General features: G+C 50.1%; 1 protein-coding gene across 1 annotated transcript; it reads left to right on the top strand.

The window, feature by feature from the left end:
* The first annotated feature begins 32,997 nt into the window (after positions 1 to 32,997).
* Positions 32,998 to 136,447, top strand: LOC140405631 (voltage-gated inwardly rectifying potassium channel KCNH2-like). Its single transcript, XM_072494170.1, has 10 exons — positions 32,998 to 33,444; positions 70,750 to 71,149; positions 71,908 to 72,107; positions 74,899 to 75,156; positions 81,717 to 81,905; positions 111,722 to 111,821; positions 133,495 to 133,604; positions 134,964 to 135,175; positions 135,266 to 135,380; positions 136,028 to 136,447. The coding sequence occupies exons 1-10, from the start codon at positions 32,998 to 33,000 to the stop codon at positions 136,445 to 136,447; spliced, it is 2,451 nt and encodes an 816-aa protein (XP_072350271.1).
* Positions 136,448 to 144,179: the final 7,732 nt, after the last annotated feature.

Here is a 144,179-nt window from a genome sequence, read left to right as displayed (position 1 = left end):
CCTCTGACTCCACGCATAAATTCCCTCTTTTGTCTTTGAGTGGGCCAATCCTTTCTCTAGTTACCCTCTTGTTCCTTATATACGAATAAAAGACTTTGGGATTTTCCTTAACCCTGTTAGCCAAAGATATTTCATGACCCCTTTTAGCCCTCTTTATTGCGCGTTTGAGATTTGTCCTACTTTCCCGATATTCCTCCAAAGCTTCATCAGTTTTAAGTCGCCTAGATCTTATGTATGCTTCCTTTTTCAACTTAGCTAGTCTCACAATTCCACCCATCATCCATGGTTCCCTAATCTTGCCATTTCTATCCCTCATTTTCACAGGGACATGTCTGTCCTGCACTCTAATCAACCTTTCCTTAAAAGATTCCCACATTTCAAATGTGGATTTGCCCTTAAACAGCTGCTCCCAATCCACATTCCCTGGCTCCTGCCGAATTTTGTTATACTTGGCCTTTCCCCAATTTAGCACTCTTTCTTTAGGACCACTCTCGTCCTTGTCCATGAGTATTCTAAAACTTACGGAATTGTGATCGCTATTCCCAAAGTAATCACCGACTGAAACTTCAACCACCTGGCCGGGATCATTCCCCAATACCAGGTCCAGTATGGCCCCTTCCCGAGTTGGACTATTTACATACTGCTCTAAAAAACTCTCCTGGATGCTCCTTACAAATTCTGCTCCATCTACGCCTCCAACACTACATGAGTCCCATTCAATGTTGGGGAAGTTGAAATCTCCCATCACGACCACCCTATTGCTCCTACATTTTTCTATAATCTGTCTACATATTTGTACCTCTACTTCACGCTCGCTTTTGGGAGGCCTGTAGTAAAGTCCCAACAATGTTACTGCACCCTTCCTATTTCTTAGCTCTACCCATATTGCCTCAGTGCTCGAATCCTCCATCGTGCCCTCCTTAATCATAGCTGTGATATCATCTCTGACCAGTAATCCAACTCCTCCACCCCTTTTACCTCCCTTTCTATCTCTCCTGATGCATCTATATCCTGGGATATTTAGTTGCCAGTCTTGCCCTTCCCTCAACCAAGTCTCCGTAATACCAATAACATCATATTCCCAGGTACTGATCCAAGCCCTAAGTTCATCTGCCTTACCTGATTCACTTCTCGCATTGAAATAAATGCACCTCAGACCACCTGTCCCTTTGCATTCATCATCTCTTCCCTGCCTACTCTTCCCATTAGTCACATTCAGTTTATTATCTCGTACATTACTGGCTTTCGTTGCTGCCTCTTTACTGACCTCTAACTTCCTAATCTGGTTCCCATCCCCCTGCCACATTAGTTTGAAACCTCCCCAACAGTGTTAGCAAAAGCACCCACTAGGACATTGGTTCCAGTCCTGCCCAGGTGTAAACCATCCGATTTGTAATGGTCCCACCGCCCCCAGAACCGGTTCCAATGTCCCAGAAATCTGAGCCCCTCCCTCCTGCACCATCTCTCAAGCCACGTATTCATTCTGACTATTCTTGAATTTCTACTCTGACTGTCTCGTGGCACTGGTAGCAATCCTGAGATTACTACTTTTTAACTTATCTCCTAGCTCCTTAAATTCGGATTGTAGGACCTCATTCCGTATTTTACCTATATCATTGGTGCCTATATGCGCCACGACAACTGGCTGTTCACCCTCCCCCTTCAGTATGTCCTGCAGCCGATCTGAGACATCCCTGACCCGTGCACCCGGGAGGCAACATACCATTCGGGAGTCTCGTTTTCGACCACAGAAACGCCTGCCTACTCCCCTTACGATTGAATCCCCTATGACTATGGCCCTGCCAGTCTTTTTCCCGCCCATCTGTGCAGCAGAGCCAGCCACGGTGCTATGAGCCTGGCTACTCCTGCCTTCCCCTGGTGAGTCATCTCCCCCAACAGTATCCAAAACGGTATACCTGTTTTGGAGGGAGATGACCGCAGGGGACACCTGCACTGCCTTCCTGCTCTTTCTCTGCCTTTTGGTCACCCATTCCCTGTCTCCCTCACCAATCCTAATCTGCGGTGTGCCCAACTCACTGAACGTGCTATCCACGACCTCCTCAGCATCGCGGATGCTCCAAAGTGAGTCCATCCGCAGCTCCAGAACCGCCATGCGGTCTAACAGGAGCTGCAGCTGGACACACCTCCCGCACATGAAGGAGTCAGGGGCATCGGCCGTGTCCCTGAACTCCCACATTGAGCACGAGGAGCATAACACGGGTCTGGGATCTCCTGCCATTTTTACACTTTACCTTAACTGATTACAAATATAATTTCAAATAATGAATAAGTGAAAGGAATAAGGATTTTACTTACCAATCATAATACTTACCAACCCACAAAGAGTTAAATTCATCCCAGCTACTTACCTTCCCGACAGACCCCTGGTCACTGCTCCCACCGAAAATCTGAAGCGATAATTTGCGGATAAAGAAAAAGAAAAGAGAGAGCTTACCTGATATTCACTCACCCCCTTAGGTTAGAGGAGGTGGAAGGGTGAGAGACACTACTAGTGTCGTGTCTCGGGTTTAGAACCGCCCAACTTAAATAGAGGTAAAAATCAAACACTTAAGCACCCCTGATTCCCAAGCTGCACTCCAGCTCCCTCTCACTCTCCCGCTCCCGGAAATGAAGGCCGCTGGAACCTGGGGGTAAGTTTAAACACCTACCTGAATCCCAAGCTGTTCTCGCTGCGCTCCGGCTCCCTCTCTCTCTCCCGCTCCCGGAAATTACAGTTCCGCACTCTCGACAAAGAGAGAGGCAGGAGAGTGTCTTACTACCACATGGTCAGTACTGAGGGAGTGCTGCACTGTCAGAGGGTCAGTTCTGAGGGAGTGCTGCACTGTCAGAGGGTCAGTACTGAGGGAGTGCCGCACTGTCAGAGGGTCAGTACTGAGGGAGTGTCTCACTATCAGAGGGTCAGTACTGTGGGAGTGCCGCACTATCAGAGGGTCAGTACTGAGGGAGTGCCGCACTGTCAGAGGGTCAGTACTGAGGGAGTGTCTCACTATCAGAGGGTCAGTACTGAGATAGTGTCTCACTATCAGAGGGTCAGTACTGTGGGAGTGCCGCACTATCAGAGAGTCAGTACTGAGGGAGTGCCGCACTATCAGAGAGTCAGTACTGAGGGAGTGGCACACTGTCAGAGGGTCAGTACTGAGGGAGTGCCGCACTGTCAGAGGGTCAGTACTGAGAGAGTGCTGCACTGTCAGAGGGTCAGTACTGAGGGAGTGGCGCACTGTCAGAGGGTCAGTACTGAGGGAGTGCCGCACTGTCAGAGGGTCAGTACTGAGAAAGTGCTGCACTGTCAGAGGGTCAGTACTGAGGGAGTGCTGCACTGTCAGAGGGTCAGTACTGAGAGAGTGCCGCACTGTCAGTGGGTCAGGACTGAGGGAGTGCCGCACTGTCAGAAGGTCAGTACTGAGGGAGTGCTGCACTGTCAGAGGGTCAGTACTGAGGGAGTGCTGCACTGTCAGAGGGTCAGTACTGAGGGAGTGCCGCACTGTCAGAGGGTCAGTACTGAGGGAGTGCTGCACTGTCAGAGGGTCAGTACTGAGGGAGTGCCGCACTGTCAGAGGGTCAGTACTGAGAAAGTGCTGCACTGTCAGAGGGTCAGTACTGAGGGAGTGCTGCACTGTCAGAGGGTCAGTACTGAGAGAGTGCCGCACTGTCAGAGGATCAGTACTGAGGGAGCGCCGCACTGTCAGAGGGTCAGTACTGAGGGAATGCAGCACAGTCAGAGGGTCAGTACTGAGGGAGTGCCGCAGTGTCAGAGGGTCAGTACTGAGGGAGTGCTGCACTGTCAGAGGGTCAGTACTGAGGGAGTGCCGCACTGTCAGAGGGTCAGTGCTGAGGGAGTGCTGCACCGTCAGAGGGTCAGTACTGAGGGAGTGCTGCACTGTCAGAGGGTCAGTACTTAGGGAGTGCGGCACTGTCAGAGGGTCAGTACTGAGGGAGTGCCGCACTGTCAGAGGGTCAGCACTGAGGGAGTGTCTCACTATCAGAGGGTCAGCACTGAGGGAATGTCTCACTATCAGAGGGTTGGCATTGAGAGAGAGCTAAGAAGAGCCAGGAGGGGGCAGGAGAAGTCTTTGGAAGATAGGATCAAGGATAACCCTAAAGCTTTCTATAGATATGTCAGGAATAAAAGAATGACGAGAGTAAGAGTAGGGCCAATCAAGGACAGTAGTGGGAAGTTGTGCTTGGAGTCCGAGGAGATACGAGAGATGCTAAATGAATATTTTTCGTCAGTATTCACACAGGAAAAAGGCAATGTTGTCGAGGAGAATACTGAGATTCAGGCTACTAGACTAGAAGGGCTTGAGGTTCATAAGGAGGAGGTGTTAGCAATTCTGGAAAGTGTGAAAATAGATAAGTCACCTGGGCCAGATGGGATTTATCCTAGGATTCTCTGGGAAGCGAGGGAGGAGATTGCTGAGCCCTTGGCTTTGATCTTTAAGTCATCTTTGTCTACAGGAATAGTGCCAGAAGACTGGAGGATAGCAAATGTTGTCCCCTTGTTCAAGAAGGGGAGTAGAGACAACCCCGGTAACTATAGACCAGTGAGCCTTACTTCTGTTGTGGGCAAAGACTTGGAAAGGTTTATAAGAGATAGGGCGTATAATCATCTGGAAAGGAATAATTTGATTAGAGATAGTCAACACGGTTTTGTGAAGGGTAGGTCGTGCCTCACAAACCTTATTGAGCTCTTTGAGAAGGTGACCAAACAGGTGGATGAGGGTAAAGCAGTTGATGTGGTGTATATGGATTTCAGTAAAGCGTTTGATAAGGTTCCCCACGGTAGGCTACTGCAGAAAATACGGAGGCATGGGATTCAGGGTGATTTAGCAGTTTGGATCAGAAATTGGCTCGCTGGAAGAAGACAAAGGGTGGTGGTTGATGGGAAATGTTCAGATTGGAGTCCAGTTACTAGTGGTGTACCACAAGGATCTGTTTTGGGGCCACTGCTGTTTGTCATTTTTATAAATGACCTGGAGGAGGGCGTAGAAGGATGGGTGAGTAAATTTGCAGATGACACTAAAGTTGGTGGAGTTGTGGGCAGTGCGGAAGGATGTTACAAGTTACAGAGGGACATAGATAAGCTGCAGCGCTGGGCTGAGAGGTGGCAAATGGAGTTTAATGCAGAAAAGTGTGAGGTGATTCATTTTGGAAGGAATAACAGGAAGACAGAGTACTGGGCTAATGGTAAGATTCTTGGCAGTGTGGATGAGCAGAGAGATCTCGGTGTCCATGTACATAGATCCCTGAAAGTTGCCACCCAGGTTGAGAGGGTTGTTAAGAAGGCGTACGGTGTGTTAGCTTTTATTGGTAGAGGGATTGAGTTTCGGAGCCACGAGGTCATGTTGCAGCTGTACAAAACTCTGGTGCGGCCGCATTTGGAGTATTGCGTGCAATTCTGGTCGACGCATTATAAGAAGGATGTGGAAGCATTGGAAAGGGTGCAGAGGAGATTTACCAGAATGTTGCCTGGTATGGAGGGAAGATCTTCTGAGGAAAGGCTGAGGGACTTGAGGCTGTTTTCGTTAGAGAGAAGAAGGTTAAGAGGTGACTTAATTGAGGCATACAAGATGATCAGAGGATTGGATAGGGTGGACAGTGAGAGCCTTTTTCCTCGGATGGTGATGTCTAGCACGAGGGGACATAGCTTTAAATTGAGGGGAGATAGATATCGGACAGATGTCAGAGGTAGGTTCTTTACTCAGAGAGTAGTAAGGGCGTGGAATGCCCTGCCTGCAACAGTAGTGGACTCGCCAACATTAAGCGCATTCAAATGGTCATTGGATAGACATATGGACGATAAGGGAATAGTGTAGATGGGCTTTAGAGTGGTTTCACAGGTCGGCGCAACATCGAGGGCAGAAGGGCCTGTACTGCGCTGTAATGTTCTATGTTCTATGTCAGAGGGTCAGTACTGAGGGAGTGCTGCACTGTCAAGGGTCAGTACTGAGTGTTATGGGCCAGAGTATAGAGAACCCCAAAGTGTATCATGGAGTTTACCTGACCCACAACGTTTACTAGATTGTGGTATGGGGAGCACACGGCCCACTCTACAGGTGTGGGACAACAAACCAATGTTTATTCTATGAACTCAAGTTAACCTTTTTAAAACATACAGTGAACATCTTAGCGACCATTAATTCATATAGAACCCCCAAAGAATACCACACTAAGTAATCCTTACTTTCCTTTTAACATCCATAAGACTTTTTAAAAAAAACTTTTGACAGAAGCACATCAGGTTTAAATTTACTACTGAGAACAGTTATCACTCTGAATTCACCAAATGATCAAGAGATAGTCTTTTCATGGCAGTGAGATCAACATTACACCATCTGTGGCTGACTGCAGCTCCAACACTGAAATGAAACTAAAAAACAGAGCCAGAGCTCAGCTCCACCCACACTCTGACATCACTGCAGTAACATGAGCAGCCAAACATTTGTTAAAGCGACATTCTCATGACACTTCCCCCCAAGAAAAAAAAAACCATCAACTTCAAGATGGTTTCATTTTTCACCTTTTCATTATCCTTTAAGAAATGCACACAGTAAATATACGTTTCCGTTTAAAAAAAAACAACACACGTATTATAATCTCTTCCATTTTTTTGTTCTTCCTCCAACTGGAATCTCTCATGATTGACAGTCTCTTTGAACAAGAAAGTCTCTGCACGATCCATCCATTTCTCTACACCTTGGCATTTCTCTTCAAAGTCAGATACCTTAGTTCAATCTGATCACAGAGTCCCTTGTAATTCTCCAACACAGGAGCATTGGTTATCACAGCTTCCAGGCAGTCAAATGCCTGATGACACTCCGCTGTCCATTGAAATTTTCGACGTTTCTTCAGCAAGTCCATCAGTGGAGCAACCACGCTCCAAAACCTTTGCACAAATGTTCAATCAAATCCACTCATGCCAAGAAATCGCATTATTTCCCGTTGTGTCGAGGGTATTGGAAATTCCCCAATAACTTTTGGTTTCACATCCCGTGGGAATATTCGACCCTGTCCGATTGTATGGCCAAGGAAAGTGATTTGGGCATTTCCAAATTCACTTTTGGCTAGGTTTACCACCAAACCCGCCTCCTGAAGTTGATCGAATAACTCCATCAGGTGTTTTAAATGTTCTTTCAATGTCTGGCCAAGTGTTAGATTTGGTTGTGGGAGAGCACTTTGGAGATAGTGACCACAATTCGGTGACTTTCACTGTAGTAATGGAGAGGGATAGGAACATACAGCAGGGCAAGGTTTATAACTGGGGGAAGGGTAATTACGGTGCGATTAGGCAAGAATTAGGGAGCATAAGATGGGAACAGGAACTGTCAGGGAAAAGCACAATTGAGATGTGGAGCTTGTTCAAGAAGCAAATACTGCCTGTCCTTGATATCATAGATTATCATAGAATTTACAGTGCAGAAGGAGGCCATTCAGCCCATCGAGTCTGCACCGGCTCTTGGAAAGAGCACCCTACCCAAGGTCAACACCTCCACCCTATCCCCATAACCCAGTAGCCCAATTTTGCCCAATTTAAGGGCAATTTTGGACACTAAGGGCAATTTTTAGCAAGGCCAATTCACCTAACCTGCACATCTTTGGACTGTGGGAGGAAACCGGAGCACCCGGAGGAAACCCACGCACACACGGGGAGGATGTGCAGACTCCGCACAGACAGTGACCCAAGCCGGAATCGAACCTGGGACCCTGGAGCTGTGAAGCAATTGTGCTGTCCACAATGCTACAGAGCTGCCCCTGCAGCCCCTGCCCCTATGTATGTCCCTGTCAGGCAGGAAGGAAATGGTCGAGTGAGGGAACCATGGTTTACAAAAGAGGTTGAATGTCTTGTCAAGAGGAAGAAAGGGGCTTATGTAAGGATGAGAAAACAAGGTTCAGTTAGGGCACTTGAGGGATACAAGATAGCTAGGAAGGAGCTCAAGAAAGAGCTTAGGAGAGCTAGGAGGGGGCATGAGAAGTCTTTGGCGGGTCGGACAAGGAAAACCCCAAGGCTTTTTACACTTATGTGAGGAATAAACGAATGACCAAGGTGAAGTTAGGGCCGGTCAAGGACAGTAGTGGGAACGTGTGCATGGAGTCTGAAGACATAGGAGAGGCCCTGAATGAATACTTTTCTTCAGTGTTCACAAAGGAGAGGGGCCATGTTGTTGAGGAGGATAGTGCGATATAGGCTGGAGGCTGGAGGAGGGAAGATGTGTTAGAAATTTTGAGAAGCCTGCGGATAGATAAGCCCCCTGGGCCTGATGGGATATATCCGAGGATTCTTTGTGAGGCGAGGGATGAGATTGTAGTGAGGATTCTTTGCAGCCAGTCCGGATGAAATGATCAGTCGAACACCTCGTTACTTTAACATGTTTATTTCTCGGCCGGGGCTAAGACCACTGTATCTCTTGAGAGTTACAACAGCAAGCCAATACATCTAACAGCAGTTCTTATACAGTTTTTGGTTCATTTCTGAGGGAAGCTCCCTCACATTCCATCTGTGCCTTCAGCTTAATTATGATTATTTTCAAGCCTAGCGCAACCCTTCCCAAGGCCGTTACTGCAATTTGTCTGGTACAGAAACAAGTGATACAGCCTGCTACCAAAAGCCTGTCTTGACATTTCTTCACACAAAGCTTTATCTAACATTTTGTTTTTCCCATAAAGTCCCAATCCATCTTGAGCCAAACTCTCATTGATCCATCATCAGCCAAACTCTCAGTAGAGCCTTTGGCTTTGATCTTGATGTCCTCACTGTCTACCGGAATAGTGCCAGAAGACTGGAGAGAGGCGAAAGTTGTCCCCTTGTTCAAGAAAGGGAATAGGTATAACCCTGGGAATTATAGGCCGGTTCGTCTCACTTCAGTCATCGGTAAATTATTGGAAAGGGTCCTGAGGGACAGGATTTATGATCGTTTGGAAAGATACAGCTTAATCCAGGATAGTCAGCACGGATTTGTGAGGGGTAAGTCTTGCCTCACTATTTGATTGTATTCTTTGAGGAGGTAACTAAGTGTGTAGGTGAAGGTAGAGCAGTGGATGTAGTGTACATGGATTTTAGTAAGGCATTGATAAGGTTCCCCATGGTCGGCTGATGAAGAAAGTAAGGAGGCATGGCATAGAGGGAAATTTGGCCAATTGGATCAGTAACTGGCTATCACATAGAAGACAGAGGGTGGTGGTGGATGGAAAATTTTCAGACTGGAGACCAGTTACCAGCGGTGTACCACAGGGATCAGTGCTGGGTCCTCTGCTATTTGTGATTTTTATCAATGACTTGGAGGAGGGGGCTGAAGGGTGGGTCAGTAAATTTGCTGATGACACCAAGATTGGTGGAGTAGTGGATGAGGAGGAGGGCTGTTGTAGGCTGCAAAGAGACATTGATAGGATGCAGAGCTGGGCTGAAAAGTGGCAGATGGAGTTTAACCCTGATAAGTGCGAGGTGATTCATTTTGGTAGAAATAATTTGAGCGCGGATTACAGGGTCAACGGCAGGGTTCTGAGGAATGTGGAGGAACAGAGAGATCTTGGGGTTCATGTCCACAGATCTCTGAAGGTTGCCACTCAAGTGGATAGAGCCGTGAAGAAGGCCTATAGTGTGTTAGCGTTTATTAACAGGGGGCTTGAGTTTAAGAGCCGTGGGGTTATGCTGCAACTGTACATGACCCTGGTGAGATAACATTTGGAGTATTGTGTGCAGTTCTGGTCACCTCATTATAGGAAGGATGTGGAAGCATTGGAAAGGGTTAATAATCATTTATCTGTGTTAGAGATTCGGTTATCTGGGTGAGTGATGTGGTTATCTGGGCTAGTGATTCAGTTATCTGGGTTAGTGATTTCCTGCCTGGTTTCATGATTTGGTTATCTGATTTAGTGATTCGGTTATATCAGTAGGAATTTTGTTATCTGGGTTAGTGATTTGGATATCTGAGTTAGTGATTCAGTTACCTGAGTTAGAAATTCGGTTTTTCTGGTTAGTGATTCAGTTACCTGGGTTAGTGATTCGGTTATCTTGGTTAAGGATTCAGTTGTCTGGTTTAGTGATTCGGTTATCTGGGTTAGTGATTCAGTTTTCTGGGTTAGTGATTTGGTTTCTGGGTTAGTGATTTGGTTATCCGGGTTAGTGATTTGGTTACCTGGGTTAGTGATTCTGTTATCTGGGTTAGGAAATCGGTTATCCGGGTTAGTGATTTGGTTACCTGGGTTAGTGATTCTGTTATCTGGGTTAGGAAATCGGTTATCCGGGTTAGTGATTTGGTTATCTGGATTAGTGATTTGGTTATCCGGGTGAGTAATTTGGTAATCAGGGTTAATAATCAGTTATCTGGGTTAGCGATTCTGTATCTGGGTTAGAGATTTGGTTATCTGGGTTAGTAATTTGGTTATCTGGGTTAGTGATTTGGTTATCTGGGTTAGCAATTCTGTTTTCTGGATTAGAGATTCGGTTATCTGGGTTAGTGATTCAGTTATCTGGGTTAGAGATTTGGTTATCTGGGTTAGTTGATCGGTTATCTGGGTTAGTGCTTTGGTTATCTGGGTTAGAGATTCAGTTATCTGTGTTAGTGATTCGGTTATCTAGGTTAGTGATTATGTTATCTGGGTTAGTGTTTTGGTTATCTGAGTTAGTGATTTGATTATCTGGGTTAGTGATTTGGTTATCTGGGTTAGAGATTCAGTTATCTGTGTTAGTGATTTGGTTATCTTGTTTAGCGATTATGTTATCTGGGTTAGTGTTTTGGTTATCTGAGTTAGTGATTTGATTATCTGGGTTAGTGATTTTGTTATCTGGGTTATTGATTCAGTTATCTTGGTTAGAGATTCAGTTATCTGGGTTAGTGTTTTGATTATCTGGGTTAGTGATTTAGTTATCTGGGTTAGAGATTTAGTTATCTGTGTTAGTGATTTGTTTATCGAGGTTAGTGATTTGGTTATCTGGGTTAGTGTTTTGGTTATCTGAGTTAGGAATACGATTATCTGGGTTTGTGATTTGGTAATCTGTGTCAGTGATTTGGTTATCTGAGTTAGTGATTTGATTATCTGGGTTAGGGATTCGGTTATCTGGGTTAGAGATTCAGTTATCTGGGTTAGTGATTTGGTTATATGGGTTAGTGTTTTGGTTATCTGGTTTAGTGATTTGGTTATCTGGGTTAGTGATTCAGTTCTCTGGGTTGGTGATTTGGTTATCTGAGTTAGGGATTCAATTATCAGGGTAAGTGATTCGGTCATCTGGGTTAGTGATTCAGTTATCTGAGTTGATGATTTGGTTATCCGGGTCATTGATTTGGTTATCTGGGTTAATAATCAGTTTTCTGGGTTCGTGAATCGGTTATCTGGGTTAGTGATTTGCTTATCCGGGTTAGTGATTCGGTTATCTGGGTTACTGATTCAGTTATCTGGGTTAGAGATTCTGTTATCTGGGTTAGTGATTTGGTTATCAGGGTTAGTGATTCAGGTATCTGGGCTAGTGTTTTGGTTATCTGGGTTTGTGTTTTGGTTATCTGAGTTAGTCATTTGGTTATCTGTGTTAGTGATTCGGTGATCTGGGTGAGAGAATCTGTTATCTGGTTAGTGCTTTGGTTATCTGGGTTAGAGACTTGGTTATGGGGGTTAGTGATTCAGTTATCTGGGTTAGTGATTTGATTATCTGGGTTAGTGATTCAGTTATCTGGGCTCGTGATTCCGTTACTTGGGTTAGTGGTTTGGTTTTCTGGGTTAGTGATTCGGTTATCTGGGTTACTGATTCCATTACGTGGGTTAGTGATTTGGTTATCTGGGTTAGTGATTCAGTTATCTGGGCTAGTGATTTGGTTACCTGGGTTAGTGATTCGGTTATCTTGGTTAGTGATTCCGTTACCTGGGTTAGTGATTTGGTTATCTGTGTTAGTGATTCAGGTATCTGGGCTAGTGTTTTGGTTATCTGGGTTTTTGTTTTGGTTATCTGAGTTAGTCATTTGGTTATCTGTGTTAGTGATTCGGTGATCTGGGTGAGAGAATCTGTTATCTGGTTAGTGCTTTGGTTATCTGGGTTAGAGACTTGGTTATGGGGGTTAGTGATTCAGTTATCTGGGTTAGTGATTTGATTATCTGGGTTAGTGATTCAGTTATCTGGGCTAGTGATTCCGTTACTTGGGTTAGTGGTTTGGTTTTCTGGGTTAGTGATTCGGTTATCTGGGTTAGTGATTCCATTACGTGGGTTAGTGATTTGGTTATCTGGGTTAGTGATTCAGTTATCTGGGCTAGTGATTTGGTTACCTGGGTTAGTGATTCGGTTATCTTGGTTAGTGATTCCGTTACCTGGGTTAGTGATTTGGTTATCTGTGTTAGTGATTTGGATATCTGAGTTAGTGATTCAGTTATCTGATTTAGAAATTTGTTTTTTCTGGTTAATGATCCAGTTACCTGGGTTAGTGATTCGGTTATCTGGGTTAGTGATTCAGTTTTCTGGGTTAGTGATTCGGTTTCTGGGTTAATGATTTGGTTATCTGGGTTAGTGATTCAGTTACCTGGGTTAGTGATTCTGTTATCTGGGTTAGGAATTCGGTTATCCGGGATCGCGATTTGGTTATCTGGGTTAGTGATTCGGTTATCCGGGTTAGTAATTTGGTAATCTGGGTTAATAATCAGTTATCTGGGTTAGCAATTCTGTATCTGGGTTAGAGATTCGTTTACCCGGGTTAGAGATTTGGTTATCTGGGTTAGTAATTCGGTTATCTGGGTTTATGATTTGGTTATCTGGGTTCGCGATTCAGTTATCTGGGTTAGTGATTTGGTTATCTGGGTTAGAGATTCAGTTATCTGTGTTAGTGATTCGGTTATCTAGGTCAGTGATTATGTTATCTGGGTTAGTGTTTTGGTTATCTGAGTTAGTTATTTGATTATCTGGGTTAGTGATTTGGTTATCTGGGTTATTGATTCAGTTATCTGGGTTAGAGATTCAGTTGTCGAGGTTAGTGATTTGGTTATCTGGGTTAGTGTTTTGGTTATCTGAGTTAGGGATACGATAATCTGGGTTCGTGATTTGGTAATCTGTGTTCGTGATTTGGTTATCTGTGTTAGTGATTCAGTTATCTGGGTTAGAGATTTGGTTATCTGGGTTAGTTGATCGGTTATCTGGGTTAGTGATTCAGTTATCTGGGTTAGTGATTTGGAAATATGTGTTCGTGATTTGGTTATCTGAGTTAGTGATTCGATTATCTGGGTTAGGGATTTGGAAATATGTGTTCGTGATTTGGTTATCTGAGTTAGTGATTCGATTATCTGGGTTAGGGATTTGGTTATCTGGGTTAGAGTTTCAGTTATCTGGGTTAGTGATTTGGTTATATGGTTTAGTGTATTGGTTATCTGGTTTAGTGATTTGGTTATCTGGGTTAGTGATTCAGTTCTCTGGGTTGATGATTTGGTTATCTGGTTATCTGGCCGCGAGGTTTGCTAGTGTCACACGGGAGGGTTTAAACTAGTATGGCAGGGGGTGGGCGCGGGAGCAATAGGTCAGAAGGTGAGAGCATTGAGGGAGAACTAGGGAATAGGGACAGTGTGGCTCTGAGGCAGAGCAGACGGGGAGAACTTGCTGAACACAGCGGGTCTGGTGGCCTGAAGTGCACATGTTTTAATGCAAGGAGCATTACGGGTAAGGCAGATGAACTTAGAGCTTGGATTACTACTTGGAACTATGATGTTGTTGCCATTACAGAGACCTGGTTGAGGGAAGGGCAGGATTGGCAGCTAAACGTTCCAGGATTTAGATGTTTCAGGCGGGATAGAGGGGGATGTAAAAGGGGAGGCGGAGTTGCGCTACTTGTTCGGGAGAATATCACAGCTATACTGCGAGAGGACACCTCAGAGGGCAGTGAGGCTATATGGGTAGAGATCAGGAATAAGAAGGGTGCAGTCACAATGTTGGGGGTATACTACAGGCCTCCCAACAGCCAGCGGGAGATAGAGGAGCAGATAGGTAGACAGATTTTGGAAAAGAGTAAAAACAACAGGGTTGTGGTGATGGGAGACTTCAACTTCCCCAATATTGACTGGGACTCACTTAGTGCCAGGGGCTTAGACGGGGCGGAGTTTGTAAGGAGCATCCAGGAGGGCTTCTTAAAACAATATGTAAACAGTCCAACAAGGGAAGGGGCGGTACTGGACCTGGTATTGGGGAATGAGTCCGGCCAGGTGGTAGATGTTTCAGTAGGGGAGCATTTCGGTAACAGTGACCACAATTCAGTAAGTTTTAAAGTACTGGTGGACAAGGATAAGAGTGGTCCGAGGATGAATGTGCTAAATTGGGGGAAGGCTAATTATAACAATATTAGGCGGGAACTGAAGAACATAGATTGGGGGCGGATGTTTGAGGGCAAATCAACATCTGACATGTGGGAGGCTTTCAAGTGTCAGTTGAAAGGAATACAGGACAGGCATGTTCCTGTGAGGAAGAAAGATAAATACGGCAATTTTCGGGAACCTTGGATGACGAGTGATATTGTAGGCCTCGTCAAAAAGAAAAAGGAGGCATTTGTCAGGGCTAAAAGGCTGGGAACAGACGAAACCTGTGTGGCATATAAGGAAAGTAGGAAGGAACTTAAGCAAGGAGTCAGGAGGGCTAGAAGGGGTCATGAAAAGTCATTGGCAAATAGGGTTAAGGAAAATCCCAAGGCTTTTTACACGTACATAAAAAGCAAGAGGGTAGCCAGGGAAAGGGTTGGCCCACTGAAGGATAGGCAAGGGAATCTATGTGTGGAGCCAGAGGAAATGGGCGAGGTACTAAATGAATACTTTGCATCAGTATTCACCAAAGAGAAGGAATTGGTAGATGTTGAGTCTGGAGAAGGGGGTGTAGATAGCCTGGGTCACATTGTGATCCAAAAAGACGAGGTGTTGGGTGTCTTAAAAAATATTAAGGTAGATAAGTCCCCAGGGCCTGATGGGATCTACCCCAGAATACTGAAGGAGGCTGGAGAGGAAATTGCTGAGGCCTTGACAGAAATCTTTGGATCCTCGCTGTCTTCAGGGGCTGTCCCGGAGGACTGGAGAATAGCCAATGTTGTTCCTCTGTTTAAGAAGGGTAGCAAGGATAATCTCGGGAACTACAGGCCGGTGAGCCTTACTTCAGTGGTAGGGAAATTACTGGAGAGAATTCTTCGAGACAGGATCTACTCCCATTTGGAAGCAAATGGACGTATTAGTGAGAGGCAGCACGGTTTTGTGAAAGGGAGGTCGTGTCTCACTAACTTGAGAGAGTTTTTCGAGGAGGTCACTAAGATGATTGATGCAGGTAGGGCAGTAGATGTTGTCTATATGGACTTCAGTAAGGCCTTTGACAATGTCCCTCATGGTAGACTAGTACAAAAGGTGAAGTCACACGGGATCAGGGGTGAACTGGCAAGGTGGATACAGAACTGGCTAGGCCATAGAAGGCAGAGGGTAGCAATGGAGGGATGCTTTTCTAATTGGAGGGCTGTGACCAGTGGTGTTCCACAGGGATCAGTGTTGGGACCTTTGCTGTTTGTAGTATATATAAATGATTTGGAGGAAAATGTAACTGGTCTGATTAGTAAGTTTGCAGACGACACAAAGGTTGGTGGAATTGCGGATAGCGATGAGGACTGTCAGAGGATACAGCAGGATTTAGATTGTCTGGAGACTTGGGCGGAGAGATGGCAGATGGAGTTTAATCCGGACAAATGTGAGGTAATGCATTTTGGAAGGGCTAATGCAGGTAGGGAATATACAGTGAATGGTAGAACCCTCAAGAGTATTGAAAGTCAAAGAGATCTAGGAGTACAGGTCCACAGGTCATTGAAAGGGGCAACACAGGTGGAGAAGGTAGTCAAGAAGGCATACGGCATGCTTGCCTTCATTGGCCGGGGCATTGAGTATAAGAATTGGCAAGTCATGTTGCAGCTGTATAGAACCTTAGTTAGGCCACACTTGGAGTATAGTGTTCAATTCTGGTCGCCACACTACCAGAAGGATGTGGAGGCTTTAGAGAGGGTGCAGAAGAGATTTACCAGAATGTTGCCTGGTATGGAGGGCATAAGCTATGAGGAGCGATTGAATAAACTCGGTTTGTTCTCACTGGAACGAAGGAGGTTGAGGGGCGACCTGATAGAGGTCTACAAAATTATGAGGGGCATAGACAGAGTGGATAGTCAGAGGCTTTTCCCCAGGGTAGAGGGGTCAATTACTAGGGGGCATAGGTTTAAGGTGAGAGGGGCAAGGTTTAGAGTAGATGTACGAGGCAAGTTTTTTACGCAGAGGGTAGTGGGTGCCTGGAACTCACTACCGGAGGAGGTAGTGGAAGCAGGGACGATAGGGACATTTAAGGGGCATCTTGACAAATATATGAATAGGATGGGAATAGAGGGATACGGACCCAGGAAGTGTAGAAGATTGTAGTTTAGTCGGGCAGTATGGTCGGCACGGGCTTGGAGGGCCGAAGGGCCTGTTCCTGTGCTGTACATTTCTTTGTTCTTTGTTCTTTTGAGTTAGGGATTCAATTATCAGGGTTAGTGATTTGGTAATCTGGGTTAGTGATTCAGTTATCTGAGTTGGTGATTTGGTTATCCGGGTTATTGATTTGGTTACCTGGTTTAATAATCAGTTCTCAGGGTTTGTGAATCGGTTATCTGGGTTAGTGATTTGCTTATCCGGGTTAGTGATTTGCTTATCTGGGTTAATGATTCAGTTATCTGAGTTAGAGATTCAGTTATCTGGGTTAAATTTCAGTTTCTGTGTTAGTGATTTGGTTTTCTGGGCTTGTGATTTGGTTATATGGTTTAGTGTTTTGTTTATCCGCATTAGTGATTCGGTTACCTGGGTTAATGATTCGGTCACCTGGGTTAGAGATTCGATTATCTGGGTTAGTGATTTGGTTATCTGGGTTATTGATTCAGTTATCTGGGCTAGTGATTCCGTTACTTGGGTTAATGATTCGGTTATCTGGGTTAGTGATTCGGTTATCTGGGTTAGTGATTCCGTTACCTGGGTTAGTGATTCGGTTATCTGGGCTAGTGATTCCGTTACTTGGGTTAATGATTCGGTTATCTGGGTTAGTGATTCGGTTATCTGGGTTAGTGATTCCGTTACCTGGGTTAGTGATTCGGTTATCTGGGTTAGTGATTTGGTTACCTGGGTTAGTGATTCGGTTATCTGGGTTAGTGATTCCGTTACCTGGGTTAGTGATTTGGTTATCTGGGTTAGTGATTCAGTTATCTGGGTTAGTGATTTGGTTACCTGGGTTAGAGATTTGGTTATCTGGGTTTGTGTTTTGGTTATCTGAGTTAGTCATTTGGTTATCTGTGTTAGTGCTTTTGTTATCTGGGTTAGAGATTTGGTTATGGGGGTTAGTGATTTGGTTATCTGTGTTAGAGATTCAGATTGCGGGGTTAGTGATTCGGTTATCTTGGTTAGTGATTTGATTATCTGGGTTAGTGATTCAGTTATTTGGGTTAGTGAATTGATTATCTGGGTTAGTGATTCGGTTATCTGTGTCAGTGATTCAGTTATCTGGGTTAGCGATTCAGTTATCTGGGTTAGGGAGTTGGTTATCTGGGTTAGCGAATCAGTTGTCTGGGTTAGTGATTTGATTATCTTGCTTAGTGATTCGGTTATCTGTGTCAGCGATTCAGTTATCTGGGTTAGCGATTCAGGTATCTGGGTTAGGGATTTGCTTATCTGGGTTAGAGATTCAGTTATCTGGGTTAGTGATTTGGTTATCTGGGTTAGTGTTTTGGCGATCGGAGTTAGTTATTTGGTTATCTGTCTTAGTGATTCAGTTATCTGGGTTAGTGATTCAGTTATCTGAGTTAATGATTTGGTTATCCGTGTTAGTGATTTGATTATCTGGGTTAACAATCATTTATCTGGGTTAGTGATTCGGTTATCTGGGTTAGAGATTTGGTTATCCAGGTTAGGGATTCGGTTATCTGGGTTAATGATTCAGTTATCTGAGTTAGTGATTTGGTTATCCTGGTTAGTGATTTGGTAATCTGGGTTAATAATCATTTATCTGGGTTATCATAGAAGTTTACAGCATGGAAACAGGCCCTTCGGCCCAACCAGTCCATGCCGCCCAGTTTTTACCATTAAGCTAGTCCCAGTTGCCCGCACTTGGCCCATAACCCTCTATACCCATCTTACCCATGTAACTATCTAAATGCTTTTTAAAAGACACAATTGTACCCGCCTCTACTACTACCTCTGGCAGCCCATTCCAGACAGTCACTACCCTCTGAGTGAAGAAATTGCCCCTCTGGGCCCTTCTGAATCTCTCCCCTCTCACCTTAAACCTATGCCCTCTAGTTTTAGACTCCCCTACCTTTGGGAAAAGATGTTGACTATCTACCTTATCTATGCCCCTCATTATTTTATAGACCTCTATAAGATCACCCCTAAGCCTCCTACGCTCCAAGGAAAAAAGTCCCAGTCTATCCAGCCTCTCCTTATAACTCAAACCATCAAGTCCCAGCAACATCCTAGTAAATCTTTTCTGCACTCTTTCCAGTTTAATAATATCCTTCCTATAATAGGGTGACCAGAACTGCACACAGTATTCCAAGTGTGGCCGTACCAATGTCTTGTACAACTTCAACAAGACGTCCCAACTCCTGTATTCAATGTTCTGACCAATGAAACCAAGCATGCCGAATGCCTTCTTCACCACCCTGTCCACCTGCGACTCCACCTTCAAGGAGCTATGAACCTGTACTCCGAGATCTCTTTGTTCTATAACTCTCCCCAACGCCATACCATTAACTGAGTAGGTCCTGGCCTGATTCGATCTGCCAAAATGCATCACCTCACATTTATCTAAATTAAACTCCATCTGCCATTCGTCGGCCCACTGGCCTAATTGATCAAGATCCCTTTGCAATCCTAGATAACCTTCTTCACTATCCACTGTGCCACCAATCTTGGTGTCATCTGCAAACTTACTAACCATGCCTCCTAAATTCTCATCCAAATCATTAATATAAATCACAAATAACAGTGGACCCAGCACCGATCCCTGAGGCACACCACTGGTCACAGGCCTCCAGTTTGAAAAACAACCCTCTACAACCACCCTCTGCCTTCTGTCGTCCAGCCAATTTTGAATCCAATTGGCAACCTCACCCTGGATCCCGTGAGCCTTAACCTTCGGCAACAACCTACCATGCGGTAGCTTGTCAAAGGCTTTGCTAAAGTCCATGTAGACAACGTCTACTGCACTGCCCTCATCTACCTTCTTGGTCACCCCCTCAAAAAACTCAATCAAATTTGTGAGACATGATTTTCCACGCACAAAGCCATGCTGACTGCCCCGAATCTGTCCTTGCCTCTCTAAATGCTTGTAGATCCTGTCTCTCAGAATACCTTCTAGCAACTTACCTACTACAGACGTTAGGCTCACCGGTCTGTAGTTCCCAGGCTTTTCCCTGCTGCCCTTCTTAAACAAGGGCACAACATTCGCCACTCTCCAATCTTCAGGCACCTCACCTGTGGCTGCCGATGATTCAAATATCTCTGTTAGGGGACCCGCAATTTCCTCCCTAGCCTCCCACAACACCCTGGGATACATTTCATCAGGTCCCGGGGATTTATCTACCTTGATGCGCTTTAAGACTTCCAGCACCTCCTCCTCTGTAATATGCACACTTCGCAAGACATCACTATTTATTTCCCTTAGTTTCCTAACATCCATGCCTTTCTCCACCGTGAATACCGATGAGAAATATTCATCAGGATCTCACCCAACTCTTGTGGCTCTGCACATAGATGCCCTTGTTGATCCTTAAGAGGCCCTACTCTGTCCCTAGTTACTCTTTTCCCCTTTATGTATCTGTAGAATCTCTTTGGATTCTCCCTTGCATTATTTGCCAAAGCAATTTCATGTCCCCTTTTTGCCCTCCTGATTTCCCTCTTAACTCTATTTCGACAATCTCTATACTCTTCAAGGGATCCACTTGATCCCAGTTGCTTATGTACGTCATATGCCTCCTTCTTCTTTTTGACCAGAGTCTCAATATCTCGAGTCATCCAGGGTTCCCTACTTCTACCAGCCTTGCCCTTCACTCTAAAGGGAATGTGCTTACCCTGCACCCTGGTTAACACATTTTTAAAAGCCTCCCATTTACCAGCCGTCCCTTTGCCTGCCAACAGTCTCCCCCAATCTACCTCTGCAAGTTCCTGTCTGATACCATCAAAATTGGCCTTGCCCCAATTAAGAATTTTAACTCTTGGGCCAGACCTATCATTCTCCATAGCTATCTTAAAACTAATGGAATTATGGTCACTTGTCCCAAAGTGATCCCTCACTAGCACTTCTGTCACTTGCCCTTCCTTATTTCCCAAGACGAGGTCAAGTTTTGCCCCCTCTCTAGTCGGTCCATCCACATACTGAATGAGAAATTCCTCCTGAATACACTCAACAAATTTCCCTCCATCCAAGCCCCTAATGCTATGGCTGTCCCAGTCAATGTTGGGAAAGTTAAAGTCCCCTACTATTACCACCCTATTATTCTTGCAGCTATCTGTAATCTCCTTACATATTTGCTCCTCAATTTCCCGCTGACTATTTGGGGGCCTGTAGTACAGTCCTACCAAGGTGATCCCTCCCTTCTTATTTTTCAGTTCCACCCATATAGACTCAGTAGGCGAACCCTCGGATATATCCCCTCTAAGTACTGCTGTGATGTTCTCCCTAATCAAAAACGCCACTCCCCCTCCTCTTTTACCTCCTGTTCTATCCTTTCTATAGCATCTGTACCCCGGAACATTGAGCTGCCAGTCCTGCCCCTCCCTTAGCCATGTTTCAGTCATAGCTATAATATCCCAGTCCCATGTGCCCATCCATGCCCTGAGTTCATCCGCTTTGCCCGTCAGGCCCCTTGCATTGAAATAAATGCAGTTTAATGGATACCTTCCTTGCTCTCTGCCCTGCTTTCTCTGGTCATGCTTTACACACTCTCCCTTCCTGCCTTTTGTTTCTGTCCCCACTGACTTCCTACATCGGTTCCCATCCCCTGCCACATTAGTTTAAACCCTCCCCAACTGCACTAGCAAACACACCCCCGAGAACATTGGTTCCGGTCCCACCCAGATGCAGACCGTCCGATTTGTACAGGTCCCACCTCCCCCAGAACCGGTCCCAATGTCCCAGGAATTTGAAACCCTCCCTCTTGCACCATCTCTCAAGCCACGTATTCATCCTAGCTATCCTGTCATTCCTACTCTGACTATCACGTGGCACTGGTAGCAATCCTGAGATTACTACCTTTGAGGTCCTACTTTTTAGTTTAACTCCTAACTCCCTAAATTCAGCTTGTAGGACCTCTTCCCGTTTTTTACCTATATCGTTGGTGCCTATATGCACCACGACAGCTGGCTGTTCACCCTTGCCCTCCAGAATGCCCTGCAGCAGCTCCGGGTTAGTGAATCGGTTATCTGGGTTAGAGATTCGGTTCTCTGGGTTAGTGATGTGGTTATCTGGGTTAGTGATTCAGTTATCTGGGTTAGTGATTTCCTATCTGGTTTCATGATTTGGTTATCCGGTTTAGTGATTCGGTTATCCAGGTTAGAGATTTGGTTATATCAGTAGGAATTTTGTTATCTGGGTTAGTGATTTGGATATCTGAGTTAGTGATTCAGTTATCTGAGTTCGAAATTTGGTTTTTCTGGTTAGTGATTCAGTTACCTGTGTTAGTGATTTGGTTATCTGGGTTGAGGATTCAGTTGTCTGGTTTAGTGATTCGGTTATCTGGGTTAGTGATTCAGTTATCTGGGTTAGTGATTCAGTTATCTGGGTTAGTGATTTGGTTATCTGGATTAGTTATTTGGTTATCCAGGTGAGTAATTTGTTATTCAGGGTTAATAATCAGTTATCTGGGTTAGCGATTCTGTATCTGGGTTAGAGATTTGTTTACCTGGGTTAGAGATTTGATTATCTGGGTTAGTAATTCAGTTATCTGGGTTAGTGATTGGTTATCTGGGTTAGCGATTCTGTATTCTGGGTTAGAGATTCGGTTATCTGGGTTAGTGATTCAGTTATCTGAGTTAGAGATTTGGTTATCTGGGTTAGTTGATCGGTTTTCTGGGTTAGTGATTCAGTTATCTGGGTTAGTGATTTGGTTATCTGTGTTAGAGATTCAGTTATCTGTGTTAGTGATTTGGTTATCGAGGTTAGTGATTTGGTTATCTGGGTTACTGTTTATCTGAGTTAGTGACTCGATTATCTGGGTTAGGGATTTCGTTATCTGGGTTAGAGATTCAGTTATCTGGGTTAGTGATTTGGTTATATGGGTTAGCGTATTAGCTATCTGGTTTAGTGATTTGGTTACCTGTGTTAGTGATTTGGTTATCTGGGTTAGTAATTCAGTTATCTGGGTTAGTGATTGGTTATCTGGGCTAGCGATTCTGTTTTCTGGGTTAGAGATTCGGTTATCTGGGTTAGTGATTCAGTTATCTGAGTTAGAGATTTGGTTATCTGGGTTAGTTGATCGGTTTTCTGGGTTAGTGATTCAGTTATCTGGGTTAGTGATTTGGTTATCTGTGTTAGAGATTCTGTTATCTGTGTTAGTGATTTGGTTATCGAGGTTAGTGATTTGGTTATCTGGGTTAATGTTTTGTTTATCGGCATTAGTGATTCGGTTTCCTGGGTTAGTGATTCAGTTACCTGGGTTAGAGATTTCATTGTCTGGGTTTGTGATTTGTTTATCTGGGTTATTGATTCAGTTATCCGGGCTAATGATTCCGTTACTTGGGTTAGTGATTCGGTTTTCTGGGTTAGTGATTCGGTTATCTGGGTTAGTGATTCCGTTACCTGGGTTAGTGATTTGGTTATCTGGGCTAGTGATTCAGCTATCTGGGTTAGTGATTTGGTTACCTGGGATGGTGATTCCGTTATCTGGGTTAGTGATTCCGTTACCTGGGTTAGTGATCGGTTATCTGGGTTAATGATTTTGTTATCTGGGTTAGTGATTCAGTTATCTGGGTTAGTGATTTGGTTACCTGGGTTAGTGATTCGGTTTTCTGGATTACTGATTTGATTTTATGGGCTAGTGATTTGGTTATCTGGGTGAGTGATTTGGTTATCCGGGTTAGTGATTCGGTTACCTGGGTTAGTGATTCGGTTATCTGGGTTAGAGATTTGCTCATCTGGGTTAGTGATTCAGCTATCCGGGTTACTGATTTCAAAGAACAAAGAACAAAGAAATGTACAGCACAGGAACAGGCCCTTCGGCCCTCCAAGCCCATGCCGACCATGCTGCCCGACTAAACTACAATCTTCTACACTTCCTGGGTCCGTATCCCTCTATTCCCATGCCCCTTAAATGTCACTATCGTCCCTGCTTCTTCCACCTCCTCTGGTAGCGAGTTCCAGGCACCCACTACCCTCTGCGTAAAAAACTTGCCTCGTACATCTACTCTAAACCTTGCCCCTCTCACCTTAAACCTATGCCCCCTAGTAATTGACCCCTCTACCCTGGGGAAAAGCCTCTGACTATCCACTCTGTCTATGCCCCTCATAATTTTGTATACCTCTATCAGGTCTCCCCTCAACCTCCTTCGTTCCAGTGAGAACAAACCGAGTTTATTCAACCGCTCCTCATAGCTAATGCCCTCCATACCAGGCAACATTCTGGTAAATCTCTTCTGCTCCCTCTCTAAAGCCTCCACATCCTTCTGATAGTGTGGCGACCAGAATTGAACACTATACTCCAAGCGTGGCCTAACTAAGGTTCTATACAGCTGCAACATGACTTGCCAATTCTTATACTCAATGCCCCGGCCAATGAAGGCCAGCATGCTGTATGCCTTCTTGACTACCTTCTCCACCTGTGTAGCCCCTTTCAGTGATCTGTGGACCTGTACTCCTAGATCTCTTTGACTTTCAATACTCTTGAGGGTTCTACCATTCACTGTATATTCCCTACCTGCATTAGACCTTCCAAAATGCATTACCTCACATTTGTCCAGATTAAACTCCATCTGCCATCTCTCCACCCAAGTCTCCAGACAATCTAAATCCTGCTGTATCCTCCGACAGTCCTCATCGCTATCCGCAATTCCACCAACCTTTGTGTCGTCTGCAAACTTACTAATCAGACCAGTTACATTTTCCTCCAAATCATTTATATATACTACAAAGAGCAAAGGTCCCAGCACTGATCCCTGTGGAACACCACTGGTCACAGCCCTCCAATTAGAAAAGCATCCTTCCATTGCTACTCTCTGCCTTCTATGGCCTAGCCAGTTCTGTATCCACCTTGCCAGCTCACCCCTGATCCCATGTGACTTCACCTTTTGTACTAGTCTACCATGAGGGACCTTGTCAAAGGCCTTACTGAAGTCCATATAGACAGCATCCACTGCCCTACCTGCATCAATCATCTTAGTGACCTCCTCGAAAAACTCTATCAAGTTAGTGAGACACGACCTCCCCTTCACAAAACCATGCTGCCTCTCACTAATATGTCCATTTGCTTCCAAATGGGAGGAGATCCTGTCTCGAAGAATTCTCTCCAGTAATTTCCCTACCACTGAAGTAAGGCTCACCGGCCTGTAGTTCCCGGGATTTCGTTTTCTGGGTTAGTGATTCGGTTATCTGGGTTTGTGATTCTGTTACCTGGGTTAGTGATTCGGTTATCTGGGTTAGTGATTTGGTTATCTGGGTTAGTAATTTGGTTATCTGGGTTAGCGATTCAGTTTTCAGGTTAGTGATTTGGTTATCTGGGTTAGTGATTTGGTTATCTGTGTTAGTGATTCAGTTATCCGGGTTAGTTATTTGGTTATCCAGGTTAGTGATTTGGTTATCTGGGTTAGAGATTTGGTGATCTGGGTTAATGATTTGGTTATCCGGGTTAGTGATTTGGTTATCTGTGTTAGAGATTTGGTTATCTGGGTTAATGATTTGGTTATCTGGGTTAGTGATTTGGTTATCTGGGTTAGTGATTTGGTTATCTGAGTGAGTCATTTGGTTGTCTGGGTTTGTGATTCAGTTATCTGGGTTGGGATTCAGTTGTCTGGGTTAGTGATTTGGTTATCTGTGTTAGTGATTTGGTTATCCGGGTTAGTGATTTGGTTATCTGTGTTAGTGATTTGGTTATCCGGGTTAGTGATTTGATTATCTGGGTTAGTGATTTGGTTATCCAGGTTAGTGATTTGGTTATCCAGGTTCGTGATTTGGTTATCTGGGTTAGTGATTTGGTTATCCGGGTTAGTGATTTGGTTATCCGGGTCAGTGATTTGGTTATCCAGGTTCGTGATTCGGTTATCCAGGTTCGTGATTTGGTTATCTGGGTTAGTGATTTGGTTATCCGGGTTAGTGATTTGATTATCCAGGTTAGTGATTTGGTTATCCAGGTTCGTGATTTGGTTATCCGGGTTAGTGATTTGATTATCTGGGTTAGTGATTTGATTATCTGGGTTAGTGATTTGGTTATCCGGGTTAGTGATTTGATTATCTGGGTTAGTGATTCGGTTATCCGGGTCAGTGATTTGGTTATCCGGGTCAGTGATTTGGTTATCCAGGTTCGTGATTCGGTTATCTAGGTTTGTTGGAGTTTTGTCTGTCAGTGGGGTGGGAACCAGAGCACTAACTTAGAAGGTGTAATAGCTGAAGGGGAAATAAAGCCTCAAAATTTAAAGAACAACTTCACCCTGTCTGCTCAAATGTATTTGTTTCAATGCCAGAGGTATAGCGGGTAAGGCCGACTGATTAGTTATTGGAATTATGATGTAGCTATCACAGAAACGGGGTTAGAGGAAGGACAGGATTGGCAGCTGAACGTTGGGAGGATAGAGACGCTTCAGGAGAGATAGAGGGGGATGTAAAAGGGGTGGGGAGGAGCATTACTGGTTCAGGAGAATATTATCGCCGTACTGCGGGAGGACACCTCGGAGGGTTCACACAATAGAGCTTTGGAACAACAAGGGGCAATCACAATGTTGGGGGTTTATTACAGGCCCCCCAACTGCCAGCGAGAGATAGAGGAGCACATGGGAGAGATTTTGGAAAGGTGCAAAAGTAACAGAGTTGCTGTTGTCGGGGATTTTAATTTCCCCAATATTGACTGGGACTCACTTAGTGCTCGGGGTGTGGATGGGGCAGAGTTTGTAAGGTGTATCCAGGAAGGCTTCTTGATGCAATATGTAGATAGTCCAACTCGGGAAGGGGCGGTATTGGACCTGGTATTGGGGAATGAGTCTGGACAGGTGGCTGAGGTTTCAGTCGGGGAACATTTTGGACAGGGATGAGGGTAACCCTCGGGTTTAGGTGCTGAACTGGGGAAAGGCAAATTCCGATAACATTAGACAGGAATTGAAGAATTAGGATTGGGTGCGGCTGTTGGAGGGTAAATCAACATCAGACATTTGGGAGTCTTTCAATTGATTAGGATTCAGGAAAGTAACGTTCCTGAGAGAACAAAGGATAAGTATGGGGAGTTTAGGGAGCCTTGGATAACGAGGGATATTGTGAACCTCGTCAAAAAGAAAAAGGAGGCTTTTGTACGGTCTAGAAGGGTGGGGACAGTCAAAACCCTTGAGGAGAATGAAGAAAATAGGACGGTACTGAAGCGGGAAATTAGGAGGGCGAGGAGGGGTCATGGAAAGTCTTTGGCAAGTAGCATTAAGGTGAATCGCAAAGCTTTTTATTCATATGTAAAAAGCAGGAGGGTGGCCAGGGGAAGGATTGGACCACTGAAGGACAGTGGGGGGAATCTATGTGTAGATCCAGAGGAAATGGACGAGGTACTAAATGAATACTTTGCATCAATGTTCACTAAAGAAAGGGACTTTGTGGAAGATGATTCTTGGGTAGGATGTGTGGACAGTCTCGATCATGTTAACATCGAACAGGAGGAGGTATTGGGTCTGTTAAAAGATATTATGGTAGATAAGTTTCCTGGGCCGGATGTGATTTACCCCAGAATACTGAGGGAAGCAAGGGAGGAAATTGCTGGGGCTTGACTGACATCTTTGTATCCTCATTGGCTACAGGTGAGCTCCCAGAGGACTGGAGAATAGCTAATGTTGTACCGCTGTTTAAGAAAGGTAGCAGGGATGATCCAGGAAACTATAGGCCGGTGAGCCTCACATCGGTAGTGGGTAAATTATTGGAGAGAATTCTCAGGGACAGGATTTCTACCCATTTGGAAACAAATGGACTCATTAGCGACAGGCAGCTTGGTTTTGTGAAGGGAAGGTCGTGCCTCACTAACTTGATCGAGTTTTTTGAGGAGGTGACTAAGATGATTGATGTGGGGAGGGTGGTGGATGTTGTTTACATGGACTTCAGTAAAGCCTTTAACAAGATGCCTCATGGCAGACTGGTACAAAAGGTGAAGTCACACAGGATCAGAGGTGAGGTGGTAAGATGGGTACAGAACTGGCTCGGTCATAGAAGGCAAAGGGTAGCAGTAGACGGGTGTTTTTCTGAATGGAAGGTTGTGACTCGCGGTGTTCCACGGGGATCGGTGCTGGGGCCTCTGTTGTTTGTGGTGTACATAAACGATTTGGAGGAAAATGTAGCCGGTCTGATTAGTAAGTTTGCGGGTGACACCAAGGTGGGTGGAGTGGCAGATAGTGTTGAGGATTGTCAGAGGATACAGCAGGACAGAGATAGGTTGGAGACTTGGGCAGAGAAATGGCAAATGGAGTTTAATCCGGACAAATGTGAGGTTGTGCATTTCGGTAGGTCTAACATAGAGGGGAAATATACCGTAAATGGTAAAACTCTTAGTAATATAGAAAGTCAGAGAGATCTGGGCGTGCAGGTCCACAGATCTTTGAAAGTGGCAACACAAGCGGACAAGGTAGTCAAGAAAGCAGACGGAATGCTTGCCCTCATTGGACGGGGCATCGAGTATAAAAACTGGCAAGTCATGCTGCAGTTGTATAGAACCTTGGTAAGGCCGCACTTGGAATATTGCGCACAATTCTGGTCCCCACACTACCAGAAGGATGTGGAGGCTTTGGAGAGGGTGCAGAGGAGGTTTACCAGGATGTTGCCTGGTCTGGAGGGTGTTAGCTATGTGGAGAGGCTGAATAGACTCGGACTGTTTTCATTAGAAAGACGGAGGTTGAGGTCTACAAGATTCTGAGGGGCATGGGTAGAGTGGATGGGCAGGCACTCTTTCCCAGGGTGGAGGGGTCAGTCACCAGGGGCATAGGTTTAAGGTCCATGAGGCAAAGTTTAGAGGTGATGCGCGAGGCAGGTTTTTTACACGGAGGGTGGTGAGTGTCTGGAACGTGTTGCCAGGGGAGGCTGTGGAAACAGATACATTAACGGCGTTCAAAAGGCATCTCGACAAACACATCATCTGGTTTAGCTCAGTGGGCTAGATTGCATTGGATTTGTTTATTGTCACGTGTACCGAGGTACAGTGAAAAGTATTTTTCTTCGAGCAGCTCAACAGATCATTAAGTACATGAGAAGAAAAGGGAATAAAAGAAAATACATAATAGGGCAACACAGGGGGCGCGATTCTCCACTCCCACTGCGGGTGGGAGAATCGCCTGGGCCGCCAAAATTTCCGGGGACGCCGGTCCGACGCCCTCCCGTGATTCTCCCAAGCGGCGGGAACGGGCCGGTCGAGTTTCGCGGGTCGCAGGCCGGAGAATCGCCGGAGACACCGAAAATGATGATTCTCCGGCACCCCCGCTATTCTGAGGCCCGGATGGGCCGAGCGGCCAGGCCAAAACGGCGGGTTCCCCCCCGGCGCGATCCACGCCTGGTCGCTGCCGTCGTGGGCGGTGCGTGAACGCTGAGGGGATGGCCTGTGTGGGGGGGCGAGGGGGGATCCTGCACCGGGCTTTACCTGGAATGTGGGGTGGCCCGCGATCGGTGCCCACCGATCGTCGGGCCGTCCTCTCTGAAGGAGGACCTCCTTCCTTCCGCGGCCCCGCAAGATCCGTCCGCCATCTTCTAGTGGGGCGGACTTAGAGAGGACGGAAACCACACGCATGCGCGGATGACGCCCGTTGTGCGGCGCCGGCCGCGTCATCTATGCGGCTCCGCTTTTACGCGGCGACAAGGCCTGGCGCGGGTAGATGACGCGGCCCCGATACTGGCCCAATGACCGGGGCCGTTCCGCGCCGTCGTGAACCTCGACGGCGCGGCCAATTCGGCGTGGGAGTCGAGAATCCCGCCCACGATGCACAATGTAACTACATAAACACCGGCATCGGGTGAAGCATACAGGGTGTAGTGTTAATGAGGTCAGTCCATAAGAGGGTCATTTAGGAGTCTGGTAACAGTGGGGAAGAAGCTGTTTTTGAGTCTGTTCGTGCGTGTTCTCAGACTTCTGTATCTCCTGCCCGATGGAAGAAGTTGGAAGAGTGAGTAAGCCGGGTGGGAGGGTCTTTGATTATACTGCCCGCTTTCCCCAGGAGCGGGAGGTGTAGATGGAGTCAATGGATGGGAGGCAGGTTGACTCCATCTGTACCTCCCGCTGCCGGGGGTCAGTTGGTTTGTGATGCAGAAGAAGGCCAGCACCACGGGTTCAATTCCTGTACCAGCTGAGAATTCTGAATTCTCCCTCTGTGTACCTGAACAGGCGCCGGAATGTGGCGACTAGGGGCTTTTCACAGTAACTTCATTGCAGTGTTAATGTAAGCCTACTTGTGACAATAAAGATTATTTTTTATTATTTATTATTTATTACATGGATAGGACGGGTACAGAGGGATACGGCACAAGGAAATGCTGAGGGTTTTGGCCAAGGTTGGTATCATGGCCGGTACAGGCTTGGAGGGCCGAAGGGCCTGTTCCTGTGCTGGATTGTTCTTTGTTCTATTTCTGACACCGAAGGAAAGCCCAATGGCTGAACCAGAGCGATCCAAAACTAGAGCTTTCCTATCAAACCCCACCTTCCATCTCCTCAGACAAACCCGTGATCTCCGGGGTCCGTTTCTCATCGGGGGCGAGGGCTCGGCTCTCTGAGATGCCCCTCCCCCTTCCCCCCGCCATGGTCTTTTCCTGCTTATTATGGGCTATCTTCTCCTGCAGAGACACAGAGAGGAAATTTTGAGCTGTACGTTTTAAGAGTCAGGGGGTCTACAGCAGGCTGCACATGTGGGCACGGTACCCGGACAGGAAGGGGTTGTGCTGGTGGGTTCCAGTGGGTGCTGAGGAACAGGCACGAAGATGGGATGTGGGGTGGGAGCGAGGTGTCAGTCAGTGATGTGTGGCGGGGATGGGGGGGCGGTTGTTGGAGAGTGTGGTTTGGGAATTTGAGAGGTGGCAGGTGGACTGGTGCCAGGAGAGAGGCACTGCGATTGTCCAGGGCATTGGAGAGGCCACACCGGGAGGATTGTGGGCAGTTTTGGTGTCCTTACCTGAGGAAGGATGTTCTTGCTGTGGAGGGAGAGCAGCGAAGGTTTACCAGGCTGATTCCAGGGATGGCGGGACTGTCATATGGGGAGAGACTAAGTCGGTGAGGATTATATTCACTGGAGTTTAGAAGAGTGAGAGGGGATCTCAGAGAAACTAACAAAATTCTAACAGGATTAGACAGGGTAGATTCAGAAAGAATGTTCCCGATGGTGGGGGAGTCCAGAATTAGGGGTCAGGGTTTGAGGATAAAGGGTAAACCTTTTAGGACTGAGGTGAGGAGAAATTTCTTCACCCAGAGAGCGGTGAATCTGTGGAATTCACTCCCACAGAAAGTAGTTGAAGCCAAAACATTGTGGGTGAAGTACTAAATGAACACTTTGCATCAGTATTCACCAAAGAGAAGGAATTGGTAGATGTTGAGTCTGGAGAAGGGGGTGTAGATAGCCTGGGTCACATTGTGATCCAAAAAGACGAGGTGTTGGGAGTCTTAAAAAATATTAAGGTAGATAAGTCCCCAGGGCCTGATGGGATCTACCCCAGAATACTGAAGGAGGCTGGAGAGGAAATTGCTGAGGCCTTGACAGAAATCTTTGGCTCCTCGCTGTCTTCAGGGGATGTCCCGGAGGACTGGAGAATAGCCAATGTTGTTCCTCTGTTTAAGAAGGGTAGCAAGGATAATCCCGGGAACTACAGGCCGGTGAGCCTTACTTCAGTGGTAGGGAAATTACTGGAAAGAATTCTTCGAGACAGGATCTACTCCCATTTGGAAGCAAATGGACGTATTAGTGAGAGGCAGCACGGTTTTGTGAAGGGGAGGTCGTGTCTCACTAACTTGATAGACTTTTTCGAGGAGGTCACTAAGATGATTGATGCAGGTAGGGCAGTGGATGTTGTCTATATGGACTTCAGTAAGGCCTTTGACAAGGTCCCTCATGGTAGACTAGTACAAAAGGTGAAGTCACACGGGATCAGGGGTGAGCTGGCAAGGTGGATACAGAACTGGCTAGGTCATAGAAGGCAGAGAGTAGCAATGGAGGGGTGCTTTTCTAATTGGAGGGCTGTGACCAGTGGGTGTTCCACAGGGATCAGTGCTGGGACCTTTGCTGTTCGTACTATATATAAATGATTTGTAGGAAAATGTAACTGGGCTGATTAGTAAGTTTGCAGACGACACAAAGGTTGGTGGAATTGCGGATAGCGGTGAGGACTGTCAGAGGATACAGCAGGATTTAGATTGTTTGGAGACTTGGGCGGAGAGATGGCAGATAGCGTTTAATCCGGACAAATGTGAGGTCATGCATTTTGGAAGGTCTAATGCAGATAGGGAATATACAGTGAATGCGAGAACCCACAAGAGTATTGAAAGTCAGAGAGATCTAGGCGTACAGGTTCACAGGTCACTGAAAGGGGCAACACAGGTGGAGAAGGTAGTCAAGAAGGCATATGGCATGCTTGCCTTCATTGGCCGGGGCATTGAGTATAAGAATTGGCAAGTCATGTTGCAGCTGTATAGAACCTTAGTTAGGCCACACTTGGAGTATAGTGTTCAATTCTGGTCGCCACACTACCAGAAGGATGTGGAGGCTTTAGAGAGGGTGCAGAAGAGATTTACCAGAATGTTGCCTGGTATGGAGGGCATAAGCTATGAGGAGCGATTGAATAAACTCGGTTTGTTCTCACTGGAACGAAGGAGGTTGAGGGGCGACCTGATAGAGGTATACAAAATTATGAGGGGCATAGACAGAGTGGATAGTCAGAGGCTTTTCCCCAGGGTAGAGGGGTCAATTACTAGGGGGCATAGGTCTAAGTTGAGAGGGGCAAGGTTTAGAGTAGATGTACGAGGCAAGTTTTTTACACAGAGGGTAGTGGGTGCCTGGAACTCGCTACCGGAGGTGGTGGTGGAAGCAGGGACGATAGTGACATTTAAGGGGCATAGAACATAGAACATAGAACGATACAGCGCAGTACAGGCCCTTCGGCCCACGATGTTGCACCGAAACAAAAGCCATCTAACCTACACTATGCCATTATCATCCATATGTTTGTCCAATAAACTTTTAAATGCCCTCAATGTTGGTGAGATCACCTGGTGAGGCATCTTGACAAATATATGAATAGGATGGGAATAGAGGGATACGGACCCAGGAAGTGTAGAAGATTGTAGTTTAGTCGGGCAGCATTGTCGGCACGGGCTTGGAGGGCCGAAGGTCCTGTTCCTGTGCTGTACATTTCTTTGTTCTTTGTTCTTTGTTGTTTGTAATTTGAAGAAGGAATTCGATCCAGATCTTGGGGCTAAAGGGATCGAGGGATATGGGGGGGAGGCGGGATCAGGGTATTGAACTTGATGATCAGCCATGATGATAATGAATGGTGGAGCAGGCTCGAAGGGCCGAATGGCCTCCTCCTGCTTCTCTTTTCTATGTTTCTATGATCTCTGAGATTAACTTTTAATTCCAGATTTATTAATTGAATTTAATTCCAGCAGATGTGGTAACCTGGGCCCAGGGATTATTACCGCAGTGACAATATCACCAGCTCACAGTGTGCCCCTCATTGGGGTTTGCGATTCGGGGTTCGGGGTTTTTTTTTAGGGTTCACTGATTGATTTAATTGGGCGACATGAACCCTCTTTGATTGGCTGGTGCGATTCTGTCTCTTATTCATTGAATGAGATGCACTTGTTTTCCCCACAGGTTCTGTCGCTGGGAGCGGACGTGCTGCCTGAATATAAACTCCAAGCTCCACGGATCCACAAATGGACCATTCTTCACTACAGCCCATTCAAGGCGGTGTGGGATTGGCTGATCCTGCTGCTGGTCATTTACACGGCCATCTTCACCCCCTATTCTGCTGCCTTCTTACTGAATGATCAGGGAGAGGTGAACCAGCGAGACTGTGACTATTCCTGTAATCCACTGAACGTGGTGGATCTGATTGTGGACATCATGTTCATCATCGACATTCTGATCAACTTCCGCACCACCTACGTGAACATTAATGATGAAGTTGTTAGTCATCCCAGTAAAATCGCCATCCATTACTTCAAGGGCTGGTTCCTCATTGACATGGTGGCAGCAATTCCCTTCGATCTTCTCATTTTCCGATCTGGCTCTGATGAGGTGAGAAATATTCGATTTAATCTGTTTACAACACAGGCCACTCGGCCCCTGGCGTCCTGCTGCATCATTTGGGCTGCACGGTAGCACAGTGGTTAGCACTGTTGCTTCACAGCGCCAGGGTCCCAGGTTCGATTCCGGCTTGGGTCACTGTCTGTGCGGAGTCTGCACTTTCTCCCCGTGTCTGCGTGGGTTTCCTCCGGGTGCTCCGGTTTCCTCCCACAGTCCAAAGATGTGCGGGTTAGGTGGATTGGCCATGATAAATTGCCCTTAGTGTCCAAAAAGGTTAGGGGGGGTTACAGGGAGAGGGTGGCAGTGTGAGCTTGGGTAAGGTGCTCATTCCAAGGGCCGGTGCAGACTCGATGGGCTGAATGGCCTCCTTCTGCACTGTAAATTCTATGATTCTACGATTCGAAGATTCAATACCCATCATGGCTGATAATTGTAATCCAACCCCACATTCCTGCCACCACGATACTCTCTGACCCCTTGACCCTCCAACCCCCTTGACCGTCTGACCCCCATGACCCTCCAACCCCCTTGACCATCTGACCCCCTTGACCCTCCAACTCCCTTGACCTTCCAACCCCCTTGACCGTCTGACCCCCTTGACCCTCCAACCCCCTTGACCGTCTGACCCCCTTGACCCTCGAACCCCCTTGACCATCTGACCCCCTTGACCCTCCAAACCCTTTGACCGTCTGACCCCCTCGACACTCCAACCCCTTGACCCTCTGACCCCCTTGGCCCTTCAAACGCCTTGACCCTCTGACCCCCTTGGCACTCCGACCCCCTTGGCCCTCTGACCCCCATTGGCCCTCTGACCCACATTGGTCCTCTGACCCACATTGGCCCTCTAATACCCTCCGACTCCCTTGACCCTCCGTCCCCTATCACCATCCACACTCAAAGCACCCACCTTCACAACATCCACCCTCACAGGCCGAGCCTGTCTGCATCGGATGCTTAAGGTGGCGCCGGAGCGCGGCGACTTCGGCGAGCTGTGCCCAGCATACTCTGTAATTCTATCTGTTACTCTCGTTCTATGCCGCTAAAACTACACCTTGCTGTAACTGTAACATTATATTCTGCAGTCTCTCCTTCCTTCCCTATGTAGAACAAAGAACAAAGAAAAGTACAGCACAGGAACAGGCCCTTCGGCCCTCCAAGCCCGTGCCGACCATACTGCCCGACTAAACTACAATCTTCTACACTTCCTGGGTCCGTATCCCTCTATTCCCATCCTATTCATATATTTGTCAAGATGCCCCTTAAATGTCCCTATCGTCCCTGCTTCCACTACCTCCTCCGGTAGTGAGTTCCAGGCACCCACTACCCTCTGTGTAAAAAACTTGCCTCGTACATCTACTCTAAACCTTGCCCCTCTCACCTTAAACCTATGCCCCCTAGTAATTGACCCCTCTACCCCGGGGAAAAGCCTCTGACTATCCACTCTGTCTATGCCCCTCATAATTTTGTATACCTCTATCAGGTCGCCCCTCAACCTCCTTCGTTGTACGGTGTGCATTGTTTGTACAGCAGGCAAGACACAATACTTTTCACTGTATACTAATACATGTGACAATAATAAATCAAATCAAATCACAAGATTAACCCCCCCCCGCCCCCAAGTATTAAACAACTTACTTTCCCTTTCAAAACACTGCTTCTGTAGAATTACAGAATAAAAACACACAAACATTAAACACAGACAAGGAGAAAAGATGCTGACAGAGATAAAATTCAGTTAAGTCCTTTGGAATATGGTGCAGGCAGTTAATTGGAGAGAAGGAATGAAATTGAAGAGTTTTGTTGAGCAGTCGTGATGGCTTCTGCAGTCAAATAGTTGGTGTTTGCCCTTTCAGCTGGACTCAGCTGGAGAGCAGCTTCATGGAGCAAGTGAAGCCCCTTCACTGCCTCCGCACTCATTGCATTATTTTGTCTGCAGAACTTTCTCTGTGACCCCCCGGGACAGAGCAATCCAGCCCCCCCACCCCCCCCCCCCAGGGACAGAGCAATCCAGCCCCCCCCCCCCCCAGGTACAGAGCAATCCAGCCCCCCCCCCCCAGGGACAGAGCAATCCAGCCCCCCCCCCCCCCCCCCCCCCAGGGACAGAGCAATCCAGCCCCCCCCCCCCCCAGGGACAGAGCAATCCAGCCCCCCCCCCCCCCCGGGGACAGAGGAAGCCCTCCCCCCACTGGTGACAGAGGAAGCCCCCCCCCCCCACTGGTAACAGAGAAAGCCCCCCCTGGTGACAGAGGAAGCCCCCCCCCCGGTGACAGAGGAAGCCCCCCCCTCCCCTGGTGACAGAGGAAGCCCACCCCCACTGGTGACAGAGGAAGCCCCCCCCTCCCCTGGTGACAGAGGAAGCCCCCCCCCCCCCCACTGGCGACAGAGGAAACCAGCCCCCCCTCTCTGGTGACAGCGGAAGCCAGACATCCCCCCCCTCCCCGCCCCCCTCTGGTGATGGAGGAAGCCAGCCCCCCCCTGGTAACAGAGAAAGCCCCCCCTGGTGACAGAGGACGCACCCCCCCTGGTGACAGAGGAAGTCCCCCCCCCTCCCCTGGTGACAGAGGAAGCCCCCCCCCTCCCCTGGTGACAGAGGAAGCCCCCCCCCCAAGGACAGAGGAAGCCAGCCCCCCCCCCAGGGACAGAGGCAGCCCCCCCCCCCCCCCCCCCCCCCCAGGGACAGAGGAAGTCAGCCCCCCCCCCCCAGGGACAGAGGCAGCCCCCCCCCCAGGGACAGAGGAAGCCCCCCCCCCCAGGGACAGAGGAAGCCCCCTCCCAGGGACAGAGGAAGCCCCCCCCACCCCCCAGGGACAGAGGAAGCCCCCTCCCAGGGACAGAGGAAGCCCCCCCACCCCCCAGGGACAGAGGAAGCCCCCCCACCCCCCAGGGACAGAGGAAGCCCCCCCACCCCCCAGGGACAGAGGAAGCCAGCTCTCTCCTGCTGTTCGTTGTTGCTTTTGCTGAGAGCTGGAATGTTTTTCCAGAAGGTCTCCTGGGAGCTGGGCACAAAGGCTTTTCCCAGCCTTGTTGAGTAAAGGGTTAATGATTGTGTTAGTCATGTCTGGGCCAAGAAGCGAAGAGAATCCGAGGGAATATGGGACAGAACAGTCTGTCTGAAGAACATGGACATACTTCCAAAACCTTGGTAGATACTTCAAAATAAATATTTGCAAAAGAAGCAAAATATTAACCATCGGTACTCGCTCCTCGAGGCAGAAGGCAGTACGGTAAAGTGAGAGGCCGCAGTTTAACAAAACTGAAGATACAGACTGGTCACCCACAGGGGAAGAGCGAGGAGCAGCTCGACATTGCACAGAGCAGAAAGAATCAGACTTCCTTGGTAGGAACGGAGAGCAAACCGCTCACAATGTCAAACAAAGAACAAAGAAATGTACAGCACAGGAACAGGCCCTTCGGCCCTCCAAGCCCGTGCCGACCATGCTGCCCGACTAAACTACAATCTTCTACACTTCCTGGGTCCGTATCCCTCTATTCCCGTCCTATTCATATATTTGTCAAGATGCCCCTTAAATGTCACTATCGTCCCTGCTTCCACCACCTCCTCCGGTAGCGAGTTCCAGGCACCCACTACCCTCTGCGTAAAAAACTTGCCTCGTACATCTACTCTAAACCTTGCCACTCTCACCTTAAACCTATGCCGCCTAGTAATTGACCCCTCTACCCTGGGGAAAAGCCTCTGACTATCCGCTCTGTCTATGCCCCTCATAATTTTGTAGACCTCTATCAGGTCTCCCCTCAACCTCCTTCGTTCCAGTGAGAACAAACCGAGTTTATTCAACCGCTCCTCATAGCTAATGCCCTCCATACCAGGCAACATTCTGGTAAATCTCTTCTGCACCCTCTCTAAAGCCTCCACATCCTTCTGGTAGTGTGGCGACCAGAATTGAACACTATACTCCAAGTGTGGCCTAACTAAGGTTCTATACAGCTGCAACATGACTTGCCAATTCTTATACTCAATGCCCCGGCCAATGAAGGCAAGCATGCCGTATGCCTTCTTGACTACCTTCTCCACCTGTGTTGCCCCTTTCAATGACCTGTGGACCTGTACTCCTAGATCTCTTTGACTTTCAATACTCTTGAGGGTTCTCGCATTCACTGTATATTCCCTACCTGCATTAGACCTTCCAAAATGCATTACCTCACATTTGTCCGGATTAAACTCCATCTGCCATCTCTCCGCCCAAGTCTCCAAACAATCTCAATCCTGCTGTATCCTCCGACAGTCCTCATCGCTATCCGCAATTCCACCAACCTTTGTGTCGTCTGCAAACTTACTAATCAGACCAGTTACATTTTCCTCCAAATCATTTATATATACTACAAAGAGCAAAGGTCCCAGCACTGATCCCTGTGGAACACCACTGGTCACAGCCCTCCAATTAGAAAAGCATCCTTCCATTGCTACTCTCTGCCTTCTATGACCTAGCCAGTTCTGTATCCACCTTGCCAGCTCCCCCCTGATCCCGTGTGACTTCACCTTTTGTACTAGTCTACCATGAGAGACCTTGTCAAAGGCCTTACTGAAGTCCAAATAGACAACATCCACTGCCCTACCTGCATCCATCATCTTAGTGACCTCCTCGAAAAACTCTATCAAGTTAGTGAGACACGACCTCCCCTTCACAAAACCATGCTGCCTCTCACTAATACGTCCATTTGCTTCCAAATGGGAGTAGATCCTGTCTCGAAGAATTCTCTCCAGTAATTTCCCTACCACTGAAGTAAGGCTCACCGGCCTGTAGTTCCCGGGATTATCCTTGCTACCCTTCTTAAACAGAGGAACAACATTGGCTATTCTCCAGTCCTCCAGGACATCCCCTGAAGACAGTGAGGATCCAACGATTTCTGTCAAGGCCTCAGCAATTTCCTCTCCAGCCTCCTTCAGTATTCTGGGGTAGATCCCATCAGGCCCTGGGGACTTATCTACCTTAATATTTTTTAAGACACCCAACACCTCGTCTTTTTGGATCTCAATGTGACCCAGGCGATCTACACACCCTTCTCCAGACTCAACATCTACCAATTTCTTCTCTTTGGTGAATACTGATGCAAAGTATTCATTTAGTACCTCGCCCATTTCCTCTGGCTCCTCACATAGATTCCCTTGCCTATCCTTCAGTGGGCCAACCCTTTCCCTGGCTACCCTCTTGCTTTTTATGTACGTGTAAAAAGCCTTGGGATTTTCCTTAACCCTATTTGCCAATGACTTTTCGTGAACCCTTCTAGCCCTCCTGACTCCTTGCTTAAGTTCCTTCCTACTTTCCTTATATTCCACGCAGGCTTCGTCTGTTCCCAGCCTTTTAGCCCTGACAAATGCCTCCTTTTTCTTTTTGCGAGGCCTACAATATCTCTCGTTATCCAAGGTTCCCGAAAATTGCCGTATTTATCCTTCTTCCTCACAGGAACATGCCGGTCCTGAATTCCTTTCAACTGACACTTGAAAGCCTCCCACATGTCAGATGATGATTTGCCCTCAAACATCCGCCCCCAATCTATGTTCTTCAGTTCCCGCCTAATATTGTTATAATTAGCCTTCCCCCAATTTAGCACATTCATCCTAGGACCACTCTTATCCTTGTCCACCAGTACTTTAAAACTTACTGAATTGTGGTCACTGTTACCGAAATGCTCCCCTACTGAAACATCTACCACCTGGCCGGGCTCATTCCCCAATACCAGGTCCAGTACCGCCCCTTCCCGAGCTGGACTGTTTACATATTGTTTTAAGAAGCCCTCCTGGATGCTCCTTACAAACGCCGCCCCGTCTAAGCCCCTGGCACTAAGTGAGTCCCAGTCAATATTGGGGAAGTTGAAGTCTCCCATCACCACAACCCTGTTGTTTTTACTCTTTTCCAAAATCTGTCTACCTATCTGCTCCTCTATCTCCCGCTGGCTGTTGGGAGGCCTGTAGTAAACCCCCAACATTGTGACTGCACCCTTCTTATTCCTGATCTCTACCCATATAGCCTCACTGCCCTCGGAGGTGTCCTCTCGCAGTACAGCTGTGATATTCTCCCGAACTAGAAGCGCAACTCCGCCTCCCCTTTTACATCCCCCTCTAAATCCTGGAACGTTTTGCTGCCAAATGTCGACAGCCATTGAACCAACGCTTCCCCATCAACACTCAAAGGTCTGTAGCAAGGACAGTGAGGAGAGTTCAGGAAGCCACACTTTGAAAAGTACTGAAGAGTTTTGGGCTCACAGGATCGGACAGAAAAACAGCAGGTCAGCACCCTTTTATATGCAATGGGAACCAGAGCCGAGATCAGGAGCTGAGGAAACTTTGACAGCCTACCAGGAGGTTATGAGGAACTTCAATAATTATTTTTGTTCTGAGAAGGATCGGGTCAGTGAACAGGTGGATTCAATGGAGCCAATTGGGAAAATCAGTTGTTAATAATCTTTAGATTGGCCAATTGTTGTGGTCATTTAGGTGTAAGACATTAATTTGTGACTGCATAGTTTTTGAATAAGGGGGTTACGTTAGCATTTTCCCAATCCACTGGAACCTTTCCCGTGTCCGGGGAATTTTGGAATATTATAACCAATGGATCCACTATTTCCGCTCCTACTTCCTTTAACACCCTACGATGTAGGCCATCACGCCCTGGGGACTTCTCTGCCCTCAATCCCAAGAGTTTGGTGAGTACCGTTTTCCTGTTAATGCTGATTGCTCCAAGTTCCACCCTTTCTATTCCCTCTGAATTGCCCGTTCCTATAGGAATGGCATTAGTGTCCATCGTGAAAACTGAGGCAAAGTATTAATTTAACATCTCTGCCATTTCTGTGTTCCTCACCATTAACTCTCCGGTTTCACATTCCAAGGAGCCAACATTCACCTGAGTGAATCTCTTCCCTTCATTGCATCTGGAGAAGCGTTTTCTATCCTTTTTGATATTCTGTGCTAGTTTCCTTTTGTAATTTACCTCAGCTTTTTAAAATTATTTTTTTAGTATTCCTTTGTTTATGTATGAAAGTTTCTCAGCTTCCAGCCTGCCACTAGCCTATGCAATATGATAAACCTTAGTTCTGGTCTTTATAATGTCCTTAATGAGGAGATGAGAAGATATTTCTTCACACAGGGAGTGGTCAGGCTGTGGCAGTGATGTTCTGTGCCCATCCACCCCCACCCTACAGCCCACCTCCTGGCCGCCCCCTGCTACTCCCCCCGACCTTGGCAGAAGTCCCCCAGCCAGCAGCACAACTGTCAGCGAAGTTTGGAATAGCTAAACTGGTACCGCTGATTCAGAAAGTAGCAGGGATAATCCTGGAAAATATAGGCTAGTGAGCCTCACGTCAGTAGTAGGTAAATTATTCGCGAGAATTCTCAGGGACAGGATTTATACCGAGGAGCTGTTTAGCACAGGGCTAAATCGCTGGCTTTGAAAGCAGACCAAGGCAGGCCAGCAGCATGATTCAATTCCCGTACCAGCCTCCCCGAACAGGCGCCGGAATGTGGCGACTAGGGGCTTTTCACAGTAACTTCATTTGAAGCCTACTTGTGACAATAAGTGATTTTCATTTCATTTTTCATTTTTTCAACCGGAGTGCAGCTTAGGATTCAGGTAGGTGCTTAAACTTATCCCCAGGTTCCAGCGGCCTTCATTTCCGGGAGCGGGAGTGAGAGAGGGAGCCGGAGTGCAGCTTAGGATTCAGGTAGGTGCTTAAACTTATCCCCAGGTTCCAGTGGCATTCATTTCCGGGAGCGGGAGAGAGAGAGGGAGCCGGAGTGCAGCTTGGGATTCAGGTAGGTGCGTAAGTGTTTGATTTTTACCTGTATTTAAGTTGGGCGGTTGCTAAACCCGAGACACGACACTTGTAGTGTCCCCCACCCTTCCACCTCCTCTAACCTAAGGGAGTGAGTGAATCTCAGGTAAGCTCTCTCTTTTCTTTTCTTTTATCCGCAAGTTATAGCTTCAGATTTTCGGCGGGAGCAGTGACCAGGGGTCTGTCGGGAAGGTAAGTTTACCTCTTTAAAAACTTACCTTGAAGAGTGACATCACAGCAAAGCAGTGACCTGATTGGCTGGTAAGGAACGTGCTCCAATTAGCTGGGAGGAATTTAACTCTTTGTGGGTTGGTAAGTATTGTGATTGGTAAGTAAAATCCTCATTCCTTTCACTTATTCATTATTTGATATTATATTTGTAATCAGTTAAGGTAAAGTGTAAAAATGGCAGGAGATCCCAGACCCGTGTTATGCTCCTCGTGCTCAATGTGGGAGTTCAGGGACACGGCCGATGCCCCTGACTCCTTCATGTGCGGGAAGTGTGTCCAGCTGCAGCTCCTGTTAGACCGCATGGCGGCTCTGGAGCTGCGGATGGACTCACTTTGGAGCATCCGCAATGCTGAGGAGGTCGTGGATAGCACGTTCAGTGAGTTGATCACACCGCAGATTAGGGTTGGTGAGGGAGACAGGGAATGGGTGACCAAAAGGCAGAGAAAGAGCAGGAAGGCAGTGTCCCCTGCGGTCATCTCCCTCCAAAACAGGTATACCGTTTTGGATACTGTTGGGGAGATGACTCACCAGGGGAAGGCAGTAGTAGCCAGAATCATGGCACCGTGGCTGGCTCTGCTGCACAGAAGGGCGGGAAAAAGACTGGCAGGGCTATAGTCATAGGGGATTCAACCGTAAGGGGAGTAGACAGGCGTTTCGGTCGTCGAAACGAGACTCCCGAATGGTATGTTGCCTCCCGAGTGCACGGGTCAGAGATGTCTCAGATCGGCTGCAGGACATACTGAAGGGGGAGGGTGAACAGCCAGTTGTCATGGTGCATATAGGCACCAACGATATAGGTACAAAACGGGATGAGGTCCTACAATCAGAATTTAGGGAGTTAGGAGATAAGTTAAAAAGTAGGACCTCAAAGGTAGTAATCTCAGGATTGCTACCAGTGCCACGAGACAGTCAGAGTAGAAATTCAAGAATAGTCAGAATGAATACGTGGTTTGAGAGATGGTGCAGGAGGGAGGGGTTCAGATTTCTGGGACATTGGAACCGGTTCTGGGGGCGGTGGGATCATTATAAATCGGATGGTCTCCACCTTGGCAGGACTGGAACCAATGACCTAGGGGGTGCTTTTGCTAACACTGTTGGGGAGGTTTTAAACTAATGTGGCAGGGGGATGGGAACCAGATTAGGAAATTAGAGGTCAGTAAAGAGGCAGCAACTAAAGCCAGTAAGGTACTAGATAATAAACTCAATGTGACTCGGGGGAAGAGTAGGCAGGGACGAGATGATGAATGCAAAGGGACAGGTGGTCTGAGGTGCATTTGTTTCAATGCGAGAAGTGTAGCAGGTAAGGCAGATTTAGGGCTTGGATTAGTACCTGGGAATATGATGTTATTGGTATTACTGAGACTTGGTTGAGGGAAGGGCAAGACTGGCAACTAAATATCCCAGGGTATAGATGCTTCAGGAGGGATAGAGAGGGAGGTAAAAGGGGTGGAGGAGTTGCATTACTGGTCAGAGATGATATCACAGCTGTGATTAAGGAGGGCACGATGGAGGATTCGAGCACTGAGGCAATATGGGTAGAGCTAAGAAATAGGAAGGGTGCAGTAACATTGTTGGGACTTTACTACAGGCCTCCCAAAAGAGAGCGTGAAGTAGAGGTACAAATATGTGGACAGTTTATAGAAAAATGTAGGAGCAATAGGGTGGTCGTGATGGGAGATTTTAACTTCCCCAACATTGAATGGGACTCATGTAGTGTTGGAGGCGTAGATGGAGCAGAATTTGTAAGGAGCATCCAGGAGAGTTTTTTAGAGCAGTATGTAAATAGTCCAACTCGGGAAGGGGCCATACTGGACCTGGTATTGGGGAATGATCCTGGCCAGGTGGTTGACGTTTCAGTCGGTGATTACTTTGGGAATAGCGATCACAATTCCGTAAGTTTTAGAATACTCATGGACAAGGACGAGAGTGGTCCGAAAGAAAGAGTGCTAAATTGGGGAAAGGCCAAGTATAACAAAATTCGGCAGGAGCTAGGGAATGTGGATTGGGAGCAGCTCTTTAAGGGTAAATCCACATTTGAAATGTGGGAGTCTTTTAAGGAAAGGTTGATTAGAGTGCAGGACAGACATGTCCCTGTGAAAATGAGGGATAGAAATGGCAAGATTAGGGAACCATGGATGACGGGTGGAATTGTGAGACTAGCTAAGATGAAAAAGGAAGCATATATAAGATCTAGGCGACTTAAAACTGATGAAGCTTTGGAGGAATATCGGGAAAGTAGGACAAATCTCAAACGTGCAATAAAGAGGACTAAAAGAGGTCATGAAATATCTTTGGCTAACAGTATTAAGGAAAATCCCAAAGCCTTTTATTCGTATATAAGGAGCAAGAGGGTAACTAGAGAAAGGATTGGCCCACTGAAAGACAAAAGAGGGAATTTATGCGTGGAGTCAGAGGAAATGGGTGAGATTCTTAATGAGTACTTTGCATCGGTATTCACCAAGGAGAGGGACATGACGGATGTTGAGGCTAAGGATGGATGTTTAAATACTCTAGGTCAAGTCGGCATAAGGAAGGGGGAAGTTTTGGGTATTCTAAAAGGCATTAAGGTGGACAGGTCCCCAGGTCCGGATGGGATCTATCCCAGGTTTCTGAGGGAAGCGAGGGACGAAATAGCTGGGGCCTTAACAGATATCTTTGCAGCATCCTTGAGCACGGGTGAGGTACCTGAGGACTGGAGAATTGCTAATGTTGTGTCTTGTTTAAGAAGGGTAGCAGGGATAATCCAGGGAATTATAGACCTGTGAGCTTGACATCAGTGGGAGGCAAACATTACCAGAAGAATGTGGATGCTTTAGAGAGGGTGCAGAGGAGATTCACCAGGATGTTGCCTAGTATAGAGGGTGCTAGCTATGAAGAAAGGTTGAGTAGATTAGGATTGTTTTCGTTGGAAAGACGGAGGTTGAGGGGGGACCTGATTGAGGTCTACAAAATTATGAGAGGTATGGACAGGGTGGATAGCAACAAGCTTTTTCCAAGAGTGGGGGTGTCAATTACAAGGGGTCACGATTTCAAGGTGAGAGGGGGAAAGTTTAAGGGAGATGTGCGTGGAAAGTTTTTTACACAGAGGGTGCCTGGAACGCTTTGCCAGCAGAGGTGGAAGAAGCGGGCACGACGTTCCCTAATTAGCCCTTACCTGTCTAAATGCCTGTCGATCCTGTCCCTCGGAATACCTTCTAACAACTTACCCACTACAGAAGTAAGGCTCACCGGTCTGCAGTTCCCAGGCTTATCCCTACAGCCCTTCTTAAACAAGGGCACAACATTTGCTACCCTCCAATCTTCAGACACCTCTCCTGTGGCTGTCAATGATTCAAATATCTCAGCTAGGGGGCCGGCAATTTCCTCCCTCGCCTCGCACAACGTCCTGGGATAAATTTCATCCGGTCCAGGGGATTTGTCTATCTTGTTGCTCTTTAATACCTCCAGAAGAGGCTGGTTTAGCACAGGACTAAAGAGCTGGCTTTTAAAGCAGACCAAGGCAGGCCAGCAGCACGGTTCAATTCCCATACCAGCCTCCCCGAACAGGCGCCGGAATGTGGCTACTAGGGGCTTTTTACAGTAACTTCATTTTTGAAGCCTACTTGTGACAATAAGCGATTTTCATTTCATTCCATTTCATTTCAGAACCTCCTTCTCTGTAATATGTAAACTTCCCCAATTTCCCGAACATTCGTGCCTTTCTCCACAGTAAATACGATGTAACTATAGACCAGTGAGCCTTACTTCTGTTGTGGGCAAAGTCTTGGAAAGTTTTATCTGAAATAGGATGTATAATCATCTGGAAAGGAATAATTTGATTTGAGATAGTCAACACGGTTTTGTGAAGGGTAGGTCGTGCCTCACAAACCTTACTGAATTCTTTGAGAAGGTGACCAAACAGGTGGATGAGGGTAAAGCAGTTGATGTGGTGTATATGGTTTTCAGTAAAGTGTTTGATAAGGTTCCCCACGGTAGGCTACTGCTGAAAATACAGATGCATGGGATTCAGGGTGATTTAGCAGTTTGGATCAGAAATTGGCGAGCTGGAAGAAGACAAAGGGTGGTGGTTGATGGGAAATGTTCAGACTGGAGTCCAGTTACTAGTGGTGTACCACAAGGATCTGTTTTGGGGCCACTGCTGTTTGTCATTTTTATAAATGACCTGGAGGAGGGCGTAGAAGGATGGGTGAGTAAATTTGCAGATGACACTAAAGTCGGTGGAGTTGTGGACAGTGCGGAAGGATGTTACAAGTTACAGAGGGACATAGATAAGCTGCAGCGCTGGGCTGAGAGGTGGCAAATGGAGTTTAATGCAGAAAAGTGTGTGGTGATTCATTTTGGAAGGAATAACAGGGAGACAGAGTACTGGGCTAATGGTAAGATTCTTGGTAGTGTGGATGAGCAGAGAGATCTCGGTGTCCATGTACATAGATTCCTGAAAGTTGCCACCCAGGTTGAGAGGGTTGTTAAGAAGGTGTACGGTGTGTTAGCTGTTATTGGTAGAGGGATTGAGTTTCGGAGCCATGAGGTCATATTGCAGCTGTACAAAACTCTGGTGTTGCGACGACCAGTGAAACCACTCAAAAGCCCATCTACACCATTTCCTTATCGTCCATATGTCTATCCAATGACCATTTGAATGTCCTTAGTGTTGGCGAGTCCACTACTGTTGCAGGCATAGAATCATAGAATCATAGAAGTTTACAGCATGGAAACAGGCCCTTCGGCCCAACCAGTCCATGCCGCCCAGTTTTTACCATTAAGCTAGTCCCAGTTGCCCGCACTTGGCCCATAACCCTCTATACCCATCTTACCCATGTAACTATCTAAATGCTTTTTGAAAGACACAATTGTACCCGCCTCTACTACTACCTCTGGCAGCCCATTCCAGACACTCACTACCCTCTGAGTGAAGAAATTGCCCCTCTGGGCCCTTCTGAATCTCTCCCCTCTCACCTTAAACCTATGCCCTCTAGTTTTAGACTCCCCTACCTTTGGGAAAAGATGTTGACTATCTACCTTATCTATGCCCCTCATTATTTTATAGACCTCTATAAGATCACCCCTAAGCCTCCTACGCTCCAGGGAAAAAAGTCCCAGTCTATCCAGCCTCTCCTTATAACTCAAACCATCAAGTCCCGGCAACATCCTAGTAAATCTTTTCTGCACTCTTTCTAGTTTAATAATATCCTTTCTATAATAGGGTGACCAGAACTGCACACAGTATTCCAAGTGTGGCCGTACCAATGTCTTGTACAACTTCAACAAGACGTCCCAACTCCTATATTCAATGTTCTGACCAATGAAACCAAGCATGCCGAATGCCTTCTTCACCACCCTGTCCACCTGCGACTCCACCTTCAAGGAGCTATGAACCTGTACTCCTAGATCTCTTTGTTCTATAACTCTCCCCAACGCCATACCATTAACTGAGTAGGTCCTGGCCTGATTCGATCTGCCAAAATGCATCACCTCACATTTATCTAAATTAAACTCCATCTGCCATTCGTCGGCCCACTGGCCTAATTGATCAAGATCCCGTTGCAATCCTAGATAACCTTCTTCACTATCCACTGTGCCACCAATCTTGGTGTCATCTGCAAACTTACTAACCATGCCTCCTAAATTCTCATCCAAATCATTAATATAAATCTCAAATAACAGTGGACCCAGCACCGATCCCTGAGGCACACCACTGGTCACAGGCCTCCAGTTTGAAAAACAACCCTCTACAACCACCCTCTGCCTTCTGTCGTCCAGCCAATTTTGAATCCAATTGGCAACCTCACCCTGGATCCCGTGAGCTTTAACCTTCTGCAACAACCTACCATGCGGTACCTTGTCAAAGGCTTTGCTAAAGTCCATGTAGACAACGTCTACTGCACTGCCCTCATCTACCTTCTTGGTCACTCCCTCAAAAAACTCAATCAAATTTGTGAGACATGATTTTCCACGCACAAAGCCATGCTGACTGCCCCGAATCAGTCCTTGCCTCTCTAAATGCTTGTAGATCCTGTCTCTCAGAATACCTTCTAGCAACTTACCTACTACAGACGTTAGGCTCACCGGTCTGTAGTTCCCAGGCTTTTCCCTGCCGCCCTTCTTAAACAAGGGCACAACATTCGCCACTCTCCAATCTTCAGGCACCTCACCTGTGGCTGCCGATGATTCAAATATCTCGGTTAGGGGACCCGCAATTTCCTCCCTAGCCTCCCACAACATCCTGGGATACATTTCATCAGGTCCCGGGGATTTATCTACCTTGATGCGCTTTAAGACTTCCAGCACCTCCTCCTCTGTAATATGCACACTTCTCAAGACATCACTATTTATTTCCCTTAGTTTCCTAACATCCATGCCTTTCTCCACCGTGAATACCGATGAGAAATATTCATTCAGGATCTCACCCAACTCTTGTGGCTCTGCACATAGATGCCCTTGTTGATCCTTAAGAGGCCCTACTCTGTCCCTAGTTACTCTTTTCCCCTTTATGTATCTGTAGAATCTCTTTGGATTCTCCCTTGCATTATTTGCCAAAGCAACTTCATGTCCCCTTTTTGCCCTCCTGATTTCCCTCTAACTCTATTTCGACAATCTCTATACTCTTCAAGGGATCTACTTGATCCCAGTTGCTTATGTACGTCATATGCCTCCTTCTTCTTTTTGACCAGAGTCTCAATATCTCGAGTCATCCAGGGTTCCCTACTTCTACCAGCCTTGCCCTTCACTCTAAAGGGAATGTGCTTACCCTGCACCCTGGTTAACACATTTTTAAAAGCCTCCCATTTACCAGCCGTCCCTTTGTCTGCCAATAGTCTCCCCCAATCTACCTCTGCAAGTTCCTGTCTGATACCATCAAAATTGGCCTTGCCCCAATTAAGAATTTTAACTCTTGGGCCAGACCTATCATTCTCCATAGCTATCTTAAAACTAATGGAATTATGGTCACTTGTCCCAAAGTGATCCCTCACTAACACTTCTGTCACTTGCCCTTCCTTATTTCCCAAGACGAGGTCAAGTTTTGCCCCCTCTCTAGTCGGTCCATCCACATACTGAATGAGAAATTCCTCCTGAATACACTCAACAAATTTCCCTCCATCCAAGCCCCTAATGCTATGGCTGTCCCAGTCAATGTTGGGAAAGTTAAAGTCCCCTACTACTACCACCCTATTATTCTTGCAGCTATCTGTAATCTCCTTACATATTTGCTCCTCAATTTCCCGCTGACTATTTGGGGGCCTGTAGTGCAGTCCTATCAAGGTGATCTCTCCCTTCTTATTTTTCAGTTCCACCCATATAGACTCAGTGGGCGAACCCTTGGATATATCCCCTCTAAGTACTGCTGTGATGTTCTCCCTAATCAAAAACGCCACTCCCCCTCCTCTCTTACCTCCTGTTCTATCCTTTCTATAGCATCTGAACCCCGGAACATTGAGCTGCCAGTCCTGCCCCTCCCTTAGCCATGTTTCAGTCATAGCTATAATATCCCAGTCCCATGTGCCCGTCCATGCCCTGAGTTCATCCGCTTTGCCCGTCAGGCCCCTTGCATTGAAATAAATGCAGTTTAATGTAGACCTTCCTTGCTCTCTGCCCTGCTTTCTCTGGTCATGCTTTACACACTCTCCCTTCCTGCCTTTTGTTTCTGTCCCCACTGACTTCCTACATCGGTTCCCATCCCCCTGGCACATTAGTTTAAACCCTCCCCAACTGCACTAGCAAACACCCCCCCGAGAACATTGGTTCCGGTCCCACCCAGATGCAGACCGTCCGATTTGTACAGGTCCCACCTCCCCCAGAATCGGTCCCAATGTCCCAGGAATTTGAAACCCTCCCTCTTGCACCATCTCTCAAGCCACGTATTCATCCTAGCTATCCTGTCATTCCTACTCTGACTATCACGTGGCACTGGTAGCAATCCTGAGATTACTACCTTTGAGGTCCTACTTTTTAGTTTAACTCCTAACTCCCTAAATTCAGCTTGTAGGACCTCATCCCGTTTTTTACCTATATCGTTGGTGCCTATATGCACCACGACAGCTGGCTGTTCACCCTCCCCCTCCAGAATGCCCTGCAGCCGCTCCGAGACATCCTTGACCCTTGCACCAGGGAGGCAACATACCAACCTGGATTCTCGTTTGCGTCCGCAGAAACGCCTGTCTATTCCCCTTACAATTGAATCCCCTATCACTATAGCTCTGCCACTCTTTTTCCCGCCCTTCTGTGCAGCAGAGCATTCCACGCCCTTACTACTCTCTGAGTAAAGAACCTACCTCTGACATCTGTCTTATATCTATCTCCCCTCAATTTAAAGCTATGTCCCCTCGTGCTAGACATCACCATCCGAGGAAAATTGCTCTCACTGTCCACCGTATCCAATCCTCTGATCATCTTGTATGCCTCAATTAAGTCACCTCTTAACCTTCTTCTCTCTAACGAAAACAGCCTCAACTCCCTCAGCCTTTCCTCATAAGATCTTCCCTCCATACCAGGCAACATTCTGCACCCTTTCCAATGCTTCCACGTCCTTCCTGTAATGCGGCGATCAGAATTGCACGCAATACTCCAAATGCGGCCGCACCAGAGTTTTGTACAGCTGCAACATGACCTCATGGCTCGGAAACTCAATCCCTCTATCTAACTTGTAACTCTCGAGCGCCCTAACTGAACCTTCATGTCACATCTTTACATAAGCCTCCTTCTTCCTCTTGACAAGTGTTTCGACTGCTTTAGTAAACCACGGTTCCCTTGCTCGACCACTTCCTCCCTGCCTGACAAGTACATACTTATCAAGGACACGCAGTAGCTGTTCCTTGAACAAGCTCCACATTTCCATTGTGCCCATCCCCTGCAGTTTTCCTCTCCATCTGATGCATCCTAAGTCTTGCCTCATCGCATCATAATTGCCTTTCCCCAGATATAACTCTTGCCCTGCGGTATATACCTATCCCTTTCCATCACTAAAGTAAACGTAATTGAATTGTGGTCACTATCACCAAAGTGCTCACCTACCTCCAAATCTAACACCTGTCCTGGTTCATTACCCAGTACCAAATCCAATATGGCCTCGCCTCTCGTTGGCCTATCTACATACTGTGTCAGGAAACCCTCCTGCACACATTGGACAAAAACGGACCCATTTAAAGTAATCGAACTATAGCGTTTCCAGTCAATATTTGGAAAGTTAAAGTCCCCCATAACAACTACCCTGTTGCTTTTGCTCCTATCCAGAATCATCTTTGCAATCCTTTCCTCTACATCTCTGGAACTTTTCGGAGGCCTATAGAAAACTCCTAACAGGGTGACTTCTCCTTTCCTGTTTCTAACCTCACCCCATACTACCTCAGTAGACGAGTCCTCATCAAACGTCCTTTCTGACACCGTAATACTGTCCTTGACTAACAATGCCACCCCTCCCCCTCTTTTACCACCTTCCCTGAGCTTCCTGAAATATCTAAACCCCGGCACCTGCAACAACCATTCCTGTCCCTGCTCTATCCATGTCTCCGAAATGGCCACAACATCGAAGTCCCAGGTACCAACCCATGCCGCAAGTTCACCCACGTTATTCCGGATGCTCCTGGCATTGAAGAAGACACACTTTAAACCACCTTCCTGCCTGCCGGTACACTCCTGCAACTTTGAAACCTTACTCATGACCTCACTACTCTCAACCTCCTGTATACTGGAGCCACAATTCAGGTTCCCAAGCCCCTGCTGAACTAGTTTAAACCCTCCCGAAGAGCATTAGCAAATTTCCCCCCCCCCAGGATATTGGTACCCCTCTGGTCCAGGTGCAGAATGGGTGAATGGCATGGGAACGGGGAAATGGCAGGGGAACGGGGAAATGGCAGGGGAACGGGGAAATGGCAGGGGAACGGGGAAATGGCAGGGGAACGGGGAAATGGCAGGGGTACAGGGAAATGGCAGGGGTACGGGGAAATGGCAGGGGAACGGGGAATTGGCAGGGGAACAGGGAATTGGCAGTGGAACAGGGAATTGGCAGTGGTACGGGGAAATGGCAGTGGTACGGGGAAATGGCAGGGGCATGGGGAAATGGCAGTGGTACGGGGAAATGGCAGAGGAACGGGAAAATGGCAGGTGTACGGGGAAATGGCAGTGGTACGGGGAAATGGCAGGGGCATGGGGAAATGGCAGTGGTACGGGGAAATGGCAGTGGTACGGGGAAATGGCAGAGGAACGGGAAAATGGCAGGTGTACGGGGAAATGGCAGTGGTACGGGGAAATGGCAGGGGTACAGGGAAATGGCAGTGGTACGGGGAAATGGCAGGGGAACGGGGAAATGGCAGTGGTACGGGGAAATGGCAGGGGAACGGGGAAACGGCAGGGGAACGGGGAATTGGCAGGGGTACGGGGAAATGGCAGGGGTACAGGGAAACGGAAGGGGGATGGGGAAATGGCAGGGGGATGGGGAAATGGCAGGGGTACGGGGAAATGGCAGTGGTACGGGGAAATGGCAGGGGTACAGGGAAATGGCAGTGGTACGGGGAAATGGCAGGGGAACGGGGAAATGGCAGTGGTACGGGGAAATGGCAGGGGAACGGGGAAATGGCAGGGGAATGGGGAATTGGCAGGGGCATGGGGAAATGGCAGTGGTACGGGGAAATGGCAGGGGTACAGGGAAACGGAAGGGGGATGGGAAATGGCAGGGGGATGGGGAAATGGCAGGGGTACGGGGAAATGGCAGGGGTACGAGGAAATGGCAGGGGTACGGGGAAATGGCAGTGGTACGGGGAAATGGAAGGGGTACGGGGAAATGGCAGGGGTACGGGGAAATGGCAGGGGAACGGTGTAATGGCAGGGGAACGGGGAATTGGCAGGGATACGGGGAAATGGCAGTGGTAAGTGGAAATGGCTGAGGTATGGGGAAATGGCAGTGGTACAGGGAAATGGAAGGGGTATGGGGAAATGGAAGTGGTACGGGGAAATGGCAGGGGAACGGGGAAATGGCAGGGGTACAGGGAAATGGCAGGGGGATGGGGAAATGGCAGGGGGATGGGGAAATGGCAGGGGTATGGGGAAATGACATGGGTACGGGGAAATGGCAGGGGAACGGGGAAATGGCAGGGGTACGGAGAAATGGCAGGGGAACGGGGAAATGGCAGGGGGATGGGGAAATGGCAGGGGTACGGGGACATGGCAGGGGTACGGAGAAATGGCAGGGGTACGGGGAAATGGCAGGGGGATGGGGAAATGGCAGGGGTACAGGGAAATAGAAGGGGGATGGGGAAATGGCAGGGTGATGGGGAAATGGCAGGGATACGGGGAAATGGCATGGGTACGGGGAAATGGCAGGGGAATGGGGTAATGGCAGGGGTACGGAGAAATGGCACGGGGACGGGGAAATGGCAGGGGGATGGGGAAATGGCAGGGGATGGGGAAATGGCAGGGATACGGGGAAATGGCATGGGTACGGGGAAATGGCAGGGGAATGGGGTAATGGCAGGGGTACGGAGAAATGGCACGGGGACGGGGAAATGGCAGGGGGATGGGGAAATGGCAGGGGATGGGGAAATGGCTGGGGTACGGGGAAATGGCAGGGGTACGGAGAAATGGCAGGGGAATGGGGACATGGCAGGGGGACCGGGAAATGGCAGGGGAACGGGGAAATGGCAGGGGTACAGGGAAACGGAAGGGGGATGGGGAAATGGCAGGGGGATGGGGAAATGGCAGGGGTACGGGGAAATGGCAGGGGTACGAGGAAATGGCAGGGGTACGGGGAAATGGCAGTGGTACGGGGAAATGGAAGGGGTACGGGGAAATGGCAGGGGTACGGGGAAATGGCAGGGGAACGGTGTAATGGCAGGGGAACGGGGAATTGGCAGGGATACGGGGAAATGGCAGTGGTAAGTGGAAATGGCTGAGGTATGGGGAAATGGCAGTGGTACAGGGAAATGGAAGGGGTATGGGGAAATGGAAGTGGTACGGGGAAATGGCAGGGGAACGGGGAAATGGCAGGGGTACAGGGAAATGGCAGGGGGATGGGGAAATGGCAGGGGGATGGGGAAATGGCAGGGGTATGGGGAAATGACATGGGTACGGGGAAATGGCAGGGGAACAGGGAAATGGCAGGGGTACGGAGAAATGGCAGGGGAACGGGGAAATGGCAGGGGGATGGGGAAATGGCAGGGGTACGGGGACATGGCAGGGGTACGGAGAAATGGCAGGGGTACGGGGAAATGGCAGGGGGATGTGGAAATGGCAGGGGTACAGGGAAATAGAAGGGGGATGGGGAAATGGCAGGGTGATGGGGAAATGGCAGGGATACGGGGAAATGGCATGGGTACGGGGAAATGGCAGGGGAATGGGGTAATGGCAGGGGTACGGAGAAATGGCACGGGGACGGGGAAATGGCAGGGGGATGGGGAAATGGCAGGGGATGGGGAAATGGCTGGGGTACGGGGAAATGGCAGGGGTACGGAGAAATGGCAGGGGAATGGGGACATGGCAGGGGGACCGGGAAATGGCAGGGGAACGGGGAAATGGCAGGGAAATGGGGAAATGGCAGGGGGATGGGGAAATGGCAGCTGTACGTGGAAATGGCAGGGGAATGGGGACATGGCAATGAAACGGGGTAATGGCACGGGAATGGGGAAGTGGAAACGGAATGGGGAGATGGCAGGGGGATGAGGAAATGGCAGGGGTACGGGGAAATGGCAGGGGTACGGGGAAATGGCAGGGGAATGGGGCATTGGCAGGGGAACGGGGAAATGGCAGGGGGACAGGGAAATGGCAGGGGAATGGGGAAATGGCAGGGGTACAGGGAAATGGCAGGGGAATGGGGAAATGGCAGGGGTACAGGGAAATGGCAGGGGGATGGGGAAATGGCAGGGGGATGGGGAAATGGCAGGGGTACGGGGAAATGGCAGGGGTATGGAGAAATGGCAGGGGAAGGGGGAAATGGCAGGGGTACGGGGAAATGGCAGGGGAACTGGGAAATGGCAGGGGAATGGGGAAATGGAAGCGGAATGGGGAGGTGGCAGGGGGACAAGGAAATGGCAGGGGTACGGGGAAATGGCAGGGGAACGGGGAATTGGCAGGGGAACGGGGAAATGGCAGGGGTACGGGGAAATGGCAGGGGAATGGGGAATTGGCAGGGGAACGGGGAAATGGCAGAGGTACGGGGAAATGGCAGGGGGACGGGAAATGGCAGGGGAATGGGGAAATGGGCAGGGGTACGGGGAAATGGCAGGAGAATGGGGAAATGGAAGGGGTACGGGGAAATGGCAGGGGCACGGGGACATGGCAGGGGAATGGGGAAATGGCAGGGCTACGGGGACATGGCAGGGGTACGGAGAAATGGCAGGGGAATGGGGAAATGGCAGGGGTACGGGGAAATGACAGGGGAATGGGGAAATGGCAGGGGTACGGGGAAATGGCAGGGGTACGGAGAAATGGCAGGGGGATGGGGAAATGGCAGGGGGATGGGGAAATGGCAGGCGTACGGGGAAATGGCAGGGGTACGGGGAAATGGCAGGGGAACGGGGAAATGGCAGGGGGATGGGGAAATGGCAGGCGTACGGGGAAATGGCAGGGGTACGGAGAAATGGCAGGGGGACGGCACTGAGTCATGATGCTGGTTTGAAGGGCCAGTACAGACACGATGGACCGAATGGCGTCCTTCTGCAATCCTGTGATTGTGTGAATTGCGCAGGGCCTTCGTCAGGCCTCACCTGGACTGTTATGGGCAGTTTTGGTCTCTTTACCTGAGGAAGGATATATTTTCCATAGAGGGAGTGCAGCAAAGATTCACCAGACTGATTCCTGGGGTGGAGGATTTCCCAAGAGGAATGATTCAGTGGACATGGTCTTCATGCTCTGTAGTTTTGAAGAATGAGAGATGATCCCATTGAAATATCCAAACTGTTGCCAGGGTGTGACAGGGTGGGTGTAAGGATGTTCCCCTGGCTGGTCTAGAACATGGGACACAGTATCGGAATACGGGACAGGCTGTTTAAGATGGAGATGAGGAGGAATTTCTCCACTCAGGGGGTGTTGAATCTTCAGAATTCTCTAATCCAGAGGTTGTGGAATCTCAGACATCAAGAATGTTCAAAACAGATCGATAGATTTCTACATATTAAAACCATCAAGGGATAGGGCAGGAACTGGGTGTTGAAACAGATTGGCCATGATCTGACTGACTGACAGCACAAGTTTGAAGGGCTGAATGGCCTGAACCTGTTCCCATTTCCTTTGTTCGTATGTTCAAGAATAAACTGTCATTCCCAGAAATGATTCCTGTCAATCTCCTCTGAGCTGCTTCTCAGGGAATGCTGTCCTTTTTCAAATAAGGATGCCTGTCTGATTGGCGCCGTTTTGGGCGCCAGTCGGCGGACATCGCGCCGTTTGGGGAAAATTTCGTCCCAGAATTGGGAAATGTGCCGAGCGCTGATTGGTCTGCAATCTAACTGGCTCCTCCCCATTGGCGAAAACCGAATCCCGCGGCAACGTGGCAAGAATCCGATATTCACCAATTAAAGCCAATCTCTACACAATTAAACAGAACCGCCCCCGATCGAATGGCCTCTGGTGATCTAACCACCTCCCCAGCAAGCGGTCACGTGTAGGCGGCAAGATACCACCTCCGATCCCCGGCAGTGCTGCCTCAGTGCTCGGGGGGGCAGTGGCCGCAGGGGCACCTTGCCACCCCCTGGATCGTGTGTACCAATAACAGGGGCAACAGCAGCTCCCCCCGTCTGTCCCACTGACCACCCACAACTCCCACTGACCGCGTCGGCCTCTGTCCCAGGGGCGGGAGGCTGTTGTTAATTAAAATTGCCAATCGGAGTAAAGTCGGCAGTTCACAGCTCCCAACGGGGTCCCCATGGGTATCGGTGCCACACTGCAGGTGGGAGTTACTGACCAGCATCCCAATCAGGCCGGGAGACCCGATCCCTCATCTCGCCCCCTTCACCCCACCCATTCCCGCCCCCCCTGCTGACCCGCTCAGCCTGGTTCACCCACGCACGGTCTGTGTTACATCACCCCCAGGCGATGGGGGACACCCTACACGTGGTGTGCCTGGGAGAGGGGGGTCGGGAGGGGGCAGGACCCCCATCCCAGGGGGCTGGGGCGGGGGATTGGTAATGGCCCACATTGCGGAATAATGTGCCAGAGGCTTCACGTGTCTCGGGTGCACGTTTTTTAATGACGTACATCTGTGACCCTAACTGCCCCTTCCCCTCACGAGGTACTGTCCCGCCTGCCTTCTTCAGCCTATTGCCCAGTCCTGCCACCTCCAGGGACCTGTGGAGCAGCAGCCCAGGCTGTCTCGGAGCTTCCTCGTGTCCTGCATTCACTGAGGCCTCCTTTGTCTTGTTCCTCATCCGAAAGTGCATCATCCTGCCCGTCTGACCCGGGCGTGCCCGTCTGACCAATCTGCAGATATCAAAGAACAAAGAAAATTACAGCACAGGAACAGGCCCTTCGACCCTCCCAGCCTGCGCCGATCCAGATCCTTTATCTAAACCTGTCTTCTATTTTCCAAGGATCTGCTTCCCTCTGTTCCCCGCCCGTTCATATATCTGTCTAGATGCATCTTAAATGATGCTATCGTGCCCGCCTCTACCACCTCCGCTGGCAAAGCGTTCCAGGCACCCACCACCCTTTGCATAAAAAACTTTCCACGCACATCTCCCTTAAACTTTCCCCCTCTCACCTTGAAATCGTGACCCCTTGTAATTGACACCCCCACTCTTGGAAAAAGCTTGTTGCTATCCACCCTGTCCATACCTCTCATAATTTTGTAGACCTCAATCAGGTCCCCCCTCAACCTCCGTCTTTCCAACGAAAACAATCCAAATCTATTCAACCTTTCTTCATAGCTAGCACCCTCCATACCAGGCAACATCCTGGTGAGCCTCCTCTGCACCCTCTCTAAAGCATCCATCGCCTTGTTACCCGAGACGTTATTCTGCATTGTCCACCGCCCGGCCATCTGAAAACGTGGTGTGCCTGGGATGGGGGGGTTCGGGGGGGCAGGACAACCACCCCACATCCCCCGCAACCCCCCCCCCCTGCACCTCCCCCCCCCGCACACACACAGCCCCACCCACACACCCCCCCACCCCGCCACACACACATCCCCCGCACACACACAGCCCCACCATCACCCCAACCCCAACCCTCCCCACACCCCCCCACCCCCCCCACATACACACACACAGCCCCACCCTCGCCCCCACCCCCAACCACCTCCACACACCACCCCCCACACACACACACCCCCCGCACACACACAAACACCCCACCACCCCCACATACCCCCAACCACCCCCGCACCCCATCCCGCCACACCCTCCAACACCCCCCCACACACAACCCCTCCCTAACCCCCCCACGCACCCCGCACACCCCCCCAACCACCCCCACCCCCCCCGCACACACACTCCCCCCCCGCACACACCCCCCCCAACCACCCCCCACGCACCCCCCCCAACCACCCCCACACACCCCCCCGCACACCCCCCCAACCCCCAACCACCCCCACACATCCCCGTACCCCCCCAACCACCCCCACACACCCCCCGCACCCCCCCACCCTCACCCCCAACCTCCCCCACACCCCACCCCCACTCTCCCCCTGCACACACACACACCCCCACCCCCAACCACCCCCACACCTCACCCCCCCCACACACACACACCCACACCCCACCCCACCCATACACACACATACCCACACACACATACACACCCGCACACCCACCCACCCACACACTCACCCCCAACCCCCTCACCCCCCCCCCCCCCCCCCCCACACACACACACATCCTCTTCGATATATTTATATTGATCACAAACATTAGGGAGCGAGCTCTGCTCCCTGTGGTACCCCACTGGACACGGCCTCCAGTCACACTAACAGCTTCTAACATCACCCTCTGCCTCTAACAGCTCAGCCAAGTGTGAATCCACCTTATCAAGTTCCCCTGGATCCCACGTGCGTTTACCTTCTTTATAAATCTCCCATGTGGAACCTTGTCAAAGACTTTGCTGAATTCCATGTAAACTACATCAACTACACTACCCTCATCTACACACATGGTCACCTCCTCAAAATATTCAATCAAATTTGTTAGGCATGACCTCTCTCTGACAAAGAAAATAGTTGAGGTATCAGCACTGACCCGTGCAGCACTCGACTAGCCAACCTGAAAAATGTAACGAGAAGGTTTTCCTTTAGTCCACAACAGGCTGGTGTTGGGTGTCACAGATAACTGGGGGTGTCTCTCTGCTGCAGGGGTTAAAACCACGACCCGGAAGTGTCGCACTGGGACAGCTTCGCAAGAGAGAGGGGACAAGTCTCACTGTTTCTACCTAACCAGTGAGGTTGTCCTTGTGCCAGTTACCCTGACTGCCACCTCCGCCTGAGTGAGTCTCTCTCCTGTGATGGTGAAATGTCACCCGGAAGCACCCCACTAGTGCAACTTCACAAGAGAGCGAGCAAGAGGGACCACTGTTTATTCCTGACCAGTAGCCCCACCCCCCCACACACCCCCGCACCCCCCCCACCCAGACACCCCTCCACACACACACACCCACACACACGTGTTCGAAGCGCTCAGATTCCGTTTTCCGGTCCTTGACTATGGGATTATGTCCTGGCAATTATTGTGACTTGACCGGAGCGGACAGTGAAAGGAAGGTGAGGCCACAATAATGGTAGTTTTAAAATAATTCATTTATTCAAGAGAAATTAAGTCTTCTGCAACTCAGATTAACCCACACACACAAACACCGATTATGAAATACTATGTGTAAAACAAGAGACTAAACATAGTGGTTAGCACAATTGCTTCACAGCTCTAGGATCCCAGGTTCGATTCCCCGCTGGGTCACTGTCTGTGCGGAGTCTGCATGTTCTCCCCGTGTGTGCGTGGGTTTCCTCCGGGTGCTCCGGTTTCCTCCCACAGTCCAAAGATGTGCAGGTTAGGTGGATTGGCCATGATAAATTGCCCTTAGTCCAAAATTGCCCTTAGTGTTGGTTGGGTGGGGTTACTGGGTTATGGGGATAGGGAGGTGTGGGCTTGGGTAGGGTGCTCTTTCCAAGAGCCAGTGCAGACTCGATGGGCCAAATGGCCTCCTTCTGCACTGTAAATTCTATGATTCTAAACGGCACATCGAAAATTCTTACAGCTTACATAGAGTTACTTTAGCGCCCGCAAACACCGATGCACAGATATATTTACTCACCCACCCCAAACCTCAACAATCTGTACTAATTGGGAGTTTCTGTGAGCTGGAGGAATATACTCACCGCTCCAGGGACAGGATAGTTAAAAAAAACATTGGCACAGATTTCTTTAGATCTTCTTCCAAGCTGGCCGGTCCTTGCGGCTATTGCTCCTCCGGTTCTCGTGGTCTGTGTTCAGCCAGGCGAAGCGTGTGTCAGGCAGGAGAGCAGAGTTCTAAAACAGTTCCTCAAACTTGTCATTTTAAGGGCAAAACCCTGAATGGGTCAAATACTGACCCCTCCCACAGGTGAGTTCCGGGACAAAGGAAGCCTTTCTGATTGTCGACAGGATGGAAGTGATTAAGGTCCCTAATCAAAAAGTGTCATAATGTAATTTGATTTTAATCAGAGCCCTTACAAAAGTTTCCAATGTCTCTGGTTTCTGCTGGTCTCTTGACAATGGAGACAACTTTAATTATTATCCCATTGAGGTACTGTGGTTCCGTCTGGCCAGGGCAGCAAGTGATTTGCATTTCAACTGCCCCTCTCTGAATGAGATGGGCCCTTTCAATACTCACGGCCTGTTTGTCTTGGTTCAGTTGTCTGCCTGCCTGGTTTGTACAGCAATCTGTCCACGTAAAATGGAATGTCCTTTTCCAACATGTCCGGGTCATTTTTTTGGTCCTTTGATGAGTTTGCTACAACTTACAAAAAGAGCCATTTATCCCTACTCTGTTCCTGTTAGTAAACCAATCCTTTATCCATGTTACCCGCGAGAGCAGTGCCCTTTATCCATGTTACCTGCGAGAGCGGTGCCCTTTATCCATGTTACCCGCGAGAGCAGTGCCCTTTATCCATGTTACCCGCGAGAGCAGTGCCCTTTATCCATGTCACCCGCGAAGCAGTGCCCTTTATCCATGTTACCCGCGAGAGCAGTGCCCTTTTTCCAGGTTACCCGCGAGAGCCGTGCCCTTTATCCATGTTACCCGCGAGAGCCGTGCCCTTTATCCATGTTACCCGCGAGAGCGGTGCCCTTGGTGCATGTTACCCGCGAGAGCAGTGCCCTTTATCCATGTTACCCGCAAGAGCAGTGCCCTTTATCCATGTTACCCGCGAGAGCAGTGCCCTTTATCCATATTACCCGCGAGAGCAGTGCCCTTTATCCATGTTACCCGCGCGAGCGGTATCCTTTATCCATGTTACCCGCGAAAGCAGTGCCCTTTATCCATGTTACCCGCGAGATCAGTGCCCTTTATACATGTTACTCGCGAGAGCAGTGCCCTTTATCCATGTTACCCGCGAGAGCGGTGCCCTTCATCCACGTTACCCGCGAGAGCAGTGCCCTTTATCCATGTTACCCGCGAGAGCAGTGCCCTTTATCCATGTTACCCGCGAGAGCAGTACCCTTTATCCATGTTACCCGCGAGATCAGTGCCCTTTATACATGTTACCTGCGAGAGCAGTGCCCTTTATCCATGTTACCCGCGAGAGCAGTACCCTTTATCCATGTTACCCGCGAGAGCAGTGCCCTTTATCCATGTTACCCGCGAGATCAGTGCCCTTTATCCATGTTACCCGCGAGATCAGTGCCCTTTATACATGTTACCCGCGAGAGCAGTGCCCTTTATCCATGTTACCCGCGAGAGCGGTGCCCTTTATCCATGTTACCCGCGAGAGCAGTGCCCTTTATCCATGTTACCCGCGAGAGCAGTGCCCTTTATCCATGTTACCCGCGAGAGCAGTACCCTTTATCCATGTTACCCGCGAGATCAGTGCCCTTTATACATGTTACCCGCGAGAGCAGTGCCCTTTATCCATGTTACCCGCGAGAGCGGTGCCCTTTATCCATGTTACCCGCGAGAGCAGTGCCCTTTATCCATGTTACCCGCGAGAGCGGTGCCCTTTATCCATGTTACCCGCAAGAGCGGTGCCCTTTATCCATGTTACCCGCGAGAGCAGTGCCCTTTATTCATGTTACCCGTGAAAGCAGAGCCCTTTATCCATGTTACCAGCGAGAGCAGTGCCCTTTATCCATGTTACCCACGAGAGCAGTGCTTTTAGCCACGTTACCCGCGAGAGCAGTGCCCTTTATCCATGTTACCCGCGAAAGCAGTGCCCTTTATCCATGTTACCCGCAAGAGCAGTGCCCTTTATCCATGTTACCTTCGAAAGCAGTGCCCTTTATCCATGTTACCCGCGGGAGCAGTGCCCTTTAACCATGTTACCCGCGAAAGCAGTGCCCTTTATCTATGTTACCCGCGAGAGCAGTGCCCTTTATCCATGATGCCCGTGAGAGCAGTGCTCTTTATCCATGTTACCCGTGAGAGCAGTTCCCTTTATACATGTTACCCGTGGGAGCGGTGCCCTTTATCCATGTTACCCGTGAGAGCAGTGCCCTTTATCCATGTTACCCGTGAGAGCGGTGTCCTTTATCCATGGTACCCGCGAGAGCAGTCCCCTTTATCCATGTTACCCGCGAGAGCAGTGCCCTTTATCCATGTTACCGGCGAGAGCAGTGCCCTTTATCCATGTTACCCGAGAAAACTGTGACCTTTATCCATGTTACCCGCGAGAGCAGTGCCCTTTATCCATGTTACCCGCGAGAGCAGTGCCCTTTATCCATGTTACCCGCGAGAGCAGTGCCCCTTATCCATGTTACCCGCGAGAGCGGTGCCCTTTATCCATGTTACCCGCGAGGGCAGTGCCCTTTATCCATGTTACCCGTGTGAGCAGTGCCCTTTATCCATGATACCCGCGAGAGCGGTGCCCTTTATCCATGTTACCCGCGAGAGCAGTGTCCTTTATCCATGTTACCCGCGAGAGCAGTGCCCTTTATCCATGTTACCCGCGAGAGCAGTGCCCTTTATCCATGTTACCCGCGAGAGCAGTGCCCTTTATCCATGTTACCCGCGAGAGCAGTGCCCTTTATCCATGTTACCCGCGAGAGCAGTGCCCTTTATCCATGTTACCCGCGAGAGCAGTGCCCTTTATCCATGTTACCCGCGAGAGCAGCGCCCTTTATCCATGTTACCCGCGAGAGCAGCGCCCTTTATCCATGTTACCCGCGAGAGCAGTGCCCTTTATCCATGTTACCTGCGAGAGCGGTGCCCTTTATCCATGTTACCCGCGAGAGCAGTGCCCTTTATCCATGTTACCTGCGAGAGCAGTGCCCTTTATCCATGTTACCCGCGAGAGCAGTGCCCCTTATCCATTTTACCCGCGAGAGCGGTGCCCTTTATCCATGTTACCCGCGAGGGCAGTGCCCTTTATCCATGTTACCCGTGTGAGCAGTGCCCTTTATCCATGATACCCGCGAGAGCGGTGCCCTTTATCCATGTTACCCGCGAGAGCAGTGTCCTTTATCCATGTTACCCGCGAGAGCAGTGCCCTTTATCCATGTTACCCGCGAGAGCAGTGCCCTTTATCCATGTTACCCGCGAGAGCAGTGCCCTTTATCCATGTTACCCGCGAGAGCAGTGCCCTTTATCCATGTTACCCGCGAGAGCAGCGCCCTTTATCCATGTTACCCGCGAGAGCAGCGCCCTTTATGCATGTTACCCGCGAGAGCGGTGCCCTTTATCCATGTTACCTGCGAGAGCGGTGCCCTTTATCCATGTTACCCGCGAGAGCCGTGCCCTTTATCCATGTTACCCGCGAGAGCAGTGCCCTTTATCCATGTTACCCGCGAGAGCGATGCCCTTTATCCATGTTACCCGCGAGAGCAGTGCCCTTTATCCATGTTACCCACGAGAGCAGTGCCCTTTACCCATTTTACCCGCGGGAGCAGCGCCCTTTAACCATGTTACTCGCGTGAGCAGTGCCCTTTATCCATGTTACCTGCGAGAGCAGTGCCCTTTATCCATGTTACCCGCGAGAGCAGTGCCCTTTATCCATGTTACCCGCGAGAGCAATGCCCTTTATCCATGTTACCTGCGAGAGCAGTGCCCTTTATCCATGTTACCCGCGAGAGCAGTGCCCTTTATCCATGTTACCCGCGAGAGCAGTGCCCTTTATCCATGTTACCCGCGAGAGCAGTGCCCTTTATACATGTTACCCGAGAGAGCGATGCCCTCTATCCATGTTACCCGCGAGAGCAGTGCCCTTTATCCATATTGCCCGCGAGAGCAGTGCCCTTTATCCATTTTACACGCGAGAGCGGTGCCCTTGGTGCATGTTACCCGCGAGAGCAGTGCCCTTTATCCATGTTACCCGCGAGATCAGTGCCCTTTATCCATGTTACCCGCGAGAGCAGTGCCCTTTATCCATGTTACCCGCGAGAGCAGTGCCCTTTTTCCATGTTACCCGCGAGAGCCGTGCCCTTTATCCATGTTACCCGCGAGAGCGGTGCCCTTTATCCGTGTTACCCGCAAGAGCGGTGCCCTTTATCCATGTTACCCGCGAGAGCGGTGCCCTTTATCCATGTTACCCGCGAGAGCAGTGCCCTTTATCCATGTTACCCGCGAGAGCAGTGCCCTTTATTCATGTTACCCACGAAAGCAGTGCCCTTTATCCATGTTACCCGCGAGAGCAGTGCCCTTTATCCATGTTACCCGCGAGAGCAGTGCCCTTTATCCACGTTACCCGCGAGAGCAGTGCCCTTTATCCATGTCACCCGCGAGAGCAGTGCCCTTTATCCACGTTACCCGCGAGAGCAGTGCCCTTTATCCATGTTACCCACGAGAGCAGTGCCCTTTATCCATGTTACCCGCGAAAGCAGTGCCCTTTATCCATGTTACCCGCAAGAGCAGTGCCCTTTATCCATGTTACCTGCGAAAGCAGTGCCCTTTATCCATGTTACCCGCGGGAGCAGTGCCCTTTATTCATGTTACCCGCGAAAGCAGTGCCCTTTATCCATGTTACCCGCGAGAGCAGTGTCCTTTATCCATGTTACCCGTGAGAGCGGTGCCCTTTATCCATGTTACCCGCGAAAGCAGTGCCCTTTATCCATGTTACCCGCAAGAGCAGTGCCCTTTATCCATGTTACCTGCGAAAGCAGTGCCCTTTATCCATGTTACCCGTGGGAGCAGTGCCCTTTATTCATGTTACCCGCGAAAGCAGTGCCCTTTATCCATGTTACCCGCGAGAGCAGTGCCCTTTATCGATGTTACCCGTGAGAGCGGTGCCCTTTATCCATGTTACCTGCGAAAGCAGTGCCCTTTATCCATGTTACCCGCGAGAGATGTGTCCTTTATCCATGTTACCCGCGAAAGCAGTGCCCTTTATCCATGTTACCCGCGAAAGCAGTGCCCTTTATCCATGTTACCCGCGAGAGCAGTGCCCTTTATCTATGATACCCGCTAGAGCGGTGCCCTTTATCCATGTTACCCGCGAGAGCAGTGTCCTTTATCCATGTTACCCGCGAGAGCAGTGCCCTTTATCCATGTTACCCACGAGAGCAGTGCCCTTTATCCATGTTACCCGCGAGAGCAGTGCCCTTTATCCATGTTTCCCGCGAGAGCGGTGCCCTTTATCCATGTTACCCACGAGAGCAGTGCCCTTTATCCATGTTACCCGCGAGAGCAGTGCCCTTGGTACATGTTACCTGCGAGAGCAGTGCCCTTTATCCATGTTACCCGCAAGAGCGGTGCCCTTTATACATGTTACCCGCCAGAGCGGTGCCCTTTATCCATGTTACCCGTGAGAGCAGTGCCCTTTATCCATGTTACCCGCAAGAGCGGTGCCCTTTATACATGTTACCCGCCAGAGCGGTGCCCTTTATCCATGTTACCCGCGAGAGCGGTGCCCTTTATCCATGTTACCCGTGAGAGCAGTGCCCTTTATCCATGTTACCCGCGAGAGCGGTGCCCTTTATACATGTTACCCGCGAGAGCGGTGCCCTTTTTCCAGGTTACCCGTGAAAGCAGTGCCCTTTATCCATGTTACCCGCGAGAGCAGTGCCCTTTATCCATGTTACCCGCGAGAGCGGTGCCCTTTATACATGTTACCCGCCAGAGCGGTGCCCTTTATCCATGTTACCCGCGAGAGCGGTGCCCTTTATCCATGTTACCTGCGAGAGCAGTGCCCTTTATCCATGTTACCCGCGAGTGCAGTGCCCTTTATACATGTTACCCGTGAGAGCGGTGCCCTTTATCCATGTTACCCGCGATATCGGTGCCCTATATCCATGTTACCCGTGAGAGCGGTGCCCTTTATCCATGTTACCTGCGAGAGCAGTGCCCTTTATCCATGTTACCCGTGAGAGCGGTGCCCTTTATCCTTGTTACCTGTGAGAGCAGTGCCCTTTATCCATGTTACCTGCGAGAGCAGTGCCCTTTATCCATGTTACCCGCGAGAGCAGTGCATTATATCCATGTTACCCGCAAGAGCAGTGCCCTTTATCCATGTTACCTGCGAAAGCAGTGCCCTTTATCCATGTTACCCGCGGGAGCAGTGCCCTTTATCCATGTTACCCGCGAGAGCAGTGCCCTTTATCCATGTTACCCGCAAGAGCAGTGCCCTTTATACATGTTAACCGTGAGAGCAGTGCCCTTTATCCATGTTGCCCGTGAGAGCAGTGCTCGTTATCCATGTTACCCGTGAGAGCGGTGCCCTTGGTGCATGTTACCCGCGAGAGCAGTGCCCTTTATCGATGTTACCCGCGAGAGCAGTGCCCTTTATCGATGTTACCCGCGAGAGCGGTGCACTTTATCCATGTTACCCGCGAGAGCAGTGCCCTTTATCCATGTTACCCGCGAGAGCGGTGCCCTTTATCCATGTTACCCGCGAGAGCGGTGCCCTTTATCCATGTTACCAGCGAGAGCAGTGCCCTTTATCCATGTTACCCGCGAGAGCGGTGCCCTTTATCCATGTTACCCGCCAGAGCGGTGCCCTTTAGCCATGTTACCCGCGAGAGCGGTGCCCTTTATCCATTTTACACGCGAGAGCGGTGCCCTTGGTGCATGTTACCCGCGAGAGCAGTGCCCTTTATCCATGTTACCCGCGAGATCAGTGCCCTTTATCCATGTTACCCGCGAGAGCAGTGCCCTTTATCCATGTTACCCGCGAGAGCAGTGCCCTTTTTCCATGTTACCCGCGAGAGCCGTGCCCTTTATCCATGTTACCCGCGAGAGCGGTGCCCTTTATCCATGTTACCCGCAAGAGCGGTGCCCTTTATCCATGTTACCCGCGAGAGCGGTGCCCTTTATCCATGTTACCCGCGAGAGCAGTGCCCTTTATCCATGTTACCCGCGAGAGCAGTGCCCTTTATTCATGTTACCCACGAAAGCAGTGCCCTTTATCCATGTTACCCGCGAGAGCAGTGCCCTTTATCCATGTTACCCGCGAGAGCAGTGCCCTTTATCCACGTTACCCGCGAGAGCAGTGCCCTTTATCCATGTTACCCGCGAGAGCAGTGCCCTTTATCCACGTTACCCGCGAGAGCAGTGCCCTTTATCCATGTTACCCACGAGAGCAGTGCCCTTTATCCATGTTACCCGCGAAAGCAGTGCCCTTTATCCATGTTACCCGCAAGAGCAGTGCCCTTTATCCATGTTACCTGCGAAAGCAGTGCCCTTTATCCATGTTACCCGCGGGAGCAGTGCCCTTTATTCATGTTACCCGCGAAAGCAGTGCCCTTTATCCATGTTACCCGCGAGAGCAGTGTCCTTTATCCATGTTACCCGTGAGAGCGGTGCCCTTTATCCATGTTACCCGCGAAAGCAGTGCCCTTTATCCATGTTACCCGCAAGAGCAGTGCCCTTTATCCATGTTACCTGCGAAAGCAGTGCCCTTTATCCATGTTACCCGCGGGAGCAGTGCCCTTTATTCATGTTACCCGCGAAAGCAGTGCCCTTTATCCATGTTACCCGCGAGAGCAGTGCCCTTTATCGATGTTACCCGTGAGAGCGGTGCCCTTTATCCATGTTACCTGCGAAAGCAGTGCCCTTTATCCATGTTACCCGCGAGAGATGTGTCCTTTATCCATGTTACCCGCGAAAGCAGTGCCCTTTATCCATGTTACCCGCGAAAGCAGTGCCCTTTATCCATGTTACCCGCGAGAGCAGTGCCCTTTATCTATGATACCCGCTAGAGCGGTGCCCTTTATCCATGTTACCCGCGAGAGCAGTGTCCTTTATCCATGTTACCCGCGAGAGCAGTGCCCTTTATCCATGTTACCCGCGAGAGCAGTGCCCTTTATCCATGTTACCCGCGAGAGCAGTGCCCTTTATCCATGTTTCCCGCGAGAGCGGTGCCCTTTATCCATGTTACCCACGAGAGCAGTGCCCTTTATCCATGTTACCCGCGAGAGCAGTGCCCTTGGTACATGTTACCTGCGAGAGCAGTGCCCTTTATCCATGTTACCCGCAAGAGCGGTGCCCTTTATACATGTTACCCGCCAGAGCGGTGCCCTTTATCCATGTTACCCGTGAGAGCAGTGCCCTTTATCCATGTTACCCGCAAGAGCGGTGCCCTTTATACATGTTACCCGCCAGAGCGGTGCCCTTTATCCATGTTACCCGCGAGAGCGGTGCCCTTTATCCATGTTACCCGTGAGAGCAGTGCCCTTTATCCATGTTACCCGCGAGAGCGGTGCCCTTTATACATGTTACCCGCGAGAGCGGTGCCCTTTTTCCAGGTTACCCGCGAAAGCAGTGCCCTTTATCCATGTTACCCGCGAGAGCAGTGCCCTTTATCCATGTTACCCGCGAGAGCGGTGCCCTTTATACATGTTACCCGCCAGAGCGGTGCCCTTTATCCATGTTACCCGCGAGAGCGGTGCCCTTTATCCATGTTACCTGCGAGAGCAGTGCCCTTTATCCATGTTACCCGCGAGTGCAGTGCCCTTTATACATGTTACCCGTGAGAGCGGTGCCCTTTATCCATGTTACCCGCGATATCGGTGCCCTATATCCATGTTACCCGTGAGAGCGGTGCCCTTTATCCATGTTACCTGCGAGAGCAGTGCCCTTTATCCATGTTACCCGTGAGAGCGGTGCCCTTTATCCTTGTTACCTGTGAGAGCAGTGCCCTTTATCCATGTTACCTGCGAGAGCAGTGCCCTTTATCCATGTTACCCGCGAGAGCAGTGCATTATATCCATGTTACCCGCAAGAGCAGTGCCCTTTATCCATGTTACCTGCGAAAGCAGTGCCCTTTATCCATGTTACCCGCGGGAGCAGTGCCCTTTATCCATGTTACCCGCGAGAGCAGTGCCCTTTATCCATGTTACCCGCAAGAGCAGTGCCCTTTATACATGTTAACCGTGAGAGCAGTGCCCTTTATCCATGTTGCCCGTGAGAGCAGTGCTCGTTATCCATGTTACCCGTGAGAGCGGTGCCCTTGGTGCATGTTACCCGCGAGAGCAGTGCCCTTTATCGATGTTACCCGCGAGAGCAGTGCCCTTTATCGATGTTACCCGCGAGAGCGGTGCACTTTATCCATGTTACCCGCGAGAGCAGTGCCCTTTATCCATGTTACCCGCGAGAGCGGTGCCCTTTATCCATGTTACCCGCGAGAGCGGTGCCCTTTATCCATGTTACCAGCGAGAGCAGTGCCCTTTATCCATGTTACCCGCGAGAGCGGTGCCCTTTATCCATGTTACCCGCCAGAGCGGTGCCCTTTAGCCATGTTACCCGCGAGAGCGGTGCCCTTTATCCATGTTACCCGCGAGAGCGGTGCCCTTTATCCATGTTACCTGCGAGAGCAGTGCCCTTTATCCATGTTACCCGCGAGAGCAGTGCCCTTTATCCATGTTACCCGCAAGAGCAGTGCCCTTTATACATGTTAACCTTGAGAGCGGTGCCCTTTATCCATGTTACCCGCGATATCGGTGCCCTATATCCATGTTACCCGCGAGAGCGGTGCCCTTTATCCATGTTACCTGCGAGAGCAGTGCCCTTTATCCATGTTACCCGCGAGAACAGTGCCCTTTATCCATGTTACCCGTGAGAGCGGTGCCCTTTATCCATGTTACCTGCGAGAGCAGTGCCCTTTATCCATGTTACCCGCGAGAGCCGTGCCCTTTATCCATGTTACCCACGAGAGCAGTGCCCTTTATCCATGTTACCCGCGAGAGCGGTGCCCTTTATCCATGTTACCCCGCGAGAGCAGTGCCCTTTATCCATGTTACCCGCGAGAGCGGTGCCCTTTATCCATGTTACCCGCGAGAGCGGTGCCCTTTATCCATGTTACCTGCGAGAGCAGTGCCCTTTATCCATGTTACCCGCGAGAGCAGTGCCCTTTATCCATGTTACCCGCAAGAGCAGTGCCCTTTATACATGTTAACCATGAGAGCGGTGCCCTTTATCCATGTTACCCGCGATATCGGTGCCCTATATCCATGTTACCCGCGAGAGCGGTGCCCTTTACCCATGTTACCTGCGAGAGCAGTGCCCTTTATCCATGTTACCCGCGAGAACAGTGCCCTTTATCCATGTTACCCGTGAGAGCGGTGCCCTTTATCCATGTTACCTGCGAGAGCAGTGCCCTTTATCCATGTTACCCGCGAGAGCCGTGCCCTTTATCCATGTTACCCACGAGAGCAGTGCCCTTTATCCATGTTACCCGCGAGAGCGGTGCCCTTTATCCATGTTACCCGCGAGAGCAGTGCCCTTTATCCATGTTACCCGCGAGAGCGGTGCCCTTTATCCATGTTACCCGCGAGAGCGGTGCCCTGTGAGCATGTCACCCATGAGAGCAGTGCCCTTTATCCATGTTACCTGCGAGAGCAGTACCCATTATCCATGTTACCAGCGAGAGCAGTGCCCTTTATCCATGTTACCCGCGAGAGCGGTGCCCTTTATCCATGTTACCCGCGAGAGCGGTCCCCTTTATCCATGTTACCCGCGAGAGCGGTGCCCTTTATCCATGTTACCCGCGAGAGCCGTGCCCTTTATCCATGTTACCCGTGAGAGCAGCACCCTTTATCCATGTTACCCGCGAGAGCCGTGCCCTTTATCCATGTTACCCGCGAGAGCAGTGCCCTTTATCCATGTTACCCGCGAGAGCGGTGCCCTTGTTTCTGCTCTTTCAGGCTGTGTGAAGGTGAGTGAGGAACATTATTCTGAACTTGGTGCTCGCCGCGCACTGATGCCCATTCTTTGTTGACTGTCTGTCTAATACTGGCCCTTGTTTTTCCGCAGACGACGACACTGATTGGCCTGTTGAAGACTGCGCGCCTGTTGCGTTTGGTCCGCGTGGCTCGGAAGCTGGACCGTTACTCAGAGTACGGAACCGCTGTCCTTTTCCTGCTCATGTGCACATTTGCCCTGATTGCGCATTGGTTGGCTTGTATCTGGTACGCCATTGGCAACGTGGAGAGGACCTTCCTCCAGCCAAAGATTGGCTGGCTGGATTCGCTGGGTGAACAGATTGATAGACCCTACAATGAAAATGACACTTCATCCGGTCCGACTATTAAGGATAAATATGTCACTGCCCTTTACTTCACCTTTAGCAGTTTAACAAGTGTGGGTTTCGGTAACGTGTCGCCCAATACAAACTCTGAGAAGATCTTCTCCATCTGTGTCATGCTGATTGGCTGTAAGTACCTGGCCTATTGAAGCATCGCTCAGCTAATTGTCGGGTTTGTGACAAACGGTAACCAGAACAATGTGTGTGAATGTGTGTTGACGGTGTGGATCTGCTGTTCCTCGCTCCACACTTTCCTGTGTCACCTACAATCACCATCAAGCCCACAGGAGATTGTTCTCACTCTCATACCTGACTGGCTCCAATACGATGGAGAATATTCTGGTTTTCGATGAGCAGGAATCTGACAAGCGATTGCCCCCTTTATAGAAACAAAACCTTATTTTCATTTGATTTGCGAACATTGACCAAAATCCTCCGGCGGTTGGGATTTTCTGTTGCCGCCGGCAGTGCACCCCCCGCCCACGGGTTTCCCGGCTGTGTGGGGTGGCCGTAATGGGAAATCCCACTGACAGGGGGCGGGAAGAGAGAGTCTGCCCCCCCCCCCCCCACCAGCCCTTGTACTATCAGCCAATGGGAACAGCTTTTTTCTTTGTCTGCCTTATCTAAACCATCTTGTGCACCTCTATCAAATCTCCCCACAGTCTCCTTTGCTCCCAGGAGCTCACACCCCAGCCTCCCCAAGCTAACCTTGTCGCGAAAATCCCTCATCCCAGGCCCCATTGTGGTCAATCTCCCTCCGCATCCTCTCAGTCTCTCAGACGCTCCCTCTGTGTGTCTCTGCGCAGTGTGTGTACTGGAGAAGTGTGCAGCATTTTGAATTTGGTGTTTTATTGCAGAATTACTGTTATTGATCTCTGTCTCCGCAGCCCTCATGTACGCCAGTATTTTTGGGAATGTGTCTGCAATAATCCAGCGTTTATACTCGGGAACAGCCAGGTACCACACACAAATGCTGCGAGTTCGCGAATTCATCCGCTTTCATCAGATTCCGAACCCACTGCGACAGCGATTGGAGGAATATTTTCAACATGCTTGGTCGTACACCAATGGGATCGATATGAATGCAGTGAGTGAGAGGCAGAGTGAGGCCAGCAGCCAATGTGCTGACCAGCTTGTGGTTATTTGCTGTGTTTGGGACAGTGACAGAGTAACTGGGAGTTGGGTAATGGGAGCCCAGGAGGAACAGGCAGCTTTGCACAGACCTTCACCCGACTGAGGGTCTTCCTGACCTCATGTCCAGGTCTGTCCTCGTCACATTGATCACTTTGACTGGTCAACATTCTCATTATTGTCTAATGTGACTGTCACGGTGACAGAAGCTGAGCTCCATTGACTGTGGTCGTTTTCATCCAATCATTCCTGTGATAAAATCTCTCTCCTGTACCTTGACCCTGTCCATGACTCTCTTACTCCAAGTTACAAACAGTCCTACCACATCCAGCCTTGGTTCAAACATGGACAAAGGAGCTGAATTGCCAGAGGTGAGGGGGGAGTGACTGCCCTCGACACCAAGGCAGCATTTGACCGAGTGCGGCATCAAGGAGCCCGAGCTAAACTGGAGCCAATGGGAATCAGGGGGGAAACTCTCCGCTGGTTGGAGTCGTACCCGGCACAAAGGAAGGTGGTTGTGGTGGTTGGAGGTCAATCATCTCAGCTCCAGGACATCACTGCAGGAGTTCCTCAGGGGAGTGTCCTAGGCCCAACCATCTTCAGCTGCTTCATCAATGACCTCCCTTCCATCATAAGGTCAGAAGTGGGGATGTTTGCGGATGACTGCACAATGTTCAGCACCATTCACGACTCCTCAAACACTGAAGCAGTCCGTGTCCAAATGCAGCAAGACCTGGACAATATCCAGGCTCGGGGCTGACAAGGGGCAAGTTACATTCACACCACACAAGTGCCCGGCAATGACCATCTCCTACAAGAGAGAATCTAACCATCGCCCCGTGACATTCAATGACATTACCCTCGCTGAATCCCCACAATCCACATCCTGGGGGGTTACCATTGATCAGAAACGGAGCAGGACTCTCCATATAAATACTGTGGCTACCAGGGCAGGTCAAAGGCTCGGGACCTTACAGCGGGGACCTCACCTTCCGACCCCCCCAAAGCCTGTCCATCACCTACAAGGCACAAGTCAGGAGTGTGATGGAACACTCTCCACTTGCCTGGATGAGCTCAGCTCCAACAACACTCGAGAAACTCAACACCATCCAGGACAAAACAGTCAGCTTGATTGCTCCCCTCCCACAAACATTCAAACCCTCCACCACCGACACACAGTGGCAGCCGTGTGTACCATCTACAAGATGCACTGCAGTAACTCACCAAGGTTCCTCAGACAGCACCTTCCAAACACACGGCCACTCCCATCTAGAAGGACAAGAGCAGCAGATACCTGGGAACCCCACCACCTGGAGGTTCCCCTCCAAGTCACTCACCATCCTGACTTGGAAAAAATAATAATAATCTTTATTATTTTCACAAGTAGGCTTACATTAACACTGCAATGAAGTTACTGTGAAAAGCCCCTAGTCGCCACATTCCGGCGCCTGTTCGGGTACACAGAGGGAGAATTCAGAATGTCCAAATTATCTAACTGTCCCAGCAACAGTGAAGGAACGATGTCCTGCAACTCCCTCCCTAACAGCACGGTGGGTGTACCTACACCACATGGACTGCAGCGGTTCAAGAAGGCAGCTCACCACCACCTTCTCAAGGGCAATTAGGGATGGGTAATAAATACCGGCCATGCCCACATCCTGGGATCAGGAAAAACAATAGGTGGAATTCAACCAAACGATTTCTCAGAGTCATTGTGGGTGGGATTGGTGGGGTCTTTCCCACCGGGGTTCTGGGTCTTTCCCACCGGGTTCTGGGTCTTTCCCACCGGAGTTCTGGGTCTTTCCCACCGGAGTTCTGGGTGTTTCCCACCGGGGTTCTGGGTCTTTCCCACCGGAGTTCTGGGTCTTTCCCACCGGAGTTCTGGGTGTTTCCCACCGGGATTCTGGGTGTTTCCCACCGGAGTTCTGGGTGTTTCCCACCGGAGTTCTGGGTGTTTCCCACCGGGGTTCTGGGTCTTTCCCACCGGAGTTCTGGGTCTTTCCCACCGGAGTTCTGGGTGTTTCCCACCGGGATTCTGGGTGTTTCCCACCGGAGTTCTGGGTGTTTCCCACCGGAGTTCTGGGTGTTTCCCACCGGGGTTCTGGGTCTTTCCCACCGGAGTTCTGGGTCTTTCCCACCAGAGTTTTGGGTGAGATTTACACGGCGATACATTAATTTACGTTCAGTTGACTCTCCCCAGTTGTCTCTCGCGAGATTCAATGTCTTTGTCGAGCCACCGTGTTGGGCGTAACGAGATCGGTAAATCACATCCAACATGTTCTTGTGGAATATTTAATATGTTTCAGCCATCATCCCTCTCTATCTTTCTGCCTCACTCTTTTTTCTCTCCCCTATTCCTCTCCATTCTCTATCCCCTCTTTTTCCCCCTCACTTACCTCAAGCTCTCCTCCCTATCCACCTCCTCTCACTCCCTCTTTCACCTCTATTTCACCCCCTCCCCTCTGTCTCTCCCCTCCCTCTCTCCCCTCATCTCTTTCCCCCCTTCCCCTCTCTTTCTCCCTCTCTCTCCCCCCTCCTGTCCCTCTCTCATCCCCTCTCTCACTCCCCCCCTCTCTCCCCCCTCTCCCTCCCCCTCTCTCTCTCCCCCCCTCTCCCTCCCCCCTCTCCCTCTCCCCCTCCCTCACCCCTCTCCCCCCTCCCTCCCCCCTCTCCCCCCTCACCCCCCCTCTCACCCCTCCCCCCCCCCCCCCCGAGACACACTCACGCTCCCTCTCTCGCTCCTGCAGGTTTTGAAAGGGTTTCCGGATTGCCTGCAGGCTGATATCTGCCTCCACCTGAACCGCAGCCTCCTGCAGCACTGCCGAGCTTTCAAAGGGGCCACAAAGGGCTGCCTGCGGGCACTGGCCATGAAGTTTCGGAGCACCCACGCCCCCCCGGGGGACACGCTGCTCCACGCCGGCGATGTGCTGAGTGCCGTTTACTTCATCTCCCGCGGCTCCATCGAGATCCTGCGCTCCGATGTGGTGGTGGCGATTCTGGGTAAAGTTTCACAATTACTCTGTGGGGCGGGGGGGGGGGGGTGCGTGTGTGTGGGGGGGGGTATGTGGGGGGGGGGTGTCTGTGGGGGTGTGTGGGAGTGAGAGGGGGGTGTGTGGGTGTGTGTGTGGGTATGGGAGGGGTCTGAGTGTGGGGGGGTGGGTGTGTGTGTGGGTGTGTGTGCGGGGTGGTGTGGAGGTGTGTGTGTGAGGGTGTGGGTGAGGGTATGGGAGGGGTCTGAGTGTGGGGGGTGTGGGTGAGGGTATGGGAGGGGTCTGAGTGTGGGGGGGTGGGTGTGTGTGTGGGTGTGTGTGCGGGGTGGTGTGGAGGTGTGTGTGTGAGGGTGTGGGTGAGGGTATGGGAGGGGTCTGAGTGTGGGGGGTGGGGGGTGTGGGTGAGGGTATGGGAGGGGTCTGAGTGTGGGGGGTGGGGGGTGTGTGTGTGGGTATGGGAGGGGTCTGAGTGTGGGGGGTGTGGGTGGGGTGAACGCCTCAGTCCCGGCTGTGGTGTGGGCACCGGTGTCGAGACCTGCGTGTCCGGGAGTGTGTCACCTCCTCCTTTGTCCAGTGGTTGAGTTGGTGGCGAGGGAGGCGGTGTAGGGTCGGGGGTGGTGGTGAATGTCGCTGGGGGGCCAGCGGGTGCCAAATCCCGGAGGGAGACTGTGTCCTGCCGCCCGTCATGGTGTGCCACGTAGGCATATTGTGGGTTGGCACGGAGGAGAAGAACCCTTTCGATCAGGGGATCCGATTTCTGACTCCTCGCACCCTCCCGGAGGAGGACGGGCCCTGGGACTGTCAGCCAGGACGGGAGCGAGGCCCCTGAGGTGGACTTCCTGGGAAGACAAACATTCGTTTGTGAGGGGTGTCGTTGGTGGCTGTACACAGGAGCGACCGGACGGAGAGGAGCGCATCGGGGAGGACCTCCTGCCAGCGGGAGACTGGGAGACTTCTAGACCGTAGGGTCAGGAGGACGGTCTCCCAGACCGTCACGTTCTCCCTCTCCACCTGTCCGTTCCCCCGGGGGTTGTAGCTGGTCGTCCTGCTCGAGGCAATGCCTTTGCTGGGCAGGAACTGACGCAGCTCATCGCTCATGAACGAGGAACCCCGATCACTGTGGATGTAAGTGGGGAACCCGAACAAGGTGAAGAGACTGTGCAGGACCTTGATGACGGCGGCAGAGGTCATGTCGGGGCATGGGATGGCGAAAGGGAAACGTGAATACTCGTCAACAATGTTGAGGAAGGACACGTTACGGTCAGTGGGGAGGGGAGGGGCCCTTTGAAGTCAATGCTGAGACGCTCAAAGGGGCGAGAGGCCTTCACCAGGTGAGCTCTGTCGGGGCGATGGAAGTGCGGTTTGCACTCCGCGCAGACCTGGCAGTCCCTGGTCACGGTCCGGACCCCCTCAATCGAGAAGGCAGTTTGCGGGCTTTGACGAAATGAAAAAAACGGGTGGCCCCCGGGTGACAGAGGTCATTGTGGAGGGCCCGAAGTCGGTCTACGTGTGCGCTGGCACATGTACCGCGGGATAGGGCATCTGGGGGCTCATTGAGCTTCCCAGGTCGATACAAGATATCGTAATTGTAGGTGGAGAGTTTGATCCTCCACCTCAGGATCTTGTCGTTCTTGATCTTGCCCCGCTGTGTGTTGTTGAACATGAAGGCAACCGACCGCTGGTCAGTGAGGAGAGTGAATCTCCTGCCGGCCAGGTAATGCCCCCAATGTCGCACAGCTTCCACTATGGCCTGGGCCTCCTTTTCCACTGAGGAGTATCGAATTTCGGAGGCCAGGAGGGTCCGGGAGAAGAAAGCCACGGGCCTGCCCCCTGGTTGGGGGTAGCGGCCAGAGCAAAGTCCGGCGCATCGCTCTCCACCTGGAACGGGATGGACTCGTCCACCGCGTGCATCGCGGCTTTGGCAATGTCTGCCTTGATGCGGTTGAAGGCCAGACGGGCCTCAGCCGTCAGGGGAAAAAGGGTGGATTTAATGAGTGGGTCGGCCTTGTCCGCATAATTGGGGACCCACTGGGCATAATAGGAGAAGAACCCCAAGCATCTTTTCAGGGCCTTGGGGCAGTGGGGGAGGGGGAGTTCCAGGAGGGGGCGCATGCAGTCGGGGTCGGGCCCTAGGACCCCGTTTTCCACCACATAGCCAAGGATGGCTAGGCAGGTTGTGCGGAAAACACATTTCTCCTTATTGTATGTTAGGTTAAGGAGCTTGGCGGTGTGGAGGAAATGTCGGAGGTTAGCGTCATGGTCCTGCTGGTCATGGCCGCGATGGCAACATTATCCAGATACGGGAACGTGGCCCGCAGCCCATACTGGTCAACCATTCGGTCCATCTCCCGTTGGAAGACCAAGACCCCATTGGTGACGCCGAAGGGAACCCTGAGGAAGTGGTAGAGGCGGCCATCTGCCTCGAAGGCAGTGTATTGGCGGTCCTCCAAGCGGATAGGGAGCTGGTGATAGGTGAACTTCAAGTCAACAGTGGAGAAGACTCGATACTGCGCAATCTGATTGACCATATCAGATACGCAGGGGAGGGGGTACGCATGGAGCTGCGTGTACCGGTTGATGGTCTGACTGTAGTCGATGACCATCTGGTGTTTCTCCCCAGTCTTGCCGACCACCACTTGGGCTCTCCAGGGGCTGGCACGAGCCTCTATGATCCCTTCCCGCAGGAGTCGCTGGACCTCCGACCTGATAAAGGCCTTGTCCCAGGCACTGTATTGTCTGCTCAGAGTGGCGACGGGCTTACAGTCCGGGGTGAGGTTAGCGAAGAGCGAGAGTGGGGTGACCTGAAGGATCGCGAGGCTACAGACAGTGAGGGGGGGGCAGGGGTCCACCGAACCTCAAGGTAAGGCTTCAGAGGTGGCACTGAAAATCAAGACCCAGTAATAGGGCAGCGCAGAGATGTGGGAGGACGTAGAGCTTGAAATTCGCGTACTCTACGCCCTGTACCTAAAGGGTTGTGACACAGTACCCCCGGATCTCCACGGAATGTGATCCGGAAGCCAGGGAGATTTTCTGGGTCAAGGGTAAAATTGGGAGGGAGCAGCGCCTGACCGTCTCTGGGTGGATGAAGCTGTCTGTGCTGCCGGAGTCGAAGAGGCAGGTCGTCTCGTGCCCGTTGATCTGGACGGCCATCATGGATTTAGTGAGGGGATGAGGTCGAGACTGGTCGAGGGTGATGGAGGTGAGTTTCGGAAGGTGGGTGGCTGGTCGGGAGTAGCGGAGGCCAGCGTACGACTGGGTGATCAGGAGTCCCGGGAGGCGGCGGGGTGATTCCAAGATGGCGGCCCCCACGGGTCGCACGAGGTGGGTGACATGGTCGATGGCGGCCCCCACGGGTCGCACGAGGTGGGTGACATGGTCGATGGCGGCCCCCACGGGTCGCACGAGGTGGGTGACATGGTCGATGGCGGCCCCCACGGGTCGCACGAGGTGGGTGACATGGTCGATGGCGGCCCCCACGGGTCGCACGTGGTGGGTGGCGTGGTCGATGGCGGCCCCCACGGGTCGCACGAGGTGGGTGACATGGTCGATGGCGGCCCCCACGGGTCGCACGAGGTGGGTGACATGGTCGATGGCGGCCCCCACGGGTCGCACGAGGTGGGTGACATGGTCGATGGCGGCCCCCACGGGTCGCACGTGGTGGGTGGCGTGGTCGATGGCGGCCCCCACGTAGCGGGTGGCGTGGTCGATGGGGGCCCCCACGTGGCGAGTGACGTGGTCGATGGGGGCCCCCACGTGGCGAGTGACGTGGTCGATGGGGGCTCCCACGTGGCGGGTGACGTGGTCGATGGCGGCCCCCACGTAGCGGGTGGCGTGGTCGATGGCGGCCCCCACGTAGCGGGTGGCGTGGTCGATGGCGGCCCCCACGTGGCGGGTGACGTGGTCGATGGCGGCCCCCACGTAGCGGGTGGCGTGGTCGATGGCGGCCCCCACGTGGCGGGTGACGTGGTCGATGGCGGCCCCCACGTGGCGGGTGGCGTGGTCGATGGCGGCCCCCACGTAGCGGGTGGCGTGGTCGATGGCGGCCCCCACGTGGCGGGTGACGTGGTCGATGGCGGCCCCCACGTGGCGGGTGACGTGGTCGATGGCGGCCCCCACGTGGCGGGTGGCGTGGTCGATGGCGGCCCCCACGTGGTGGGTGACGTGGTCGATGGCGGCCCCCACGTAGCGGGTGACGTGGTCGATGGCGGCCCCCACGGCAGCAGTCCCGAAGGGCAACACGCAGCGTTGCTGCTGCTGCGTCTGGAAACTTTCGGAACAGGTCGGGCCTGGCAGACTTGGCGAAGTGGCCCTTCTTTCCGCACCCGTTGCAGATCGCGCTCCGTGCTGGGCAGCATTGGCTGGGGTTCTTACCCCGACCACAGAAGGAGCATCTCGGGCCTCCGGAGTTGGCGGATTGATGCATGGCACAGGCTTGCGGCACACCCGTGTCGGGTGATGGTGACGTCCACGAGGGTGCCGCGTGGTCGGAGGTGAAGGCATCCATGTTATGGAAGCCACTTCCAGCGAATTCGAGAGCTGCACTGTCTCTTGGAGGCCGGGTGTTCCCCCTTCTCGCAGGCGTTCCTGATCAGCAGCTCCGTGAGCTGGGCAGCCGATACCGCCTGACAACTACAGTTCCGGCCGAGTACCCACAAGGCGCGCAGGAATTCGGCCTGCGATTCTCCGGGGCGTTGACGCTTCGTGGCAAGGAGATGCCTAGCGTACACCTCATTTACTGCCTTCACATACTGCCCCTTCAGCAGCGTTATCGCCTCCGCGTACGAGGCAGCGTCCCTGATAAGGGGGAAAACCTGTGGGCTTACCCGGGCTTGTGGGGGTGTGTGTGTGGGTATGGGGGTGGGGTGTATGGAGGGGGTGTGGGGGGGGGGGAGTGGGGGTGTCTATGTGGGGGATGTGTGTTGGGCTGTGTGTAGGTATGGGGGAGCGGTGTGTGGGGGGGGTGGGGGTGTCTGTGAGGGGGTGGGGGTGTCTGTGAGGGGGTGGGGGTGTCTGTGAGGGGGTGGGGGTGTCTGTGAGGGGGTGGGGGGGGTGGGGTGTGGGTGTGGGGTGTGTATGGGTATCGGGGGGTTGTGTGGAGGGGGTGTGTTGGGGTGTGTGTGGGTATGGGTGTTGGGGGGTGGGGGGGGGGAGGGGTAAGGGGCAGGAGATTAATTTTTCCCAGTGGGTTCTGGGGGCTGAACATTGTCAGCTGCTGATATTCCAGAGGAGACGAGGCTACGGAGTAAGTGCTGGAAAATAGGGTTAGGACAGTTAGCTGGTGCAGACTCGATGGGCTGAGGGGCCTAGCTGTGTGCTGCACAACTCTGGCTCAATGAGCACACCCTTTGCTCCTCGTAACAGTGATTGACGGACAGCCTCACTGACCTGACAACAGCGACTGAGAGCCAGACGCAGCGTCTCAGACTGAAGGGACGATCATTTAAAACAGAGATGAGGAGGAATTTCTCCAGCCAGAGGGCGGTGAATCTGTGGAACTCTTTGCCGCGAGGCTGTGGAGGCCAAATCACTGAGTGTCTTTAAGACAGAGATCGATAGGTTCTTGATCAATAAGGGGATCAGGGGTTATGGGGAGAAGGCAGGAGAATGGGGATGAGAAAAATATCAGCCATGATTGAATAGCGGAGCAGACTCGATGGGCCGAGTGGCCTAATTCTGCTCCTGTGTCTTATGGTCTTATGGTTAATATATTTTGGGGCGATGGTACCTGCAGACGGGCAGCGTTCTCCCAGAGCCGTGATCGAGTGTCAGACTCCATCTTTGTGCTGTGGGGGAGACCCAATGATGGCTCCCAGTCTACCCCACCCTAACCCGCTGGACAACACTCCCCACCCCCCCCACCCCACCCACACCCCCCACACCCCACCCCCACCCCACACCCCCAAACCTCCCCCACACCCCCAAACCCCCCCCACCTCCACCCCCCCACCCCAACCCCCCACACACACAACCCCACCCCCCCCAAACCCCACCCCCACCCCACCCCCCCCAAACACCCCCCATCCCCACCCCCCACACACACAACCCGACACCCCACCACACCCACACCCCAAACTCCACCCCCCCACCCCCCCATCCCCACCCCCCACACACACAACCCCACACCCACCCCCACCCCCATACACTTCACACACACCCCACCCCCATCCTCACCCACACATCCCCACCCCACACCCCGCACAGACAACCCCCCACACCCCACACCCACCCACGCCCCACCCCCACACCACACCCCAAACACCCCCCCCACCTCCCCCCACCCCCACCCCACACCCCCACCCCACACCCCCAATCACCCCCCACCTCACCTACACCCCACACCCCCAAACACCCCACCCCCCACCTCCTCCACCCCCACCACACCCCCACACCCCCTCCACACAACCCCCCCACCCCCCCCACCCCCCACCTCCTCCACCCCCACCACACCCCCACACACCCCCCCCACAACCCCCCCACCCCCCCTGCAGTAATGTGTGTCTCGCTGCCGCAGGGTTTGCAATGCCAGCTCAGTCTGAGGCATTCAGAGTCTTTCTCTCTCGGAATTTCCAGGTCAGAATGACATTTTCGGGGAGCCAATCAACTTGTCCGCACGGCCGGGAAAATCAAACGCGGATGTCCGAGCGCTAACCTATTGTGACCTTCACAAAATCCAACGGGAAGACCTCCTGGACGTATTGGACATGTACCCGGAATTCTCCGACCATTTCTGGTCTAACCTGGAGATAACCTTTAACCTGCGGGACGTGAGTACTGCTTCCTGTGTTTTTATAAACTCACCAATCACTCGTCAGACCCTGTGTACACACGGTGTGGCTTCATTTATTCATTCCAGACACAGGGGAATGGATCTACACAGAGTGTGTGTCTGTGTGTGCTTGTGTGGGAACATGCGTGTGTGTGTTGTAGTGTTGGGTGTTCTGATGTACAGATGAACCAACACGGTTGTATTTGGTACAACGCTGTTTTATTGTTATTTACAGTTCTGTCTTGATACTCTGCACCTGGTGACTCCCTGTGTGTGATGTTAATCAGGTCCTGTCCTTGTCCTGGTCTCCAGATCTACTGGCCACCAGGTGTCGTGTTTCTTCTCTTATACTGTCTCTGTCCTTGTCTGTGATTGGTTGTCGTGTTATGTGCTGATTTGTCTGTTGGTGTCTATCATGATGTGTGTGTTGTGATGTGTGTTTGAATATCATGACATCCCCCCTTTTTTTACAAGATTATGTGCCTACGTGGTTATAAATACAAATGTGTCGTGAGTGCATCTAAAAGTGTGTGTGCGTGATATTTACAGCAGGTGCATGTGCCGTAACTATATACATGGGGCGATGTCGGGTGTGTCATGCTAACGAGGTTGTACCATATCAAAACAGGAAGAAAAAACTTTGAAGTGTGGTCCGGTCAAACGATATCTGGAATGATAAAACAGTAACATGTTACAATACAATAGTTTCTAAACTTTAACGTGTGAACAGTCTCATAAGTCCAGTCTAGTAGGTGGGCGACGAATTCGGGTTGACCGCCTCAAGGGTGGGTCGAGAACCACCGGCTGAGGTGCGAGCCTGGCCACGGGCGGCGACAGAAGGGGCATGATCTGTGGCAGCTCCACGAAGTCATCCTCGGGAACCAGTGGAGGACCCGGCGTGTGTGTGTGGTTCCGTTGCGAGCGTGGAAGTAGGCAAAGGGCTCGGCGATTGCCCCTACGCACGGATCCATCCGTCATGCGTGCCAGGAACGAGGTGGAGTCTTTTTCTTTTTATGTGTGTGGTGGTGCTGTCGGATGGCATCTTGTAGCTGATGGGTCGTTGACATTGAAGAGGTACCATCAACAATATCATTCGAGGTGATGGATGTGCCAGATGTTGAAGTCGGATGAGACTGTGCATGCTGGTTCTGGCCACATGCTGTGCTGGAAGGGTGATTCTGCTGAGAAGCGTTGAAGCTTGTCGCTTTGGAGACAGAATTGCTGCTCGCATCAATGTCTGGTGATGGTGTGAAACTAGAACCTTGCATCTGATAGGAATATGCCGTCTGGCCAGGCTGGGGTGCAGCAAATCCTGGGCAGTAACTAAGGCATCCAGTCTGTAGTGCAGATTGCGCTTGCGGTAGTCCTCCTTCGGTCTTGATTCCATTAGTGGGCAATCCGTAGTGCTGGCCTGTTTGAGAATATGCTGCATAGACTGCTGGCTGCTGCAGGCCTGAATACTGGGTTTGTCCTGATTGTCACGTGATCCATCTCCTGTCGTTGTGGCATCTGCTGTCACCCTGAGCGTGCCATCACTGAGGTTGCGACACTGCCTGTCTGGAGTAAAGTCCGGCTTACGTGAATCAGAGTCAGCGTTTGGTTGCTCCCCATCTGGAGTCTGGTCTGTTTTTTGTTGATGCTCCCCGTCCGGAGTCTTAGCAGGTTCACTGGAGTCAGCTGAGGTTTCTTGAAGCTGCACGTCTGGAGTCGGAACATGCAGGAATGCATTGACTAGTGGAGAGGTTCGAGCAATTGAGCGTGGAAGTAGTGTGGTGTCACCGTAGTTACCAGTGGTCTCACAGTGATCGTCGAGTGCCTCTGTACGCACTAGCTGAGGTCTGTCACTTTGTACCTTTTGCATGGGAAGTGGGATGCTGTCGTCACTCGTCTCACATCCCGTGGATAGATCCTCAGTAGCTGCTTGTTGTTCACTAGGGTTGGGCAAATTGTCAGAGTTTTCATCTGGTGGTGAAAACAATGTGGGTGGACTGTCATTGTCTTGCCGTTGTCCTTCATTTGGGCTTTTCTTCTTTGGGATTTTAAATCTTCCCCCAGACATTGCAGAACCTTGTTCATTTCCCTCAATTTCTCCCATATGTAGGGCAGCAAATATTGGATCCAATGTTTCTTTCGTCATTGTACTAGTTTCCAAAGAACAGTCCGTTTCAAATTTCTTCTCAGTTACTTTATATGCATCCTTTTCTAATGTACATGCCTTCATAGTCTCTGGGTCTGATTTTGCTGGGACTGGCACAGTCACAGTATCTCTTCTACTGTTCTCAATTGCCCACATTCTACTCCCCAGACATAAATGCTTACTCTCTGGAGTTAATGTGGTACAATGGATAATCGGGTCGACCTTATCTGCATCTTCACCATCACTGGAAAGCACAATTGGTTCACTTGAAACTGCTGCGGGTTTTAAGTGCTTTGTCTGGCTACTCGATGTTGGTGTCCTCAGGATTCTTGCTCGAATGTTCTGCTCATTTATCAGTGGAGTGTGCATAGGTTCAATGTGATTAATATTCCCCTCAGGGTTTGAAGAGTCATTACTGACTAACTGCTGGTCTCTGAAGCTGGGATTTTGCGGTTTTGTGTTGAAGGAAGACAGTTGTCCCTGCTGTAGATATGATTCAGGTTGTGTTATTTCCATTAAATGAGGATCAATGTCTTGTCCATTTTTTCAATCCGTACTAAAGTACTGGCAATTCTCAGTCTGCTCCTTGCAAGTTAAACATACAAGTAATTTCTTTAGCAAATCCTCAGCACCCTTCTGTGACTGTGCAGCATTATTAATATCTCTTCGGCTAGAATGATCCTGAAGGTCAGCGCATAATCCTTTTTTCTTCGGGCTTGGAAGAGGCGATTCCTTTGGCTTGTCTTCATTTGGGCTTGAACAGTCATCAGCGCTGTGCCCTTCATTGTAGCATGATAGACCGTCATGGCCGTCCTGCTGTGCAGTGGAGCGTGGTAGGCTGTTATAGCCTTCTTGCTGTTTACGTGAGCATGGCAGACTTGCATCGTCCGCCGCTAGTTGGTCAGAGGAGGTTGCTAGACCCTCATGGTCTTGTTCCTGCAAAGACTGCGCATTGGAGTCAAGCATTTCTGCCCTTGTGGAGTCTGCCCACGAGCTCGCTGTGGAGTCTTGTGATACTGGAGTCACGTCTTGTTCCTGCAAGGACTGCGGTGTGGAGTCTTGCGTTCCTTCTATCGTGGAGTCGGGAACGCTGAGCGGGACGTGGACCACGCTCTGTGTGGCAGCAGGCGGCTCTCTGTGGGCTTGCACCGCTCCCTGTCTCTTAATTTCAGGCTGCAGCATCATCCGGCACTGATAAGTTGGGACGTCGCATCTGCTGGATTGAAGATCCTCAAATCCGAAAAATGAATCCGCATCTGCGTCGGATTCAATGTGAGGGTCGCCAATGTGCAACACGAAAGGTTCATCTGAGTCGTAGTCGTCTAGGACCATGGAGCTGTCATTGGGCTCGCGAGGTCCAGAAAAAATGTAAAGGTCGGTATCGAAGTATTCGAGGTCGGAATCATCGGTTTGTGCGTAGGTAACTGCTTGTTGCAGGGTTCTTCAGAGGTCAAATTCATCTCCTGGTTCAATTTGAGGCATTGTGCTGTCATTCCAGGTGAAGGAAGGTTGTTTTACAGCTTTAACAGATTTTTTCTTTGATTTGGGACGTTTCCCCTTTAAATTGGATTTGAGACGTTTCCCCTTTAAATTGGTGCGGTCTGGGGCCTCTGACATCCTGACGCTCGGTATGTAGCACGTCGGAAGCGATTGCGCATGCGCAGATCGCTGTTCCTTCACCGATGGCCGTTTTCTTGACTGCGCATGCACGGCGTCTCGCGCACGCGCAAACGAATCTTCCGGTTCTGCGCACTTCTCGCGCAACTACGCTAGTGTAGTCCCTTTAGCAAGATGACCGCCGACCTCGACCCAAATCTCTCTCTGGTCCGGGATTTCGGCCTCGTGGTGAGTACTGGTGCTTCTCTTACCTTTCCTTGCCGATTGGAGTGTGTTTTCCTCACAGTATTTACCGAATTTGTCCAGGACTGCCTGGAAGTCGCTCCTGTTTTGTCCCTTGGAGAACTTGAATTTTTTACGATTTCTTCTGCTCTGGCACCAGCGATGGGAGGAGAAACTCTATTTTTTCATCATCGGCCAGGTCTTGAAGTTCGGCTGCCACCAGGAAGAATTCAAACGTTTGCCGGAATCGCTGCCAGTTTTCGCGGAGATCGCCGTGGCACTGGAGCGGCTGTGGAACCAGGAGCCCGTACATCTTGCCTGGGTACTGCTGGGTGTCTCTGTGTGCTGAGGTTTGCCGGCAGGTATCGATCCACTCACTAGGTACCATGTGGTGTTGGGTGAACCAACACGGTTGTATTTGGTACAACGCTGTTTTATTTCAACTTGTTATTTACAGTTCTGTCCTGATACTCTGCACGTGGTGACTCCCTGTGTGTGATGTTAATCAGGTCCTGTCCTTGTCCTGGTCTCCAGATCTACTGGCCACCAGGTGTTGTGTTTCTTCTCTTATACTGTCTCTGTCCTTGTCTGTGATTGGTTGTGGTGTTGTGTGTGTTGATTTGTCTGTTGGTGTGTCTATCAAGATGTGTATGTTTGAATATCATGACATGTGTGTCTGTTTGTGCTTGTGTGGGAACATGCATGTGTGTGTGTCTGTGTGTGCTTGTGTGGGAACATGCGTGTGTGTGTGTCTGTGCGTGCTTGTGTGGGAACATGCGTGTGTGTGCTTGTGTGCAAACATGCATGTGTGTGTCTGTTTGTGCTTGTGTGGGAACATGCGCGTGCGTGTGTGCTTGTGTGGGAACATGCATGTGTGTGTTTCTGCATGTGCTTGTGTGGGAACATGCGCGTGTGTGTGCTTGTGTGGGAACATGCGTGTGCGTGTGTGTGCATGTCTGTATGTGCATATGCATGTGTGTGTGTCTGTGTGCATATGCGTGTGTGTGTATATATGTATGTCTGTATGTGTGTATGTGTGCGCGTGTATGTGTGCGGGTGTGTATGTGTGCGCGTGTGTATGTGTGCGCGTGTGTATGTGTGCGTGTGTGTATGTGTGTGTATGTGTGTGCGTGTGTATGTGTGTGCATGTGTATGTGTGCGCATGTGTGTGTATGTGTGTGCATGTGTATGTGTGTTTATGTGTGTGCGTGCGTGTGTATGTGTGTATGTGTGTGCATGTGTATGTGTGCGTGTGTATGTGTGTGCGTGTGTGTATGTGTGTGCATGTGTGTATGTGTCTGCGTGTGTGTGCATGTGTCTGCGTGTGTGTGTATGTGTGTGCGTGTGTATGTGTGTGCGTGTGTGTGCGTGTGCGTGTGTATGTGTGTGCGTGTGTATGTGTGTGCGTGTGTATGTGTGTGCGTGTGTATGTGTATGTGTGTGCGTGTGTATGTGTGCAAGTGTGTATGTGTGCATGTGTGTGGACATAAGAAAATATGTTTAGTGTTCCGCCGTCCACTGGACTCTGGGGTAGAGACTTCCAGATATTTACCGCCCTGTGAGCGAAGTAATCCCTCCTCATTTCTGTTTTAAATCTGCCCCTCTTAAAACTGCATTAACGATGACCCCTCATTCGAGAATGTCCACAAGGGCAAGCATTCGCAATAAAGTGGATGAACTAATCGTGCAAGTAGACGTGAACGGGTGTGATATAATTGGGATTACGGAGAACGGCTGCAGGGTGACCAGGGATGGGAATGTCCCAGGGTTCTCAGTATTTAGGAAGGACAGGCAGAAAGGAAAAGGTGGTGGTGTGGCCCTGCTGGTTAAAGAGGAAATTAACACAATAGTGAGGGAGGAGATTCGCTCTGACAATGTGGGGTCTGTGTGGGTAGAGTTGAGAAATACCAAGGGACAATAAACATTAGTGGGCGTCATATAGACCCCCAAACTGCACTGGTGAGGTTGGGAATGGCATGAAACAGGAAATTTGAGACGTATGTGATAAAGGAACATCTGTAATTATGGGTGATTTTAATCTGCATATAGCTTCGGAAAATCAAATTAGCCACAATACCGTAGAGGAGGAATTTCTGGAGTGTATACGGGATGGTTTTCTGGATCAATACGCTGAGGAGCCAACTAGAGAGCAGGCCATCCTGGCCTGGGTACTGTGTAATGAGAAGGAAATCAATCTAGTTGTGCACGAACTCCATGGGTTCAATCTGGCTGTACGAGACCCCTTGGGGATGAGCGACCATAACATGACAGAATTTTTCATCAAGATGGAGAGTGACGGAGATGATTCTGAGACTGGGATCCTGAGTCTTAACAAAGGGAACTACGATAAAATGAGGTGTGTGTTGGCTTTGATCGATTGAGGAACGTTACTTACAGGGATGACAGTGGATCGGCAATGGCAAACATTCAAGGAGCAGATGGAGGAACTGCAACAATTGTTTAATCCCGTCTGGCACAAAAGTAAAACAGGAAAGGTGGCCAATCCATGTCTTACAAGGGAAATTAGGGATAGTATTCAATCCAAGGATGAAGCATACACATTGGACAAGGAAAACAACAGGCTGAAGGATTGGGAGCAGTTTAGAAGACAACAAAGAAGAACCAAGGGATTGATTAAGAAGGAGAAAATAGAGTACGAGAGTCAGCTTGCACAGAACATGTAAACTGACTGTAAAAGTTTTCATTGGTACGTGAAGAGAAATAGATTGGTGAAGACAAATGTAGGTCCCTTACAGTCAGAAACAGGGGAATGTATAATCGGGACAAAGAAATGGCTGAACAACTAAACACCGACTTTGGTTCTGTCTTCACAAATGCGGACACAAATCATAGAACATAGAACATAGAACAATACAGCGCAGTACAGGCCCTTCGGCCCACAATGTTGCACCGAAACAAAAGCCATCTAACCTACACTATGCCATTATCATCCATATGCTTATCCAATAAACTTTTAAATGCCCTCAATGTTGGCGAGTTCACTACTGTAGCAGGTAGGGCATTCCACGGCCTCACTACTCTTTGCGTAAAGAACCTACCTCTGACCTCTGTCCTATATCTATTACCCCTCAGTTTAAAGCTATGTCCCCTCGTGCCAGCCATTTCCATCCGCGGGAGAAGGCTCTCACTGTCCACCCTATCCAACCCCCTGATCATTTTGTATGCCTCTATTAAGTCTCCTCTTAACCTTCTTCTCGCCAACGAAAACAACCTCAAGTCCATCAGCCTTTCCTCAGAAGATTTTCCCTCCATACCAGGCAAATCAGATAGCAGAAATGTTGGGGATCGCAGGGTTCAGTGAGTAGGAGGAACTGAAGGAGATCAGTATCAGCAGAGAAATGGTGTTGGGGAAATTGATGGGATTGAAGGCAGATAAATCCCCAGGGCCTGAGAATCTACATCCCAGAGTGCTGACGGAGGTGGCCCTAGAAATAATGGCTGCATTGGTTGTCATCTTCTATAGACTGGAACAGTTCCTGCAGATTGGAGGGTAACTAATGTAACTCCACTATTTAAAAAGGGAGGTAGAGAGAAAGCAGAAAATTACAGCCCAACATCAGTAGTGGGGGCAATTCTGGAATACATTATCAAAGATTTTATAGCAGAATCCTGAGAAAACAGTGGCAGGAAATTAAAATGAAAATCACTTATTGTCACAAGTAGGCTTCAATTAAGTTACTGTGAAAAGCCCCTAGTCGCCACATTCCGGCGCCTGTTCGGGGAGGCTGGTGCGGGAATTGAACCGTGCTGCTGGCCTGCCTTGATCTGCTTTCAAAGCCAGCGATTTAGCCCAGTGCTAAACCAGCCCCTAATGGACCGAGTCAGCATGGATTAATGAAGGGAAATCATGTTTGACAAATATACTGACATTTTTTGAGGGTGTATTTAGTGGAGTTGATGAGGGGAAGTCAGTAGATGTGGTGTATTTGGACTGTCAGGAGGCTTTTGATCAAGTCCCGCATCAGAGATTAGTGTGTAAAATTAAAACGTGTGGGATTGGGGGAGTGTATTGAGACGGATAGAAAACTGGTCGGCAGACAGGAAACAAAGAGTAGGAATTAACGGGTCTTTTTCCAATTGGCAGGCAGTAACCAGTGGGGTACCGCAGGGATCGGTGTTGGGGCCCCAGCTATTCACAATATATATTAATGATTCAGATGAAGGAACTAAATGTAATCTCTCCAAATTTTGAGATGACACCAAGTTGTGTGGGAGGGTGAGCTGTGAGGAGGATGCAGAGATCCCTCAGTGTGATTCGGACAGGTTGGGCGAGTGGGTAAATGAATGGCAGATTCAGTATAATTTGGAGAAATGAGAGGTTATCCACTTTGGGAGCAAAAACAGGAAGGCAGACTGTTATCTCAATGGCCATAAATTAGGAGAGGTTTCGAGTACAGAAGCAGGGATGTGTTGCTGCAGTTATACAGGGTCTTGGTGAGGCCACACCTGGAGTATTGTGGGCAGTTTTGGTCTCCTTCTCTGAGGAAGGATGTTCTTGCTCTCGAGGGAGTACAGCGAAGGTTTACCAGACTGATTCCAGGGGTCACAGGACTAATGTATGAGGAGAGATTGAATCGGTTAGGATTGTATTCGCTGGAGTTCAGGAGAATGAGGAGGGATCTCCTAGAAACCTATAAAATTCTAACAGGACTGGACAGGGTCGATGCAGGAAGGATGTTCCCGATGGGGGGGGTGTCCAGAACCGGGGGTCACAGCCTGAGGATACGGGGGAGACCATTCAGGACAGAGATGGGGAGAAATGTTTTCAGCGGAGAATGGTGAGCCTGTGGAATTCGTTATCACCGGAAGTAGTTGGTCCAAAACATTGTATGTTTTCGAGGAGCAGTTAGATATTGCATTCGGGGCGAAAGGAATCAAAGGATATGGGGTAAAGCGGGATGAGGTTATTGAGTTGGATGATCAGCCATGATCCTAATGAATGGGGGAGCAGGCTCGATGGGCCGAATGGGCCCCTCCTGTTCCTATTGTTTCTATGTTTCTCCACACAGACAGTGACCTGAGGCCGGAATTGAATCTGGGTCCCTGGCACTGTGAGGCAGCAATGCTAACCACTGTGTCCCCCATATTATCTCCCAAATGGAGAATTTTGCCCAGAATCATCTGAATGGAATCTGAAATGTAGCCAGCCCCTGGGAGATCTCTGTGAGATATACTGACCGGTAGCTGTGTTTCTCCTCAAGCCTCGAGGAAAGGTTTACACCTGCAAACCTTGGATTTAACTTTCCGAGTGTGGGCAATGCAAGGGGAATGTTTCCAATCTGAATTGAAACATTGTGGATGCAGATTCTCAATGATCCGTCCTCTTTGTAAAACACCTGACTGACTTTCACCAATCTGTTTGCTGCGCTCATTGTGTCAACATTCTGCCTTTTTCCATTTTGTCCAGTTGGGCTTTCAATTTGTTTTGAAAGTCGCTGCTGCAGTTATAGGGTGGGTCGCTCGATGGACTTGGAGAAACATAAAGAATAGAAGCAGGAGGAGGCCATTCGGCCCTTCGAGCCTGCTCCGCCATTCATTCTGATCATGGCTGATCATCAAGTTCAATCCCCTGATCCCACCTTCCCCCCATACCCCTCGATCCCTTTAGCCCCAAGAGCTAAATATAATTCAATCTACAGGGTGGATCAATCGATGGACTTGCATTCTCCTGCAAGGGTAATCTTGCAGCTTGCTTGAAACTGCCACTTTTGACAACACATTCTGGGTATTTTGGTGATAGATTGTGAATTGAGCTGCTTGAAGTAGTTTCTGAGTTTGATCTGTTGTATGAAGTCTGACTAATTCCATGGATTTTCAGTAGTACAAGGACGACATAGCACATCTGTGATCACTGAGCATTTAGTCTCAATGATAAAATAATAAACTTTATTGTCACAAGTAGGCTTACATTAACACTGCAATGAAGTTACTGTGAAAATCCCCTCGTCACCACATTCCGGCACCTGTTCGGGGACACAGAGGGAGAATTCAGAGTGTCCAATTCACCAACAGCACGTCTTTCGGGACTTGTGGGAGGTGTGATGGGCCAGGGTTTAGAGAACCCCAAAGTGTATCATGGAGTTCACCTGACCCACAACGTTCAATAGATTGTGGTATGGGGAGCACACGCCCACTCTACAGGAGTGGTACAGCAGAAATGGAAAAGTATTTTTTAAAGCAAAACAATGTTTATTCTATGAACTCAAGTTAACCTTTTTAAAACAAACAGTGAACATCTTAGCGACCATTAATTCAAATGCAATACTGAAAGAATACAACACTAAGTTATCCTTAAGCTGTCCTTTTAACATCCATAAGACTTAAAAAAGAAATTTTAACAGAAGCACATCAGGTTAAAGTCACTACTGAGAGCAGTTATTAGTTTCAAATCACCAAATTTACAGTTTTTAGATTACAGAGAGAGAGACTAATACCCCTTCTGGCTGTGACTGCAGCTATCCAGCTCTGAAAACGAAACTAAAACACATCCTGCAGCAAATAGCCTAAAACGAAAGTAAAAAGCTGACAGACAGCCCAGTTCTGCCCACACTCTGACATCACTAATAAACACCCATTTCTTAAACACCCATTTCTTAAACGTACTCTCACATGACAGAGGAAACCGGAGCAACCGGGAGTGAGAGTGGGGGAGGAGTGATAGGGGAGTGAGGGTGGAGGAGGAGTGATGGAGGAGTGAGGATGAGGGAGGAGTGAGGGTGGGGGAGGAGTGATGAGGGAGTGAGGTGAGGGAGGAGTGATGGGGGAGTGAGGGTGAGGGAGTGAGGGTGGGGAGGAGTGATGGGGGAGTGAGGGTGAGGGAGTGAGGGTGGGGAGGAGTGGTGAGGGAGTGAAGGTGGGGAGGAGTGGTGAGGGAGTGAGGGTGGGGAGGAGTGGTGAGGGAGTGAGGGTGGGGAGGAGTGATGGGCGAGTGAGGGTGACAGAGTGAGGGTGGGGAAGGAGTGATGGAGGCGTGAGGATGAGGGAGGAGTGAGGGTGGGGGAGGAGTGATAGGGGAGTGAGGGTGAGGGAGGAATGATGGGCGAGTGAGGGTGGGGGAGGAGTGGTGAGGGAGTGAGGGTGGGGCAGGAATGAGGGTGGGTGAGGAGTGAGGATGAGGGAGTGAGGGTGGGTGAGGAGTGAGGGTGAGGGAGTGAGGGTGGGGCAGGAATGAGGGTGGGTGAGGAGTGAGGATGAGGGAGTGAGGGTGGGTGAGGAGTGAGGGTGAGGGAGTGAGGGTGGGGAGGAGTGAGGGTGAGGGAGTGAGGGTGGGGGAGGAGTGAGGGTGGGGGAGGAGTGAGGGTGGAGGAACAAAGAACAAAGAAAATTACAGCACAGGAACAGGCCCTTCGGCCCTCCCAGCCTGTGCCGATCCAGATCCTTTATCTAAACCTGTCATCTATTTTCCAAGGATCTACTTCCCTCTGTTCCCCGCCCGTTCATATATCTGTCTAGATGCATCTTAAATGATGCTATCATGTCCGCCTCTACCACCTCCGCTGGCAAAGCGTTCCATGCACCCACCACCCTCTGCGTAAAAAACTTTCCACGCACATCTCCCTTAAACTTTCCCCCTCTCACCTTGAAATCGTGACCCCTTGTAATTGACACCCCCACACTTGGAAAAAGCTTGTTGCTATCCACCCTGTCCATACCTCTCATAATTTTGTAGACCTCAATCAGGTCCCCCCTCAACCTCCGTCTTTCCAGCGAAAACAATCCGAATCTACTCAACCTTTCTTCATAGCTAGCACCCTCCACACCAGGCAACATCCTGGTGAACCTCCTCTGCACCCTCTCTAAAGCATCCACATCCTTCTGGTAATGTGGCGACCAGAACTGCACGCAGTATTCCAAATGTGGCCTAACCAAAGTCTGATACAACTGTAACATGACCTGTCGCCTCTTGTACTCAATACCCCGTCCGATGAAGGCAAGCATGCCGTATGCCTTCTTGACCATTCTATCGACCTGCGTTGCCACCTTCAGGGTACAATGGACCTGAACTCCCAGATCTCTCTGTACATCAATTTTCCCCAGGACTCTTCCATTGACCGTATAGTCCGCTCTTGAATTAGATCTTCCAAAATGCATCACCTCGCATTTGCCTGGATTGAAGCTGCAGAGCTGGGCTGAGAGGTGGCAAATGGAGTTTAATGTAGAGAAGTGTGAGGTGATTCACTTTGGAAGGAATAACAGGAATGCGGAATATTTGGCTAATGATAAAGTTCTTGAAAGTGTGGACGAGCAGAGGGATCTAGGTGTCCATGTACATAGATCCCTGAAAGTTGCCACCCAGGTTGATAGGGTGGTGAAGAAGGCCTATGGAGTGTTGGCCTTTATTGGTAGAGGGATTGAGTTCCGGAGTCAGGAGGTCATGTTGCAGCTGTACAAAACTCTGGTACGGCCGCATTTGGAGTATTGCGTACAGTTCTGGTCACCGCATTATAGGAAGGACGTGGAGGCGTTGGAGCGGGTGCAGAGGAGATTTACCAGGATGTTGCCTGGTATGGAGGGAAAATCTTATGAGGAAAGGCTGATGGACTTGAGGTTGTTTTCGTTGGAGAGAAGAAGGTTAAGAGGAGACTTAATAGAGGCATACAAAATGATCAGGGGGTTGGATAGGGTGGACAGTGAAAGCCTTCTCCCGCGGATGGAAATGGCTGGCACGAGGGGACATTGCTTTAAACTGAGGGGTAATAGATATAGGACAGAGGTCAGAGGTAGGTTCTTTACGCAAAGAGTGGTGAGGCCGCGGAATGCCCTACCTGCTACAGTAGTGAACTCGCCAACATTGAGGGCATTTAAAAGTTTATTGGATAAGCATATGGATGATAATGGCATAGTGTAGGTTAGATGGCTTTTGTTTCGGTGCAACATCGTGGGCCGAAGGGCCTGTACTGCGCTGTATTGTTCTATGTTCTATGAACTCCATCTGCCATTTCTCTGCCCAACTCTCCAATCTATCTATATTTTGCTGTATTCTCTGACAGTCCCCCTCGCTATCTGCAACTCCACCAATCTTAGTATCATCTGCAAACTTGCTAATCAGACCACCTATACCTTCGTCCAGATCATTTATGTATATCACAAACAACAGTGGTCCGAGCACGGATCCCTGTGGAACACCACTAGTCACCTTTCTCCATTTTGAGACACTCCCTTCCACCACTACTCTCTGTCTCCTGTTGTCCAGCCAGTTCTTTATCCATCTAGCTAGTACACCCTGAACCCCATATAACTTCACTTTTTCCATCAACCTGCCATGGGAAACTTTATCAAACGCCTTACTGAAGTCCATGTATATGACATCTACAGCCCTTCCCTCATCAATTAACTTTGTCACTTCCTCAAAGAATTCTATTAGGTTTGTAAGACATGACCTTCCCTGCACAAAACCATGCTGCCTATCACTGATAAGCCTATTTTCTTCCAAATGTGAATAGATCCTATCCCTCAGTATCTTCTCCAACAGTTTGCCTACCACTGATGTCAAGCTCACAGGTCTATAATTCCCTGGATTATCCCTGCTACCCTTCTTAAACAAAGGGACAACATTAGCAATTCTCCAGTCCTCCGGGACCTCACCCGTGCTCAAGGATGCTGCAAAGATATCTGTTAATGCCCCAGCTATTTCGCCCCTCGCTTCCCTCAGCAACCTGGGATAGATCCAATCCGGACCTGGGGACTTGTCCACCTTAATGCCTTTTAGAATACCCAAAACTTCCCCTTCCTTATGCCGACTTGACCTAGAGTATTTAAACATCCACCCCTAGCCTCAACATCCGTCATGTCCCTCTCCTTGGTGAATACCGATGCAAAGTACTCATGAAGAATCTCACCCATTTCCTCTGACTCCACGCATAAATTCCCTCTTTTGTCTTTGTTACCCTCTAGTTTCTCTAGTTACCCTCTTGCTCCTTATATACGAATAAAAGACTTTGGGATTTTCTTTAACCCTGTTAGCCAAAGATATTTCATGACCCCTTTTAACCCTTTTTATTGCACGTTTGAGATTTGTCCTACTTTCAACAAAAGAACAAAGAACAAAGAAATGTACAGCACAGGAACAGGCCCTTCGGCCCTCCAAGCCCGTGCCCGTTTCCCGATATCCCTCCAAAGCTTCATCAGTTTTAAGTCGCCTAGATCTTATATATGCTTCCTTTTTCATCTTAGCTAGTCTCACAATTCCACCCGTCATCCATGGTTCCCTAATCTTGCCATTTCTATCCCTCATTTTCACAGGGACATGTCTGCCCTGCACTCTAATCAACCTTTCCTTCAAAGACTCCCACATTTCAAATGTGGATTTACCCTTAAACAGCTGCTCCCAATCCACATTCCCTGGCTCCTGCCGAATTTTGTTATACTTGGCCTTTCCCCAATTTAGCACTCTTTCTTTAGGACCACTCTCGTCCTTGTCCATGAGTATTCTAAAACTTACGGAATTGTGATCACTATTCCCAAAGTAATCACCGACTTAAACTTCAACCACCTGGTCGGGATCATTCCCCAATACCAGGTCCAGTATGGCCCCTTCCCGAGTTGGACTATTTACATACTGCTCTAAAAAACTCTCCTGGATGCTCCTTACAAATTCTGCTCCATCTACGCCTCCAACACTACATGAGTCCCATTCAATGTTGGGGAAGTTAAAATCTCCCATCACGACCACCCTATTGCTCCTACATTTTTCTATAATCTGTCTACATATTTGTACCTCTACTTCACGCTCGCTTTTGGGAGGCCTGTAGTAAAGTCCCAACAATGTTACTGCATCCTTCCTATTTCTTAGCTCTACCCATATTGCCTCAGTGCTCGAATCCTCCATCGTGCCCTCCTTAATCACAGCTGTGATATCATCTCTGACCAGTAATGCAACTCCTCCACCCCTTTTACCTCCCTCTCTATCCCTCCTGAAGCATCTATACCCTGGGATATTTAGTTGCTAGTCTTGCCCTTCCCTCAACCAAGTCTCAGTAATACCAATAACATCATATTCCCAGGTACTAATCCAAGCCCTAAATTCATCTGCCTTACCTGCTACACGACTCGCATTGAAACAAATGCACCTCAGACCACCTGTCCCTTTGCGTTCATCACCTCTTCCCTGTCTGCTCTTCCCCTTAGTCACATTGAGTTTATTAGCTAGTACCTTACTGGCTTTCGTTGCTGCCTCTTTACTGACCTCTAACTTCCTAATCTGGTTCCCATCCCCCTGCCACATTAGTTTGAAACCTCCTCAACAGTGTTAGCAAAAGCACCCCCTAGGACTTTGGTTCCAGTCCTGCCCATGTGTAGACCATCCGATTTGTAATGGTCCCACCGCCCCCAGAACCGGTTCCAATGTCCCAAAAATCTGAACCCCTCCCTCCTGCACCATCTCTCAAGCCACGTATTCATTCTGACTATTCTTGAATTTCTACTCTGACTGTCTCGTGGCACAGGTAGCAATCCTGAGATTACTACTTTTTAACTTATCTCCTAAATTCTGATTGTAGGACCTCATTCCGTATTTTACCTATATCATTGGTGCCTATATGCACCATGACAACTGGCTGTTCACCCTCCCCCTTCAGTATGTCCTGCAGCCGATCTGAGACATCCCTGACCCGTGCACCCGGGAGGCAACATACCAATCGGGAGTCTCGTTTTCGACCACAGAAACGCCTGTCTACTTCCCTTACGGTTGAATCCCCTATGACTATAGCCCTGCCAGTCTGTTTCCCGCCCTTCTGTGCAGCAGAGCCAGCCACGGTGCCATGAGCCTGGCTACTACTGCCTTCCCCTGGTGAGTCATCTCCCCCAACAGTATCCAAAACGGTATACCTGTTTTGGAGGGAGATGACCGCAGGGGACACCTGCACTGCCTTCCTGCTCTTTCTCTGCCTTTTGGTCACCCATTCCCTGTCTCCCTCACCAATCCTAATCTGCGGTGTGCCCAACTCACTGAACGTGCTATCCACGACCTCCTCAGCATCGCGGGTGCTCCAAAGTGAGTCCATCCGCAGCTCCAGAGCCGTCATGCGGTCTAACAGGAGCTGCAGCTGGACACACTTCCCGCACATGAAGGAGTCGGGGCATCGACCGCATCCCTGAACTCCCACATTGAGCACGAGGAGCATAACACGGGTCTGGGGTCTCCTGACATTCTTACACTTTACCTTAACTGATTACAAATATAATATCAAATAATGAATAAGTGAAAGGAATAAAGATTTTACTTACCAATCATAATACTTACCAACACACGAAGAGTAAATGAGCGATGAGGGAGTGAGGGTGAGGGAGGAGTGATGAGGGAGTGAGGGTGGAGGAGGAGTGATGAGGGAGGGAGGAGTGATGGGGGAGTGAGGGTGAGGGAGGAGTGATAGGGGAGTGAGGGTGGGGAGGAGTGATGAGGGAGTGAGGGTGAGGGAGGAGTGATGAGGGAGTGAGGGTGAGGGAGGAGTGATGAGGGAGTGAGGGTGGGGGAGGAGTGATGAGGGAGTGAGGGTGGGGAGGAGTGATGAGGGAGTGAGGGTGGGGAGGAGTGATGAGGGAGTGAGGGTGGGGAAGGAGTGATGAGGGAGTGAGGGTGGGGAGGAGTGATGAGGGAGTGAGGGTGAGGGAGGAGTGATGAGGGAGTGAGGGTGAGGGAGGAGTGATGAGGGAGTGAGGGTGAGGGAGGAGTGATGAGGGAGTGAGGGTGATGGAGGAGTGAGGGTGAGGGAGGAGTGATGAGGTAGTGAGAGTGACGGAGGAGTGAGTGTGGGGAGGAGTGATGAGGGAGTGAGGGTGGGGAGGAGTTATGAGGGAGTGAGGGTGAGGGAGGGGTGAGTGTGGGGGAGGAGTGATGAGGGAGTGAGGGTGGGGAGGACTGATGAGGGAGTGAGGGTGAGGGAGGAGTGAGTGTGGGGGAGGAGTGATGAGGGAGTGAGGGTGGGGAGGAGTGATGAGGGAGTGAGGGTGGGGAGGACTGATGAGGGAGTGAGGGTGAGGGAGGAGTGAGTGTGGGGAGGAGTGATGAGGGAGTGAGGGTGACGGAGGAGTGATGAGGGAGTGAGGGTGGGGAGGACTGATGAGGGAGTGAGGGTGAGGGAGGAGTGAGTGTGGGGGAGGAGTGATGAGGGAGTGAGGGTGGGGAGGAGTGATGAGGGAGTGAGGGTGGGGAGGACTGATGAGGGAGTGAGGGTGGGGAGGAGTGATGATGGAGTGAGAGTGGGGGAGGAGTGAGTGTGGGGAGGACTGATGAGGGAGTGAGGGTGGGGAGGAGTGATGAGGGAGTGAGGGTGAGGGAGGAGTGATGAGGGAGTGAGGGTGACGGAGGAGTGATGAGGGAGTGAGAGTGGGGGAGGAGTGAGTGTGGGGAGGACTGATGAGAGAGTGAGGGTGATGGAGGAGTGATGAGGGAGTGAGGGTGAGGGAGGAGTGAGTGTGGGGAGGAGTGATGAGGGAGTGAGGGTGATGGAGGAGTGATGAGGGAGTGAGGGTGAGGGAGGAGTGAGTGTGGGGAGGAGTGATGAGGGGGTGAGGGTGGGGAGGAGTGATGAGGGAGTGAGGGTGGGGAGGAGTGAGTGTGGGGAGGAGTGATGAGGGAGTGAGGGTGGGGGAGGAGTGTTGAGGGAGTGAGGGTGGGGAGGAGTGATGAGGGAGTGACGGCGAGGGAGGAGTGAGTGTGGGGAGGAGTGATGAGGGAGTGAGGGTGAGGGAGGAGTGAGTGTGGGGAGGAGTGATGAGGGAGTGAGGGTGGGGGAGGAGTGAGTGTGGGGAGGAGTGATGAGGGAGTGAGGGTGGGGAGGAGTGATGAGGGAGTGAGGGTGAGGAGGAGTGATGAGGGAGTGAGGGTGAGGGAGGAGTGATGAGGGAGTGAGGGTGAGGGAGGAGTGAGTGTGGGGAGGAGTGATGAGGGAGTGAGGGTGGGGAGGAGTGATGAGGGAGTGAGGGTGAGGGAGGAGTGAAGAGGGAGTGAGGGTGATGGAGGAGTGAGGGTGAGGGAGGAGTGATGAGGGAGTGAGGGTGACGGAGGAGTGAGTGTGGGGAGGAGTGATGAGGGAGTGAGGGTGGGGAGGAGTTATAAGGGAGTGAGTGTGAGGGAGGGGTGAGTGTGGGGAGGACTGATGAGGGAGTGAGGGTGGGGAGGAGTGATGAGGGAGTGAGGGTGAGGGAGGAGTGAGTGTGGGGAGGAGTGATGAGGGAGTGAGGGTGGGGAGGAGTGATGAGGGAGTGAGGGTGACGGAGGAGTGAGTGTGGGGAGGAGTGATGAGGGTGTGAGGGTGATGGAGGAGTGATGAGGGAGTGAGGGTGAGTGAGGGGTGAGTGTGGGGAGGAGTGATGAGGGAGTGAGGGTGGGGAGGAGTGATGAGGGAGTGAGGGTGGGGAGGAGTGATGAGGGAGTGAGGGTGGGGAGGAGTGATGAGGGAGTGAGGGTGACGGAGGAGTGAGTGTGGGGAGGAGTGATGAGGGTGTGAGGGTGATGGAGGAGTGATGAGGGAGTGAGGGTGAGTGAGGGGTGAGTGTGGGGAGGACTGATGAGGTAGTGAGGGTGGGGAGGAGTGAGTGTGGGGAGGAGTGATGAGGGAGTGAGGGTGAGGGAGGAGTGATGAGGGAGTGAGGGTGGGGGAGGAGTGATGAGGGAGTGAGGGTGGGGAGGAGTGATGAGGGAGTGAGGGTGGGGAGGAGTGATGAGGGAGTGAGGGTGACGGAGGAGTGATGAGGGAGTGAGGGTGAGGGAGGAGTGATGAGGGAGTGAGGGTGACGGAGCAGTGAGTGTGGGGAGGAGTGATGAGGGAGTGAGGGTGATGGAGGAGTGATGAGGGAGTGAGGGTGAGTGAGGGGTGAGTGTGGGGAGGACTGATGAGGGATTGAGGGTGGGGAGGAGTGAGTGTGGGGAGGAGTGATGAGGGAGTGAGGGTGAGGGAGGAGTGATGAGGGAGTGAGGGTGGGGGAGGAGTGATGAGGGAGTGAGGGTGGGGAGGAGTGATGAGGGAGTGAGGGTGAGGGAGGAGTGATGAGGGAGTGAGAGTGGGGGAGGAGTGAGTGTGGGGGAGGAGTGATAAGAGAGTGAGGGTGACGGAGTGAGTGTGGGGAGGAGTGATGAGGGAGTGAGGGTGACAGAGGAGTGATGAGGGAGTGAGGGTGAGTGAGGGGTGAGTGTGGGGAGGACTGATGAGGGAGTGAGGGTGGGGAGGAGTGAGTGTGGGGGAGGAGTGATGAGGGAGTGAGGGTGGGGGAGGAGTGATGAGGGAGTGAGGGTGGGGAGGAGTGATGAGGGAGTGAGGGTGAGGGAGAAGTGAGTGTGGGGAGGAGTGATGAGGGAGTGAGGGTGAGGGAGGAGTGAGTGTGGGGAGGAGTGATGAGGGAGTGAGGGTGGGGGAGGAGTGAGTGTGGGGAGGAGTGATGAGGGAGTGAGGGTGAGGGAGGAGTGATGAGGGAGTGAGGGTGGGGGAGGAGTGATGAGGGAGTGAGGGTGGGGAGGAGTGATGAGGGAGTGAGGGTGGGGAGGAGTGATGAGGGAGTGAGGGTGGGGAGGAGTGATGAGGGAGTGAGGGTGGGGAGGAGTGATGAGGGAGTGAGGGTGAGGGAGGGGTGATGAGGAAGTGAGGGTGGGGAGAAGTGATGAGGGAGTGAGGGTGGGGAGGAGTGATGAGGGAGTGAGGGTGGGGAGGAGTGATGAGGGAGTGAGGGTGAGGGAGGAGTGAGTGTGGGGGAGGAGTGATGAGGGAGTGAGGGTGAGGGAGGAGTGATGAGGGAGTGAGGGTGAGGGAGGAGTGATGAGGGAGTGAGGGTGGGGAGGAGTGATGAGGGAGTGAGGGTGAGGGAGGAGTGATGAGGGAGTGAGGGTGAGGGAGGAGTGATGAGGGAGTGAGGGTGTGGAGGAGTGATGAGGGAGTGAGGGTGTGGAGGAGTGATGAGGGAGTGAGGGTGGGGAGGAGTGATGAGGGAGTGAGGGTGAGGGAGGAGTGAGTGTGGGGGAGGAGTGATGAGGGAGTGAGGGTGGGGAGGAGTGATGAGGGAGTGAGGGTGAGGGAGGAGTGGTGAGGGAGTGAGGGTGAGGGAGGAGTGAGTGTGGGGAGGAGTGAGTGTGGGGGAGGAGTGATGAGGGAGTGAGGGTGAGGGAGGAGTGAGTGTGGGGAGGAGTGATGAGGGAGTGAGGGTGGGGAGGAGTGATGAGGGAGTGAGGGTGGGGAGGAGTGATGAGGGAGTGAGGGTGGGGAGGAGTGATGAGGGAGTGAGGGTGGGGAGGAGTTATGAGGGAGTGAGGGTGGGGAGGAGTGATGAGGGAGTGAGGGTGAGGGAGGAGTGAGTGTGGGGGAGGAGTGATGAGGGAGTGAGGGTGAGGGAGGAGTGATGAGGGAGTGAGGGTGAGGGAGGAGTGATGAGGGAGTGAGGGTGAGGGAGGAGTGATGAGGGAGTGAGGGTGGGGAGGAGTGATGAGGGAGTGAGGGTGGGAGGAGTGATGAGGGAGTGAGGGTGGGGAGGAGTGATGAGGGAGTGAGGGTGAGGGAGGAGTGAGTGTGGGGAGGAGTGATGAGGGAGTGAGGGTGAGGGAGGAGTGAGTGTGGGGAGGAGTGATGAGGGAGTGAGGGTGAGGGAGGAGTGATGAGGGAGTGAGGGTGAGGGAGGAGTGATGAGGGAGTGAGGGTGAGGGAGGAGTGAGTGTGGGGAGGAGTGATGAGGGAGTGAGGGTGGGGAGGAGTGATGAGGGAGTGAGGGTGGGGAGGAGTGATGAGGGAGTGAGGGTGAGGGAGGAGTGAGTGTGGGGAGGAGTGATGAGGGAGTGAGGGTGAGGGAGGAGTGATGAGGGAGTGAGGGTGAGGGAGGAGTGATGAGGGAGTGAGGGTGAGGGAGGAGTGAGTGTGGGGAGGAGTGATGAGGGAGTGAGGGTGGGGAGGAGTGATGAGGGAGTGAGGGTGGGGAGGAGTGATGAGGGAGTGAGGGTGGGGAGGAGTGATGAGGGAGTGAGGGTGAGGGAGGAGTGATGAGGGAGTGAGGGTGAGGGAGGAGTGAGTGTGGGGAGGAGTGATGAGGGAGTGAGGGTGGGGAGGAGTGATGAGGGAGTGAGGGTGAGGGAGGAGTGATGAGGGAGTGAGGGTGGGGAGGAGTGATGAGGGAGTGAGGGTGAGGGAGGAGTGATGAGGGAGTGAGGGTGAGGGAGGATTGAGTGTGGGGAGGAGTGATGAGGGAGTGAGGGTGGGGAGGAGTGATGAGGGAGTGAGGGTGGGGAGGAGTGATGAGGGAGTGAGGGTGAGGGAGGAGTGATGAGGGAGTGAGGGTGGGGAGGAGTGATGAGGGAGTGAGGGTGACGGAGGAGTGATGAGGGAGTGAGGGTGAGGGAGGAGTGAGTGTGGGGAGGAGTGATGAGGGAGTGAGGGTGGGGAGGAGTGATGAGGGAGTGAGGGTGGGGAGGAGTGATGAGGGAGTGAGGGTGAGGGAGGAGTGATGAGGGAGTGAGGGTGGGGAGGAGTGATGAGGGAGTGAGGGTGACGGAGGAGTGATGAGGGAGTGAGGGTGAGGGAGGAGTGAGTGTGGGGAGGAGTGATGAGGGAGTGAGGGTGGGGAGGAGTGATGAGGGAATGAGGGTGGGGAGGAGTGATGAGGGAGTGAGGGTGGGGAGGAGTGATGAGGGAGTGAGGGTGAGGGAGGAGTGATGAGGGAGTGAGGGTGAGGGAGGAGTGAGTGTGGGGAGGAGTGATGAGGGAGTGAGTGTGGGGAGGAGTGATGAGGGAGTGAGGGTGAGGGAGGAGTGATGAGGGAGTGAGGGTGAGGGAGGAGTGAGTGCGGGGAGGAGTGATGAGGGAGTGAGGGTGAGGGAGGAGTGATGAGGGAGTGAGGGTGGGGAGGAGTGATGAGGGAGTGAGGGTGATGGAGGAGTGATGAGGGAGTGAGGGTGAGGGAGGAGTGATGAGGGAGTGAGGGTGGGGAGGAGTGATGAGGGAGTGAGGGTGATGGAGGAGTGATGAGGGATTGAGGGTGGGGAGGAGTGATGAGGGAGTGAGGGTGAGGGAGGAGTGATGAGGGAGTGAGGGTGGGGAGGAGTGATGAGGGAGTGAGGGTGAGGGAGGAGTGATGAGGGAGTGAGGGTGGGGAGGAATGATGAGGGAGTGAGGGTGAGGGAGGAGTGATGAGGGAGTGAGGGTGGGGAGGAGTGATGAGGGAGTGAGGGTGAGGGAGGAGTGATGAGGGAGTGAGGGTGAGGGAGGAATGATGAGGGAGGGGAGGAATGATGAGGGAGTGAGGGTGGGGAGGAGTGATGAGGGAGTGAGGGTGAGGGAGGAGTGATGAGGGAGTGAGGGTGAGAGAGGAGTGAGTGTGGGGAGGGCGATGAAAAAGTTGATTGAAAAGGGAAAAAGTCGAGTGCGTGTAAACGAGTTGTAAGAAGAAAGCAGACGGTGAGAGTGTTCCCAGCTGGCGAAGTAAATATTGTTCCCTGGGAAACCGAGACAGGAACAATTACCGTGAGGAATGATGAAATCGCAGAGATATCAAACAAATATCTTTGTACAAATAGATATTAACCCAGGCGGTAACCGGGGGAGAAATTAACATCCGCAGCGTAATGGCCAGTCGGAAATAGGCGACACATTCCCAGGACCCAAAACCGCACACACGGGGCGGGATTGTCTGATCCCCCGCCGGGTCGGAGAATCGCCGGGGGCTGGCGTGAATCCCGCCCCCGCCGGTTGCCGAATTCTCCGGCACCGGATATTCGGCAGGGGTGGGAATCGCGCCGCGCCGGTTGGCGCCCCCCCCCCCCGCGATTCTCCGGCCCACGATGGGCCGAAGTCCCGCTGCTGGAATGCCTGTCCCACCGGTGAGAATCAAACCACCTCTCTTACCGGCGGGACAAGGCGGCGCGGGCCGGCTCCGGGGTCCTGGGGGGGGGCGCGGGGCGATCTGACCCCGGGGGGTGCCCCCACGGTGGCCTGGCCCGTGATCGGGGCCCACTGATCCGCGGGCGGGCCTGTGCCGTGGGGGCACTATTTCCCTTCCGCCTTCGCCACGGTCTCCACTATGGCGGAGCGGAAGAGACTCCCTCCACTGCGTGTGGTGCCCCGCCAGCTGGCGCGGAAATGACTTTGCCGTGCAGCGCATGCGCGGGAGCGTCAGCGAAGTCATTTCCGCGCCAGCTGGCGGGGCACCAAAGGCCTTTCCCGCCAGCTGGCGGGACGGAAATCAGTCCGGAGCGGGCCTAGCCCCTCAAGGTGAGGGCTCGGCTGCTCAAGATGCGGAGGATTCTGCACCTTTGGGGCGGTGCGATGCCGGACTGATTCGTGCCGTGTTTGGCGCCGGTCAGCGGACATCGCGCCGATTGCGGAGAATCCCGCCCCCTATCCTTCAGGACCCTTTCCAATAATTTACCGAAGACTGAAGTGAGACTAACCGGCCTATAATTCCCAGGGTTATACCTATTCCCTTCCTTGAACCAGGGGACAACATTCGCCTCTCTCCTGTCAAGTCCAGTCAGGGTAGATGGAGGGGAACAGTAGATGTGGCAGACCTAGAAAAGGCAGTGCACAAAAGGTTCGGAAGGATAAGGGCTCATGGAGTTGTGGGTAATATATCAGCATGGAGAGGGGATTAGTCACTGAGTAGGAAAGGGGGTGTTTAAGAATTGTTGGGCAGTGGACAGTGGAATGCCACATGGAACAGGGCTGGGGTCTCACTATTTCCAATTTATCGAGTGACTTGGATGAAGAGACAGAGTGATGTATCAGAGTTGCTGATGATGGAAAACTAAGTGGGAGGGGAAGCTGTGGGGAGGACACAGAGAAGGCGCAAAGAGACACCGACAGGCTAAGCAACACGATGGCAGAGTGAGTAGAATGTGACCCAGTGGTATTGTGACTGGGCGAGTAAACCAGAGACCCAGCGTGATGCAGACGGTGAAATTTGAATTAAAAGTCTAATGATGACCATGAAACCATTGTCGATTGTCGTAAAAACCCATCTGGTTTACTAATGTCCTTTAGGGAAGGAAATCTGTCTTATTTACCTGGTCTGGCCGACATGCGACTCCAGACCCACAGCAATGTGGTGACTCTTAACTGCTCCCTTGAGGGCAATTAGGGATGGGCAATAAATGCTGGGCCAGCAACGCCCACATCCCAGGAACAAATAAAATAAAGTGTGAAGTTATTTTTCAAAATGTGTGGAACTTGTAACTGTTGATGTTCAGGGTGACTTGGGTGTTCTTGTCAAGGAATGTAGGACGTTAGCATGCCAGCGCTGGACTGGGGGGAGCACTGTAAGAGGTCTGACACCAGGTTAAAGTCTAACAGGTTTATTTGAAATCACAAGCTTTCGGAGTAAACCCCTCACTCCACTCACACTGCCTGTTCCTGTAAAGACAGGTTTACCTTTAAAAGCTGACATCCAACCATTCTTCATATTCCAATCTGTAATTATCTTGTAATTCTGTCTCTCCTACAACTGTTGCGATTGTGAGCCTGACTCCACTTCACCTGAGGAAGGAGCAGTGCTCCGAAAGCTAGTGATTTCAAACAAAGTTGTTGGACTTTAACCTGGTGTCAGGCTGCTTACTGTGCCCCCCCCCCCAGTCCAGCATCTCCACATCATGGCAAGTAATTAGGTAGACAAAGCATAAGTTTGTCTTTATGGCAAAGGGATTGGAGAACAAGAATGAATAAATCCTGCAACACTTGTCCAGGGCTTCGGGAAGACCACATCTGAAATATTGTGCACAGTTTTGGTCTCAACATTTAAGAAAAGATAAACTCGCATTGGAGGGGTCTCAGCGGAGGTTCACTCGACTGGCCCCTGGGGTGACGGGCTGAAGAAATTGGGTCAATATTCTCTGGTGGTCAGAAGAATGAGGGGTTTTCTCACGGAAACAGAAACATTGAAACAGAGAAAATAGGAGCAGGAGGAGGCCCTTCGAACCCACTTCACCATTCATTCTGATCCTGGTCACCCAACCTCCAACATTCCGAAGGGGTTTGACAGGGTGGAGGCTGAGAGATGGTTTCCGATGATCGGGATGAAGCACAGGGTCAGTCTCGGGATTGGGGACAGCGACAGTCTCGGGATTGGGAACAGGGACAGTCTCGGGATTGGGGAGAGGGACAGTCTCGGGATTGGGAACAGGGGCAGTCTCGGGATTGGGGAGAGTGACAGTCTCGGTATTGGGAACAGGGACAGGATTGGGACAGGGACACAGGGAGAATCTCGGGATTGGGGACAGGGACACAGGGACAGTCTCGGGATTGGGGACAGGGACACAGGGAGAATCTCGGGATTGGGGACAGGGACACAGGGAGAATCTCGGGATTGGGGGCAGGGACACAGGGACAGTCTCAGGATTGGGGACAGGGACAGTCTCGGGATTGGGAACAGGGACAGTCTTGGGATTGGGGACAGGGACAGTCTCGGGATTGGGGACACGGACACAGGGACAGTCTCAGGATTGGGGACAGGGACACAGGGAGAATCTCAGGATTGGGGACAGGGACACAGGGAGAACCTCGGGATTGGGGACAGGGACACAGGGACAGTCTCAGGATTGGGGACAGGGACAGTCTCGGGATTGGGAACAGGGACAGTGTCTGGATTGGGGACAGGGACAGTCTCGGGATTGGGGACAGGGGCACAGGGACAGTCTCGGGATTGGGACAGGGAGAATCTCGGGACTGGGACAGGGACATAATTTTGTTCTCACTGGAACGAAGGAGGCTGAGGGGCGACCTGATAGAGGTATACAAAATTATGAGGGGCATAGACAGAGTGGATAGTCAGAGGCTTTTCCCCAGGGTAGAGGGGTCAATTACTAGGGGGCATAGGTTTAAGGTGAGAGGGGCAAGGTTTAGAGTAGATGTACGAGGCAAGTTTTTTACGCAGAGGGTAGTGGGTGCCTGGAACTCACTACCGGAGGAGGTAGTGGAAGCAGGGACGATAGGGACATTTAAGGGGCATCTTGACAAATATATGAATAGGATGGGAATAGAAGGATACGGACCCAGGAAGTGTAGAAGATTGTAGTTTAGTCGGGCAGTATGGTCGGCACGGGCTTGGAGGGCCGAAGGGCCTGTTCCTGTGCTGTACATTTCTTTGTTCTTTGTTCTTTGACACAGGGAGAATCTCGGGATTGGGGACAGGGACACAGGGACAGTCTCGGGATTGGGACAGGGAAACAGGGAGAATAAGAACATAAGAACATAAGAACTAGGAGCAGGAGTAGGCCATCTGGCCCCTCGAGCCTGCTCCACTTTTCACTGAGATCATGGCTGATCTTTTGTGGACTCAGCTCCACTTTCCGGCCCGAACACCATAACCCTTAATCCCTTTATTCTTCAAAAAACTATCTATCTTTTTCTTAAAAACGTTTAAAGAAGGAGCCTCAACTGCTTCACTGGGCAAGGAATTCCATAGATTCACAACCCTTTGGGTGAAGAAGTTCCTCCTACACTCCGTCCTAAATCTACTTCCCCTTATTTTGAGGCTATGCCCCCTAGTTCTGCTTTCACCCGCCAGTGGAAACAACCTGCCCGCATCTATCCTATCTATTCCCTTCATAATCTTATATGTTTCTATAAGATCCCCCCTCATCCTTCTAAATTCCAACGAGTACAGTCCCAGTCTACTCAACCTCTCGTCATAATCTAATCCCCTCAACTCTGGGATCAACCTAGTGAATCTCCTCTGCACACCCTCCAGTGCCAATATGTCCTTTCTCAGGTAAGGAGACCAAAACTGAACACAATACTCCAGATGCGGCCTCACCAACACCCTATACAATTGCAGCATAACCTCCCTAGTCTTGAACTCCATCCCTCTAGCAATGAAAGACAAAACTCGATTAGCCTTCTTAATCACCTGTTGCACCTGCACACCAACTTTTTGCGACTCGTGCACCAGCACACCCAGGTCTCTCTGTACAGCAGCATGTTTTAACATCTTACCGTTTAAATAATAATCCATTCTGCTGTTATTCCTCCCAAAATGGATAGCCTCACACTTGGCAACATTGAATCTCTGGATTGGGACAGGGGGACAGGGAGAATCTCGGGATTGGGACAGGGACACAGGAAGAATCTCGGGATTGGGGCAGGGACACAGGGACAGTCTCGGGATTGGGACAGGGGGACAGTCTCGGGATTGGGGACAGGGACACAGGAAGAATCTCGGGATTGGGACAGGGACACAGGGACAGTCTCGGGATTGGGACAGGGACAGTCTCGGGATTGGGGACAGGGACACAGGGAGAATCTCGGGATTGGGACAGGGAGACAGGGAGATTCTCGGGATTGGGGACAGGGACACAGGGACAGTCTCGGGATTGGGACAGGGACAGTCTCGGGATTGGGAACAGGGATGCAGGGAGAATCTCGGGATTGGGACAGGGACACAGGGACAGTCTCGGGATTGGGACAGGGACAGTCTCGGGATTGGGGACAGGGACACAGGGAGAATCTCGGGATTGGGACAGGGAGTCAGGGAGATTCTCGGGATTGGGGACAGGGACACAGGAGATTCTCGGGATTGGGGACAGGAACACATGGAGAATCTCGGGATTGGGACAGAGGCACAGGGACAGTCTCGGGATTGGGGACAGGGACACAGGGAGAGTCTCGGGATTGGGACAGGGACACAGGGACAGTCTCGGGATTGGGGACATGGACAGTCTCGGGATTGGGGACAGGGACACAGGGGGAATCTCGGGATTGCGACAGGGACAGGGACACAGGGACAGTCTCGGGGTTGGGGAGTGGGACACAGGGGGAATCTCAGGATTGGGACAGGGACACAGGGACAGTCTCGGGATTGAGGACAGGGACACAGGGAGAATCTCGGTATTGGGGACAGGAACACAGGGAGAATCTCGGGATTGGGGACAGGGACAGTCTCGGAATTGGGACAGGGACACAGGGACAGTCTCGGAATTGGGACAGGGACACATGGAGAATCTTGGGATTGGGGACAGGGACAGTCTCCGGATTGGGGACAGGGACACAGGGACAGTCCTGGGTTTGAGGACAGGGACACAGGGAGATTCTCGGGATTGGGGACAGGGACACGGAGAATCTCGGGATTGGGGACAGGGACACAGGGACAGTCTCGGGATTGGGGAGTGGGACACAGGGAGAATCTCGGGATTGGGGAGTGGGATACAGGGACAGTCATGATGGTATTGAATGGTGGAGCAGACTCGACGAGCCGTGTGGTTAACTCCCTGCTCCGTATGCTGGGTGTGTCTGGAAGCTCTGCCATAGGGATGTGTGATTGGGGTTATCTCCATGTTTTTGTCAGAAGAATACTGAATGAAACAACCAGCCTGTTTCCTGGTTGGAGCCTGGATCCATTTTCAGTTTGCTTCTTCCGCACTGTGTGGGGATTGGGAGGTGGAGCAGTGAGGGAGCTGGGAGGTTATTTGCGTCTCACACCCATAAGACCATAAGACCTAGGAGCAGAATTAGGCCACTCGGCCCATCGAGTCTGCTCCGCCATTCAATCATGGCTGATATTTTCTCATCCCCATTCTCCTGCCTTCTCCCCATAACCCCTGATCCCCTTATTGATCAAGATCCTATCTATCTCTGTCTTAAAGACACTCAGTGATTTGGCCTCCACAGCCTTCTGCGGCAAAGAGTTCCACAGATTCACCACCCTCTGGCTGAAGAAATTCCTCCTCATCTCTGTTTTAAAGGATCGTCCCTTTAGTCTGAGATGGTGTCCTCTGGTTCTAGTTTTTCCTACAAGTGGAAACATCCTCTCCACGTCCACTCTATCCAGGCCTCGCAGTATCCTGTAAGTTTCAATAAGATCCCCCCTCATCCTTCTAAACTCCAACGAGTACAGACCCAGAGTCCTCAAACGTTCCTCGTACGACAAGCTCTTCATTCCAGGGATCGTTCTTGTGAACCTCCTCTGGACCCTTTCCAAGGCCAGCACATCCTTCCTTAGATACGGGGTCCAAAACTGCTCACAATACTCCAAATGGGGTCTGACCAGAGCCTTATACAGCCTCAGACGTACATCCCTACTCTTGTATTCTAGCCCTCTCGACATGAACGCTAACATTGCATTTCCCTTCTTAACTGCCGACTGAACCTGCACATTAACCTTAAGAGAATCGTGAACAAGGACTCCCAAGTCCCTTTGTGCTTCTGATTTCCTCAGCATTCCCCCATTTAGAAAATAGTCTGTGCCTCCATTCCTCCTTCCAAAGTGCATAACCTCACACTTTTCCACATTGTATTCTATCTGCCACTTCATTGTCCACTCCCCTAGCCTGTCCAAATCCTTCTGCAGCCCCCTTGCTTCCTCAATACTACCTGTCCCTCTCCAGATCTTTGTATCATCTGCAAACTTAGCAACAGTGCCTTCAGTTCCTTCTTCCAGATCATTAATGTATGTTGTGAAAAGTTGTGGTCCCAGCACAGACCCCTGAGGCACACCACTAGTCACCGGCTGCCATCCTGAAAAAGACCCCTTTATCCCCACTCTCTGCCTTCTGCCAGTCAGCCAATCCTCTATCCATGCCAGGATCTTACCCCGAATCCCCATGGGCTCTTAACTTATTTAAAAATCTCCTATGCGGCACCTTGTCAAAGGCCTTCTGGAAATCTAAATAAATCACATCCACTGGTTCTCCTTTGTCTAACTTGCTTGTTACCTCCTCAAAGAACTCCAACAGATTTGTCAGAGGGATGGGGAGGTGGAGGATGTTTGAGACAGAGTCTGAGCTGTTTCCTGCTGTCTGTACACACAGGGCCTGCCCACTCTGTGTGTGGGGGGGTCAATGTGAGGTGGTGTTGAACGGGCAGCTCTCCTGTATCTGAGGCAATGACATCCCCATATTTATACACCGGTTTCTCTCACAGGCAAACATGATGGCAGGCTCTGTCTCCAGTGACGAATCCGATGGAGAGTTCAGTCGCTTGCGGAGGAGCAAGTTGTCATTCCGGAGGAGGACAGAACGTGGTAAGGAATGGGAAAGAGATTTCTGACCCTTGACCCCCATGACTACAAGTATGACCACCCAGCAGTTAGATTGCGAGGCCAGGGAATGAGTTATTTCGTTAGGATATCGGACAAGAACCCCAAACAATTTATTTCAATTTGTAAAGCTGTGAGGAAAGGAATCTTCACCCCAGCAGTGATCACTCTGACCAATAGGAATCTTTCATGTCAAAACAAACTTTAATTTAAACACAGAATTAACCACATGAACATCAAATAAATAGCTTCACAGTTAATAGTTACACAATTCTTAATTACAAGGGAAAAGTTTGGTAACGTGCTATCTACACCTGCCGCTAATCTCAATACAGTTCAAATGCCACTTAAAAAGTCTCTACACGGCTAAGCAAGTGAACCCATTTTGTTAACTCTATTTATGAGAGAGTTCCTTTTGAGAGTTGATCCAGTACATTTCTATCTTTTCCGACTCAAATCCTATCGCAAACTGCAGTTAAACTTAAAATATATCTAGCAGACTGACAAACTACAGACAGACCTGCCCCCTCCCATCAGTTACACCTTCTGTATCCCTCTAGGTTCCATGACCTGCTTCTCTAGGACTAAACACCACTCTCCCATGAATTACCTACACTCCAGGGAATCTCCAGCAATCAAACTGGATTCCATTAGCCTTCAACTGGAACCAATTAAGTTGCTGGAATCAATCATTACGCAGAATCACAGAATCACAAAATTTACAGTGTAGAAGGAGACTATTCAGCCCATCGAGTCTGCACTGGCCCTTGGAAAGAGCACCCTACCCAATCCCCACGCCTCTACCCTATCCCCTTTATCCTCGTAACCCAGTAACGCCACCTAACCTTTTTGGTTAGGGCAATTTAGCACGGCCAATCCACCTAACAGCACGTCTTTCGGGACTTGTGGGAGGAAACCGGAGCACCCGGAGGAAACCCACGCAGACACGGGGAGAAGGTGCAGACTCCACACAGACAGTGACCCAAGCCGGGAATTGAACCTGGGGCCCTGGAGCTGTGAAGTAACTGTGCTAACCACTGTGCTACCGTGCTGCCCACACCTTTCATCACAGCCTCAGCACACATGCTGCCTGTATGAATTTTAAACCAGGGTTTTAATAATATTACTGCCACAAGTATAAAATATAATATTTAATAATTTCTATATTCATCACCCCCCCATTTAAAAAAAATGAACCATCGATACGAAAAAAATGGCTTCATTTTGCAAAGTCTTTTCAACTTTAAAGACTGCTCATTACTAAACACTACTATAACTTTATAAGACACATACATTGTCATATTTAGACCTGCAAATTTAAACATCACTATCGTCCATTTCAGTATCTCTTTTCCAACTCTGAATGTTCCACTCTTCTTACATCTCAAAGTTGTGATTAAAGTATCTGCAATCATGTTTTCTACATGTAAATTGTCAAGTTAAATTATTATTGTTAAAGGGTTATAACAATAAACTCTAAACAGTCTTGCATTTCGATCCTTAAACTTTTCCAAAATTTCAATGGATATGGTTTGTATAAACAACTGTCTCAGATGAATTGTTAGTGACACAAATGTCAAGATTTTGCAACGGCAATATCTTTGTTGTCTCCTTCAGTCAGTGGAGCGACCATGCTGCTGAAATTTGCCACAAATCTTCTGTAGAAACCGCTCATGTTGTGAAATCTCAGAACTTCTCTCCCCGTTGATGGTATTGGGAACGCCCCAGTAGTTTTTCTGGTCACATTCCAGGGGCCACCTGACCTTGTCCAACTGTGTGTGCGAAGCTTTCGCTAATTCACTTTTTGTTTCCCATCAAACCAGCTTCCTGCAATCGATTGAATAATTTGTTTCGGTGTTCCAAATGTTCCTTCCATGTTTGACTGAATGCCAGCAGAGTGTCAGTGTCTGCGGCACAATTGTTTAGTCCGGAAATGACCTTGTTGGTTAATCTTTGGAAAGTTTCTGCGCATTCTTCATTCCAAGCAGCACAACTTCAAACTGATACAGACCATTTGGCATCACAAAAGCAGAAACTTCCTTCGCCCTGTCTGATAAAGGTACTTGCCAATATCCTTTTAGGAGTCAGATTTGGTAATAAAATGTACTTGTCCCACCTTTACAATACAGTCTTCCAAACCAGGAATAGGACACAAATCTGACTTCAGAACTGTGTTGACTTTTCTATGGGTTCAAACATGGCCAAAGGAGCTGAATGCCAGAGGTGAGGAGGGAGTGACTGCCCTCGACACCAAGGCAGCATTTGACCGAGTGTGGCATCAAGGAGCCTGAGCTAAACTGGAGCCAATGGGAATCAGGGAAAACTCCCCGCTGGGGGGGAGTCATACCCGGCACAAAGGAAGATGGTTGTGGTGGTTGGAGGTCAATCATCTCAGCTCCAGGACATCACTGCAGGAGTTCCTCAGGGGCGTGTCCTCGGCCCAACCATCCTCAGCTGCTTCATCAATGACCTCCCTTCCATCATAAGGTCAGAAGTGGGGATGTTTGCGGATGACTTCACAATGTTCAGCACCATTCGCGACTCCTCAGATACTGAAGCAGTCCCTGTCCAACTGCAGCAAGACCTGGACAATATCCAGGCTTGGGGTGAAAGTAGCAAGTTACATTCGTGCCACACAAGTGCCAGGCCAATGACCATCTCCTACTAGAGAGGATCTAATCTTCGCCCTTGACATTCAATGGCATTACCATCGCTGAATCCCCACAATCAACATCCTGGGGGTTACCATTGATCAGAAACTGAACTGGACCCGGCCACATTAATACTGTGGCTACCAGGGCAGGTCAGAGGCTGGGGATTCTGTGGGGAGTAACTCATCCCCTGACCCCCCCAAAGCCTGTCCATCACCTACAAGGCACAAGTCAGGAGTGTGAGGGAATACTCTCCACTTGCCTGGATGAGCGCAGCTCCAACAACACTCAAGAAGCTCAACACCATCCAGGACAAAGCAGTCAGCTTGATTGCTCCCCTCCCACAAACATTCAAACCCTCCACCACCGACACACAGTGGCAGCCGTGTGTACCATCTACAAGATGCACAGCAGTAACTTAGGCAGCACCTTCCAAACCCACTACCATCTAGAAGGACAAGAGCAGCAGATACCTGGGAACCCCACCACCTGGAGGTTCCCCTCCAAGTCACTCACCACCCTGACTGGGAAATATATCGGCCGTTCCTTCTCTGTCACTGGGGCAACATCCTGGAATTCCCTCTCTAACATGAGTATGCCACCACCAACACAGACTTCATCAGCAAATGTGTGGGCGACTGCGTGCCAAAGAAAGCAGTACGTGCGTTCCCCAACCGGAAACCATGGCTCAATCGCGAGACTGACTCCCTACTGAAGGACAGACCTGAGGCGTTCAAGGCAGACGACCCTGACCTATACAAGAAATCCAGGTACGACCTCCGCAAAGCCATCCAGAATGCCAAGAGAGAATATCAAACCAAGCTAGAGTCACAGACAGACTCTTGGCAGTTGTGGCAAGGACTAAACAACATAACGGGCTACAAAGCGAAGCCGAACAGTATCTCTGGCAGCAGCGCACCCCTCCCCGGTGAACTCAATGCATTCTGTGCTCAGTTCGAGCAGGTAACCAACAATCCGCTGTCGAGTCCCCCAGCAGCCCATAATTCACCCATACCCACCATCACAGCTTCCGAAGTCAGATTGGCCTTCCTGAAAGTGAACCCTCGGAAGGCGACGGGCCCAGACAGGATCCCTGGTCGTGCACTCAGAGCCTGCGCGGACCAGCTGGCAGAGGTATTCGCGGACATCTTTAACCTGTCCCTACTCCACTCCGAGGTCCCCACCTGCTTCAAGAAGACCACCATCATACCGGTACCAAAGAAGAACCAGGCAACGTGCCTCAATGACTACCGACCAGTGGCCCTGACTTCAGTCGTAATGAAGTGCTTCGAGAGGTTGATCATGAAGCGCTTCACCTCCATACTCCCAGAACGCCTTGATCCACTGCAATTCGCATACCGCTGCAACCGGTCCACAGCAGACACCAATACCCTGGCCCGACACTCATCCCTAGAGCACCTCGAAAACAAGGACTCCTACATCAGACTCCTATTTATTGACTACAGCTCCGCCTTCAACACCTTAATCCCAGCCAAGCTCATATCAAAGCTCCAAAACCTAGGACTTGGCTCCCCACACTGCAACTGGATCCTCGATTTTCTGACCAACAGACCACAATCAGTAAGAATGAACAGCAACACCTCCTCCACAATAGTCCTCAACACCGGGCCCCACAAGGCTGCGTACTTAGCCCCCTACTCTACTCCCTGTACACACATGACAAAATTCGGTTCCAATTCCATCTACAAGTTTGCTGACGATACGACCACAGTGGGCAGGATCTCGAATAACGATGAGTCCGAATACAGGAGGGAGATAGAGAACCTAGTGGAGTGGTGTAGCGACAACAATCTCTCCCTCAATGCCAGCAAAACTAAAGAGCTGGTCATTGACTTCAGGAAGCAAAGTACTGTACACACCCCTGTCAGCATCAACGGGGCTGAGGTGGAGATGGTTAGCAGTTTCAAATTCCTAGGGGTGCAACATCTCCAAAAATCTGTCCTGGTCCACCCACGTCGACGCTACCACCAAGAAAGCACAACAGCACCTATACGTCCTCAGGAAACTAAGGAAATTCGGCATGACCACATTGACTCTTACCAACTTTTACAGATGCACCATAGAAAGCATCCTATCGGGCTGCATCACAGCCTGGTCTGGCAACTGCTCGGCCCAGGACCGCAAGAAACTTCAGAGAGTCGTGAACACCGCCCAGTCCGTCACACGAACCTGCCTCCCATCCATTGACTCCATCTACACCTCCCGCTGCCTGGGGAAAGCGGGCAGCATTATCAAAGACCCCTCCCACCCGGCTTACTCACTCTTCCAACTTCTTCCATCGGGCAGGAGATACAGAAGTCTGAGAACACGCACGAACAGACTCAAAAACAGCTTCTTCCCCACTGTCACCAGACTCCTAAATGACCCTCTTATGGACTGACCTCATTAACACTACACCCTGTATGCTTCATCCGATGCCGGTGTTATGTAGTTACATTGTCTATGTTGTGTTGCCCTATTATGTATTTTCTTTTCTTTTATTTTTTTTCATGTACTTAATGATCGGTTGAGCTGCTCTCAGAAAAATACTTTTCACTGTACCTCGGTACACGTGACAATAAACAAATTAAGATGCCAAGGTCCGTGATGTCTCTGATCGTGTTTTCAGGATCCTTAAGGGGAAGGGGGAGCAGGGGAAGGGGGAGCAACCACAAGTCGTGGTCCACATCGGTACCAACGACATAGGTAGGAAAAGGGACGGGGATGTAAAACAGGAATTCAGGGAGCTAGGGTGGAAGCTGAGAGCCAGGACAAACCATGTTGTCATCTCTGGTTTGTTGCCGGTGCCACGTGCTAGCGAGGTGAGGAGCAGGGAGAGAGTGCAGATAAACACGTGGCTGCAGGGATGGTGTAGGAGGGGGGGTTTCAGTCACGTGGATAATTGGAGCACATTCTGGGGAAGGTGGGACCTGTACAAGCAGGACGGGTTACACCTGAACCAGAGGGGCACCAATATCCTGGGAGGGAAATTTGCTACAGCTCTTCGGGGGTGGGGGGGGGTTTAATCTAATTTGGCAGGGGGATGGGAAACTGATTTGTCATCCAGGAGATAGCGTTGCTGGAGTTCAGGAAGTTGAGGGTAGTGCAGTACTGAGGAAGGTACCAAGGTCACAAGAGTGGAACTGTAGGAATGAAGGTGGTTTGAAGCGTGTCTACTTCAATGCAAGGAGCATCAGGAATAAGGTTGGTGAGCTTGAAGCATGGATTGGTACCTGGGACTACGATGTTGTGGCCATTACGGAGACCTGGATAGAACAGGGGGAGGAATGGTTGTTGGAGGTTCCGGGGTTTAGATGTTTCAGTAAGAGTAGGGAAGGTGGTAAAAGAGGTGGAGGAGTAGCATTGTTAATAAAGGATAGTATAATGGCTACAGAAAGGCAGTTTGAAGGGGATCTGTCTACTGAGGTAGTGTGGGCTGAAGTTAGAAATAGGAAAGGAGCGGTCACGTTGTTAGGAGTTTTCTATAGGCCCCCAAATAGTAATAGAGTTGTGGAGGAAAAGATTGCAATGCAGATTTTGGATAGGTGCGGTAGTCACAGGGTAGTTGTCATGGGTGACTTTAACTTTCCAAATATTGATTGGAACCACTATAATTCGAATAGTTTGGATGGGGCTGTTTTTATCCAGTGTCTGCAGGAGGGTTTCCTCACACAATATGTGGATAGACCGACAAGAGGCGGGGCCACATTGGATTTGGTACTGGGTAATGAACCGGGCCAAGTGTTAGATTTGGTTGTGGGAGAGCACTTTGGAGATAGTGACCACAATTCAGTGACTTTCACTATAGCAATGGAGAGGGATAGGAACATACAGCAGGGCAAGGTTTATAACTGGGGGAAGGGTAAGTACGGTGCGATTAGGCAAGAATTGGGGAGCATAAGATGGGAACAGGAACTGTCAGGGATAGGCACAATTGAGATGTGGAGCTTGTTCAAGGAGCAAATACTGCGTGTCCTTGATAGGTATGTCCCTGTCAGGCAGGGAGGAAATGGTCGAGTGAGGGAACCATGGTTTACAAAAGAGGTTGAATGTCTTGTCAAGAGGAAGAAGGGGGCTTATGTAAGGATGAGAAAACAAGGTTCAGTTAGGGCACTTGAGGGATACAAGATAGCTAGGAAGGAGCTCACGAAAGAGCTTAGGAGAGCTAGGAGGGGGCATAAGAAGTCTTTGGCGGGTCGGACAAGGAAAACCCCAAGGCTTTTTACTCTTATGTGAGGAATAAACGAATGACCAAGGTGAAGTTAGGGCCGGTCAAGGACAGTAGTGGGAACTTGTGCATGGAGTCTGAAGATATAGGAGAGGCCCTGAATGAATACTTTTCTTCAGTGTTCACAAAGGAGAGGGGCCATGTTGTTGAGGAGGATAGTGCGATACAGGCTGGAGGCTGGAGGAGGTAGATATTCGGAAGGAAGATGTGTTAGAAATTTTGAGAAGCCTGAGGATAGATAAGTCCCCAGGGCCTGATGGGATATATCCTAGGATTCTTTGGGAGAACATAGAACATAGAACAATACAGCGCAGTACAGGCCCTTCGGCCCACGATGTTGCACCGAAACAAAAGCCATCTAACCTACACTATACCATTATCATCCATATGTTTATCCAATAAACTTTTAAATGCCCTCAATGTTGGCGAGTTCACTACTGTAGCAGGTAGGGCATTCCACGGCCTCACTACTCTTTGCGTAAAGAACCTACCTCTGACCTCTGTCCTATATCTATTACCCCTCAGTTTAAAGTTATGTCCCCTCGTGCCAGCCACTTCCATCCGCGGGAGAAGGCTCTCACTGTCCACCCTATCCAACCCCCTAATCATTTTGTATGCCTCTATTAAGTCTCCTCTTAACCTTCTTCTCTCCAACGAAAACAACCTCAAGTCCATCAGCCTTTCCTCATAAGATTTTCCCTCCATACCAGGCAACATCCTGGTAAATCTCCTCTGCACCCGTTCCAAAGCCTCCACGTCCTTCCTATAATGCGGTGACCAGAACTGTACGCAATACTCCAAATGCGGCCGTACCAGAGTTCTGTACAGCTGCAACATGACCTCCTGACTCCGGAACTCAATCCCTCTACCAATAAAGGCCAACACTCCATAGGCCTTCTTCACCACCCTATCAACCTGGGTGGCAACTTTCAGGGATCTATGTACATGGACACCTAGATCCCTCTGCTCATCCACACTTTCAAGAACTTTTCCATTAGCCAAATATTCCACATTCCTGTTATCCCTTCCAAAGTGAATCACCTCACACTTCTCTACATTAAACTCCATTTGCCACCTCTCAGCCCAGCTCTGCAGCTTATCTATATCCCTCTGTAACCTGCTACTTCCTTCCACACTATCGACAACACCACCGACTTTAGTATCGTCTGCAAATTTACTCACCCACCCTTCTGCGCCTTCCTCTAGGTCATTGATAAAAATGACAAACAGCAACGGCCCCAGAACAGATCCTTGTGGTACTCCACTTGTGACAGAACTCCATTCTGAACATTTCCCATCAACCACCACCCTCTGTCTTCTTTCAGCTAGCCAATTTCTGATCCACATCTCTAAATCACCCTCAATCCCCAGCCTCCGTGTTTTCTGCAATAGCCTACCGTGGGGAACCTTATCAAACGCTTTACTGAAATCCATATACACCACATCAACTGCTCTACCCTCGTCTACCTATTCAATCACCTTCTCAAAGAACTCGATAAGGTTTGTGAGGCATGACCTACCCTTCACAAAGCCATGCTGACTATCCCTGATCATATTATTCCTATCTAGATGATTATAAATCTTGTCTCTTATAATCCCCTCCAAGACTTTACCCAATACAGGCGTGAGGCTCACCGGTCTATAGTTGCCGGGGTTGTCTCTGCTCCCCTTTTTGAACAAAGGGACCACATTTACTATCCTCCAGTCCTCTGGCACTATTCCTGGAGCCAATGATGACATAAAAATCAAAGCCAATGGTCCAGCAATCTCTTCCCTGGCCTCCCAGAGAATCCTAGGATAAATCCCATCAGGTCCCGGGGACTTATCTATTTTCAGCCTGTCCAGAATTGCCAACACCTCTTCCCTACGTACCTCAATGCCATATATTCTATTAGCCTGGGGCTCAGCATTCTCCTCCACAACATTATCTTTTTCCTGAGTGAATACTGACGAAAAATATTCATTTAGTATCTCGCCTATCTCTTCAGACTCCACACACAATTTCCCATCCCTGTCCTTGACTGGTCCTACTCTTTCCCTAGTCATTCGCTTATTCCTGACATACCTAAAGAAAGCTTTTGGGTTTTCCTTGATCCTTCCTGCCAAATACTTCTCATGTCCCCTCCTTGCTCGTCTTAGCTCTCTCTTTAGATCCTTCCTCGCTACCTTGTAACTATCCATCGCCCCAACTGAAACTTCACACTTCATCTTCACATAGGCCTCCTTCTTCCTCTTAACAAGAGATTCCACTTCTTTGGTAAACCACGGTTCCCTCGCTCGGCACCTTCCTCCCTGCCTGACCGGTACATACTGATCAAGAACACGCAGTAGCTGATCCTTGAACAAGCTCCACTTATCCAGTGTGTCCAACACTTGCAGCCTACTTCTCCACCTTATCCCCCCCAAGTCAGGTCTAATGGCATCAGAATTGCCCTTCCCCCAGCTATAACTCTTGCCCTGCGGTGTATACTTATCCCTTCCCATCCTTAACGTAAACGTCACCGAATTGTGGTCACTGTCCCCAAAGTGCTCACCTACCTCCAAATCCAACACCTGGCCTGGTTCATTACCCAAAACCAAATCCAATGTGGCCTCGCCTCTTGTTGGCCTGTCAACAAACTGTGTCAGGAAACCCTCCTGCACACACTGTACAAAAAACGACCCATCTAATGTACTCGAACTATATCTTTTCCAGTCAATATTTGGAAAGTTAAAGTCTCCCATAATAACTACCCTGTTACTTTCGCTCTTATCCAGGATCATCCTCGCCATCCTTTCCTCTACATCCCTAGAACTATTTGGAGGCCTATAGAAAACTCCCAACAGGGTGACCTCTCCTTTCCTGTTTCTAACTTCAGCCCATACTACCTCGGAAGATGAGTCCCCATCTAGCATCCTCTCCGCCACCGTAATACTGCTCTTGACTAGCAGCGCCACACCTCCCCCTCTTTTGCCTCCTTCTCTGAGCTTACTAAAACACCTAAACCCCGGAACCTGCAACATCCATTCCTGTCCCTGCTCTATCCATGTCTCCGAAATGGCCACAACATCGAAGTCCCAGGTTCCAGTGGGAGGCGAGGGATGAGATTGCAGAGCCTTTGGCTTTGATCTTTGTGTCTTCACTGTCTACCGGAATAGTGCCAGAAGACTGGAGAGAGGCGAATGTTGTCCCCTTGTTCAAGAAAGGGAATAGGTAGAAACCTGGGAATTATAGGCCGGTTACTCTCACTTCGGTCATCGGTAAATTATTGGAAAGGGTCCTGAGGGACAGGATTTATGATCATTTGGAAAGATGCAGCTTAATCCAGGATAGTCAGCACGGATTTGTGATGGGTAGGTCTTGCCTCACAAATTTGATTGAATTCTTTGAGGAGGTAACTAAGTGTGTAGGTGAAGGTAGAGCAGTTGATGTCGTACACATGGATTTTAGTAAGGCGTTTGATAAGGTGCCCCATGGTCGGCTCATGCAGAAAGTAAGGAGGTGTGGGATAGAGGGAAATTTGGCCAATTGGATAAGTAACTGGCTATCACATAGAAGACAGAGGGTGGTGGTGGATGGAAAATTTTCAGACTGGAGACCAGTTACCAGCGGTGTACCACAGGGATCAGTGCTGGGTCCTCTGCTATTTGTGATTTTTATCAATGACTTGGAGGAGGGGACTGAAGGGTGGGTCAGTAAATTTGCTGATGACACCAAGATTGGTGGAGTAGCGGATGAGGTGGAGGGCTGTTTTAGGCTGCAAAGAGACATTGATAGGATGCAGAGCTGGGCCGAAAAATGGCAGATGGAGATTAACCCTGATAAGTGCGAGGTGATTCATTTTGGTAGAAAAAATTTGAATGCAGATTACAGGGTCAACGGCAGGGCTCTGAAGAATGTGGAGGAACAGAGAGATCTTGGGGTTCATGTCCACAGATCTCTGAAAGTTGCTGCCCAAGTGGATAGAACCGTGAAGAAGGCCTATAGTGTGTTAGCGTTTATTAACAGGGGGATTGAGTTTAAGAGCTGTGAGGTTATGCTGCAACTATACATGACCCTGGTGAGACCATATTTGGAGTATTGTGTGCAGTTCTGGTCACCTCATTATAGGAAGGATGTGGAAGCATTGGAAAGGGTGCAAAGGAGATTTACCAGGATGCTGCCTGGTTTGCAGGATAGGTCTTATGAGGAAAGGTTGAGGGAGCGAGGGCTTTTCTCTTTGGAGTGGAGGAGGATGAGAGGCGACTTAATTGAGGTGTGTAAGATGATGAAGGGGATAGAGTGGACGTTCAGCGAACTTTTCCTCTGGTGGATGTAGCTGTTACAAGGGGGCATAACTATAAGGTTCATGGTGGAAGATATAGGAGGGATGTCCGAGGCAGGTTCTTTACTCAGTGAGTGGTTGGAGCATGGATTGGGGTTATTGGATAGGCATATGGAGTGCATCAGAATGATTGGGAGCAGGTTGATTTGATCTTAGTTTCAGACTAGTTCGGCACAACATCGTGGGCCAAAGGGCCTGTACTGTGCTGTACAGTTCTATGTTCTATGTTCTAAATCCAATCCAATCCAACAGCACAGTGGGTGTACCTACACCTGAAGGATTGTCGCGGTTAGACCACCAGCTCACCACCACCTTCTGAAGGGAAACTAGGGATAGACAATAAACGCTGACCCAACCAGCGACGCCCATATCGCATAAATGAGTTTAAAAAAACACATCTGCTTTGCTCCATTCGGTTTTGGTACCATCACAATAGGTGAGCTCCAATCGCTGCAACTTACCTAAATTATATAGCTTTGGCTGAGAGGATTAAGGTGAATCCAAAGGGATTCTTTAAGTATCTTAAAGGAAAAAGAATAACTAGAGAGAGAATAGGACCCCTCATGGGCCAAGGTGGACACATATGAATTGCAGGAGTCTTGGCTGAGATATTTGCATTATTGCTGGCCACAGGTGAGGTACCAGAAGACTGGAGGGTAGCAAATGTTGTGCCCTTATTTAAAAAGGGCTGCAAAGAAAAATGTGGGAATTATAGACAGGTACATCTGTAGTGGGTAAGTTACTAGACAGGATTCTGGGGGATAAGATATACAGGCATTTGGAAAGACAGGGTTTGATTAGGAGTAGTCAGCGCGACTCTGTGCATGGGAGACCATGGGCAGGATTCTCCGTTAGCCGCTGCCGAAATCGTGAAGGGCGATTGGACGGTGAATCGGTTCTGGCGCGAAATCGCAATGCTCCAGCGCCTCGACAGTGGCGTCAATGTGTTAGGGAGCGTACATACATCAAACACCGTTTGCGTATCGTTAGCGGGCCCGGCCCGGTATTCTCCGGGGGGCCTCCGCGATTCTCCTCCTCCGATGGGCCGAGTTCCCGACGCCGCGGCTCACTTGTGCTTTTAAAAATCGCGAAACCGGCGTGGTGGCAGCTGAGGGCGAGAGAAGGGGATACGGAAGGTCTCCAACATCGCCATAGTTCGCTGGCAGTTGTGCCGCTGGCTGAGGGGCTTCTGCCAGGGCCGGGGGGGGGGAGCAGTGGGGGGGGGGGGGGGTTAAGGAGGTGGGCCGCGGGGTCAGGTGGTTTGGATTGGATTTGTTTATTGTCACGTGTACTGAGGTACAGTGAAAAGTATTTTTCTGCGAGCAGCTCAACAGATCATTAAGTACATGGGAAGAAAATAAAAGAAAATACATAATAGGGCAACACAAGGTACACAATGTAGCACGGAACACCATTGCTGCAGCCGGCAAGGCAGCCATGCAGCTGCGCATGCTGCTGACTGCCCACTGTGAACTTAGTGCCACGGGTCGTATAGGTGTCTCCCCCCCAAGGCCACCCCCCTGGGTACCCTCCGGCCCCAGCTGACCCATCAGCTGTACGGACGCGCTCCAGCACAACCTGTGCCACCTTGTTGGCTGGGATGAGTGTGGGTGGGGAGAGTAATGTGTACGTGCGGCTGCAGCTTGTCAGCCTTCCGAGATGAAAAAGGCTCCTACATCTTCCTCATCAAACCTTGGCAGTGCTTGAATATATTTAAACATATCCTGGCTAGGCATTCCTCTAGATGTTCCTCAACATCCACAGTTAACTTTCCGTGTATTTTCTCTTTGCAGTACCACTTTCCAAAGCTCTAAATCTCTCCGCGTGTCTTTTACTCCCCATTGCCGTGCTCTCCTTATTCTTTTCTCCTGCCTCTCTTTCCTTCTTCTTTTCATCCCTTGCTAATCTTTCCATTTCCATATCTAGTTTCCTCATTTGAATTAATAAACTTGATTAGTGTCACAAGTAGGCTTACATTAACTCTGCAGAGACGTTACTGTGAAAACTGCCCAGGAGGTTTGCTAGAGTCACTCAGGAGGATCTAAACTAGTGGCAGGGAGGTGGGAACCAGGGCGTGAGCTTAGACGGTGTAAAAACTGAAGGGCAAATAGAGAACAAAAATAAGAGAACAACAACATCACCCTGTCTGCTCAAACACAAAGGTTTGAAGTGTATTTGTTTCAACGCCAGAAGTATAGCAGGAAAGGAAGGTGAACTTCGAACACTGATTAGTACTGGGAGTATGATGTTGTGGCTGTCACAGAAACGTGGTTAAAGGAAGGGCAGGATTGGCAGCTGAATGTTGGAGGATACTGACGCTTCAGGAGAGAGAGAGGGGTTAGGATTAGGTGGGGAGGAGCATTACTGGTTGAAGAGAATATTATAGCCGTACTGCGGGAGGACACCTTGGAGGGCTCACACAATGAGGCAATCTGGGTCGAGCTCAGGAACAGGAAGGGAGCAATCACAACTGCCAGCGAGAGATAGAGGAGCACATGGGAGAGATTTTGGAAAGGTGCGAAAGTAACAGAGTTGCTGTTGTCGGGGATTTTAATTTCCCCGATATTGACTGGGACTCACTTAGTGCTCGGGGTGTGGATGGGGCAGAGTTTGTAAGGTGTATCCAGGAAGGCTTCTTGATGCAATATGTAGATAGTCCAACTCGGGAAGGGGCAGTATTGGACCTGGTATTGGGGAATGAGTCTGGACAGGTGGCTGAGGTTTCAGTCGGGGAACATTTTGGACAGGGATGAGGGTAACCCTCGGGTTTAGGTGCTGAACTGGGGAAAGGCAAATTCCGATAACATTAGACAGGAATTGAAGAATTAGGATTGGGTGCGGCTGTTGGAGAGTAAATCAACATCCGACATTTGGGAGTCTTTCAAGCGACAGTCGATTAGGTTTCAGGAAAGTAACATTCCTGAGAGAACAAAGGATAAGTATGGGGAGTTTAGGGAGCCTTGGATAACGAGGGATATTGTGAACTTCCTCAAAGAGAAAAAGGAGGCTTTTGTACGGTCTAGAAGGGTGGGGACAGTCAAAACCCTTGAGGAGAATGAAGAAAATAGGACGGTACTGAAGCGGGAAATTAGGAGGGTGAGGAGGGGTCATGGAAAGTCCTTGGCAAGTAGCATTAAGGTGAATCCCAAAGCTTTTTATTCAGATGTAAAAAGCAAGAGGGTGGCCAGGGGAAGGATTAGACCACTGAAGGACAGTGGGGGGAATCTATGTGTGGAGCCAGAGGAAATGGACGAGGAACTAAATGAATACTTTGCATCAGTGTTCGACAAAGAAAAGGACTTTGTGGAAGATGATTCTTGGGTAGGATGTGTAGATCATGTTAACATCAAAAAGGAGGAGGTATTGGGTCTTTTCATAGAATCATAGAATTTACAGTGCAGAAGGAGGCCATTCGGCCCATCGAGTCTGCACCGGCTCTTGGAAAGAGCACCCTACCCAAGGTCAACACCTCCACCCTATTCCCAGAACCCAGTAACCCCACCCAACACTAAGGGCAATTTTGGACACTAAGGGCAATTTATCATGGCCAATCCACCTAACCTGCATATCTTTGGACTGTGGGAGGAAACCGGAGCACCCGGAGGAAACCCACGCACACACGGGGAGAATGTGCAGACTCCGCGCAGACAGTGACCCAAGCCGGAATCGAACCTGGGACCCTGGAGCTGTGAAGCAATTGTGCTATCCACAATGCTACCGTGCTGCCCGAAGACCTCACGTCTCCTTTTAAAAGACATCAAGGTCGATAAGTCTCCTGGGCCAGATGTGATTTACCCCAGAATACTGAGGGAAGCAAGGGAGGAAATTGCTGGGGCCTTGACTGACATCTTTCTATCCTCATTGGCTACAGGTGAGATCCCAGAGGACTGGAGAATAGCTAATGTGGCACCGCTGTTTAAGAAAGGCAGCAGGGATGATCCAGGAAACTATAGGCCGGTGAGCCTCACGTCGGTAGTGGGTAAATTATTGGAGAGAATTCTCAGGGACAGGATTTCTACCCATTTGGAAACAAATGGACTCATTAGCGATAGGCAGCTTGGTTTTGTGAAGGGGAGGTCGTGCCTCACTAACTTGATCGAGTTTTTTGAGGAGGTGACTAAGATGATTGATGAGGGGAGGACGTGGATGTTGTTTACATGGACTTCACTAAAGCCTTTGACAAGGTGCCTCATGGCAGACTCGTACAAAAGGTGAAGTCACACAGGATCAGAGGTGAGGCGGTAAGATGGATACGGAACTGGCTCGGTCATAGAAGGCAAAGGGCAGCAGTAACAGGTGTTTTTCTGAATGGAAGGTTGGGACTAGTGGTGTTCCACAGGGATCTGTGCTGGGGCTGCTGTTGTTTGTAGTGTACATAAACAATTGGGAGGAAAATATAGCCGGTTCGTGGATAAGTTTGTGGATGACACCCAGGTTGGTGGAGTGACAGATAGTGTTGAGGATTGTCAGAGGATACAGCAGGACAGAGATAGGTTGGAGACTTGGGCAGAGAAATGGCAAATGGAGTTTAATCCAGACACATGTGAGGTAATGCATTTTGGTAGATCTGACATAGAACATAGAACATTACAGCGCAGTACAGGCCCTTCGGCCCTCGATGTTGCGCCGACCTGTGAAACCACTCTAAAGCCCATCTACACTATTCCCTCATCGTCCATATGTCTATCCAGTGGCCATTTGAATGTCCTTAGTGTTGGCGAGTCCACTACTGTTGGTGGCTACAGGGATGGTGCAGGCGGGAGGGATTCAGATTTCTGGATAACTGGGGCTCTTTCTGGGGAAGGTGGGACCTCTACAGACAGGATGGTCTACATCTGAACCTGCGGGGCACAAATATCCTGGGGGGGAGATTTGTTCGTGCTCTTTGGGGGGGTTTAAATTAATGCAGCAGGGGCATGGGAACCTGGATTGTAGTTTTAGGGTAAGGGAGAATGAGAGTATAGAGGTCAGGAGCTCAGATTTGACGTCGCAGGAGGGGGCCAGTGTTCAGGTAGGTGGTTTGAAGTGTGTCTACTTCAATACCAGGAGTATACGAAATAAGGTAGGGGAACTGGCAGCATGGGTTGGTACCTGGGACTTCGATGTTGTGGCCATTCCGGAGACATGGATAGAGCAGGGACAGGAATGGATGTTGCAGGTTCCGGGGTTTAGGTGTTTTAGTAAGCTCAGGGAAGGAGGCAAAAGAGGGGGAGGTGTGGCGCTGCTAGTCAAGAGCAGTATTACGGTGGCGGAGAGGATGCTAGATGGGGACTCATCTTCCGAGGTAGTATGGGCTGAGGTTAGAAACATGAAAGGAGAGGTCACACTGTTGGGAGTCTTCTATAGGCCTCCAAATAGTTCTAGGGATGTAGAGGAAAGGATGGTGAGGATGATCCTGGATAAGAGCGAAAGTAACAGGGTAGTTATTATGGGAGACTTTAACTTTCCAAATATTGACTGGAAAAGATATAGTTCGAGTACATTAGATGGGTCGTTTTTTGTACAGTATGTGCAGGAGGGTTTCCTGACACAGTTTGTTGACAGGCCAACAAGAGGCGAGGCCACATTGGATTTGGTTTTGGGTAATGAACCAGGCCAGGTGTTGGATTTGGAGGTAGGTGAGCACTTTGGGGACAGTGACCACAATTCGGTGACGTTTACGTTAAGGATGGAAAGGGATAAGTATACACCGCAGGGCAAGAGTTATAGCTGGGGGAAGGGAAATTATGATGCCATTAGACGTGACTTAGGGGGGATAAGGTGGAGAAGTAGGCTGCAAGTGTTGGACACACTGGATAAGTGGAGCTTGTTCAAGGATCAGCTACTGCGTGTTCTTGATAAGTATGTACCGGTCAGGCAGGGTGGAAGGTGCCGAGCGAGGGAACCGTGGTTTACCAAAGAAGTGGAATCTCTTGTTAAGAGGAAGAAGGAGGCCTATGTGAAGATGAGGTGTGAAGTTTCAGTTGGGGCGATGGATAGTTACAAGGTAGCGAGGAAGGATCTAAAGAGAGAGCTAAGACGAGCAAGGAGGGGACATGAGAAGTATTTGGCAGGAAGGATCAAGGAAAACCCAAAAGCTTTCTATAGGTATGTCAGGAATAAGCGAATGACTAGGGAAAGAGTAGGACCAGTCAAGGACAGGGATGGGAAGTTGTGTGTAGAGTCTGAAGAGATAGGCGAGATACTAAATGAATATTTTTCATCAGTATTCACTCAGGAAAAAGATAATAGAACAACAACAAAGAAACAAAGAACAAAGAAATGTACAGCACAGGAACAGGCCCTTCGGCCCTCCAAGCCCGCGCCGACCATACTGCCCGACTAAACTACAATCTTCTACACTTCCTGGGTCCGTATCCTTCTATTCCCATCCTATTCATATATTTGTCAAGATGCCCCTTAAATGTCCCTATCGTCCCTGCTTCCACTACCTCCTCCGGTAGCGAGTTCCAGGCACCCACTACCCTCTGCGTAAAAAACTTGCCTCGTACATCTACTCTAAACCTTGCCCCTCTCACCTTAAACCTATGCCCCCTAGTAATTGACCCCTCTACCCTGGGGAAAAGCCTCTGACTATCCACTCTGTCTATGCCCCTCATAATTTTGTAGACCTCTATCAGGTCGCCCCTCAACCTCCTTCGTTCCAGAGAGAACAAACCGAGTTTATTCAATCGCTCCTCATAGCTTATGCCCTCCATACCAGGCAACATTCTGGTAAATCTCTTCTGCACCCTCTCTAAAGCCTCCACATCCTTCTGGTAGTGTGGCGACCAGAATTGAACACTATACTCCAAGTGTGGCCTAACTAAGGTCCTATACAGCTGCAACATGACTTGCCAATTCTTATACTCAATGCCCCGTCCAATGAAGGCAAGCATGCCGTATGCCTTCTTGACTACCTTCTCCACCTGTGTTGCCCCTTTCAATGACCTGTGGACCTGTACTCCTAGATCTCTTTGACTTTCAATACTCTTGAGGGTTCTACCATTTACTGTATATTCCCTACCTGCATTAGCCCTTCCAAAATGCATTACCTCACATTTGTCCGGATTAAACTCCATCTGCCATCTCTCCGCCCAAGTCTCCAGACAATCTAAATCCTGCTGTATCCTCAGACAGTCCTCATCGCTATCCGCAATTCCACCAACCTTTGTGTCGTCTGCAAACTTACTAATCAGACCAGTTACATTTTCCTCCAAATCATTTATATATACTACAAACAGCAAAGGTCCCAGCACTGATCCCTGTGGAACACCACTGGTCACAGCCCTCCAATTAGAAAAGCATCCCTCCATTGCTACCCTCTGCCTTCTATGGCCTAGCCAGTTCTGAATCCACCTTGCCAGCTCACCCCTGATCCCGTGTGACTTCACCTTTTGTACTAGTCTACCATGAGGGACCTTGTCAAAGGCCTTACTGAAGTCCATGTAGACAACATCCACTGCCCTACCTGCATCAATCATAATGTTGTGGAGGAGAATGCTGAGCTCCAGGTAAATAGATTAGATGGCATTGAGGTACGTAGGGAAGAGGTGTTGGCAATTCTGGACAGGCTGAAAATAGATAAGTCCCCGGGACCTGATGGGATTTATCCTAGGATTCTCTGGGAGGCCAGGGAAGAGATTGCTGGACCATTGGCTTTGATTTTTATGTCATCATTGGATACAGGAATAGTGCCAGAGGACTGGAGGATAGCAAATGTGGTCCCTTTGTTCAAAAAGGGGAGCAGAGACAACCCCGGCAACTATAGACCGGTGAGCCTCACGTCTGTAGTGGGTAAAGTCTTGGAGGGGATTATAAGAGACAAGATTTATAATCATCTAGATAGGAATAATATGATCAGGGATAGTCAGCATGGCTTTGTGAAGGGTAGGTCATGCCTCACAAACCTTATCGAGTTCTTTGAGAAGGTGACTGAACAGGTAGACGAGGGTAGAGCAGTTGATGTGGTGTATATGGATTTCAGCAAAGCGTTTGATAAGGTTCCCCACGGTAGGCTATTGCAGAAAACACGGAGGCTGGGGATTGAGGGTGATTTAGAGATGTGGATCAGAAATTGGCTAGCTGAAAGAAGACAGAGGGTGGTGGTTGATGGGAAATGTTCAGAATGGAGTTCTGTCACAAGTGGAGTACCACAAGGATCTGTTCTGGGGCCGTTGCTGTTTGTCATTTTTATCAATGGCCGAGAGGAAGGCGCAGAAGGGTGGGTGAGTAAATTTGCAGACGATACTAAAGTCGGTGGTGTTGTCGATAGTGTGGAAGGAAGTAGCAGGTTACAGAGGGATATAGATAAGCTGCAGTGCTGGGCTGAGAGGTGGCAAATGGAGTTTAATGTAGAGAAGTGTGAGGTGATTCACTTTGGAAGGAATAACAGGAATGCGGAATATTTGGCTAATGGAAAAGTTCTTGAAAGTGTGGATGAGCAGAGGGATCTAGGTGTCCATGTACATAGATCCCTGAAAGTTGCCACCCAGGTTGATAGGGTGGTGAAGAAGGCCTATGGAGTGTTGGCCTTTATTGGTAGAGGGATTGAGTTCCGGAGTCAGGAGGTCATGTTGCAGCTGTACAGAACTCTGGTACGGCCGCATTTGGAGTATTGCGTACAGTTCTGGTCACCGCATTATAGGAAGGACGTGGAGGCTTTGGAACGGGTGCAGAGGAGATTTACCAGGATGTTGCCTGGTATGGAGGGAAAATCTTATGAGGAAAGGCTGATGGACTTGAGGTTGTTTTCGTTAGAGAGAAGAAGGTTAAGAGGAGACTTAATAGAGGCATACAAAATGATCAGAGGGTTAGATAGGGTGGACAGTGAGAGCCTTCTCCCGCGGATGGAAATGGCTGGCACGAGGGGACATAACTTTAAACTGAGGGGTAAGAGATATAGGACAGAGGTCAGGGGCAGGTTCTTTACGCAAAGAGTAGTGAGGCCGTGGAATGCCCTACCTGCTACAGTAGTGAACTCGCCAACATTGAGGGCATTTAAAAGTTTATTGGATAAACATATGGATGATAATGGTATAGTGTAGGTTAGATGGCTTTTGTTTCGGTGCAACATCGTGGGCCGAAGGGCCTGTACTGCGCTGTATTGTTTATGTTCTATGTTCTATGTTGCAGGCAGGGCATTCCACGCCCTTACTACTGTCTGAGTAAAGAACCTACCTCTGACATCTGTCCTATATCTATCTCCCCTCAACTTAAAGCTATGTCCCCTCGTGCTAGACATCACCATCCGAGGAAAAAGGCTCTCACTGTCCACCCTATCCAATCCTCTGATCATCTTGTATGCCTCAATTAAGTCACCTCTTAACCTTCTTCTCTCTAACGAAAACAGCCTCAAGTCCCTCAGCCTTTCCTCATAAGATCTTCCCTCCATACCAGGCAACATTCTGGTAAATCTCCTCTGCACCCTTTCCAATGCTTCCACATCCTTTCCATAATGCGGCGACCAGAATTGCACGCAGTACTCCAAATGCGGCCGCACCAGAGTTTTGTACAGCTGCAACATGACCTCATGGCTCCGAAACTCAATCCCTCTACCAATACAAGTTAACACACCGTACGCCTTCTTAACAGAGGGAAATATATCCCACATTATGTTCTTACGTAAATGGTAAAACTCTTCGGAATATAGAAAGTCCGAGATCTGGGCGTGCAGGTCCACAGATCTTTGAAAGTGGCAACACAAGCGGACAAGGTAGTCAAGAAAGCAGACGGAATGCTTGCCTTCATTGGACGGGGCATCGAGTATAAAAACTGGCAAGTCATGCTGCAGTTTTATAGAACCTTGGTACGGCCACACTTGGAATATTGCGCACAATTCTGGTCGCCACACTACCAGAAGGACGTGGAGTCTTCGGAGAGAGTGCAGAGGAGGTTTACCAGGATGTTGCCGGGTCTGGAGGGTGTTAGCTATGCGGAGAGGCTGAATAGACTCGGACTGTTTTCAATAGAAAGACGGAGGTTGAGGTCTACAAGATTATGAGGGGCGTGGATAGAGTGGATGGGCAGGCACTCTTTCCCAGGGTGGAGGGGTCAGTCACCAGGGGGCATAGGTTTAAGGTCCGTGGGGCAAGTTTAGAGGGGATGTGCGAGGCAGGTTTTTTACACAGAGGGTGGTGAGTGCCTGGAACGTGTTGCCAGGGGAGGTTGTGGAAACAGATACAATAACGGTGTTCAAAAGGCATCTTGACAAATACATGGGTAGGATGGGTACAGAGGGATACGGCACAAGGAAGTGCTGAGGGTTTTGGCCAAGGTTGGTATCATGGCCGGTACAGGTTGGAGGGCCGAAGGGTCTGATCCTGTGCTGGATTGTTCTTTGTTCTTTGTTCTTTGTAATTCTTATGAACTTCTATCTGTATCCCTCATGAATTCGCCGCCTGATCTGCTTGATTTTGGGTTTGGTTCAATTGTGTTCCAGACTCTCACCTTTTCCACAAGTCTATTCTGCAAATATTCCTCTCTTTATATTACAGATGATGCCAAGTCGGGATCAGGGCCTGAGGGTGAGGAAGCAGCGAGGACAGGGGATCTGATCACTCAGGCTGCGGATAAAGGCCACACCGCCTCCTCCTCCCTCACTCGAGTGAGCAGCAGAGGGAAGGACCCTCCCTCCTCCAACAACATTGAACTTTCTGAAGCAAAGGCCACGGCCGGGAGTGCAGACATTCTAACCCGGAGTGAGACGCAACTGGGGGTGGAGAGCAAAAGAGGTACTCCCCACAGACACACCCGCTGGGTGACCCAGCCCCACAGACACACCCGCTGCGTGACCCAGCCCCACAGACACACCCGCTGCGTGACCCAGATACTCACCCGCTGGGTGACCCAGCCCCACAGACACACCCGCTGCGTGACCCAGATACTCACCCGCTGGGTGACCCAGCCCCACAGACACACCCGCTGGGTGCCCCAGTCTCAGGTACACACCCACTGGGTGCCCCAGTCTCAGGTACACACCCGCTGGGTGCCCCACTCTCAGGTACACACCCGCTGGGTGTCCCACTCTCAGGTACACACCCGCTGGGTGCCCCAGTCTCAGGTACACACCCGCTGGGTGCCCCAGTCTCAGGTACACACCCGCTGGGTGCCCCACTCTCAGGTACACACCCGCTGGGTGCCCCACTCTCAGGTACACACCCGCTGGGTGTCCCACTCTCAGGTACACACCCACTGGGTGCCCCAGTCTCAGGTACACACCCGCTGGGTGCCCCACTCTCAGGTACACACCCACTGGGTGACCCAGTCTCAGGTACACACCCACTGGGTGCCCCAGTCTCAGGTACACACCCGCTGGGTGCCCCACTCTCAGGTACACACCCGCTGGGTGACCCAGCCCCACAGACACACCCGCTGGGTGCCCCAGTCTCAGGTACACACCCGCTGGGTGCCCCACTCTCAGGTACACACCCACTGGGTGCCCCAGTCTCAGGTACACACCCGCTGGGTGCCCCACTCTCAGGTACACACCCGCTGGGTGACCCAGCCCCACAGACACACCCGCTGGGTGCCCCAGTCTCAGGTACACACCCGCTGGGTGCCCCACTCTCAGGTACACACCCGCTGGGTGACCCAGCCCCACAGACACACCCGCTGGGTGCCCCAGTCTCAGGTACACACCCACTGGGTGCCCCACTCTCAGGTACACACCCGCTGGGTGACCCACTCTCAGGTACACACCCGCTGGGTGCCCCAGTCTCAGGTACACACCTGCTGGGTGCCCCACTCTCAGGTACACACCCACTGGGTGCCCCAGTCTCAGGTACACACCCGCTGGGTGTCCCACTCTCAGGTACACACCCACTGGGTGCCCCACTCTCAGGTACACAGCCATTAGGTGAATTATTCGCTGTACTGTTGCTTGTCTATTGTTCCTGGGCTGCTGCAGTTGCTCAGACTCAGAGCTCCGGCCTGAGCTGTGAACTGACAGCTTGTCCCAATCCAGCATGACCCCTCTTCCTGTTTGTCTTTCAAAGGTGCCCTTGCCAGCGTTTCTAACATCTTCAGTTTTTGGACTGATTCTAACGCCTGCCAGAATCAGGAGGTGCCCCGCCCAGCGGTGACCACAGTTGGTACTGATGAGGAACCAGGGTCAATGAGTCGACATTGGTCAGATATCGATTGCCGGTTGCGGCTCTTACAGAAGCAGTTGAACAGGTAATGACTGTGTGACGGTTACTGCAGGCCCGAAGCTTTGCTGTGATGTGAACACATTGTTTTACCTCTTTCACTTTCTCCTTATTGAAGGCTGGAATCTCGGATGACGGTGGATATAGCCACCATAATGCAACTCCTACAGAGGCAATTGGCGATGGTCCCACCAGCTTACAGCACAATGTCGTCTCCCCCTCCAACCAGCCAGGTAAGCTGTGGAAACCATTCCATAGACATCCCCATGGTGACCTCATCCGCTCATCGAGAACGTTGGAACAGTCGGTACATTGCAGCTTAACACCGCAAACTGCTGAATATATTCAGCAAATATACACAGATGGATAGACACATAAATATAGATATGAGCCTCATATACTCACACATACTCTCATATACACATACTCTCAGAGGCATGCACACTTATGCACAAGCACACTCCCAATATACACACACTCTCAAATAAATGTGTACTCAGACACACACGGATGCACACCCCACATACATACTCATATACACACGTACTCACATATACACTCGCACTCTAGTATACATGCGTTCTCTAGTATACAGGTGCATTCTCATATACACATGCACTCATATACTTCAGCACTCTCATAAAAACAAGGCGTGCTGTTAGATGAATTGGACACTCTGAATTCTCCCTCCGTGTACCCGAACAGGCGCCGGAATGTGGCGACGAGGGGATTTTCACAGTAACTTCATTGCAGCGTTAATGTAAGCCTACTTGTGACAATAATAAAGATTATTATTACTTTTACACATGCACTCTCATATTCACGTGCACTCTCATATATATGCACGCCCTCATATATACATGCACTCTCGTATACACAGGCACTCTCGTATGCACAGGCACTCTCGTATACACAGGCACTCTCGTATGCACAGGCACTCTCGTATCCACAGGCACTCTCGTATACACAGGCACTCTCGTATGCACAGGCACTCTCGTATACACAGGCCCTCTCGTATACACAGGCCCTCTCGTATACACAGGCCCTCTCGTATACACAGGCACTCTCGTATACACAGGCACTCTCGTATACACAGGCACTCTCATATACACAGGCCCTCTCGTATACACAGACACTCTCGTATACACAGGCCCTCTCGTATACGCAGGCCCTCTCGTATACACAGGCACTCTCGTATACACAGGCCCTCTCGTATACGCAGGCACTCTCGTATACACAGGCACTCATAGTCACAGGCACTCTCGTACATACGCACACTTATATACACGTGCATTCTTGAATGCGCGCGTACTCTGATATACATGCGCACACTCTGATATACATCGCACACTCTGATATACATGCGCACTCTCATATGCACGCGCACTCTCATATAAACATGCATTTGCATATACACGTGCATCATGATCCACACACTCTCATGGAAACACGCTCTCATTCATATACGTTCTCATGTACACCGCGCACTCATATACATCGAGCACTCACTTTCATACTCACACACTCACTCTCATACTCACACACTCACTCAAGGTTTATACCAACAAAAAGGAAGGATGGTAGAAAGAGGGAAAATCGACCGTGGATATCTAAGGAAATAAGGGAGCGTATCAAATTGAAGGAAAAAGCATACAAAGTGGCAATGTTTAGTGCGCAATTTAGCGTGTTCAATCCACCTACCCTGCACATCTTTGGGTTGTGGGGGCAAAACCCACGCAAACACTGGGAGAATGTGCAAACTCCACACGGACAGTGACCCAAAGCCGGGATCAAACCTGGGACCTCGGAGCCGTGAGGCAGCAGCGCTAACCACTGCACCACCGTGCTGCCCGAGAAGGGAGATTTAATAATGGGAGATGAGGAAATGGCTGAGGAACTGAACAGGTTCTTTGGGTCGGTCTTCACAGCGGAAGACACAAATAACATGCCAGTGACTGATGGAAATGAGGCTATGACAGGTGAGGACCTTGAGAGGATTGTTATCACCAAGGAGGTAGTGATGGGCAAGCTAATGGAGCTAAAGGTAGACAAGTCTCCTGGACCTGATGGAATGCATCCCAGAGTGCTAAAAGAGATGGCTAGGGAAATTGCAAATGCACGAGTGATAATTTACCAAACTTCACTGGACTCTGGGGTGGTCCCGGCGGATTGGAAATTAGCAAACGTGACACCACTGTTTAAAAAAGGAGGTAGGCAGAAAACGGGTAATTATAGGCCAGTGAGCTTAACTTCGGTAGTAGGGAAGATTCTGGAATCTATCATCAAGGAAGAAATAGCGAGGCATCTGGATGGAAATTGTCCCATTGGGCAGACGCAGCATGGGTTCATAAAGGGCAGGTCGTGCCTAACTAATTTAGTGGAATTTTTTGAGGACATTAACAGTGCGGTAGATAACCGGGAGCCAATGGATGTGGTATATCTGGATTTCCAGAAAGCCTTTGACAAGGTTCCACACAAAAGGTTGTTGCATAAGATAAAGATGCATGGCATTAAGGGGAAAGTAGGAGCATGGACAGAGGATTGGTTAATTAATAGAAAGCAAAGAGTGGGGATTAATGGGTGTTCCTCTGGTTGGCAATCAGTAGCTAGTGGTGTCCCTCAGGGATCAGTGTTGGGCCCACAACTGTTCACAATTTACATAGATGATTTGGAGTTGGGGACCAAGGGCAATGTGTCCAAGTTTGCAGACGACACTAAGATAAGTGGTAAAGCAAAAAGTGCAGAGGATACTGGAAGTCTGCAGAGGGATTTGGATAGGCTAAGTGAATGGACTCGGGTCTGGCAGATGGAATACAATGTTGACAAATGTGAGGTTATCCATTTTGGTAGGAATAACAGCAAAAGGGATTATTATTTAAATGATAAAATATTAAAACATGCTGCTGTGCAGAGAGACCTGGGTGTGCCAGTGCATGAGTCGCAAAAATTTGGTTTACAGGTGCAACAGGTGATTAAGAAGGCAAATGGAATGTTGTCCTTCATTGCTAGAGCGATGGAGTTTAAGACTAGGGAGGTTCTGCTGCAATTGTATAAGGTGTTAGTGAGGCCACACCTGGAGTATTGTGTTCAGTTTTGGTCTCCTTACCTGAGAAAGGACGTATTGGCACTGGAGGGTGTGCAGAGGAGATTCACCAGGTTAATCCCAGAGCTGAAGGGGTTGGATTACGAGGGGAGGTTGAGTAGACTGGGACTGTACTCGTTGGAATTTAGAAGGATGAGGGGGGATCTTAGAGAAACAAATACAATTATGAAGGGAATCGATAGGATAGATGTGGGCAGGTTGTTTCCACTGGCGGGTGAAAGCAGAACTAGGGGGCATAGCCTCAAAATAAGGGGAAGTGGATTTAGGACTGAGTTTAGGAGGAACCTCTTCACCCAAAGGGTTATGAATCTATGGAATTCCTTGCCCAGTGAAGCAGTAGAGGCTCCTTCATTAAATGTTTTTAAGATAAAGATAGATAGTTTTTTGAAGAATAAGGGATTAAGGGTTATGGTGTTCGGGCCGGAAAGTGGAGCTGAGTCCACAAAAGATCAGCCATGATCTCATTGAATGGCGAGCAGGCTCGAGGGGCCAGATGGCCGACTCCTGCTCCTAGTTCTTATGTTCTTATGTTCTCACACACTCACTCTCATACACACACACTCACTCTCATACTCACACACTCACTCTCATACTCACACACTCACTCTCATACACACACACTCACTCTCATACACACACACTCACTCTCATACTCACACACTCACTCTCATACTCACACACTCGCCCTCATACACACACACTCACTCTCATACACACACACTCACTCTCATACACACACACTCACTCTCATACTCACACACTCACTCTCATACTCACACACTCACTCTCATACACACACACTCACTCTCATACACACACACTCACTCTCATACACACACACTCACTCTCATACTCACACACTCACTCTCATACACACACACTCACTCTCATACACACACACTCACTCTCATACTCACACACTCACTCTCATACACACACACTCACTCTCATACTCACACACTCACCCTCATACTCACACACTCACTCTCATACACACACACTCACTCTCATACTCACACACTCACTCTCATACAACCACACTCACTCTCACACGCTCACTCTCATACTTACACACTCACTCTCATACACACACACTCACTCTCATACACACACACTCACTCTCATACTCACACACTCACCCTCATACTCACACACTCACTCTCATACACACACACTCACTCTCATACTCACACACTCACTCTCATACAACCACACTCACTCTCACACGCTCACTCTCATACTTACACACTCACTCTCATACTCACACACTCACTCTCATACAACCACACTCACTCTCACACACTCACTCTCATACTTACACACTCACTCTCATACTCACACACTCACTCTCATACTCACACACTCACCCTCATACTCACACTCTCATACTCACACACTCACTCTCATACACACACACCCTCATACACACACACTCACTCTGATACTCACTCACTCACTCTCATACTTACACACTCACTCTCAAACTCACTCACTCACTCTCATACTCACACACTCACTCTCATACTCACACACTCACTCTCATACTCACACTCACTCTCATACTCACACTCTCACCCTCATACTCACACTCTCATACTCACACACTCACTCTCATACACACACACCCTCATACACACACACTCACTCTGATACTCACACACTCACTCTCATACTCACACACTCACTCTCATACTCACTCACTCACTCTCATACTTACACACTCACTCTCAAACTCACTCACTCACTCTCATACTCACACACTCACTCTCATACTCACACACTCACTCTCACACACTCACTCTCATACTTACACACTCACTCTCATACTCACACACTCACTCTCATACTCACACACTCACCCTCATACTCACACTCTCATACTCACACACTCACTCTCATACACACACACTCTCATACACACACACTCACTCTCATACTCACACACTCACTCTCATACAACCACACTCACTCTCACACACTCACTCTCATACTCACACACTCACTCTCATACTCACACACACCCTCATACTCACACACTCACTCTCATACTCACACACTCACTCTCATACTCACACACTCACTCTCATACTCACACACTCACTCTCATACTCACACACTCACTCTCATACTCACACACTCACTCTCATACTCACACACTCACCCTCATACTCACACACTCACTCTCATACTCACACACTCACTCTCATACACACACACTCACTCTCATACTCACTCACTCACTCTCATACTCACTCACTCACTCTCATACTTACACACTCACTCTCATACTCACACACTCACTCTCATACACACACACTCACTCTCATACTCACTCACTCACTCTCATACTCACACACTCACTCTCATACTCACACACTCACTCTCATACAACCACACTCACTCTCACACACTCACTCTCATACTTACACACTCACTCTCATACTCACACACTCACTCTCATACTCACACACTCACTCTCATACTCACACTCACTCTCATACAACCACACTCACTCTCACACACTCACTCTCATACTTACACACTCACTCTCATACTCACACACTCACTCTCATACTCACACACTCACCCTCATACTCACACTCTCATACTCACACACTCACTCTCATACAACCACACTCACTCTCATACTCACACACTCACTCTCATACAACCACACTCACTCTCATACTCACACACTCACTCTCATACAACCACACTCACTCTCACACACTCACTCTCATACAACCACACTCACTCTCATACTCACACACTCACTCTCATACAACCACACTCACTCTCATACTCACACACTCACTCTCATACAACCACACTCACTCTCATACTCACACACTCACTCTCATACAACCACACTCACTCTCACACACTCACTCTCATACTTACACACTCACTCTCATACTCACACACTCACTCTCATACTCACACACTCACCCTCATACTCACACCCTCATACACACACACTCACTCTGATACTCACTCACTCACTCTCATACTTACACACTCACTCTCAAACTCACTCACTCACTCTCATACTCACACACTCACTCTCATACTCACACACTCACTCTCATACTCACACTCACTCTCATACAACCACACTCACTCTCACACACTCACTCTCATACTTACACACTCACTCTCATACTCACACACTCACTCTCATACTCACACACTCACCCTCATACTCACACTCTCATACTCACACACTCACTCTCATACACACACACTCTCATACACACACACTCACTCTCATACTCACACACTCACTCTCATACAACCACACTCACTCTCACACACTCACTCTCATACTCACACACTCACTCTCATACTCACACACACCCTCATACTCACACACTCACTCTCATACTCACACACTCACTCTCATACTCACACACTCACTCTCATACTTACACACTCACTCTCATACTCACACACTCACTCTCATACACACACACTCACTCTCATACTCACTCACTCACTCTCATACTCACACACTCACTCTCATACTCACACACTCACTCTCATACAACCACACTCACTCTCACACACTCACTCTCATACTTACACACTCACTCTCATACTCACACACTCACTCTCATACTCACACACTAACTCTCATACACACACACTCATTCTCATACTCACACACTCACCCTCATACTCACACACTCACCCTCATACTCACACACTCACTCTCATACTCACACACTCACTCTCATACAACCACACTCACTCTCACACACTCACTCTCATACTTACACACTCACTCTCATACTCACACACTCACTCTCATACTCACACACTAACTCTCATACACACACACTCATTCTCAAACTCACACACTCACCCTCATACTCACACACTCACTCTCATACTTACACACTCACTCTCATACTCACACACTCACTCTCATACTCACACACTAACTCTCATACTCACACACTCACTCTCATACTCACTCACTCACTCTCATACACACACACTGACCCTCATACACACACACTCACTCTCATACACACTCACTCTCATACTCACACACTCACTCTCATACTCACACTCACGCTCATACAACCACACTCACTCTCACACACTCACTCTCATACATACACACTCACTCTCATACTCACACACTCACTCTCATACTCACACACTCACCCTCATACTCACACTCTCATACTCACACACTGACTCTCATACACACACACTCTCATACACACACACTCACTCTCATACTCACACACTCACTCTCATACAACCACACTCACTCTCACACACTCACTCTCATACTCACACACTCACTCTCATACTCACACACACCCTCATACTCACACACTCACTCTCATACTCACACACTCACTCTCATACACACACACTCACTCTCATACTCACACACTCACTCTCATACTCACACACTCACTCTCATACTCACACACTCACTCTCATACTCACACACTCACTCTCATACTCACACACTCACTCTCATACAACCACACTCACTCTCACACACTCTCTCATACTTACACACTCACTCTCATACTCACACACTCACTCTCATACTCACACACTAACTCTCATACACACACACTCATTCTCATACTCACACACTCACCCTCATACTCACACACTCACCCTCATACTCACACACTCACTCTCATACTCACACACTCACTCTCATACAACCACACTCACTCTCACACACTCACTCTCATACTTACACACTCACTCTCATACTCACACACTCACTCTCATACTCACACACTAACTCTCATACACACACACTCATTCTCAAACTCACACACTCACCCTCATACTCACACACTCACCCTCATACTCACACACTCACTCTCATACTCACACACTAACTCTCATGCACACACACTCATTCTCATACACACACACTCACTCTCATACTCACACACTCTCTCTCATACTCACACACTCACTCTCATACACACACACTCACTCTCATACACACACACTCACTCTCATACTCACACACTCACCCTCATACTCACACACTCACTCTCATACTCACACACTCACCCTCATACTCACACACTCTCTCTCATACTCACACACTTACTCTCATACTCACACACTCACTCTCATACTCACACACTCACTCTCATACACACACAGTCACCCTCATACACACACACTCACTCTCATACTCACACACTCACTCTCATACTCACTCACTCACTCTCATACACACACACTCACCCTCATACACACACACTCACTCTCATACTCACACACTCACTCTCATACTCACACACTCACTCTCATACTCACACACTCACTCTCATACAACCACACTCACTCTCACACACTCACTCTCATACTTACACACTCACTCTCATACTCACACACTCACTCTCATACTCACACACTCACTCTCATACTCACACTCACTCTCATACAACCACACTCACTCTCACACACTCACTCTCATACTTACACACTCACTCTCATACTCACACACTCACTCTCATACTCACACACTCACTCTCATACTCACACTCACTCTCATACAACCACACTCACTCTCACACACTCACTCTCATACTTACACACTCACTCTCATACTCACACACTCACTCTCATACTCACACACTCACTCTCATACTCACACTCACTCTCATACAACCACACTCACTCTCACACACTCACTCTCATACTTACACACTCACTCTCATACTCACACACTCACTCTCATACTCACACACTCACCCTCATACTCACACTCTCATACTCACACACTCACTCTCATACACACACACTCTCATACACACACACTCACTCTCATACTCACACACTCACTCTCATACAACCACACTCACTCTCACACACTCACTCTCATACTCACACACTCACTCTCATACTCACACACACACCCTCATACTCACAC

This window comes from Scyliorhinus torazame, unplaced genomic scaffold, assembly GCF_047496885.1.
Source record: "Scyliorhinus torazame isolate Kashiwa2021f unplaced genomic scaffold, sScyTor2.1 scaffold_161, whole genome shotgun sequence".
Lineage (NCBI taxonomy): Eukaryota > Metazoa > Chordata > Chondrichthyes > Carcharhiniformes > Scyliorhinidae > Scyliorhinus > Scyliorhinus torazame.
The sequence above is the reverse complement of the archived record's forward strand: the minus strand, read 5'-3'. Positions and strand labels throughout refer to the sequence as shown.

What these genes read in the sequence shown, in the direction of transcription:
- LOC140405631 (XM_072494170.1), top strand. Translation starts at nt 32,998, where the DNA reads ATGCACTTGTTTTCCCCACAGGTTCTGTCGCTGGGAGCGGACGTGCTG. An exon ending in ATGGGATCGATATGAATGCA is followed by an intron (nt 72,108 to 74,898) that starts GTGAGTGAGAGG and finishes TCGCTCCTGCAG; the next exon opens with GTTTTGAAAGGGTTTCCGGA. An exon ending in TGGTGGCGATTCTGGGTAAA is followed by an intron (nt 75,157 to 81,716) that starts GTTTCACAATTA and finishes TTTCCAGGTCAG; the next exon opens with AATGACATTTTCGGGGAGCC.